The sequence below is a fragment of the Acomys russatus genome, chromosome 31 (assembly GCF_903995435.1).
Source record: "Acomys russatus chromosome 31, mAcoRus1.1, whole genome shotgun sequence".
NCBI lineage: Eukaryota > Metazoa > Chordata > Mammalia > Rodentia > Muridae > Acomys > Acomys russatus.
In genome coordinates, this window is record NC_067167.1 from 2,304,300 (window position 1) to 2,439,296 (window position 134,997).

The 134,997-nt window shown below is 57.8% G+C and overlaps 9 protein-coding genes across 10 annotated transcripts; 6 read left to right on the plus strand and 3 right to left on the minus strand.

The window, feature by feature from the left end:
• Positions 1-1,212: 1,212 nt before the first annotated feature.
• On the minus strand, positions 1,213-22,672 carry Atcay (ATCAY kinesin light chain interacting caytaxin). Its single transcript, XM_051139767.1, is given in 14 exon segments — positions 1,213-1,727; positions 4,020-4,052; positions 4,346-4,420; positions 6,243-6,278; positions 6,972-7,070; positions 8,109-8,182; positions 8,184-8,196; positions 9,014-9,145; positions 9,463-9,565; positions 9,792-9,977; positions 11,544-11,765; positions 16,091-16,149; positions 19,019-19,136; positions 22,311-22,672. Coding segments are annotated over 13 exon segments (1,119 nt in total). The 5' UTR covers positions 19,096-19,136; positions 22,311-22,672; the 3' UTR covers positions 1,213-1,717.
• Zfr2 (zinc finger RNA binding protein 2) lies at positions 21,549-53,060 on the plus strand. Its single transcript, XM_051172724.1, is given in 22 exon segments — positions 21,549-21,659; positions 22,123-22,231; positions 22,295-22,515; positions 29,086-29,361; positions 33,982-34,066; positions 34,530-34,825; positions 37,511-37,690; positions 38,032-38,218; positions 38,989-39,134; positions 39,823-39,942; positions 40,534-40,673; positions 41,001-41,133; positions 41,583-41,749; positions 42,183-42,357; positions 43,555-43,693; positions 44,130-44,224; positions 44,316-44,411; positions 44,805-44,916; positions 46,074-46,171; positions 46,661-46,912; positions 52,392-52,565; positions 52,677-53,060. Coding segments are annotated over 22 exon segments (3,696 nt in total).
• Matk (megakaryocyte-associated tyrosine kinase) lies at positions 52,902-58,174 on the plus strand. Its single transcript, XM_051139759.1, has 13 exons — positions 52,902-53,364; positions 53,585-53,644; positions 54,097-54,210; positions 54,307-54,422; positions 54,518-54,737; positions 55,043-55,136; positions 56,137-56,202; positions 56,661-56,760; positions 56,868-56,952; positions 57,032-57,105; positions 57,198-57,393; positions 57,632-57,718; positions 57,799-58,174. Exons 1-13 carry the CDS (start codon positions 53,152-53,154, stop codon positions 58,036-58,038), a joined length of 1,665 nt encoding a protein of 554 aa, XP_050995716.1. The 5' UTR covers positions 52,902-53,151; the 3' UTR covers positions 58,039-58,174.
• A 2,103-nt stretch (positions 58,175-60,277) lies between these two features.
• On the minus strand, positions 60,278-62,529 carry Mrpl54 (mitochondrial ribosomal protein L54). The gene is made up of 3 exons (XM_051173019.1): positions 62,404-62,529; positions 60,883-61,048; positions 60,278-60,415 (listed from the first exon to the last, which is right to left on the minus strand). The coding sequence occupies exons 1-3, from the start codon at positions 62,519-62,521 to the stop codon at positions 60,283-60,285; spliced, it is 417 nt and encodes a 138-aa protein (XP_051028976.1). The 5' UTR covers positions 62,522-62,529; the 3' UTR covers positions 60,278-60,282.
• A 2,303-nt stretch (positions 62,530-64,832) lies between these two features.
• Apba3 (amyloid beta precursor protein binding family A member 3) lies at positions 64,833-68,646 on the plus strand. The gene is made up of 10 exons (XM_051172882.1): positions 64,833-65,416; positions 65,504-65,543; positions 66,699-66,844; positions 66,925-67,011; positions 67,093-67,254; positions 67,386-67,556; positions 67,666-67,878; positions 68,030-68,149; positions 68,231-68,368; positions 68,457-68,646. The coding sequence occupies exons 1-10, from the start codon at positions 64,841-64,843 to the stop codon at positions 68,526-68,528; spliced, it is 1,725 nt and encodes a 574-aa protein (XP_051028839.1). The 5' UTR covers positions 64,833-64,840; the 3' UTR covers positions 68,529-68,646.
• Positions 68,630-82,094, minus strand: Tjp3 (tight junction protein 3). Its single transcript, XM_051172881.1, has 21 exons — positions 82,006-82,094; positions 80,150-80,206; positions 79,957-80,066; positions 79,249-79,351; positions 77,684-78,011; positions 77,181-77,284; positions 76,829-76,988; positions 76,520-76,628; positions 76,305-76,383; positions 75,801-75,865; positions 75,486-75,642; positions 74,979-75,087; positions 74,164-74,413; positions 73,557-73,771; positions 72,635-72,730; positions 71,230-71,300; positions 70,396-70,606; positions 69,842-69,942; positions 69,178-69,453; positions 69,021-69,067; positions 68,630-68,836 (listed from the first exon to the last, which is right to left on the minus strand). The coding sequence occupies exons 1-21, from the start codon at positions 82,021-82,023 to the stop codon at positions 68,734-68,736; spliced, it is 2,769 nt and encodes a 922-aa protein (XP_051028838.1). The 5' UTR covers positions 82,024-82,094; the 3' UTR covers positions 68,630-68,733.
• Positions 82,095-103,969: 21,875 nt separating this feature from the next.
• Pip5k1c (phosphatidylinositol-4-phosphate 5-kinase type 1 gamma) lies at positions 103,970-116,507 on the plus strand. 2 transcript variants are annotated; one of them, XM_051172979.1, is made up of 15 exons: positions 103,970-104,057; positions 105,556-105,673; positions 106,569-106,721; positions 107,898-108,197; positions 109,905-110,110; positions 110,895-110,978; positions 111,095-111,143; positions 111,779-111,863; positions 112,160-112,321; positions 112,695-112,833; positions 112,917-112,949; positions 113,201-113,302; positions 114,201-114,327; positions 115,154-115,231; positions 116,396-116,507. In XM_051172979.1, the coding sequence occupies exons 1-15, from the start codon at positions 104,017-104,019 to the stop codon at positions 116,483-116,485; spliced, it is 1,767 nt and encodes a 588-aa protein (XP_051028936.1). In that variant the 5' UTR covers positions 103,970-104,016; the 3' UTR covers positions 116,486-116,507. The 2 variants fall into 2 exon arrangements, with proteins under 2 accessions (XP_051028936.1, XP_051028937.1); XM_051172980.1 differs by lacking the exon at positions 115,154-115,231 and having other exon boundaries at positions 103,975-104,057.
• A 3,293-nt stretch (positions 116,508-119,800) lies between these two features.
• Positions 119,801-125,303, plus strand: Cactin (cactin, spliceosome C complex subunit). The gene is made up of 9 exons (XM_051172725.1): positions 119,801-119,961; positions 121,206-121,674; positions 122,175-122,270; positions 122,373-122,518; positions 122,943-123,220; positions 123,455-123,647; positions 123,974-124,093; positions 124,176-124,465; positions 124,536-125,303. Exons 1-9 carry the CDS (start codon positions 119,801-119,803, stop codon positions 125,024-125,026), a joined length of 2,244 nt encoding a protein of 747 aa, XP_051028682.1. The 3' UTR covers positions 125,027-125,303.
• A 1,615-nt stretch (positions 125,304-126,918) lies between these two features.
• Tbxa2r (thromboxane A2 receptor) lies at positions 126,919-133,010 on the plus strand. The gene is made up of 3 exons (XM_051139791.1): positions 126,919-127,486; positions 130,736-131,606; positions 132,616-133,010. Exons 2-3 carry the CDS (start codon positions 130,830-130,832, stop codon positions 132,880-132,882), a joined length of 1,044 nt encoding a protein of 347 aa, XP_050995748.1. The 5' UTR covers positions 126,919-127,486; positions 130,736-130,829; the 3' UTR covers positions 132,883-133,010.
• The last annotated feature ends 1,987 nt before the right edge of the window (positions 133,011-134,997 follow it).

Here is a 134,997-nt window from a genome sequence, read left to right on the forward strand (position 1 = left end):
AGCTCCTGTCTCAAAACAAAACAGAAAGCAACCACCATGCTCAATTCTCTCAGGCCCCCCCTCCCCCACACCTGGGTCACAGGGTGGAGGTCACAGGGTGGAGGCCACAGAGTGGAGGCCACAGGGTGGAGGCCACAGCTGTGCTGTGTTCCCAGCAGAACTCAGATTCATGGGTGCTGTTTGGCAGGACACTCTCTCTCCAGGTGGAAGCTGCTGTCCTGGGGCCATCAGAGGCTCTGAAACAAGGAGTCTGTCACAGGGGCCAAACACCTGAGGTGGGGTGGATGGAACCCGGCCTTGGAGAGGCCGAAGGTCATGCATGCTCATGTTTCCTTCTTCCCAAGACAGTCCCTCACTGTGTCCCTCACTGTGTCCCTCACTGTGTCACTCCCTGTGTCCCTCACTGTGTCCCTCACTGTGTCCCTCATTGTGTCCCTTCCTGTGTCCCTCACTGTGTCCCTCCCTGTGTCCCTCACTGTGTCCCTCCCTGTGTCCCTCCCTGTGTCTCTCACTGTGTTCCTCACTGTGTCCCCTCCCTGTGTCTCTCACTGTGTCCCTCCCTGTGTCTCTCCCTGTGTCTCTCCCTGTGTCTCTCACTGTGTCCCTCACTGTGTAGCCCTTGCTGTCCTCACAGAGAGATCCACCTGCCTCTGCCTCCTGAGTGCCGTTATGAAAGACAGGAGCCACCGCCGCCCAGTGCTAAGATTTCTTAACAGGGAGATACTGAGGTCTTGAGGGAATCACAGGGGACCCGTCCCCACAAACGTCATCTGGCCTTAGGTGCCCCTGAGACAGGAGGCTCGATCCTCCAACTCCTATGATGTCTGGGCCCTGTTAGCCCAGACTGTCTAGTCAACCCAGGCAACTGTGTTCTCTTATCCCAGCTTGGAGGTCAGGTGGCCGAAGCATCCCAAACAATGGGATATATTTTCCTAGGTGATCCCCTTCCCCACCCCCCAGATCCTCTGGTACTTACAACCCTGTATGTTCACTTGTCCCCATAGGCTGAACTGGAATTTCAGTGGCACAGGGCCAAGGCTGTCCCAGGCAGGGGACAGGAAAGTGAACATACGCTTTCCCCTGGAATGAGGGGTCAGTTAAAAATCTCCTGGAGCCACTTGAAGGGGGCTCAAAAATGTTCTAGATTGTGGGGCTGGGGGTTGTCAGGGCCCACCAGGCAGGCTTGAAGGCCCACGACAACAGTCGAATGGAAGAATAGGAGATGCCAGGTCAGTGGTCACAGCCCTGTTTGGGGTTGACAAGGAGAGGGGACAGTGGGTCACATTCCACAGAGAAGCGGGTGCAGCCTCAGCCCGGGGCCACCAGGCATCCGAGGCTCCAGCTAGGGACGGATGGCAGGTGAGCGAAGTGTCTCTCATTGGTCAGCCCCTGTTATCCCAGCTGGGACAGTGAGAGGCCACATGGGACCGGTGGGTGACACTGCCCAAGTCCAGCTTTGACACCACACACTCAGAGCATGGATAGAGGCCAAAAATGTGGTCCTTTCCAGAACGTGCTCACACTGCCTTCTTGACAGTAAAAACAATGGAATATACTCAAGCAGCGAAGATGCCGGGTTGACAGGGGGATGAAAGAGCCAGGTGTCCAGGCACAATGGACGCACGATGAGGCAGGATGAAGTCTGAGGCCCGAGGGCATCTGATGAGTGTACATGGCGTCTGGAATCAGCTCTGTCCATCTCTAGGTTCTGGTTAAATCAGGACATGCTGGAGGATGAGGGAAAACTAGGGTGACTCCGTGTTGGAGGTGGGAATTAAGCTCCCACAGGAGTACTCACAGTGAGCTAACCTGTCTGTGGAGAGTTCTGAGCAAAGAGAAATACTGCCAACATTCCTAATGTAGCCACCCACCCACCCACCCATCCACCCATCCATCCACCCACCCACCCATCCATCCATCCACCCACCCATCCACCCATCCATCCATCCATCCACCCATCCATCCACCCATCCATCCATCCATCCACCCATCCATCCACCCACCCACCCATCCATCCATCCACCCACCCATCCACCCATCCATCCATCCATCCACCCACCCACCCACCCATCCATCCATCCATCCATCCACCCATCCACCCATCCATCCATCCATCCACCCATCCACCCATCCATCCACCCACCCACCCATCCACCCATCCATCCATCCATCCACCCATCCATCCACCATCCATCCATCCACCCATCCATCCACCCATCCATCCATCCATCCACCCACCCATCCATCCACCCACCCATCCATCCATCCACCCATCCATCCACCCATCCATCCATCCATCCACCCATCCATCCATCCATCCACCCACCCACCCACCCATCCACCCATCCATCCACCCACCCCACCCATCCATCCATCACCAACCCATCCACCCATCCATCCATCCATCCACCCATCCATCCACCCATCCTCCTCCATCCATCCATCCACCCATCCCTCCACCCATCCATCCACCCACCCATCCATCCACCCATCCATCCATCCATCCACCCATCCATCCACCCACCCATCCATCCACCCATCCATCCATCCATCCACCCATCCATCCACCCACCCATCCATCTACCCATCCATCTACCCATCCACCCACCCATCCATCCACCCATCCATCCATCCATCCATCCATCCACCCATCCATCCACCCACCCATCCACCCACCCACCAGCCACCCAGCCAGCCCACCCACCCACCCCCAGCCAGCCACCCACCCAGCCACCCAGCCAGCCATCCAGCCACCCAGCCATCCCACCCAGCCAGCCACCGCCATGCCACCAGCCACCAGCCATCCACCCACCCAGCCAGCCACCCAGCCAGCCACAGCCACCCAGCCAGCCACCCACCCAGCCATCCACCCACCAGCCAGCCAGCCACCCAGCCAGCCACCCACCCAGCCAGCGACCCAGCCATCGACCCAGCCACCCACCCAGCCAGCCACCCAGCCATCCAGCCCCATCCAGCCACCCATCCAGCGACCCATCCAGCGACCAGCCACCCACCCACCCATCCAGCCAGCCAGCCACCCACCCACCCACCAGCCATCCACCCACCCAGCCAGCCAGCCAGCCACCCACCCACCCACCCAGCCACCCACCACCCAGCCACCCAGCCACCCATCCATCCACCCATCCACCCAGCCAGCCACCAGCATCCATCCAGCCATCCCATCAGCCACCCACCCATCCAGACCCAGCCATCCAGCCACCCAGCCATCTACCCATCCATCGACCCATCCACCCACCCACCCATCCAGCCAGCCATCCATCCACCCACCCAGCCATCCACCCACCATCCAGCCATCCACATCCACCACCCACCACACCCCACCCATCCAGCCATCCATCCATCCATCACCCATCCATCCATCCATCCATCCACCCATCCATCCATCCATCCACCCACCCATCCATCCACCCACCCACCCATCCACCCACCCACCCACCCATCCACCCACCCACCCATCCATCCATCCATCCATCCATCCACCCATCCATCCATCCATCCATCCACCCATCCATCCATCCATCCATCCACCCATTTATCCACCCACCCACTCATCCACCCACCCATCCATCCATCCACCCATTTATCCACCCACCCATCCATCCATCCACCCATCCACCCATTCTCTGAGTTGCATCTGAGTCCACTGTGTCTTGGTGTCCTACTCATGGCCACCAGGGCCCACTCACTGCCTGTCTTTCACCTGCTGGGCCCAACCTGCATACGTTCAGTCATCCAGATTAGAACATTGCAAGAAATCTGCTGACAGGGGCTGGAGAGATGGCTCAGTGGTTAAGAGCACCACCTGCTCTTCCAGGGGTCCTGAGTTCAATTCCCAGCAACCACATGGTGGCTCACAACCATCTATAATGGGATCTGATGCCCTCTTCTGGCCTGCAGGCACACATGCAGATAAAGTGTTCATGTACTTGAAATAAATAATACATTAAAAAAAAAGAAAAGAAAAGAAAGAAATCTGCCAACACCTGTACAACACTCACCTTGTTTCCTGGTCCTCTGTCACCTCTGCTGCCCTGTGGATGGGGAGGGGACAGGGTGTTATTTACCTGTTTGGGACCCTGGGCAATTCCCATTTATTTATTGGGGCTGGAATCCCCAGAAAGGCCACCACCATTTTGTGCTTTTCTGGCAGAAAGCAGATGTCAGTGTCTGCTACTGCTGGGCGAGGCACAAGCCTGAATAGACACAGATGAGGGGACCAGAGAAACTGGTGCAGCTGCCCAGGTGTCACCCAGCTTGGGAAGGCATCGGCCACGCCCTGTCTTCCTCCACAGTGTCCCCTTGGTGCCGTCCTACGCACACTCACCCATCCTCTTCTTCCACAGTCTCTGGTTTTTCTTCAGACCTGGGAAGGAGGAACTCTGGCTGTGGTGGCCGTGCGCTGTGGACAGACAGAACCAGGTGACAAGGGTGAGAGGCAGACGGGACGGAGCCTGGGGCTCTGGAGTCCCACCTGCCCCTCCAGCCTGGGCTGATTCTGTTGCCCCGGTGTGCTGGAGGGAGCGGATCGCCCAGCATAGGCTAATTGTGACCCATAATGCAAGGCGTTGGGGGGATGGATGGGAGCCCTGCTCCACACTCTCAGAAACGGGCGTGTCACGTAGCCCAGGCTAGCCTGTAACTCACTATGTAGCAGAGGATGACAATAAAATCCGAATCCCCCTGCCTCTTCAAGCCCCGTGCTGGGAAGCCACGCATGCGCTGCCACGCTGCTTTACGTGGCGCTGGGAATGGTACCCAGCTAAGCCAGCACCCTACCAACTGAGCTACTGTGTCAGCGTCTGCCCTTCCAAGTCCAGGCTCGGAAGGTGTGGATGGAGGAGAAACAGACAGAGGCAGGCTTGCTGACCTCCAGTCCCAGCCGCAGAGACCCTGGGGCAGGGGTTCTGAGGCCGGCGGGTTGGGGGTGGCGCTGCTAAATGACGCCTTGTCTCAAAAATGAAAAACAAAGTTACAAGCGGAATAATCCTCAAGTGGCCCAGGCGTCCCCCTGCGGGTCTCCTGCACTCAGGAAGAGGCCACCTGTGTGTGCAGCTGGGGTGACCGGAGGACCCGCCGGGCTCCGCGCATTGCTGCAGTGCCTTTCCTGAGAGATCACTGAGGCACACGGCTCTGACACCACGCCTACATGGATGACGTGACGCCCGGCCCAGCGGTTTCCGCTAGAGGCGCAGGAGGACTAGCACGCAGGACCTACTCCCAGGAGGCCCCACGAGCCCCAGAGGCGGGGATGGGAGTGGATGGGCGCTCCCTTTCTCCCGTCCCCCATCCGGGAGGGGGCAGGGCGTCCCCTGCGGGATATGGAAAGTTCTGAAGTGTGGGTCGTCGGGGACAGCAGTGCCCACTGACTGCTCGGTTGTGCCAGGCGGCCTGAGACCCTGGGCGTGGCTAGCATTGTCTGCAGGAGTGTGAACTCTGGCGTCACCCTGTTCTTCTTGCTAAGTTAGCCCAAGCTAAATGAGAGAGTGGGGGGGGAGCAGGGAAGATGGCTCCCTACTTGATGGAAAGAGAACCGGCTCTCCTCAAGTAACCTCCACACGCGTGCCACGGCTTGTGCACCCACAGCCGCAACAGACAAATAATATCCAATGAATAATCAAGGTGGGATTTGAACCCCGGGCTGGCTCGGGAGACCTCATCTGAGAGGCAGGTCTTTGCGTGCATGTGACGGTGCCTGTGTGAGATGTCACAGGACAGCTTGCGTGTGTGTCATTACTCTTTTCCACCACAACAGTCCGAGAGATCGACTTTTTTTCCCCGAGACAGGGTTTCTCTGTTAGCCTTGGCTGTCCTGGACTCACTCTGTAGACCAGGCTGGTCTCGAACTCACAGCGATCCACCTGCCTCTGCCTCCCGAGTGCTGGGATTAAAGGTGTGCGCCACCACGCCCGGCCTCACCTTACTTTTTCAGGTGGGGTTCCCTCAGTGGTCCGGGGAGGCCGGCTAGACACCGAGCCCTGGGATCTGGTCTCTGTCTCCTGTTTTAGGGCTGCAGACTAGCAGGACCATGCCGGGCCACGGGGCGCTGGCTATGTGAACCTAGGCCCTTGTGCATGGCCACCAGCACTTTTCCCTGAGCTGTCTCTCCATGTCCGAAGGCGGAGGCGAGCAAACGGGGGCAACAGTGAATCTCCACCAACAGAGGCCACCACACCACCCCTTAGACCCCCGAGCCTGTCAAGAGGCCTCCCGTGCACACTGACCTCTCCCTCTTGGCTCTGAGCCTCTGTTCTTCATACCTGAGAGAGAGAGAAAACACATGTAGTTAGTGAGACAAAGGACACGGGGTGGGAGCTGCCAGGGACACGGGGTGGGGTACTGGGGACACAGATGGGAATGGAGCTTCAGTGTGGGGGTCAGCTGAGCTGTGTGCTGAGACAGGGTCAATGGTTAGTTTCCTGCAATGTGTAAGTATTTGTTTGTTTGTTTAGGTTTTTCTTTTTTCTTTTTTAAGACAGGGTTTCTTTGTGTAGCCTTGGCTGTCCAAGACCAGGCTGACCTTGAACTCACAGCGATCCTCCTGCCTCTGCCTCCCAAGTGCTGGGATTGAAGGCATACACCACCACCACCCTGCTCCAATGTGTAAGTTTTAATTTAATTGAATTTAATTTCATCTCATTTTAACTGTGTTAAAGTGTGCTTACGAGTGGGTGCAGTTCCCATAGTGGCCAGAAGGGGGCAAGAGGACTAGAGTCACCGGTGGTTGTGAGCCCCCACATGGGTGCTGGGAACTGAACCCCGGGTCCTTTGTGGGAGCAGCCGGTGCTCCCACTGAGGCTCCCCTTCAGCACCCCCCCCCAATGTTTACAATGGGAAGGAAGCCTCCGACGGGAGTTTTTCAGCCTGCTGTGGTGCCTGGGAAGGTGGTGCTGGTGACACAGCACCACATCACCCCCAAATGTGGGGACCCTACGGGCCAGAGGGACACTCACTGCAGGACACACTCGGGCAGCTGCACGTGCTCCATGGGGATGAGTTGCTCCAGCTCCTCCAAGCTGTGCACATACTGAATCTTACTGATGAACTTGACGCTGAGGGGAGACAGGCGAGCGGACAAGGGGTCACCAGACAGGGCCGGGCTGCGTCCCAACCGTCCCACCAAGCCGCCCATGCTGGCCTCGAACTCTCGACCCTCCTGCCTCAGCCTCCTCCGCAGACACAGTGGGTTGTCACAGTGGCCGGCAAGGACTGAGATGAGCGACCAGCGCCTCAGGTGTGTGTGCCCGGCTGGAAGTCAGATGACGTGAGGGAGGGAGTCGGCTCCCTCTGTCTCCGGGATCAAACTCAGGTTGTCAGGCCTAGCAGCAAGCTGCTCTATCTACAGAGCCATCTCTCCAGCCCTTCTTATAAACAAAAAGCACAACTCCCAGCCTGAGGTGGTGGCGCACGCCTTTAATCCCAGCACTCAGGAAGCAGAGGCAGGAGGATCACTGTGAGTTCGAGGCCAGCCTGGTCTACAGAGTGAGTCCAGGACAGCCAAGGCTACACAGAGAGACCTTGTCTCGAAAAAAACCAAACCAAAACAAAAAACACAACTCTCCACCTAGCCTGGTTGTACTCATCTGCCACCCTGGCACTCATGGAGCTGAGGCAGGGGGACTGCCATTTTAACACTGACCTATTCTACTCAGGAAGACACAATTTTCAAAACAAGGACCAGCTGGGTGGTGATGGTGTGCGCCTTTAATTCCAGCACTTGGGAGGCAGAGGCAGGTGGATCACTGTGAGTTCGAGGCCAGCCTGGTCTATAAAGTGAGTCCAGGACAGCCAGGGATACAGAGAGAAACCCTGTCTCAAACAAACAAACAAACAAAAAACAAGGACCTGAGCAGATGGCACTGCTGTGCAAGCGCCAGGACATGAGTTCAAATCCACAGCACGTGCATGAAACACCAAGCGTGCTCTTCTGCAACTATAACCCCAGAGCTTGGGGTGCTGAGACAGGAGGATCACTGAGTCTCAGGCTGGGAACCAAGGTGGGGAGTAGGGGGTGTGGTGACCCTCGGACATGCACCCAAGGCGCAGCGGCCGGCCCAGGGTCCTAAGCGGGACAGTTGGCCATGTCCCACCTGATGAAGGGCCGGGAGATGGCGAGCACGGTGCGGATGAACCAGGACGGGTGCACGATGATCAGGGACTTGAGGGTTCTTCCTCAGTCTGTGTGTGGAGGGGAGGAAGGAAGCCACTGTCAGAGGCCAGGGCATGATGCAGGGAGCCTGCGGGAGCTGAGGCGGACCCCTTACCCGCCCTCCACCCCCGCAGCTTGTCATCCCAAGACCTCTATACAGGCTGCACCCTCACAGTGCGTGTGCGCACGCGTGCACACACACACACACACACACACACACACACACACACACACACACACAGAGTCCTGAATTCGAAGATGTAATTTCAGGTTTTAAAAATCTGTGGAAGAAGGGGCTGGAGAGCTGGCTCAGAGGTTAAGAGCACTGACTGCTCTTCCATAGGTCCTGAGTTCAATTCTCAGCAACCACGTTGGTGGCTCACAACCATCTGTAATGAGATCTGGCGCCCTCTTCTGGTGTGCAGAGGTACATGTGAGTAGAAGACTGTATAAATAAATAAATCTTTTTTAAAAAATCTGTGGAAGCTATCCATGAAACCCAAAAGGTTGAAACAGCCTAGTGCTCACTCACAGATGGACAGACACAAACAACAGTTTGGTCACCGGCTGGAATATTACTGAGCCCTGAAAAGGGAGCAGCCTTCCTTCTGATGCCCCTGTAGAGACTCAATGCTCTGAGACATGGCTCACACCACAACGCCTCCCTCTCCGGGGATCCCTAGAGTCACCAGTCACCTGCAGATCCTGGCAGGACGGTAGGGTGACCTTGCTTCATCAAAGCCTGGGAGAAACCTAGCCTTGTCTGCCTTGACCTTGGGCTTGTGAGAACCTCCGGGGCTGATGGTCTAAACTTCCTGCCTCAGTGCACCCCACCCCAACTCTCACCTCCTGTCAATCATGTGGTAACACTTCTTCAGCCAGCCTATACCGGGGGTCCTCCGCCGGGGCGTGGCGCCATTCAGATACACGATCATGTAGTCCTCGGCCACCAGCAGTTCCAGGCTGCTGATGACGTACCTGCCCAGGGGGATGAAGACAGGGTTCCCGTGTGTGGGCACCGAGGGTCAGGGCCTGCGTCGGACCACCCTGCCTGGCCAGCCTCACCTGAGCAGGTTTGGGGTACGTTCTGGAGGAGGCTCCGCCTAGGGCTTCCACCGCCAGCACTGTCCCCCCGAGAGCCCACCCCAGAGCCTCAGATGTTATCTCTGAGCTCCAGGGGCCCCATCTGCCTCGCGGCTTGGGTTTTGGGGAAGCAGGGTCTTGCTTTGTAGACCAGGCTAGCCCGGGCCTGCCTCTCTGCCTCCCCAGTGGGGGCGTGGGGGACCCTAACTTACAGGAAGAGATTCTCCATGATGTAGTGATAGTCCGGGGAGCTGCTGTCTGGCAGAAAGCAGGCAGCAAAGACGATGATGGCGTTGAGACCTTCCCCGTAGTACCCTGGGAAGAGGCATCCTGTGAGTGCCACAGTAGCCCAGGCTGGACCCCCTCCCCCACTCCCGGCATAGCAGCATCTCCCCAACAGTGTCAGCTGGTGGGGGAATGACACCCACCACCGTAAGCAACCACCCGGTGTGTCCACTCAAGGCTCCCACGGTCCGCAGAGGCGGAGGCCAGGCACTGCAGGAGGAGGCCACGGGAGGCCATGGAGCCTGGGCACACGCACCTCCGTGGGTCACCACCTTCATGTAGGGCCGGATCATGTGCAAGTCGATTCGGTGCTCCTGCTCTCCGATGATGACCGTCCGCCACAGGCGACCGTTGGCCGCGCTGCCGTCCTCCGCCGAGCCATCCCCGAACAGGTCTGCGCTGTCCCCAGGCATGTTTTTGGCTGTGGCCACTGGGGTGTCGTCTGTCAGAGGGTGAGGGGGGAGGTGTGAATCCACATGTCTTGTGCCAGCACCGCCCCCCAACACACACACACACATACACACATGCATACACACACAGACACACACATACACACAGACACACATACATACACACACATACACACAGATACACATGCACACACACACGCTCACAGACACAGACACACATACATGCACACATACACACACAGGAAGGTTAATCGTCAGACATAGCAGGGCCTGGGATCCTGGGAGACAAACCTTTGCGAACACCTGTGGGGTGACCTGGCCTAGGCTGATTGAGGTGCAGAGTCCCGCCCTCAGTGTGCCCCTACTTGTTTTTGCCTGGTATTTTGTGAAGAAAAGTGGCAACCACGTGACTGCCCCGCTTCCTGGCCTGACTCTGACTACATTGCACCCGAGCCCTCTGGGGGTTCCATGAGACTCCAACCAGGGGCTCCATCACACCCCAACCAGGGGATCCATCACACCCCAACCAGGGGCTCCATCAGACCCCAACCAGGGGCTCCATCACACCCCAACCAGGGGCTCCATCACACCCCAACCAGGGGATCCATCACACCCCAACCAGGGGCTCCATCACACCCCAACCAGGGGCTCCATCACACCCCAACCAGGGGCTCCATCAGACCCCAACCAGGGGCTCCATCAGACCCCAACCAGGGGATCCATCACACCCCAACCAGGGGATCCATCACACCCCAAACCAGGGCTCCATCAGACCCAACCAGGGGCTCCATCACACCCCAACCAGGGGATCCATCACACCCCAACCAGGGGCTCCATCAGACCCCAACCAGGGGCTCCATCACACCCCAACCAGGGGATCCATCACACCCCAACCAGGGGCTCCATCAGACCCCAACCAGGGCTCCATCACACCCCAACCAGGGGCTCCATCACACCCCAACCAGCTGCTTCTCTCCTTTCTTTTCTTTTTTTAATCTTGAGACATAAGCCACGCGGTGGTGGCACACACCTTTAATCCCAGCACTCAGGAGGCAGAGGCAGGTGGAGCTCTGTGAGTTCGAGGCCAGCCTAGTCTACAAAGTGAGTCCAAGACAGCCAGGGCTACACAGAGAAACCCTGTCTCCAAAACAAAACAAAAATAAATAAGTTAAATTAAACTAGAACTGCCTCCTTATCAGCCCCCCTGCCCTCAGCAGGTGGTAATCGCGACAACTCTGCCTCTGCGCGCCTGGGATGTGTGTCCCAGCTGCAGCAGCCTCTGGTGAGGACACCGGGGAGGGCGCTCCAGGAGGAGGAGGAGGAGACAGAGAGGCGTCCTAACCTGCACCCATCTCTCCTAGTTTATAAACGAGGCTCCGTGCTTAACTGAGCCCCATTCTAGAACCTTCTGTTGATGTCTAGTTCTCTCTGACCCCTGCCACCCTCTGGGCCTCGTTCGTCTGTGAGAACCCGTGTGACCACAGAGTCCTCACACAAGAAACCACAAGTCTCACTGCGGGTCCCAGGGCCAGCGCGTCTCCCGGAGCCGCGAAGCGCAGGGCCAGAAGATGGCACCGGGCACAGGACAGGACCGTTACCTTCCCACTCCAGCTCATTGCCATTTCCCAAGAACTCCAGAGAGTCCGTCTCATCCGGCGTCTCGATGTCGTCCACGTTGATGTCCAGGTCATCAGGAGTGTCCAAGAAGTCGTCGGACAGCAGGGAGCCCTCGCTTTGGTCCAGTGAGATGTTGATCTCGGGGGCCACCAGGGTCTTTTTCTTTCGATGTGCGCCGCTCAAGTTCAGGGTGGAGGGAGGTGCTGTCGGGACCCACAAGTGGGAAAGAATGCTCGCTCTCCCTGGCCACCAGGCAAGGTCTCCTGTAGCCCAGGCTGGCCTCAAACTCACTGCATACTAGAGGAGAGTTAAGGAGGATGGCCTTGAACTCCTCGCATCCACCCACCTAGTGCTGGTTTGATAGGACCCAGGGCCTAGAATCCCCCAGTGAGGGGCTGGGGGCGTGACCAGGGTGGAGCCCCACCTAGAATCCCGCAGTGAGGGTCTGGGGGAGTGGTCAGGGTGGAGCCCCTTGGTCATTGCAATAACCCTAGCTTCTGTTCCAAGTACTGAGGAAAAATATATAAAGGACTCATCAGGGCTCCTGTCCTGTCTCTCTCCTTTCCGTTCCTTAGTTTCTGGACAGCCTGTCAGAATCGCCTCTTCAGGAATTGGAAATAAGTTAAGCTTTCCAAGAAAATTCTCAACTGGTCCCTACCGGAGCTGCCCACTCAGGGAGGTTTTGGTTTAGGTTGTGACTGTGCAGCACAGGGTTGTCCGTGGCCAGCTGTAAACCCCAAGGTGTGAGTAGCCACTAAGGGGCACCCTGGGAACCCGGGGGCTGCGACCCTCCCTTCTTTCCCTCCCTCCCTCCCAGAAGTGGGTCAAGTGTGCGGATCCATGAATGTTAAAATGTTATGGAGTCTCCCCACAGGGCAGCATCAAAATCGCGGGCCAGGGTCACATGTGGAGGTGACACTCATCAGCCGTGGCGAGATGGGACCAAAGGATAGGTATTTGAAATAAAGGAGATTGTTGCCAAAACTTAAAATTAAATGACATTAAGGTGTTGGGGGCAGAAAATAAATTTTAATTTACCTAAAAAGTAAAAGTTAGATGGAATTTGCTTTCAAAACTGGTATTTGCTAGATGAGAACGGTGGCACATGCTTTCAATCCCAGCACTCAGGAGGCAGAGGCAGGTGGTTCGCTGTGAGTTCGAGGCCAGCCTGGTCTACAAAGGGAGTCCAGGGTAGCTAAGGCTACACAGAGAAACCCTGTCTTGAAAAAAACAACAACAAAACAAAACAAAAACCTAGTATTTGCCAGACTTGGTGGTGGTAGCACACGCCTTTAATCCCAGTACTCCAGAGGCAGAGGCAGGAGGATCTCTGTGAGTTGGAGGCCAGGCTGGTCTACGAAGTGAGTTCCTTTCTCAATAACAACAGACACACACACACAAAAAGGATTTATCCTAAAAAGAAAAAAGCTTCCAAGGACCTAGAATGCAATCCTGTCACCTGCTCTTGGAATGTGGAGGCAGGAAGATTAGAAATCTTTGGTCTCCAGGCATGGTGTCGCACACCTTTACTCCCAGCACTTGAGAAGCAGAGGCAAGCAGGTTGTTGTGAGTTCAGAGCTAACCTGTTCTACAAAGGTGAGTCCAGGACAGCCAAGTCTACACAGAGAAACCGTGGCTCAAAAAACAAAAAAACAAAACAAAAACAAAAACAAAAACAAAGAAAGAAAGAAAAGAAAAAGAAAAAAAAAAACTACGAACACTTGAAAGTCTTTTAAATGGTGTGTGCTCTATCAAAGTGGCCTGGACCCTAAAAGAAAATCCTGCCAGGCACAAAGGTGCATGTCTGATGGCTGTCTAGGCTGGATGTATAGAACTGTAGAGAATTTCCCATGAGGAGCTGGGTCATGGGTTATGGTACACACAATGACGGGAGATTTGGAGGAAGGTGCACAGGCCAGGGCCTGGCACTGACTGGCACACAGTGGGCTTCTGCTTGTACAAGCAGGCCACACCCAGGAACGTGGCTGTCCACACTGACAAATGCCCTGTTGTGTGGTTGGAATGAAAATGCTGGCCGGGTGGTGGTGGTGGCGCACGCCTTTAATCCCAGCACTTGGGAGGCAGAGGCAGGCAGATCTCTGTGAGTTCGAGGCCAGCCTGGTCTACAAAGCGACTCCAGGACAGCTAAGGCTAACACAGAGAGACCCTGTCTCCAAAAACCAAAACAAACAAACAAACAAACCAAAAACGGGACTGGAAAGATGGCTCAGAGGGTAAGAGCACTGGCTGTTCTTCCAGAGGTCCTGAGTTCAATTCCCAGCAACCACATAGTGGTTCACAACCATCTATAATGAGATCTGGTGCCCTCTTCTGGTGTGCAGGTGTACATGCAAGCAGAATACAGTATAAATAATAAATAAATAAATAAAAGAAAATGCTCCCGCAGGCCCATAGGGGGTGGCACCATTAGGAGCTGTGGCCTTGTTGGAGGAACTGTGTCACTGGTGCAGGCTTTGAGGTCTCAGACGCACAAGCCGGGGCCCAGTGTGTGTGTCTCTCTCTCTCTTTTTTTTGTTTTTTTTGTTTTTTGAGACAGGGTTTCTCTGTGTAGCCTTGGCTGTCCTGGACTAGCTTTGCAGACCAGGCTGGCCTTGAACTCACAGCGATCCGCCTGCCTCTGCCTTCCAAGTGCTGGGATTAAAGGCATGTACCACCACGCCCGGCTGTGTCTCTCTCTCTTCCTGCTGCCTGCGGATCCAGACGTCGAACTCTCAGCTCCTCTAGCAGCGTGTCTGCCCTCGCGCTGCCGTGTTCTCCACCATGAGGCTAATGGACTAAACCTCTGAGCTGTAAGCCAGGTCCCGTTAAATGATGTTTTTATGAGCACTGCATGCTCATGGCGTCTCCTCACAGCAATAGAACGCTGACTGAGATACGCGCCCTGGTGAGTTCTTCCTCTTAGCCTCAGAAGCTCATCGTCCACATCACTTGACCAGGTAACATGGTCTGCCTCCATAGCTGAGGCCATCCTTAAACTTCTGGCAATCCCCCTGCCTCAGCCTCCCACATTCTGGGACTCTGGGCAAGGATCTCCATGCTCAGACATGAAATTAAGTGCATACGTTTTCTAACTGTGTGTGTGTACACTCTGCCCTCGTAGGTCTTCCCCCAGTCCCGGTCCACTTTGGATTTTCCAGATGGGGGCTGTCACCGAAACTGGAGATCACTGATTAGGGTAGACAAGCTGGGCAGTGAGTCCCAGGCATCCCCCTGCCTCCACTTGTGCAGTACTAGAATTACGAATGAGCTCTATCCTTATAAGACCTTTCACCCCAGGTTCAGAGGTCAGAACGCAGTTGCTTACAGCTACCCACTGAGCCATCCTGCCATTTAACCCTTCCCGGCCTCCTGATTGGAAGCGCATTACCTGCAGTTAGTCCCTGGGGCATCAGAGGAACAGAGACATCAGGAAACCAGTTTAGGGACACACAGTAAGAAATGGTGCCGTCCATCTTAGAGTGGTGAGAGGATGAGAGGCCTAAAAGATTTTTTAAAAATTGGCTAAACCCCAATATAGACAGACCTAGAGGGTAGCCGGGAAGTGCATCCCTCCTGAGCTAACACTGGTCCCTAACCAACCACCCCGATGGCCTTGGCACCACCAATGGCCTATCTAAGGGTCACAAAGGTCTTTGAGGAAACAGACTTAAAAGGTAGGAAAAGGAGATTTGAAAAAGTAAGGAGATTCGAGCTCACAGCTGCAAGAAAAAAAGCCCACGAGGGATAGCAATGTCTGATAGCAACTGACCTGCTGGGGTGGGGGCTGGGGATGAGGGTGGGGGCTGGGGGGGGGGGGTGGGTGGGGAGGGGTGCCCACCCTCCCCCCTTCCCCGGGAGATGGGATTGCTAAGAAAACAGACACTTCCCTGGGCAAAGTGGTGAACACAAAGTTAAACCATGCATGGGTGGCCTTTTTCTGTACCTGTGTTGCCTTTGGACAATTAGACCCCCTTATGTTACTCAACCAATAGATGACTGTCCCCCCTGCTTTAGGGACATTGGGAGGAAAAGGACTTAAAAAGTCCACAGATAGCCAGATGTGGTGGCGCCCGCCTTTAACCCCAGCACTTGGAAGGCAGAGGCAGGAGGATCGCTGTGAGTTCCAGGCCAGCCTGGTCTATAGAGTGAGTCCAGGACAACCAAGACTACACAGAGACCCTGTCTCGAAAAACCAAAACCAAACCAAACAAAACAACCAAAAAAAGAAGTCCCCCGATTAACGTCCCAGGGTCGCTTCCGGATGCTTTTGACTTGGTGTCGGGCACAATCCAGCTCGAGCTGAAACATTAAAGGTTCCTCTTGTATTTACAGCGGTTTCGAGTCTTTCTGGTTCTTTTTGGGGGAATCTCAAGGTCCGCTGCAACATCTGGCGCCACAGTGGGTGTGTTCAATCATGGGGCTCTTACCCCTGCGGGTCTCGGCGCACCACAGGCCTCCTGCATGCAAACCCAGACACCATGTGCACCCTGAAACCAAGCTCGCGTTTCTGCCTATGCTGGACACTTACAGGAGGAGTCTTCCACTGCACCACCCAGCAGCTCCGCCTCAGTGTCTTCTGGGAGCGGTCTGCAGAAACCCCCAGGGGCCAGCATCAAAAGTGCAGCAGGATGGATACAGATGATCGCGACAGGTCCAGCCAAGGAAGTCGAGAGAAACAAACAAACAAACAAAACAACAACAACAGAAAAAAAAAAAAAAAAAAGGAAGAAAATGTGGTCAGATTAAGACAGCGATGCCCCAGTCTCAGCTCTCCCTCAGAACACACCGTTCTGGAAGCATCCATGTAGAAGGATGCCTTTCAGAAGAGCCACGCCTCCAGCCAGCCCATCACTGGCGGATTCTAGGCAAAGGCTCCACCAGGCTGCACCCCAGCTACCCCCCCAACTCTTCCTTCAAGGTGTGATCCTGTTGGCTCCTTAGGAACAGCAGGAAGTGTATTTCACAGAGAGAAAACTAAAGCAGGTCACAGAACACCCAGGTTCAAGGTGGCTGCACGCAGTGAATTTTTGCCCTCGGCCTTGACCCCTGCTCTCTGCCTCTACCTTCAGCTGGTCAGCACCGTGCACTAACTCCTGTAGCTCAAGATGGCTCAACAGCTGGGCGTGGTGGCGCACGCCTTTAGTCCCAGCACTCGGGAGGCAGAGGCAGGCGGACTGCTGTGAGTTCAAGGCCAGCCTGGTCTACAAAGCGAGTCCAGGACAGCCAAGGCTACACAGAGAAACCCTGTCTCGAAAACTAAAAAAAAAAAAAAAAAAAGATGGCTCAACACTGGTAATCCTCGTCCATCAGCCTTCCCAGTTTCAGTGAGACCCTGTCTCCACAATGAATAAATAAATATTTTAAAAATTAAAAGCCAAAGCCAGGCATGGCGGCACAGGAAGGCCTGTAATCCCAGCACTCAGGGAGGCAGAGTCTACAAAGTGAGACCAGGACAGCCAAGGCTACACAGAGAACCCCTATCTTTAAAAAACAAAAACAAGGCCGGGCGTGGTGGCACACGCCTTTAATTCCAGCACTCGGGAGGCAGAGGCAGGCGGATCGCTGTGAGTTCGAGGCCAGCCTGGTCTACAAAGTGAGTCCAGGAAGGCCAAGGCTACACAGAGAAACCCTGTCTCGAAAAACCAAATAAATAAATAAATAACAAAAACAAACAAACAAACAAAAAAAATGAGGTGAGAAGAATTGGGAAACATTGGCCTCACCAGGCAGTGGTGCCTCAAGCCTTTAATCTCAGCACTGGGGAGGCAGAGGCAGGCGGATCCCAGGCCCTCCTAGGCTACAAAGCAAGTTCAAAGTCAGCTTAGGCTACGAGAAACCCTGTCTCAAAATGTTCACACACACACACACACAGACACACACTCTCTCTTTCTCTCTCTTTCTCCCTGTTACTGTCTCTCTCTCTGTCTCTCTGTCTCTCTCCAGTGACCTTCTGGGCTGGGCTTTGCCCTGAGAGGCAAGCAGATACCCAGGGCCGGATCCCTGCCTGAGAGGCTGTGCACGCAGACGTCTCTGTGCAGCTGCTGCTGGACCCGAGAGGGAGGAAAGGAGGGAAAGAGGGAGGGAGGGAGGGAGGGAGAAGAGGCCTGGTAGGCCAAGTGCCAGGCTGGCATGGGTGTACTGCCGCAAAGGGAAATGCCTGTTTTGAGGTGGGTGGGGACCCTGGCTGCCAGTGGTCTCCTGGATCAGGCCGCCCTTGGCTGTGAGCTGCTGGGCATCACTTACTGATGGGGAGGCCAGGCTCAGGGGCTCGTAAAGAAACAACGCATTTCTCCCTTTTATCTCTTGTCAAAAGTCTCCTGTAGCCCAGGCTAGCTTTGAACCTGCAAAGTAGCCAGGATGACCTTGAACTCTGGAATCCTCCTGCCTCTCCCTCCTGAGTGTTGGGAGATGACAGAGGTGAGTTTGTGTGTTGCTGGGAAAGGAGCCAGTGCTTCTGCGCTCTGGGCGAGCACTCTGCCCAAGTCCACTGAGTTCAGGCCTCCATGTTTGCTGTTTTGAACTCTGTGTGTCAGGAGCCATGCTCGCCTCCTCCCCGTTAAGGGCTCTCCATGACCAGGAGGTTGCCAATTAGATGAGACTGTCTGATTAGCAAGCTCCAGGTGTCACTTCACCTCCCCAGTTCTTCGGTCACAAATGCCCATTTGCCTTTTTCCCTGAGATCTTGGGTTTGAAATTTGGTCCCCATGTTTACAGTGCAAGTTCTTTACCCTGGGAGCCTTCAAAATAGCACTTCATTTAGCTCAGGCTAGTCTAGAACTTACTATGTAGCCTCTGACCACGCCCCCAGCCCCCTCACTGGGGGAATTAGAGGTGGGGCTCCATGGTGACCACGCCCCTGGCCCTCTAGCTGGGGATTCTGGGCGGGGCTCCACCCTGACCACACCCCTAGCCTATCACTGTGGGTTCTAGGCTGAGCTCCACCCTGGACCATGCTCCTTCTTTTTTTGTTTTGTTTTGGTTTTTGAGACAGGGTTTCCCTGTGTAGCCTTGGCTGTCCTGGACTTGCTTTGTAGACCAGGCTGGCCTCGAACTCACAGCGATCTGCTTGCCTCTGCCTCCCTAGTGCTGAGATTTAAAGGCGTGTGCCACCACGCCTGGCTGTCCTTTGTTTTGTTTCATTTTGCTTTGTTTTTTGTTTGTTTTTTTTATTACAGAGTCTGCCTCCGCAGCCCAGGTTGGCTTGAACTCATTCTCCAGCTCCCACTGTGGAGAGTTGAGCTGCGAGATTTGGTCATCACACTCAGCCTGGCTACAGGAATTCCCTGTCTGGGAGTCTTGGAGGAAGTGGTTCTGGAAGGTTCTGACATCGTCGCCAACAACTGCTACCAGGGCCAGGGGAGACTTGAGGACCCAGGGATGGAGAAGCTGGCACCCTCACCCGGGCACCCTCACCCGGGCACCCTCACCCGGGCACCCTCACCCGTGGCACCCTCACCCGGGCAGGTCCTCATCCTGCCATTCATCCCTCACGTCCACGTTTTCCATCCTCAGCGTGGCTTCTGTGGTCCCCATGGGAGCTGGAAAGAGAAGCTTGGGTGACCCGGGAAGGTGACCTGGAAGAGAATGAATAGGCTGAGCTAGACGGTCATGACCATAGTCCTCTGATTGGTCCAAGTGGAGCTTCGACGGAACCGTCTCGTGGCTGGAGGATTCCCGTGTCACAGGTGAGTGTACACGGGCTCAGGGCATCTGAGCCTTCATAGGAACGTGGGTGAGGAGTTGAGGCCCTAGATACAGGCCATACATTGGGGCCTCTCAGAGCCACTTTCTCCAGGGCAGACGCCACCTACGCTGACTCATCTTCCCTGCTTTTCCTCTGCCCTCAACTACTGAGGAATTAATTTAAAACAGACAAACAAATAAACAGCCGGGCATGGTGGCGCACGCCATTAATCCCAGCATCATTCAGGAGGCAGAGGCAGGCGGATTGCTGTGAGTTCGAGGCCAGCCTGGTCTACAAAGTGAGTCCAGGATATCCAAAGACAGAGAGACCTTGTCTCAAAAAACCAAAACCAAAACCAAAACCAAAACAAACAAAATAAAAAAAAAAGAAAAAGAAAACAAAAACAAACAAACAAACAAACAAACAAACAATCCAATGCAGGATCATGGTGCCAGAAATTGGCAGACAGAGACAGGCAGGTTTCTAAATTTGAGGCCGGCCTGGTCTACAGAGTAAGTTTTAGGACAGTCGGGGCTACACAGAAAAATCCTGTCTCAAACAAACAAACAAACAAATAGAAAGAAAGAGAGAGAAAAACAGAAATCATGGGGCCTGGAGAGATGGTTCAGAGGTTAAAAGCACTGGCTGCTCTTCCCAAGGTCCTGAGTTCAAATCCCAGCAACCACATGGGGCCTCACAACCATCTATAATGAGATCTGGTGCCCTCTGCTGGTTTGTAGAATAAGTATACATAATAAGTAAGTCGAGTGAGTAAATCTTTTTTTAAAAAACCAAAAACCAAAAACCAAAAAAAAAAAAAAAAAAACAGAAACCACCCTAGAATCTCATTCATACTAAAGTGTGAATGACTGTCAGGATCAGTTTTCCCCGTTGTGATCAGCACTTTTTTTTGTGTGTGTGTGATCAGCACTTTCTAAGAGGGATTCCTCTGACCTGCTTCTGTCCACTCTAGGCCATCTGCCCACTCCGTCCATCTCAGTCTTGGACAGGCGAGAGGGCAGCTGGCACCAAGCTCGTTTCAATAGGTAGGATGCACATAGTGAGGCAGAGAACCGACTGCCTTAAGCTTTGTCCTGACCTCTTGTACTCTCCAGCGCCTCACTTTTCCTCCCTGTTAGTGGATTGGATAGGTAACGGCTTTCTAGGGTGTCCTCTGAGCCTGTTACCCTGGTTCCCACATGGCTGTTTGTGTGTATGTGCAGGTGGGCTCACTCAGATGGAGGTTGGAGGTCAACACCAGTGTCGTCATCCCTCTGCCTTACATGCTGAGGCAGAGTCGCGCTGCACCAGAAGCTAGGGTACCCTCCGGTCTCTGCTCCTCCTGGGCCTGGGGTTGCATCTTGCCATCCCCCCCACCAGCTTTATTTTGTGTGTTTTGCCAGCATGTCTGTCTGTGCACCATGTGCGAGCCTAGTACCTTCAGAGGACACGAGAGAGGGCATCCAGTCCTTTGGAACTGGAGTCACAGCGATCGTGAGCCGCCAAGTGGGTGCTGGGAATCGAACCCGCATCCTCCGCGTTCACAGCCAGTGCTATAATCGCGGAGCTGCCTCTCCAGCCCCAGCTGTGAATATTTTTACTGGGTGCAGGGGTGAAAAGGCTCTCTTTGCGTAGCCCTGGCTCTCCTGGAACTCACTATGCAGTCCCACCTCAGCCTCAGAGTGCCGGGTGTGCGCGCCGCTCCCTAGCCCCCCCGCCCCAATTCCCCGCCCCGCCCCTGGCTAGTTTGATGACCTTTTATACCACAGTTAACTATTTTGTCTGTGTGGGGGGTGTGTACATTGTCCGACTATTTCAGAGGACAGTGCGAGGAGTTCGTTCTCTCCTTCCAATCTGTGCGTCCTGAGGCGCAAACTTGGGTCAGCAGATGCCTTTACCGGCTCAGCTCTGGGCTGCCAGAAGCCATTGCAAGTGGCTTTTTCTGCGGGTCCCGGGAATCAAACTCAAGACCTCGTGCTTGCAAGGCGAGAGCTACTGTGCCCCTGTCCAAAACCAGTGGTTAAAACTGGGAAGGCTCTTCGCCTTCCTCCCTCTGCAGGTACTGGGTAGCGCGGTGCGCTGCGGTGACATGGGGGCTCCCTAAGACTCTCACATAGAAGCGCTTTGTGTTGGAGGCCGGGGTTTTGAGGACAGACCCTGCCCCCCCCCCCACCACACACACACCCCGCCGCAATTAAGGATGCCCCAAACCAAACCCTGGCGTCAACAGGGCTGCGAATCATGTTTTTCTCCTCGTTCCAGGGCCCAGTCACGGGACCTCGGGATTCTCCACCATGATCCGATGACAGGGCCCCCTCCCCCCGGCCAGTCTCCTGCCTTCAGAGCCTACGCAGGCCATTTGCGGCGCGTGGCTGGGGTGTGTCTCCGGCAGCCAGTGGATGACAGCCTGCAGGTGTGACCAACGCTGGGAGATTAAGGAGCCCGGGGGAGGCGGGGCCGACTCGAATGTCATCACCCATTCATGGAGGAGCGACAGCGAAGAGACACGGCACAGGAGGAAAATCGCTCCCCCTGTGTGTCCCAGGCGTCTCCAGCGCAGCTGAGTCAAGTCCATTGTGACTGTGCAGGGAGGGGACACGGATCCCTCGTCCCAAGCGGAGTGACGGGGGAAGGACCTTCATCTACACACTTCCAAGTCTTGGGTGTGGCGGGTCTCCAGTGGGCGCCAGGCGACAGTGAGGGACCGGGAACCCAGGCAAATCCAGGAAAAGCAGCGCAGGTTCCGGCCCAGTGGCCATGCTGCTAAAAACCTACCCCCCTTTTAAATGTATATGTAATTTTGATTTCTCCAAGCCCGCAGTCGGGGTTATAAATAGAAAACACCCGACACTGGATGAGAGGTTTACCGCCCCCAGGATGCTCCGGCGAGAGCTGGGGCTTTGCTCCTGCGCCTCTGCATTTGCAACCGAGAACCGGAGGCGCCCAGCGCAGCGTCCAAGCTGGGGAGCCGCCAGCACCTCCTGGGCAAGCCTTTCCCCTGGCTGGACTAAGAGTAAGGGACAAATGACAATTTAAATTTCGACTTAGCAAAAGGCCCACTCACCTCGGCGGCGGCGGCGGCGGTGGCTGCCCCTGCGCCGTCACTTGCACACAAAGGCGGGCCGGGCGCGGATGCGGGCGGGCATCTCTCGGTGGTACCCAGGCGAGGGGCCTGGCGGAAGGATGCTCAGGGCCAAGTCCACATCCGAGGAAGGTCACCTAGGGCGACGCGGCACACCGGCTTGGGCCCAGCTGGAGAAGGGGGTGCCGTGAGTTAGTAGAGGCACCCCTGTTCCCCCGCGGTCTCCGTGTGCCCCGCCATCGCAGCCCGGGCCTGCCGCGGCTCCGGCTTTTCTCTTCCCGGGTGGCTGAGGCTCTGCCTGCCCCCAGATAGTGAAGGAAGCTGCTTTTGTGTGCAGGGGGCGGGCCCAGGCCTGATAGACAGTTCCAATCTACCCCCGCCCCCCCCCCTTGCCTGCATCCTCCTCTCCCTATTGGCTGAGATGAAAGCATCTTTCTCAGCCATGCCCGGAGCAGGTGCAAGGGGAAAAAAAAGCCTGTGAGATGGTGCATCGTACTTATACAAAATCACAACAAGAGAGAAAATAAATAGAAGGACAAACAGCCGCGGCCTGGCTCTTACGGGATGGGGCGGGGAGCCCGCGAAGCTCCCTGATATGGGGGAAGAGGCGCCCTTGAAACCATCTCAGAGGGCAGAGGAATGGAGGTTTTCAGATCCCCTTTCCAGCCAGGGTGAGGCAACGGGCGAGGCTGGGTTCTGGCGTGCTGCGGACCCGGCTGATTTTTGTTTCAGATGTATTGGGTAGGTCTGCGCCACCGTGGGAACAGCACCCCCTGCAGGTGTCCAGCTGGAAGCTGTTGGAAGGACAGAGGAGGGGGCGCGTAACTTTGCATCCTGATCTGCAGCACTGGGGCCGCTGAGGCAGGAGGATGCCAAGTCCAAAGCCAGGGTGGACTACGCACTGAGGCCAGGGTCAGCCTCGGCAGGTTGGCGAGACCTCACTGCAGAAGGGAGAGGCGGGGCTCCTGGGGCCGGCCAGGCGGGTAGGCGTGTGGACGTCGGGAGGGGTCCCCAGAATCCAGTGGGGTTCTATGCTCCTGCGGTTCCAGCTGGATCAGGCGCAGGAGGAGCCTGGGGCCAACAGAACAGGGGAGAACCACTGAGGAAGACACTGTTCTCCACACGTGCATTAACACACATGTGCACAGACACCCACAAAAATTTAAAAAGCAGAAGAGGGATGAGGGCGTGGTCACGGTGGGACCCCGCCTAGAATCCCCCAGTGAGGGGCTGGGGGCGTGGTCAGGGAGAAGCCCCGCCTAGAATCCCCCAGTGAGGGGCTGGGGGCGTGGTCAGGGGTGGAGCCCCGCCCAGAATCCCCCAGTGAGGGGCTGGGGGCATGGTCATGGTGGAGCCCCGCCTAGAATCCCCCAGTGAGGGGCCGGGGGGTGGTCACGGTGGAGCCCCGCCTAGAATCCCCAATGACAGAGACTAAGCTAGAGGTTGATGTAGCCTCTTGTTCCCAGAAGTTTCCAGAAGGTAAAGCGCGCAGAGAAGGATCTTCCCACTGTCCATCCCGGCCAGGCTTTGGTCCCCAAAACTGTGACAGAATAAACGTTTGGGGTTGAAGAACTCCGCCCACCAATTTAGAGGTGAGCGGCCCTCCCGCGACGTTCTTCCTGCTCCTTCTTGCCACCCGGCCTTTGCTCTCGGATCCCCGACCTCCATGTAATCCGCTGTGAGTGTGGGTCATCGCAGAGGCCGTCGCCTCCTGTCCTGGATGCCCACACTGGCTGCCGTCGCACCGCGCGGGAGGCTCACTCACGCGTCCCCGTGGCTGTCCCTACCGTTCCCCTCCCCCGCCATCCATCCCCACCGCTTCTGCTTCCTGCATCCCACCTCCTGTGTCTGCCGGTCTGGGGGTGAGATCCTACCCTGAGTGTCCTTTCGGTCAGCCTCAAGGGCCATCCTTCCCCGGTGGCGTAGGTGTCTGCGTTTACTCCCTTTTTCTGGGCTGAGTCTTACTCCAGTTTGTGTTTCCTTTAGTGCTGATGAATCAGTATGCACCCTTCTCGAACAAGCCCGTGAACATGCGCGCGCACGTCTGTGTGTGTGTGCGTGTGTGTGTGTGTGTGTGAAGTGGTTGGAGGACTTCCGGCAGCAGAAATTAAGGGCACCAGGCTCGCGCCCTCTCAGCCTTGAGGTCGGTCCCAAGCTCTCTGTCCCAGAATCAGGCAGCCCTCCACCTCGCTTCTCAGAAGGGACAAGAAGGCTGGCAACACAGGTCAGCAGGTGAGGGCGCTTGAGGCCGAGCTGGACAACTCGAGTTCGATCCCTGATCTGCCGGGACCCCCACGCAGAGCATGGGGGTGAGTGGGGTGTGTCCTGTGTGTCTGGCCACCTGGGTCAGCTCTCCTGAACAGGGGGCGGGGCTTGGTCGGTGGGCGGGGCCAGGCGGGGCCTCGCAGGGGCGGAGCTTGGTCCATGGGCGGGACCAATGCGAGGCTCTCGCAGAGGTGGGGGCGGGGCTTGGTCGAGCACAGGGCGGTGCGTCAGGGACAGGGCCGTGACGTCACTCCCGTGGGCTAGCGGAGGATGCGGACATGGCGGCTAGCAGCTCTTCTGGCCTCGCGTAGGGCGCGGGCCCGTTGTCCAGGTAACGAGCCTCGCGGGCGGCGGGGTGCCCCAACCCTGCGGGATGCGGTCTTGAGTCACGGGGAGTGGGGCGGGCCCGGGGCGGGGCGACGATCCCTGGGGTCCGCGAGAGGGCGGGGCGGGGACCCCGTGGGGACAGGGCCAGCCTGGGATGGACGGACCCGGCTCGGGGAAGGCGGGGACCTAGGATGGAGGACAGAGCTGGGGGAGGGGACTGACCTCAGAGAGGACCTGAGACCTTGGGGAACCTTCCAAGCGGTAGTAGGGTGGGGTGTTCTGGCCCCTGATGGATGGAGTTGGGGTTTCTGATGTCTAATGGATGGGGGACTCTCCAGGCGGGTATGCATTGGGGGTTCTATCCCCTGATGGATGGGGGGACCCTCTAGACAGGTATGGGGGTCTGGGATTCTGGTGTCTAATGGGTGGGGGACCTAGCCAGGCATGGTGAAGTGAGGCTCCGGTTTTTGGAAGCCAGTTAAAGGTACAGGCAGGTGGCCAGGCCTCCAGCGCAAGCTCTGAAGGACAGAGACTGGGCAGAGTGGGGGTCGAGGGGGGGGTGTCTGGAGTTCAAGGCTAGCCTGAGCTATAGTGAGTATGAGGCCAGGCTGGGTGACTTAGGGAGACTTGTCTCTAAATAAATGGACAAATGAATCGATCAGGAGGAGAAAGGACCGTGGAGAAGTGTGAGGAGCTGGGGCGCTGCCAGCTCGGGGCGCATCCTCCTCGTCAGGGCTCTGGATTAGGGTCCCTGTTGCAGAGGAGATACATTGCGGCCAAGAGCCGAGAGCTCACTGGAAAATCGCTTCCTATTAAACCTGGTGACCTGAGTTCAAGCCCTAGGAGTCAGGCTCAAAGATGAACGGACTCCAGCTCGCTGTCCTCGTCTGTTGCAACATACGCACAAATTTACAAACAGGTTTTAAAGAGAAGAGAGAACCCGGCATCAACAGCAAGTTGGAGAGAGAAGGGTTTATCCAGCTTAGACTTACACATCACCGGAGTCAGGACAGGAGCGCAGGAGTCTGGAGGCAGGAGCTGATGCAGAGGTCATGGAGGGTGCTGCTTTCTGGCTTGCTCCCCATGGCTTGCCCAGACTGCTTTTTATTTATTTATTTATTTTATTTATTTTTGGTTTTACAAGACAGGGTTTCTCTGTGAAGCCTTGGCTGTCCTGGGCTCTCTTTGTAGACCAGGCTGGCCTCGAACTCACAGAGATCCGCCTGCCTCTGCCTCCTGAGTGCCGGGATTAAAGGCGTGCGCCACCACGCCAGGCCCAGACTGCTTTCTTACAGCACCCGAGGCCACAAACCAGGAATGGCACCACCCACAGTAGGCTGGGCCTTCCCACATCAATCACTCATGAAGACCAGGCTAGCCTACAGCCCAATCTTATGTAGGCATTTTTATTTTCATTTGGGTTCCCTCCTCTCAGATAACTTTAACTTGTGTAAGTTGATGTAAAACTGCCCAGCAGAGTTGACCTCTTGTCAGACTGACAGACCAGTGTGACAGTGTTGAGCATTAACTTCTCCTGTTCTGCTCATACCCGAGATCTCTTACCAATAAATATCGCAATATAAGATATACTGCAAGCTTATTTACAAGTCAGTTTAAAATTCACTCTCTTTGGGGCTAGAGAGATGGCCCAATGGTTAGAGCACTGGCTACCGTTGTAGAGGACCAGGGTTTGGTTTCCAGCACCCACGTAGTGCCTCACAACCACCTGTCACTCCAGTTCAGGAGACCCGATGCCCCCTTCTGACCTTTGCAAGCACCAGGCACACATGTGGTATACAGCCAGACTTGCAGGCAAAGAAACTATACACATAACATAAAAATATAAAATCTTCTTAAATGTATAAAATAAAATCCAATCTCCGGGGGCTGGAGAGATGGCTCAGTGGTTAAGAGCACTGCCTGCTCTTCAGAAGGACCCAGGTTCAATTCCCAGCACCCATATGGAAGCTCACAACTGTCTGTAACTCCAAGATCTGACACCCTTACACCAATGCACATAAATTTTAAAAAATATTTTTTAAAAATCCAGTCCCCTTTTCAAAACTCCAGTGTCTCAGCTGGATGTTTTGGCGCATGCCTGTAATCCCAGCACTCCGGAGGCAGAGCAGGAGGATCTCTGTGAGTTCAATGCCGGCCTGGTCTACAAAAGTGAGTCCAGGATAGCCAGGGCTCCACAGAGAAACCCAGTCTCAAAAAATCAAACCAAAGCAAACAAACAAAAACCCTCCAATATCTCTTTTAAAAACCCATAGTCTCTCAACTGTGGGCTCTTGTAAAATAAAAAATTTTTAAAAATACTTCTATATTCCAGGCAGAAAGAACCAAGTCACAATTGGAACAAGGCAAAATCAATTCCAACAGAGTAAATAGGATCCAATTACTTGGGACTCACTCACAATCCTCTGGGCTCCCCCCAGGGCCTTGGGTCACTCCCCCAGCTCCGCCCACTGCAGCACACACAGCCTGTCTTCTGGGCTCCTGCAGGGGGCTCCACTCCTCTGCTGCTGCTGTCTTGGTGGTCACCCCGCCGGCCTGGCATCTCCACAAGGCTGGGGTCCCTCACCAATAGCCTGTCCTAGGTTCGCTTCATGGTGCCAAACGGCAAATTCTCTGCGCAACCCTTTCAGTCCTGGGCTTTCAACTGCCACTGGGGCTGCACCTTCACCATTGGCCTCTCACCGTGCTAAACCTCAGCTGCTCTCTGTGACCTCTTCACGCCTTCAAAACCCAGTATCGCCTGGGTGGCACTCACACTACCACGTTCACATGTTAGCGCGGGATACGACCTTGGCTGCCTCTGGAAAACAGTTTTCTGTGTACTGACTCTCAGGAAACACTTCCCGGAAGGTCTCACCCCAGTGGCCGTGGCCTCTGCTTAATTACAGGTGATTCTTAAGCTTCGGCCAACCAGAACTACAGATTCTTAGCTCAAAATTCCAGATGGCCCCTGTAGGGTCTTTACTTCCCTCTGAACTTAATAAGCCAGGCCTCCATCAGCACCATGTAGGAGACCGTCCCCCTAGTGCGCTCGACAGCTCCCCAGGCTGCCCCAGAATATGGCCAGGAATGTCTCAGCAAACCCCCAACAACCGGCACCAATTTCTCTCTTAGTTGGGGGTGTTAAACCGTGGTAAGACCCCACGGCTGAAAGAAGTCGGGAAGGAGCCGGGCGTGGTGGCGCACGCCTTTAATCCCAGCACTCGGGAGGCAGAGGCAGGCGGATCGCTGTGAGTTCGAGGCCAGCCTGGTCTACAAAGTGAGTCCAAGATGGCCAAGGCTACACAGAGAAACCCTGTCTCAAAAAACAAAAAAAAAACAAAACAAAACAAAAAAAAAGAAGTCGGGAAGGAAAGTGTTTGTTTCAGCTTATGGTTTCGCAGCACCGTCCCTCATCGAAAGCAGTCAGGAGCCTGGAGGCAGGAGCTGATGCAGAGGCCATGGTGGGTGCTGCTCACTGGCTTGCACCCCAAAGCTTGCTCAGCCTCCTTTCTTAGAGAACACAGGACCACCAGCCCAGAAATGGCACCACCCACAGTGGACTGGGCCCTCCCATCAAATGCTAATTAAGAAATGTCCTGCGAGCTTGCCTGCAGCACATTCAATCTCTCTCTCTCTCTCTCTCTCTCTCTCTCTCTCTCTCTCTCTCCCCATTTTTATTTAATTTATGTGTGTTGGTGTGAGGGTGTCAGATCTTGGGGTTACAGACAGTTGTGAGCTGCCATGTGGGTACTGGAAATTGAACCTAGGTCCTTTTGGAAGAACAGGCAGTGCTCTTAACCACTGAGCCATCCTTCCAGCTCCTCTCTGGCTGTCCTGGACTCACTCTGGAGACCAGGCTGGCCTCGAACTTACAGAGATCCTCCTGCCTCTGCCTCCTGTGCTGGGATTTAAGGCATGCGCCACCATGAAGCCCAGTCTTATGGAGGCGTTTTCTAGGTTGAGGTTCCCTCCCCTCTGATGACTTTAGCCTGTGTGGAGTTGACAGAAAACTACCTAGGAAAAGCAGATGTCACTCCCTGTCCCCAAGATCACAACCCCGCCTTCTAGGTGGCACCTGCCACCCTCTGGCAGCTTCCACCAGTTTTTGAGCTGTGGTGGTAACCTCTGACCTCTCGGGCCTCGTGGACACACTGTGGAGACGCAGCTAACCCACTCTCTTTTGTGTTTTGGTGGCTCTAGCACCCAGCCGTCCTCGGCTTTCCTCCTCCCAGCCTCTGGGGCCAGCTACACCTTGCAGTCCACCCCTACAATGGAGAGCACCGCCAGCCTGGCCCTGGCCCCCGCCACCCAGCCGCCTGCACCTGGAGGAGGAATCCCTGTGGGGTACAGCTGCTCCCAGTCCCATGCCAGCCAGGGCCCCACGTCTAACAGCCGGCCCCAGGGTCCTGTCCCTGTGGCTACCACTGCGTCCAACCACCAGGTACCGCAGCTCCACCTCATGCAACAAGATCTTGTGTGATTTGCTTACGTGTATGAGTGTGGTGCCTGCATGTGTGTCTGTGCACGTGTGTGCAGTGCTTGTGGAGGCCAGGAGAGGGCGCCATATGCCCTGAAGCTGAGCCGGAGTGCGGACAGTCCTGAGCCACCATGTAGGTGCTGGTACTCCAACTGGGATCCTCTGGGTGCTCTAACCACTGAGTCTTCCCCTAGACCCCTCACACCACAGGGAAATGCGGTAATGTTTCGCGGAGACGTGTCCATGGCATCAGCTGTGCCATAGTTGCAATCCTAGGGACGGGACATGCTCTGGCGAGACGTGAGGTACTATGCTGACACCTCCCAAGGATCCCAGAGGGGTCTTAGGGGACACCGAGATGTACAGAGCTGTGGCCCCAGCCTGGCAGTGGCTTCTGGGAATCCTCCCCCACCTCTCCTGCCACCCACCTCTCGTCCCCAACTCACATAACCAACACTTTGGGGTGCCAAGAATCAGGCCAAACTGGGACCCGTGGCTTCTACACTGAGAAGATTGTGGGGGCCGCGTGGTCATGAAGCAGAGTGGGGGTTTTATCGGAGGGGGGGTCATAAGCAGGAATGCTGTCGTGGGGCTCAGGAGGAAGGCTGGCACACCAAGCGCAGCTCTGGCTTCCTTGGCCATCCTGGAGGCTTTTTAGTGTCTGTGTCACTATCGCAGCAGAGCGGATGGGTCCTCGTGGATGGCTGTGTCTGCAGTGCCTGGGGTGGACCCGTGGTCCCATGGCGGGAGTGGGGGGCGGCAGTGCCTGGGGTGGCCCTGCGGTCCCGTGGCGGGGATTGCAGTGCCTGAGGTGGGCTCGCGGTCCTGTGGGGGGGATTGCAGTGCCTGAGGTGGGCTCGCGGTCCCGTGGTGGGGATTGCAGTGCCTGGGGTGGGCCCGCGGTCCCATGGCGGGGGGCGGGGCCGGTGACAGAGCCTGGGGTGAGCCTGCGGTCCCGTGGCGGGGATTGCAGTGCCTGAGGTGGGCTCGCGGTCCTGGGGGGGGGGGGTCTGACTCCACGCTCACGGGGCTCCTTTTCCTTTTCTCCTGCTTCTAGCTTCTTTCACTGCTGTGTCCCTAAAACAGTCAGATCCACCATGGTGGCACAGGCCTGCCATCTGTGTAGGGAGTTGGAGCAATCCTGGGTGGGATGATACTGCCTCAACAAAGCAAAACTAGGGAAACAGAAGATTAAAAACTTGAGTCTGGTGCAGTACGCATGCAAGCACGGGTACATGAGTTCGAATCCCCAGCAACACAAAGAGCTCGGCATGGTGCAGACGGGAGGATTGCCAGGCAGACCACCTCGTGAGCGCCAGATTCATGAAACCCTGTCTCAGCAAAGAACTAGAGCCGAGGTGGCTCTCCACCCCTGCACCTGCACGTCCACACACAGCCACACAAAGATGGCTCTCCACCCCTGCACCTGTACGTCTACACACAGCCACACAGAGACAAAGGACAGCTCACTGCACTGTGCTCAGATCAATAACTCACTGAGCCGGGTAATCCCAGCACACAGGAAGCACAGGCAGGCGGATCTCTGTGAGTTCGAGGCCAGCCTGGTCTACAAAGCAAGTCCAGGATAGTCAGGGCTACACAGAGCAACCCTGTCTCAAAAACAAAAATAAGTACATGGGTGGATGGATGGGACTGGCTGGTGGCCCGGAGGTGAGGCGTTGGCTGCTTACTTTGATGACCTGCTCTGATCCCAGAGATCCATGTGGGTGGAGGTGGAGAGGTCTGAATGCACTCACCGCCTCTGACATCCACCTGTGTGCTGTGGCAGTGCACCCCAGGCTCACAAATGGACGGCCTTAAAATAAATAAATGAATGAATTTTGTAAATGGCTGTCAGTGCGGCTCAGTGGGTAGTGTGTTCCCCCACCCCACAAAGCTGTGAGTTCTCTCTCCAGCACCACATAACCCGGACCCGGGGCAGGCCCTGTCCTCCAAGCACCCCAGAGGTAAAGGAGTCAGGAGTTCAGGTCATCCTTGACTGTGTGGGGAGTTTGAAGTCAGCCTGGCGTATGAGAGCCTTCCTCATCAAAACGTGATGTAAGAAGCCAGCGTGGTGGCGCTTGGCTTTAATCCCAGCACTCCAGAGGCAGAGGCAGGCAGATCTCTGAGTTCGAGGCCAGCCTGGTCTACAGAGTGAGTCCAGGATAGGCAGGGCGCTACACAGAGAAACCCTGTCTCGAAAATGATATCAAACTAAACGACAAACAGCTTTGGATGAGCAAAGTCCAGCGCATAGAGCTGATGGCTGTGCACTGCCCCCCAGTGTCCCACCCCACTGCATCTCAGTGTCCCACTTCACTGTCCTTCAGTGTCCCACCTCACTGTCCCTTCAGTGTCCACCTCACTGTCCTTCAGCGTCCCACCCCACTGTCCCTTCAGTGTCCACCTCACTGTCCTTCAGTGTCCTACCTCCTGTCCCTTCAGTGTCCACCTCACTGTCCCTTCAGTGTCCCACCCCACTGTCCCTTCAGTGTCCACCTCACTGTCCTTCAGTGTCCTACCTCACTGTCCGTTCAGTGTCCTACCTCACTGTCCCTTCAGTGTCCATCCCACTGTCCCTTCAGTGTCCACCTCACTGTCCCTTCAGTGTCCACCTCACTGTCCTTCAGTGTCCATCCCACTGTCCCTTCAGTGTCCACCTCACTGTCCCTTCAGTGTCCACCTCACTGTCCTTCAGTATCCTACCTCACTGTCCGTTCAGTGTCCCACCTCACTGTCCCTTCAGTGTCCACCTCACTGTCCCTTCAGTGTCCACCTCACTGTCCTTCAGTGTCCACCTCACTGTCCCTTCAGTGTCCACCTCACTGTCCCTTCAGGGTCCCACCCCACTGTCCCTTCAGTCTCCACCTCACTGTCCTTCAGTGTCCCACCTCACTGTCTCTTCAGTATCCACCTCACTGTCCCTTCAGTGTCCACCTCACTGTCCCTTCAGGGTCCCACCTCACTGTCCTTCAGTGTCCTACCTCACTGTCCCTTCAGTGTCCACCTCACTGTCCCTTCAGGGTCCCACCCCACTGTCCCTTCAGTCTCCACCTCACTGTCTCTTCAGTGTCCATCTCACTGTCCCTTCAGTGTCCACCTCACTGTCCCTTCAGGGTCCCACCTCACTGTCCTTCAGTGTCCACCCCACTGTCCCTTCAGTGTCCACCTCACTGTCCCTTCAGTGTCCACCTCACTGTCCTTCAGTGTCCACCTCACTGTCCTTCAGTGTCCACCTCACTGTCCCTTCAGTGTCGCACCCCACTGTCCCTTCAGTGTCCACCTCACTGTCCTTTAGTGTCCCACCTCACTGTCCCTTCAATCCACCTCACTGTCCCTTCAGTGTCCACCTCACTGTCCCTTCAGGGTCCCACCTCACTGTCCATTCAGTGTCCCACCTCACTGTCCCTTCAGTGTCCATCTCACTGTCCCTTCAGTGTCCCACCCCACTGTCCCTTCAGTGTTCACCTCACTGTCCTTTCAGTGTCCCACCTCACTGTCCCTTCGGTGTCTCACCCCACAGGTCCCCGTGTCCCACCCCACAGGCTCTGTACCACTCCTCAGATTCCTGTGTCTCACCCCACAGGCCCCCATGTCCCACGCCTCAGACCCTCGTGTCCCACCCCACAGCCGTCCGTGTCCCACCACACAATCCTCCATGTTCCACCCTACTGGGCCCCTTGTTCCACCCCTAAGACCCCGTGTCCCACCCCTCAGCCCCTTGTGTCCCACTGCTCAGGCCCCCGTGCTCCACCCCACAGCCCTCTGTGTTCCACTCCACCGATCCCCTGTCCCACCCCACAAGCCCCGTTTCCTACTGCACAACCCTCCATGTTCCACCCCTCAGGCCCCGTGTCCCACCCCTCAGCCCTCCATGTCCCAGCCCTCACCTTGTTTTCCACTCCACAGGCCCCTTGTCCCACCCCTTAGGCCCCCGTGCCCCACCCCTCAGACACCCGTGTCTCACCCCACAGCCCTCCGTGTCCCACCACACAGCCCTCGGTGTCCCACCCCTCAGACCCCCGTGTCCCACCCCGCAGCCCCCCGTGTCCCACCCCACAGACCCCCGTGTCCTACTCCACAGACCCCCGTGTCCCACCCCACAGACCCCCGTGTCCCACCCCACAGATCCCGTGTCCCACTCCACAGCCCTCCATGTCCCACCCCTCAGACCCCGTGTCCCACCCCTCAGACACCCGTGTCCCACCCCACAGCCCTCTGTGTCCCACCCCACAGACCCCTGTGTCCCACCCCACAGACCCCCGTGTCCCACTCCACAGCCCCCCGTGTCCCACCCCACAGCCCTTCATGTCCCACCCCACATGCCACTGTGTCCCACCCCACAGCCCTCCGTGTCCCACCCCACAGTCCCCCCGTGTCCCACCCCACAGACCCCCGTGTCCCACCCCACAGGCCCCCATGTCCCACCCCACAGACCCCTGTGTCCCACCCCACAGGCCCCCATGTCCCACCCCACAGCCCTCCGTATCTCACTCCTCAGACCCACGTGTCCCACCCCACAGACCCCCGTGTCCCACCCACCTCCCTCAGCTGCTTCTCTCTCTGTCCTTTGGTTCCCTCCAGGAGCATGGTCACAGCTGCCGAGAGAAGGTGACCAGGAGCCGTGGGGACACACAGAAGCGGCCAGCCGGGTCGCTCTGCCGACCAGGTGGGATGCGGAGATTCTCTGAGGGACTGGGCAGGATGGTGGGAGGGATGCGTGGACATCACAAGGGACCACATCTGAGTCAGCCAGGACACGCCTGTGTGTGGGACGAGGGAGCTGGCGCCTGGCTGGACTCAGGTCTTTTCCTTTTGTTTCTTTAACATTTACTATTTCCTGTGTGCATCTGGGTGCATTCAGATGGCAAGAGGACAGCGTTCAGGAGGCGGGTGGGTCCTGTGGGTCCTGTGGGTCCTGTGGGTCCTGGGGTGGAGCTCGGGCCTCCAGGCGCAAGCACCTTTATCAGCTGAGCCATCTTGCCAGCTCTATCTAGTCCCAGGTTGAAAATTTCCCTGAGATCAGGCCCCATGAGCTGCTGGCCCGACCATAGCCCACCCTGGCCCCGATGGGCCGCTCCTCCCTGGGGCGTGGGTAACACAGCTGTGCCCCCCATCTGTCGCCCTCCTAGGCCCAAGCTCCCGCACCCCGGACTCGGACTGGGTGTCGCCTGGGCAGCAGCGTCTCCCGCAGAAGGCGCCGCCCTCTTCTTCCCAGCGAGCCTCGCCGAGGCTGCAGGCGCCGTCCCCGCCGCCGGCTCCCGTGGGCTCAGACGCGTGGGGCGGCCCAGGCCTCGGGCCCTGGGACCCCAGCTTCACCAGCGACGCGCTGCCCGTCCTGGACAGCACCCCGAAGCCCAAGGCGGCCCCAAGGCCGCCATCCATGCACTACTGCGAGGTCTGCAGGGTCAGCTGCGCGGGGCCGCAGGTCAGGACTGACACCGTCCGTCAGAAGCCGGAGTGGCGGGTGTGGCGGGCAGGCGCTGCGGAGCACTGCGGCGGGGGCAGGGCCGTCAGGAATTCAGGCCATCCTCAGTTTTGAGTGTGAGGCCCCTGTCATAGTCATCTGCAGGACCCGGGTTTGGTTCCCAGGGCCACGTGGCGGGTCCTTTTCCTGTAACCACAGTTCACGAGGATCTGCGCCCTCTGCTGGCCACCTCGGGCACGGGGGGCACAGACACAGGCAGCATACCCCACGCGGGAAAATTGGAGTAAATTTAATTTTACAAACAACAGTGTGGAAAAGAAAGCCTTGAGAAATAACACGTCAGAATCATAGGCTCGTTTCCAGAGATCCTTGATGTCAGAGTCTGCATGGACAACACACGCACTTGTACACATGCATGCACACACACACACACATTACACATCACACAACACACGCATGCACACATGCACACACACACATTACACATACATTACACAACACATGCATGCACACATGCACGCATATCCAATCACATGCATACACATGGATAATGCATGCACACGTACCTCACACATCCATCACACCATACACACATGCATGCACACACATACACACACATCCATCACATGTGCACACACATGCACAATGCATGCACACATACCCATCCGTCGCACAACACACACACATAGGCACACACATACACCAATCACAATACATCCATCACACAATGCACACACACATGGCCCACAATGATTTGATGTCAAAAGAGAGAAAGACTGGCACACACCTTTAACCCCAGCACTCGGGAGGCAGAGGCAGGTGGATTGCTGTGAGTTCAAGGTCAACCTGGTCTACATGAGTCGAGGATACACAGAGAAACCCTGCCTCAAAAAACCAGAGAGAGAGAGAGAGAGAGAGAGAGAGAGCACGCGCTGAGGTCTCTCTGAATTAAAGCTGACCTTGAGCACTCAATCCCCCTGCCTCAGCACCCCTTCATTTTTAACTGCCTGAATCAAGCAGTGGTGCAGGCCTGTTTCGGGCCGTCTCCGCTCCTCCCACTATGTGTGGGCCGTGGCTGCCTAATTTTAAGAACTGAGTCTTTTTTTCACACATGGGTCGAGTGGTCGGACCCTGTGAATGCCGAGGCCAGATGTGGCCCAGATTTCTCGTCTCCAGAGCCCCGAGTGTGTAAGCACTCCGTGAAATCAAAGGTCTGGAGCTGTGTGCAAGTGTGCCACATTCTCAGCAGCCCCGAAAGGGGTTTTCTTTGTTTACTGTCTTTTTTTAAAGTTATTTTTATTTAGTTTCTCTATGTGCGTGTTTTGCCTACATGTCAGTCTGTGTTCCTTGTGTGAGTCTTGCCCATAGATGCCAGAAGAGGGCAGTGGATCCCCTCAAACTTTGCTCTTAACCACTGAGCCATCTTTCCGGCCCCTGGGTTTTTTGTTTGTTTGGTTTTGGGGTTTTTTGTTTGTTTGGTTGGTTTTTGTTTTGTATTTTGATTTGGTTTTTTGAGACAGAGTTTCTCTGTGTAGCCCTGGCTGTCCTGGGCTCACTCTGTAGACCAGGCTGGCCTCGAACTCATAGTGATCCACTTGGCTCTGCCTCCCAAGTGCTGGGATTAAAGGAATGTGCCACCACCTGGTTTTTTGTTTTAAGAAGGGTCTTGGGCCAGGCGTGGTGGCGCATGCCTTTAATCCCAGCACTCAGGAGGCAGAGGCAGGCGGATCGCTGTGAGTTCGAGGCCAGTCTGGTCTACAAAGTGAGTCCAGGACAGCCAAGGCTACACAGAGAGACCCTGTCTCGAAAAAACCAAAAAAAAAAAAAAAAAAAAAGAAGGGTCTTGGGCTGGAGAGATGGCTCAGAGGTTAAGAGCACTGCCTGCTCTTCCAAAGGTCCTGAGTTTGATACCCAGCAACCACATGGTGGCTCACAACCATCTATAATGAGATCTGGTGCCCTCATGCAGAAATACATGCAGGCAAAACACTGTATATTTAATAAATAATTTTTTTTTAAAAAGGGTCTCATGTAACCCAGGCTGACCTTGACCTCACTATGTAGCGGAGGATGACCTTGAACTCCTGATGCTCCTGCCTCCATCTCCCAAGTCCTTAGAGTACAAGCAGGAGCCACGTCGCTGGCTTCTGAGGTCCTGGGGACAGAACTCAGGCCTTTGTCCCCTGAATGTCATCCCCAGCCTGCAAAAGCCAGGTTTGGTTTGGTAGCAGCTCCCCATCACCCCACCCCACCCCACCCCACCCCACCCCATGCTTGCAGACAAGACACAGGACCCTTGAGAAACCTAGTAGGAGTTTATTTTTGCATATGAACAGAGACGTCTGTGCCCTGAGTCAACCCCTTCCCCCCCTGCTTTTTCCAGACAGGGTTTCCCTGTGTAGCCTTGGCTGTCCTAGACTCACTTTGTAGACCTTGAACTCACAGCGATCCTCCTGCCTCTGCCTCCCGAGAGCTTGGATTACAGGCGTGCGCCACCACCGCCCAGCTAAGCGCTGAGTCTTCTAATTTAGGACTTCACCCATCTCAGGAGCAAGCGGTGGGTGGGGGCAGCCAGGGAACCTGTGTCCCTCAGCGCCTACCAGGCAGCTGCAGCCGGCAGTCAGTGACGGCGCGGGTTCTGCAGGGGGCCACCCACCCACTCAGGCCGCCCCATCTTTGTTCCAGACCTATCGGGACCACCTGGAAGGGCAGAAGCACCGGAAGAAGCAGGCGGCTCAGAGGACAGGCACGCAGCCCAGTGGGGGTCCTAGAGGAGCCTCCAGCCTTCACTGTGGCCTGTGCGCTGTGTCCTGCACCGGTGCGGATGCCTATGCCGCCCACCTGAGGGGAGCCAGGCATCAGAAGGTATGAGCATCCTGAGCAGCCCGGGGGTGGGGGGGGGGGTAGAGGTGGGAGGCCACCACAGGAGGTGGAGACCTTAGGTGATGACACTGTGGCAGGAGTGTGGCTGCAGCCAGGAGTGTGTGTGCATGCGTGGGGTGCGTGTGGCAGGGACCTCAGTGTGCAGCTTGGAGAGTCAGAGAGATGGAGATGGCTGCTGTACAGAGGATGCTGGTGTGGGCGTTGGAAAGGGAAAGCTGCCAAATCTGAGAGATGGGACCACAGACTGGAGGTCCCTCCAGGACTTTTCCTCCCGCAGCCAGTCCTAACTGAAGGCTTGGGGGGTACTGGGGGCTCCATTGCAGGTTTTCAAGTTACACACCAGGCTAGGGAAGCCCGTTCCCTCGGAGCCCACACCGCAGCGTGTCACCCACACTCGGGCTTCGGACAGCACCTTCGAGTCCTCAGTCAAGCATGAAGCCCATGCCCATCACAGTCCACACAACCCAGGCCGGCCAGCTCCAGCCAAGGGATCAGTAGCCTCACGCAAGGGTACAGGTCTCTACAGTTCTGTACATGTGAGCAGATGACTGTATGGAGCCCCTCACTGGGGGATTGTAGGTGGGGCTCCACCCTGACCACGCCCCCAGCCCCTCGCTAGGGGTTTCTAGGTGGGGCTCCACCCTGACCACACTCCCAGCATCCCCTCACTGAGGGATTCTAGGCAGGCCTCCACCCTGACCACACCCACTAACCCTCACTGGGGATGAGCCACACACCAATGCTTTTGGATCTTTAGGAACAGGGGTTGTTTGGTTTGGAGTGGTTTTTGGTTTTGGTTTTTTTCTTTAGACAGGGTTCTTCTGTGTAGCCCTGGCTGTCCTGGACCTGCCTCCTGAGTGTTGGGAATAAAGGTGTGCGCTGCCACGCCCTGCCAGCTCTTGGTTTTTGAGATAGGATCGCAGTGTGTAGCTCATGGTGACCTAGGACTGATGATCCTCCTGCCTCATCCTTCTGAGTGCAGGATCCCAACGTATGCCACCAGATCTGTGAGAAATTATTTTAAATGGAAGGTCACTGTCCTCTGGAACTCTCTGTAGGTGACTTGTCATCACCAGACAGTCGGAGGTCACTTGCCCAGCGGCTTGCTGTCCTTGGCCTGTGATATCACGGCCTGCCCTTCTGTGGCTGCTGGACCCCATATTACCCATGATGGCTTCCGCAGGAGGGAGGGGCTGGCTGCCTCTCTGGCTCAGACCCCATGGCATTGTGGGAAAGGGGTAGGGGAGCCTCAGTTTGCATCTGACCCTGGTTTCTGGCAGGGCCACCTGAGCTGCAGACAGCACACAGCCGACCCAGAGACAGGCGACCATCACACCCTAAGGTGGAGGCCACCAGGGGAGGCCCTGGGGAAGCTTCGGGGAGCTATGGGGACATCCAGCCAGTGGGCACAGAGTACGTGGAGGAGGTAAGCGAGACCTCTGGGACTCTGAATCTTTGTGGCAGAGCTCCCAGGGTCTGTTCAGATTTGGCCCATGGTGGTTCTGAGAACCGAGCTGCCAAACCAGCCTGTTCCCATGTCCACCTTCCACGCAACGAGTGGGACCAGGGGCCAGGGAAAGTCAGGCAGGGCACCAGGACACTCCCTTCCAGCACCACATGGCATGAGAGACCCACAGAGACGGGGACACCAGAGGCCAAGCCACGCTCATCTTAGATGGCGTCACACCTTGGCCAGCCTCCGGCCACCACACAGACACCCAGGGTGGGGAGACGCCGCACAGGCTTCTCCGTTCACAGCTGGCTCCATGGCTCCAGCCCCAGCAATGCCAGCGTGTCACTCATGTGGGTGTGTGCAGGGCTACCGATGGCAAGTCTCCTGTCCAGCGCAGTGCTCACCAGCTGGAGCCAGCTGTGGTGGCCTGCTGATTGAGGGCATTGACAGAAGTCATGGGGACCAAAGAAAGTACCTGGTAGCGGGCAAGGCATCATGGAATACGGGCTCCTGCACCCAGGGGCGGGGTTGGGAGGATGAGGGAAGCCACTTCTCTGGCATGACGCCACCCTGCCAGCCCCTCGAGGAGGCTCAGTGTCCTGATGTCTTGGTACCCAGCGTCCTTCAGGGCAGTGGGAGGCTGAGATGTGTTCTGTCCCAGGTGCGCAGCGATGAGGGCAAGGTGATCCGCTTCCGATGCAAGCTCTGCGAATGTAGCTTCAATGACCGCAACGCCAGAGACATGCACCTGACTGGACGCCGGCACCGGCTGCAGTACAGGGTTTGTCCAGCAGGGGCACCAGAGGCCAGCCAGGACCAGTGGGGGTGGGGCAGGGGGAGACGGACCGGTGCGGGCATAGGTGGGTAGACAGACACATTCGTGGCTTTGTTCCTCACTGGAGGTCACCCCAGTCCCCCAGCCCCCACCACGGGTCCTGCAGGAGACTCTGCAGACCTACAAAGCCCGGGACACACAAGAACCCCAGCCTTGCTTTGTGCTCAGCTGCTGCCCTTTCTCAGTGAGACAAGTGGGCTGAACTTGGACAAACAGAGCATGCCCAGTGGTGGCTGTCCCTGGAGAAGTGCACTCATGACCCCACCTGGTGTTTGGCCAGCTACACTCTGAGTGTCCCACAAGCAGCCGCATAGCAGACTTAGTCAAATAAAAAACAGTTCCAGTGCCTGAGTGGCACATTCCCCAGCCTGTGGACCGCGACGCTGCCTCCTGTCCCCTCGGACACCTCCCGCCACTGCCCCTGTGTGGGGCCTGGAGAGAGCCCGTAAGAACAGCTGTGGGGCTCCTCTGTGCCCAGGAGATGGCCACCCACCAGTCCTCTCCAGCATCACCATCTGTCTGGCTTTGCCTTTGCAGAAGAAAGTGGACCCCACACTTCCGGTGGCCGCCCGGCCCAGCGGCCCCATGCAGAGGGTGCTGGCCAAGCGGGTGCAGAGGCAGCGGCAGCTGGCACAAGCGCAGCTGGAGGAGGCACGACACTGGAGCGCCGAGCTGAGGTGGCCATGGCATCCCTTCCTGGCCTCCCCACAATGGCTGAACATATGACACCTGCTACCCTCCCTGTGTCCCATGACCACTGATGGCCACCACACCCTTTAATGCCCCCTGTCCCCTAACCCCTGATGCTCCCAGTGTCCCCTGACCCCTGATGCTCCCCGTGTCTCCTGACCCCTAATGCTTCCCATGTCCCCTGGCCTCTGGAGTCGCAGTGCCACCCTTTACACCCTCTCTGTGGTGACCTGTACCCTGGGGCTGGAGTGTGTCTGCTGGCTGCCTCAGGCCTCTGGTGACCACAGCCTGGTGTCCCCATCTGGTCCTCACAGGCAGCAAGAAGAGCACAGAAGGCAGCCTGAGGAGCCCCCACAGCCCCAGGTTGAGGAACAGCCACTCGGGTTACCCGCCTGGGCCCTGCCAGCTCCTACTGCCAGACCAGGGATGGCTAGCTCCCGGCGCCAGGTGGGTGCCGGGTGCTGGCATGTCATGGAGCACCTTCTCAGCCCCCACCAGGCTTTGGGGGCTCCTCAGAGAGCACAGGACCCCGAAGACCACCCAGTGTCGTAGGTCCAGCATGGCATGTCACATCTGCCAAACCTTAGGTAACATGCATGTCTGTCCCACATTGTGGGTCCCTCCAAGTAGGGACCTAAGGCTGGCCTCTTGCTTGGGGACATGCCCTTGTGTGGCTCTTAGCCTCTGTCCTGGAAATGGCCATGCAGAGCCCCGCCCCCCAGGCCCCCCTCCCCCGACCCACCCCCTCATGTGTTTTCCTGTGAGAGCTGCTCAGCCCCTGGCCACAGCCACCTCCCACCGGCAGCTTGCCTGGCTGTTCCACACACTCTGCAGTCCTTGCAGGGCTGGCTGTCTTGCCCCCAGCTCACCCTTGACGAGAACAGCTCTCTCCACAGTCAGGGCGCCGACCAGAGAGCAGCGACGACCGGCACGTCATGTGTAAGCATGCCTCCATCTACCCCACTGAGGAGGAGCTGCAGGCCATCCAGACGGCCGTGTCCCACACAGAGCGCGCCCTCAGACTGGTGTCAGACACACTGGCGGAGGAGAGCAGCCAGCATGGGTCAGTGCCACCCACAAGGTCAAAGCTCTGTCCCACCCCCTCTGTCTCAAATACTCCCAGGCTTGGTAACTCCCTGAAACAGGAGGATGGCTATGAGTGTGAAACTAGCTTAGCCTACAAGTGAGCCCTTGTTTCAGATATAGAGGTGATGAGTAAACAGACAGATTGGCAGGTGGGTAGACAGATACGTAGATCGATGGTAGATAGGTGCAGATGGACAGATGGATTGGTCATAGACAGGTAGGTGTCTGGCCTCTCCAGTGATGCGATTGCTTGTGTGGCCTGCAGGGTGGATATCAGAGATGGCGGGGTGTTTCCTTTCCCATCGGTGTCCCCTGCAGAGAGGCCAGGTCCCTGGAGCTCAGAAGTGCACCCCCTAGGGGCCCTCGCTGTCCCTCCCCGCTGACATGTTCTTGCCTGGCTGTCTCCACAGCACCCTGATGCCCCCGCCGCCACGGATGCTCAAGGGCGTGGTGCGGGTTGGCATCCTGGCCAAGGGCCTGGTCCTGCGTGGGGACCACAGTGTGCAGCTGACCCTGCTCTGCTCCAAGAAGCCCACCCACTCCTTGCTGCAGAGGATCAGGCAGGAGCTGCCCCGAGAGCTGTCAGTAAGCACTGGGATCTGAGTTCAAATCCCATATAAAAAGCCAGTCATAAGCCAGGTGTGGAGGTGCACGCCTGCAATCGCGGCCCTGGGGAGGTGGAGGCAGGCTCCCTGGGGCAGCCTGGCCAAGCAAGGAGTCAGGTGCCTGTGTGGACCCTGCTTAAAAAAGCAAGGTGAGGCTGGGTGTGGTGGCGCACGCCTTTAACCCCAGTGCTCTGGAGGCAGAGGCAGGCGGATCGTTGTAAGTCTAGGACAGCCAAGGCTACACAGAGAAACCATGTCTTGAAAAACCAAAAGAAAAAAAAAAAAAAAAAAAAAAAAGAAAAAGAAAAGAAAGAAAGAAAAGTGGAAAACCTGACTTCAGTCTCTGGCCCCAGCACACACAACAGAAAGGAATCAATCACGTGTGCACCTGTCATCCTGGAACTGAGACAGGAGGATGGCAAGATCTGGCCCGGGGTTGGCTCTGATGTGCAGGGCTCTGGACTCCATTCCCAGCACCAGTGTTCACACACGAGGGTGCATACACATGCACGCGCGCGCACACACACACACATACACACGAGCACACAAATTTGTATTCATGAGCTCACACACACACATATGCACATGCATATATGTGCATACATGCACACACACACAGGCACACACTTTCTGGACTTTGTACTCACAGGTGCCAAGTGGCACTTGACAGTTTTAATGTCCTTCCGTCTGACCACGGGGGTGACAGACATGCGAAAATGGCCATTTGTTTTCCATCCTTTTCTGTCTGGTGTTTTGTTCATCACCAGTTGCTTTTCTATTAAGTTGGCTTGTCTTATTGAGCAACATGTGCTCTTTACATATAGAGGCTCCTGGTGTTTTGTTCATCACCAGTTGCTTTTCTATTAAGTTGGCTTGTCTTATTGAGCAACGTGTGCTCTTTACATATAGAGGTTCCTGTGTTTTGTTCATCACCAGTTGCTTTTCTATTAAGTTGGCTTGTCTTATTGAGCAATGTGTGCTCTTTACATATAGAGGCTCCTCATGTATGCTCCTCTGGTGGGTCTTAAGTCACATAGAGGTCCCCAACACAGGATCTGGCCCCCTGGTAGCAGGCACATGAGGATGGATAGATGGTAAGAGTGCCAGCATGTCCCCTGCTCGTGTGCACTGGACTCGCAGCTGGAGCCATGTGGCTTTATGTCATGTTTATACCCAGATAGTGGCAGAAGACAAGTACAAGGTCTCATCTGACGGTGATGCCAACATCGTTATCTTGGCCTGTGTGGAGCCCGGGGTGAAGGTTACCGTGTCTGCCACCTCACCCCTGATGCGAGAAGAGCCCCCTGAGAAACAAGGTACACCCCAACTCCCTGTCCTGCGCCTCCAGGGCTCAGCAAATGCACCCTGCTCTGGGCAGAAAGCTGGCCTGTGGGTCACACGGGGTCACCCAGGGTCACAGGGTCTGGGGAAGCAGAGTTAACAGCGGCTATGTCAGCCACATGCCTGGAAAGTCCTCTCCCACTGAGCCACACTCCAGGCTGTGGAATTTAGGGACAGGTGTCTCTATGCAGCCAGGCCTCAGGGCCAAGACATCACCCACTTAGATGGCATTAGAAATATTGTAGGTGCTGGGCATGGCATCAGCCTGTGATCCCAGGGCTCAGGAGGCTGAGGGAGGTGGGTTGTGAGGTTGGGGCCAACATGGAGTGCAGGAGACTCTGTCTCAGTCAGGACACCCTGGGGGGCTGAGGCTCAGCAGGAAGGGACTTGGTCAAATCCTGTCCCTTTTAGGACTTCAAGACTCTCTGTCCGACCCAGAAGACATCCTGGACCGGGAGAGGTGCCTCGAGACCCTGGCAGCCCTTCGCCATGCTAAGTGGTTCCAGGTCAGGTCACGGGGTGGCCCAGAGTGGGGACAGTTGCCAGCCGTGGTCTACCCTAGAGTCCCACCAACCAACAGCATGTCTCCTCCCCAAGGCTCGAGCCAGTGGTCTGCAGCCATGCGTGATTGTCATCAGGGTTCTGCGGGAGCTATGCCGCTGCCTGCCCCCCTGGGGGGCTCTGCCTGCCTGGGTAAGGCTCCAGGCAACAGTGGAGAGCCACCAGTGGGGACCAGCCAGGTCTCTACTTGGCACCCGGAGTGGGTGGATGGAGCTTTAACAAGATGGGTGTCACCAGGACCCTCAGAAGATGCCTTAGTGACTGTCATGCTTGACTGTCACCTTAAATCCCCAACTGGGAGGGTGAAGTCCAGACCCTGTGCAGACGTCCCAAGGAAATGGGCTGTCGTCACAGTCACACAGACCTGCCCACATCAGAGTAAGGAGCCAGGGCATCCCCTTTGCTGGCTGCTCATGAACCTGACCTGTCCACAGACACCTACCCCAGCATGGCCTTGTTTATCGTCCTTGCCTCCATGCAAGCCAGTGCATGTCCCTTCATGCCCCCCCCCCATGTCACCTCCAGGCCATGGAGCTCCTGGTGCAGAAAGTTCTGAGCAGCGCGCCCCGGCCCCTGAGCCCGGGCGATGCCATGCGGCGGGTCCTGGAGTATGTGGCCACAGGCGCGCTCCTGACAGGTCAGTGACGGGGCAGAGGTCAGGAGGCTAGCACATGGGCAGCAGGGGCCACGGTCATCCACACACATGGCCCAAGAAGAAAGGGTCACCCCACACTGGGAGCGTGGTCCACAGCCTCCAGCGCAAAGGGGCAGAGGACAGCCACTGCCCTCTAGGGACACAACAGGCTGACAAAGCCAGGGCTGCCCCAATCATTACCCTGTGCCACTGCTGTCCACACCGTCCCCTGGCATCTGCCTAGCCCAAGTGCCTTTGAACCATGACTAGAATTCAAGGGAAGACAGACTACGATTACAGAGTGACACTGTGGCACTGGGCTGTGGCTTAGTGGGCAAAGTCCCACTTAGTGTTCCCATAGCCCCTGGGTCCCATCCCCAGCACTGCACAGTCCAGGCCTGGCGGCAAACACCTGCCAACTTAGCACCAGGGACGCTGAGGCAGGAGAGTCGGGAGTTCAGTGTCAGTCTCGGCTACATAAGGAGTTCATGGAGCAGAAGGTACCACAGTGGGCTGGAGAGATGTCTGCTCTTCCAGAGGTCCTGAGTTCAATTCCCAGGACCCACATGGTGGCTCACAATTATCTCTAATGAGATCTGATGCCCTATTCTGGCCTGCAGGTGTACATGCAGATAGAGCACTCATATACATAAAATAAAAATTTTAAATCTAAAAAAAAAAAAAAAAAAACCAGGCAGTGGTGGCACACGCCTTTAACCCTAGCTAGCACTCAGTAGGCAGAGTCAGGCAGATCTTTGTGTGTTCCAGATTAGCCTGGTCTACAGAGCATATTCCAAGACAGCCAGGGATACACGGAGAAACTCTGTCTCAAAAAAGAAAAGATGCCACAGTGCTCTCCCTTGAGGGGCAATGGGCCCTAGAAAGGTGTCCACATAGGGCTCCAGGAGACAAGGGTGACTCTGAATGGAGATAGAGGGTCAAAGGTCAGGCCTGTCACCTGGGCTTTTTCTGTAATCACACATGTGCAAATACAAATACAAAGGTGCCACAGCATACTCATGCTGGGCCCCCTGACATGGCCTGTGGGTCAGTGTGCTGCAGACGCAGCACAGATCAAGTGTGCAGCCACCCGCTATGGTGTTGTGGCCCATTGTGTGCCACTAGTTCCTCATAGGGGTGTCCACCCTCTCCTGGCTCAGATGGCCCAGGGCTACAGGACCCCTGTGAGAAAGGCCCCCAGGATGCCCTGGAGCCCATGACCCCACAGCAGCGAGAGGACCTGACAGCCAGTGCGCAGGTACGTGGGCCCCATCCCCCTCCCACAGTCCGGACACAGGAGTCAGACTGGGAATTGGAGAGGGCAGCACTAACTGGCCTGGGCCTCATGAGACCACAGTGCTTGCCTGTCATACCCAGAGCCCTGGGCTCTGTCCCCAGCAGTGGAGAGTGGAGGCAGGAGAAAGTTCAAGGCTATCCTTGGCTATATCGAGAGTTTGAGTCTAGCCTGGGCTACATGAGCTCCAGTCTTAAAAGAAGTTCCCAGCCACACGGACCAAGTCCCACACATTGCCACTTTCATGGGAGGAATTTAGGGTCCCTCTTGACAGGAAGCAAAAGTGGGGTCCCAAGGGCTCCAGGCCAACCTGTGCCATCAGCCAGGGACATTTCCCAGGGCCGCCCGCACGCCTGGCACCAGAAACTAACAAGCAACAGAGCAGGCCAGTTCCCTGGCCCCTGGGGACCACAGGTCTGGCTAGCACCCCCTGACCCGACCCACTGTCCGCAGCATGCCCTGCGCCTTGTGGCCTTCCGGCAGATCCACAAGGTCCTTCATATGGAACAGTTACCTCCACGGACCAGATTCGGGGCCCGGGCCCGGAAGAGGATGAGGGAGGCTAGTCAGGCCCTGGAGGGCACAGGGGAGAGGAAGCGGGCCCGGTAGGGCACAGCGGGACTGCCAGGAGCCAGCTATCACCACCGGCCTACACATCCCATACCTGAACAGGCATGGGCTCTCCAGCTGCTGGCTCCTCCACATGTGGGACATCTTTGCCATTGTGTCTATAGGTTTATTCACAATGCTGTGGGGACTCCCCTGAGGTGACCCCCCCCCATGCCCATGGCTCTGCCATCCCTGCCCCCAAGCCAGGTAGCAGTGACCTCCACTCCTTGGTACTAATTGTAATTTGAAACTCCCCTGATGTCAGAAAAAGCGAGTGGGATCCAGAGCGTTTACTTGAGATAGCAGAACAGGTGGCCTAGAAGATTCTAGAAGCCACAGAGTGTGCATAGAGGAGCATAGAGCACAGAATGGGATATCTCAGACCCCAAATCCAGCACAGACCCCTTACCGTACCCCAGCGGTGAGGACAGATGGGGCTCCTGGGACATGGTCAGCCCACAGCCCGCTGAGTGCCCTCCACAGATGGCCCACTCCACCCCACAGCATCCTGTGGACCTCTAGGCGTGGCACAGCTCTGTCCCACTAGGCCACCTTTGGACCCCCTGGTACGACCCTCAGGCTTTAACCCTGCTCCATTCTGCCCGAGGCTTTTAAAGACCAGCCCAACATGGTGCAATGCCTGGAGTCTGTAGAATCATCCAGATTTGGCCGGGGTGAGGAATAAAGCAGATCTGCCGGTGTGCGGTGTGGCCTTCATGTACTTCACTCTGGGGAGGGAGGGGTGATGATGCCCACCAGCCCTCAGCTATCCCCCGCCAGGCTGCGTCGTGAGTGTGAGCGGAGCCCTGTGGCTGCCCCTGCATCCTAGCTGCTGCATCCCAGCCCCCAGGTCAGTCGGCTAGGGGTTCCTGTGGGAGTGTGGCCCGAACACAGGGAGACGCACAGGCCCCAGACCTGCCTCCCAGTTTTCCTCTCTTCTTCGTAGGCCCCCCTCGCCCCCACTCCCAGTGAAACCCGGAATCTAAGCACGAGCATGGCCTCTATCAGAGCCGCCCTCCCCCGGTTCACCCACCCTCTCCCCGCTGGGGCGGAGACCAGCGCCCTCCCTCCCTGCTTGCTCCTAACCCCCCCCCTCCGCTTCCCGCTGCCTGCCGCCCACCCATGTGGAGCTGGACACTGTGGCCACCAGGGACAGGAGACGTCAGCTTGACGCAGGGTCTATCCGGGCTAGGCATACATGGGTAACCAAACTAGAAAGCTCTTCTTGGCAGAGCCCGTGTCTCTGTGGCTGGTTATAGGGGACAGTGCTTCACAGTTGGGGAGCTTACGGGTGAAGTCCTTGGTGGCCCGGCTCAGTAACAGCGGGAAAGAGCCACTCCTGGCCCCTCTTGCACTCCACGCTCTGCACTGAACCCCTCCAAGTCCACCCGAGTCTCTCTAGGAAGGCGGATGAGTCCACACCAGGTGACAAAGAGTTAAGTAGGACCCGCCTAGCAACCCCAAACCACGGAGCTTCCGCTACGAGACAGCTAGACAGAGAAATCCAGCATTTGGTGAGCTCGGAGTTCAGTCCAGATGGAGTCCCGTCTGGGCCTCGCAGCTCACTGAAGCCTCAAAGAACCGCCGCAGTATTTGACCCTCCCGCCCCAAGTCCTGTTCTCACGGAGCAAGGGGACACCGTGCAGGTCAGCCGAGGCTAGGGCACAAGGCTGGACCCCAAGACAAGGCAGGAAACCAGCAGGACCGCCTGGGTGCAGAGGGCTGGACCAGGGCTGCGGATGCAGCAGAGCGTTGCTAAGAGACAAGGTGAGTGTGGGCGGATGACGCGAGTGTGTGGGCGGGGCCGCACCCCAGGCAGTACTGGTCGGGAAGACAGGAGCTGCTTGTGCAAGGTCACTGCTAACCACCGGAAAAGTGATGTCCACTGTGGCTCAGAAGTAAGAGGCAGCCAGAGGACCGGTGTTTCTCAGGAGGGAGACCGCAGCCCACCACCCCCAGCCCAGGCTCCCCCACCCCATGTTCACTGACATTTTGAAAATAAAATGTCATGTGATTGTCACTGGACAAGGAGACTTCAACAAGGGGCGAATGGACAACGCATGGTGTGGTCCAGCCACGTGCTGGAATATTATACACCCACGAAGGACATTTTGACTGCTGCTCCAAGGCAGGTGGCCCTTGAGGACACAAGGCCCAGTGACATGGGCCACACACGGGACACACGCCACAGGGTCTGAGTTAGACCCACAGAGACAGGATGGTATGGTGAGGACCCTGGGCAAGGCAGGGGATGAAGTTAGTGTGGGATAGGGACCGAGTCAGTTCGCTGCACCGTGAGTGAGCTCTGTGCTGAGGAGCCAAGACGAGGTAAAATGGTGCCTTTTATGTCATAGGCATTTTGTTAAAATTTTATCATGGAGCTGGGTGGTGGTGGTGCATGCCTTTAAAATCCCAGCATTTGGGAGGCAGAGGCAGGTAGATCTTTGAGTTTGTAGCCAGCCTGGGAGAGAGAAACAGAGAAAGAGACAGAGACAGAGACAGGCGGAGACAGAGACTCTATGTTAAAACAAACAAACAATTAGAAGGGTCTAGGTTTCCCTTATTAGTAAAAAAAAGAAAAAAGAAAATTCATAACCACAGATGGGCTGCTAAGTCTAATGACCACTAGCACTTTAAAATGTGCATCTTAGTGTGTGTGTGTGTGTGTGTGTGTGTGTGTGTGTGTGTGTATCAGAGACCAGCCCTGGTGAATGGGTCCTCTCCTGGCCGTGTTGAAGAGAACGCAGGCGGAGCAGTCTCTCCCTCTGGCCCTGTCTGTGTCCTACTTTACACACTCGGGAAGGGGTGGGCAATGAGCACATCCGACCCTTGCTTTTCTATGGCAGACATGACGTAAAGGCAGCTCCTAACGCCGGGTCCTTCTGTGCTCTGTGTAGTATGACCAGGCATCCTGGGCTACCTGGGCTACACAGTGAAATCCTGCCTCAAAACAAACAAGGAGGGGGGAGGGCCTGCCGCAACTGGGTCCCAAAGACAGAGAGAGTATTTTCTGGGCAGGAAGCCTCCCTCTCTGAGTCCAGGAGTCCCCACAGCCTGAGAAGCACCAAGCAAAGCTAAATTTAAACTCATGCTAATTGGGGCAGGCAGATCTGGCCAGGATGCAGGCTGGGAGGGAGCGGTCTCCATGGAAACCAAGATGCTTGGGTGTCCCCAGTGCCTTGACTGATGACAGCTCATCTCAGCCTCCATTTCCCCATCTGCAAAGTGGGCAGAAGGAATGCTCCCTGCACAGGGAAGCAACAGGCTGCTTGACCCCTCTGAAGGTTCTGGCTTTAAAACTCTTGGGAAGCCAGGCACACACCTTTAATCCCAGCACTGGGAGGCAGAGGCAGGTGGATCTCTCTGAGTTGAAGGCCAGCATGGTCTACAGAGCGAGTCTAGGATAGCCAAGGATACACAGAGAAACCGTGTCTCGAAAAATAAAAACCAACTAACCAACCAACCAAACAAACAAAAAAACCAAAAAGACAAGGCTGGCTCTAGCCAGGCAGTGGTGGCACACGCCTTTAATCCCAGCACTTGTAAGGCAGAGGCAGGTGGATCGATGTGAGTTCGAGGCCAGAAGACAGCCAAGGCTACACAGAGAAACCCTGTCTTGGAAAAACAAACAAACAAACAAAACAAACCACTGTTTGGAGCCCACCAGTGGTGGCACACATCTGTCATCCCAGCACTCAGATGCTGAGGCAGGAACACAAGTTCTAGGCTTAGCCTATGCTATGATGTCTTTTCTCCTTTCTTTCTTTCATTTTTTTCTTTTTCTTTTTTGGTTTTTCAAGACAGGTTCTTCTGTGTAGCCTTGCCTGTCCTGGACTCACTTTGTAGACCAGGCTGGCCTCAAACTCATAGAGATCCACCTGCATCTGCCTCCTGAGTGCTGGGATTAAAGGCGTGCGCCACCACTGCCCGGCTGTTTGGGCAATTTCCTTCTTCTGAGATAGTCTCATGTGGCCCAGGTCATCCCATTGCTGGGATGATTGACAGCCGCACATCACTACACCAAAAGTCCAGAAGGGACTGGACTGTGGTCGTCGGCAGTGGCAGACATCGGTGAGAACTTTCCAGCGGATTTCCTCTGCTCATGTTATGGCCTGGCGTGTCTACTGCAGCCTGCTGTGATGACTTACCAAGAAGATGGGTCCTTATCATCCCTGGAGAGATAGCAGTAGAGGCCACGATAAGGGAAGGCTAGACCCCAGGCGCCCTACACAGCACCTCGAAGACCAGAGTACACAAAGAGACGCTGTTTATGGTGCTTGTGTGCCTTCTGTACCCTGATCTTCTCATGCTCCTGCCTCAGCCTCCCCAAAAGCTTGAAATTGCAGGTGTGTGCCCCCCAATCCATAGGGACAGTGTCATTTTAACACATAACACTTCTCAAACTTTTTTGTTTTCCCTTACAGGACTTCAGGTCACCTAGGCTGGCCTCACGCTGACTATGTAGCTTAGGCTGGCCTTGCACTGGCTATGTAGCTGAGACTAGCCTCACACCGACTATGTAGCTGAGGCTAGCCTCTCACTGACTATGTAGCTGAGGCTAGCCTCTCACTGACTATGTAGCTTAGGCTAGCCTCACACTGACTATGTAGCTTAGGCTACCTTAACTCCTGGTCCCTCTGCCTCCACCTCTGCAGTGCTGGGATGACAGGCCTGTGACACTGCAGCGTGTCACCCACTGAGCTCCAGGCCCCACTTTGCTAACTGTAGGCATTGGAGTAAACATCTGTACAAAGTCCGTTTGGCAGAACAACAGTAGGAGGTCTCCCAGGCCCATGTCAGGGTCAATGAGGAACCAGTTGGTTACCACCTAACACTTGGGCCACTACTGCACCAGCGGGCGGCTGCCTGCAGCGTGGGTGGTGGGCGCTGCAGCAAGCTGGGTGACAGTGACAACAGGGAGGGAGGGAGCCTGCAGGCCAGTTCAGTGACTCAGACACCTAGTGTCTTCAGCAGTAGGGTCCCTGAAAAGCAGAAGTTCAGCCTGCATTTCTCTGGGCCTCCTTGGCCAACTCCTAAGTAGGTAGCCACACATGCTTGGGGACTTGTGATTAATGCTCAGTGGTTTCCGGGAGTGTCACATCGCTAGTGACAGGGCACCTCTGTCCAAATTTGTGCTTTACTGTGGAGTTCCTTCCCCCCCCCTTTTAAGTCATTAATTAATTAGGTTTTTTTCTTTTCCTCCTCCTCCTCCTCCTCCTTCTTCTTTCTTTTTTAGGCAGAGTCTCAGTATGTAGCCCAGGTTGGCCTTGAAACTCACAAAGATCCTCCTACCTTTGCCTCTCTGGTGCTGAAAGGATGTTCCAGTGCTCCTATGGCTGGCTGGCATTTTTTTTTAATGCGTGTGTGTGTGTGTGTGTGTGTGTGTGTGTGTCTGTCTGTCTGTCTGTCTGTCTGTCTGTCTCAGACTCACAGCGCAGCAGGAAGTGGAGGCCAAGGCTGAGGGCTAGGGCAGGCTCCAGGCCTTGTACACGGCTTGCCTTGATCGCTTCCTCAGACAGGGAGCTCCTTCCTACTCCTTGCACCTGCCAATGCTCGAGCTATTCTGTGCTCGCAGCTTTCCCAGGGTGGGCGACTGAAGGCCAGGACCCAGTGGGGACCCGAGAGCACCAGGCACTCAGCACCCAGTACCCAGCACCCCGTCCAACGGAGTGGGAGGCGAAGCGGGGAGGAGATGGCAGCTCGGCCCGCAGTGCGGCCGGCGCTAGGACCCGCAGGGGCTCCGAGACGGGTACCCTCCATCCTCACCCCAAAATGAGGAAGCAGAGCAAGTTGCTCCGAGTTGAGCCTCGGGACGCTCCACTCTCTGGCCCGGACCCTCCCGGGGTCGCGCCCTGAGCAGGTGAGCGCGTGCACGCGGGTGGAGAGGGGACGCCACTCCCGAAACGGTCCTGGACCCGGGGGCGTCGGGTGCAAATGGCTGGGTCTTTTTTTTCTGGGTGCGGCGTGCGCGTCTCTGAGTGCGCGCACTCCGGTGGTCACTGCAGGTCCCTGGTGCACCGCAGGCACGAGTACAGGTGCACGCGTCTCGGCGGCGCCCGTGTCGCACACACGCGGGTGGCTGGGTGGCACCTGTGCCCAGATGCACCTGCGCCTCTGCCTGCGCGCCGCTGCCGCGCAAAACCCCACAGAACCCGAGGCCAGGAGCGCACTTCCACCTTACCCGCTGCCAGGCACCAGCCAGGGCTCCCGGGGTAGTCACTGCCTTGCAGTGCCCGCACCGTGATGGGTTGGACCCTTCCAGATGTTTCCTTGGTGACCCCCTACTCACCCGAGCCTGGCGTCCCCAAGCTCCTCCCAGAGTCAGATTCCCAGGAATGACCTTGAGTCACGGCCCCTGCCCGTGGCCTAAGAAAGAGGAAGCCACAGAGCAGCTCCTCCCCACACACAGCCCTGGCTGCCTCCTGGGCCATCAGATTACTCCCCTCTTGCCCCTGGGCCTCAGTTTCCCTTCTAGAGCAATGGCAGGGCGAGGCTCCGGGGTCTCCTGGCTGGCCTTTGATGGCTGGGAGTCTAAGGACCTCCGTCGGGTAAAGATTACTTCCCTAAAGCCCAGGGCTAGAGGAGATGGCCACCTAAGCCACCGGAGGGATGATTGAGGGCTGGGGGGCGGGGGGGGGGAGGCGCGTGCGCGTGGTGGTGGGGGGCGGGGCGCTCGTTGCCCCCTGGCTTCTGCCTCCACCAGCCGGACCCAGAGGAAGGGACTGGGCCCCGGGGGACACCCCCAGCATGACACTGCCTCCTCTACAGGTGAGCCCTCGATTCCTCCGAGCCTGGCACCCCACACCTGCTGCAGCTAGGATGCCAACTGTGAGTGTGGGGCCCTGTCACTAGACTATCTTCAACTGTCCCCCCGGCCCCCCAACCTCCCCTAACCCCCCAGACCTGGCCAGCCTGGCCACCTGTGACTTCCTCTCTGACTGTTTCACTTCTACTCTCCCTTTCTTTTCTCTCTGTATTAGGATTTTATTCTTTATTTTATCTCACTTTTGGGACAGGGTCTCACTATGTAGCTATGCCTGGCTTTATTTTTCAGTTTTTGAGAAGATCTCATGGATCATGTAGCCCAGGCTAGCCTTTAGCTGGTCTGGAATCCTCCTGCCTCGGCAGCCTAGGTGCTCGGCGACAGGCCTGTGTCTTCATTATCTCCTGTCCTGTCTTGTCCCCCACCAGCCTCTAGTTTTCCTCAGGTCTCCCTGTCCCTCCAATGCCCACTTGTCCCTGCCTTCCCTCACATCCCCCTGCCTCTGTCTCCTCCCCAGCGGCGCTGGGCCCCCGGGACTCAATGTATGACCAAGTGTGAGAACTCCCGCCCCAAGCCGGGTGAGCTGGCCTTCCGCAAGGGCGACATGGTGACCATCTTGGAGGCCTGTGAGGTGAGGAGGGAAGGTAAAGGGTGGGTGGGGTGCACTTAGGGGCACCAGGGCAGGCAATCACCTGTTCCTCTATGCCCCCCATCCCTCCCTGTGTAGGACAAAAGCTGGTACCGTGCCAGGCACCACAGCAGTGGGCAGGAAGGGCTGCTGGCTGCTGCTGCCCTGCGGCAGCGAGAGGCCCTCTCCACAGACCCCAAGCTCAGCCTCATGCCGTGAGTGGCAGTGCCTCGCTGGGGCGGGTGGGTGGCTTCAGGGTCCCAGCAGCCCTCCCCAGACACAGTGTTCTCTCTGCTCTGTGTCCCCACAGATGGTTTCACGGCAAGATCTCCGGACAGGAAGCTGTGCAGCAGTTGCAGCCACCTGAAGATGGTCTGTTTCTTGTGCGGGAGTCGGCACGGCACCCCGGAGACTATGTCCTGTGTGTCAGTTTTGGCCGTGATGTCATCCACTACCGCGTTCTGCATCGGGACGGGCACCTCACCATCGACGAGGCCGTGTGCTTCTGTAATCTGATGGACATGGTGGAGGTGACCTGTGGGGCAAGACTGGGGCAGGAGGGCTGGAAAGACGAGGGCAGGTCCCTGGCAGCTGTCACCTTCTGTCTCTAGAGCTGGGGCCACCTCTCCGGGGAGCCCCATGTTGATACCAACCACCCCTCCCCTCCCATTCTTCACCCCCACTGTTGCCATGGAAACTGGCTCACCTTGGCCTGGCACCTGGGGCGGGGGTTGGGGGGAGTGGGGGTTCTGCCTACCTCACTGAGGAGATTGCGGGGAGGGGGAGGGAAAGCAGAGGTCCTGAGAGCCAGAGGCTTACACTGCTGCCCCCACAGCATTACACCAAGGACAAGGGGGCCATCTGCACCAAGTTGGTGAAGCCAAAGAGGAAACAGGGTGCGAAGTCGGCAGAGGAGGAGCTTGCAAAGGGTATGATAGCCACCCCAGGGATGGGAACATCTTGATACACACCAGGCAGCCTCAGCCTCAAACTCCACCTCCCACTCCTCAGCCTCCCACCTCCCAGTCTCCACCTTTCAGTCTCCCACCCCCAGTTTCCCACCTCTCACTCCCCCAGCCTCCCACCTCCTACCTCCCACACCCACAGCCTCCCACCTCTCACCCCCCCAGCCTCCCACTTCTCACCCCCACAGCCTCTCACCCCCCAGCCTCCCACCTCCCACCCCCCAGCCTCCCACCTCTCACCCCCCCCAGCCTCCCACCTCTCACCCCCCCAGCCTCCCACCTTCTACCCCCCCAGCCTCCCACCTCTCACCCCCCCCAGCCTCCCACCTCTCACCCCCCCAGCCTCCCACCTCTCACCCCCCAGCCTCCAACCTCTCACTGCCCCAGCCTCCCACCTCCCACCCCCCCCAGCCTCCCACCTCCCACCCTCCCTCCAGCCTCCCACCTCCCACCCTCAATCTCTCACCCTCAGACCCCCAGCCTTTGCTTGGCTAAGCCCCTGAGTCTTTCAAGGCTGACTGTCAACATGTCCCCTGTAGGGTCTAGAGTCCCAGAAAAAAAGCCCCAGGTGGAGAGAGGTGCCTGTCCTGCTTGACTCTTTAGAGCCAGGGATTAGAGGGTTTTGTGGGGAAGGGGAGGGTTTTCAGTGGCAACTGTCAGGCTGCAGGGAGACTTCAGCCCTGGAACATTCCAGACCCTCCCAGAGGTCTGGAGGAGCACATTGGAGGGCATACTCTGTCCCTAGAAGGAGATCCTGGGGCCACAGCTGAAGTCTGGGGATACCCTGAGGTTTTCAGGATTGCAGTTGGTACCAGGAATGGGGCGCCCCCCTTACAACCTTGGAGTAGCCGCTGGGGCAGGCACATGCACAGGTGTGCACAGCTGGTGGGATGTCAGCTCGGCACCAATGGGCGCAAGCTGAGCGTGAAGGGCTCTGCCCCCTTCTCGCCCTCTGACCCTGCAGCTGGCTGGCTACTTGACCTGCAGCACCTGACGCTGGGAGCACAGATCGGAGAGGGGGAGTTTGGAGGTGAGTTCAGGGCACAGAAGGCAGTTCGAAGAACTGTCTCTTCTAGCTGGACAGCAAAGGACAGGTGTGGGCTGCCAGGTGCCTGGGAAACAGCCCCACCCTCACCTCCTAGGATCCTCTGTGGGAGTTTCTTTGGGGCTTAGGCCAGAGCACAGTAAACTGCTCTCACGCCAGCCTGTCTACCCCAAGCAGCTGGAAATTATGCAAATACGGGCATCACCTGTGAGCTTTATTACGGAACAGAAATTTGAATTCTGAATAATGGGACAGCAGTCATATTTGCATTAATTACTTATTTCTCTTTTTGGGGCCTGGGGATGGAACAAAGCCTCCAGAGTGTAGATCCAACACTATACCCAGGCCACGCCCCTCCAGCCCCTCCCTGGGAGATTCTAGACAGGGCTGTCAGCGAGTCTTGCTGGCAGGGGTCCTGAGCAGCATGACCCCACCCTCCACAGCTGTCCTGCAGGGGGAGTACCTGGGCCAGAAGGTGGCCGTCAAGAATATCAAGTGTGACGTCACAGCCCAGGCCTTCCTGGATGAGACGGCTGTGATGACGTGAGTGGCTGGCTGACACTAGGGCTGGGGTCCCAAGTACATACTCACTTCATGTCTCCCTTTCTGCAACTCTCCCCCCCACCACACTGCCCCCCGCCCCACCCCAGGAAGCTGCAACACAGGAACCTAGTACGACTCCTAGGCGTGATCCTGCATCATGGCTTGTACATTGTAATGGAGCACGTGAGCAAGGTGTGCGGGGTGGCCGATGGGTGGGCAGGCAGGGGTGGCCCAACAGCCTGGAGACCCCCAGGTCCCTCCCCCCAAACAGGGCAACCTGGTGAACTTCCTGCGCACTCGGGGCCGCGCGCTCGTGAGTACCTCTCAGCTCCTGCAGTTCTCTCTGTAAGTGACATTCCTTCCGGAAAGGTAGGTCCCCAACGCTGAAGGGGAAACTGAGGCCTGACTGCAGGGTGACCTGGTTGTCCGGTCCGCAGGCACGTTGCCGAGGGAATGGAATATCTGGAAAGCAAGAAGCTGGTGCACCGGGACCTGGCCGCTCGCAACATCCTCGTCTCTGAGGACCTGGTAGCCAAGGTCAGTGACTTTGGCCTCGCCAAGGCTGAGCGGAAAGGGCTGGACTCAAGCCGGCTGCCAGTCAAGTGGACGGCACCTGAGGCTCTGAAGAACGCGGTGAGCATCCCTCCGCCCTGTCTCTGGGGTTCTGGGGTTCCTCAGCGGGAGCCTGATGTCCTGACTATGCTGTGTGACCCTGTGCTTTCCTACCTTCCTGGGAGATTGGGAGCCTGTCCTGCCTAGTTAGCGCTTCCCTCAGCTTCACTTTTGCCCTCTAAGGCAGGCACTGGCTCAGGATGGCTTGTGTCCAGGGAGGTCACAGCGACCCTCCTCATCCTGACCTCTGCCCCAACAGCGGTTCTCCAGCAAGTCGGATGTGTGGAGTTTCGGGGTGCTGCTGTGGGAAGTCTTCTCATATGGAAGAGCCCCGTACCCGAAGATGGTGAGCAGTGCCCTGGGGAGGGGCAGCCTGTGCTGCCGACTGCCCCCCCCCCACCCATGCTACATGCTGTGTGTCTGCAGTCGCTAAAGGAGGTTTCAGAGGCCGTGGAGCAGGGCTACCGCATGGGGCCCCCAGATGGCTGCCCAGGTGCGGTGCACACTCTCATGGGCAGCTGCTGGGAGGCAGAGCCTGCACGTCGACCTCCCTTCCGCAAGATAGCTGAGAAGCTCAGCCGAGAGCTCCGCAGTGTGGGTGTTCCGGCTCCCATCGGGGGACAAGAGGCTGAGGGCTCGGCTCCCCCACGGAGCCATGAAACCTGACCCCTGAAGTGGGGGGCAAGAGGACATGAACAGGGGTGCAGAGTCGCAGGGACAGGATGGGCCAGTGCACAGGTTCCGCTGCCCCTCAAATCCCCAGACCTAGTATACCCCATAAAGAGCAATTGGAAGGACTCTATATACTGTGTCTCTGTGCCACCCATGTATGTGTCCTCTATCCACTACCTTGCACAGCCAGCTCCCTGCACGCAGCTGTAGTGACTGTAGTGACTGTGCCCTGCACCCAGGAACCTCTGAGCCCACCTGACTATGGATACCTGCGGTGTTGCTCAAAGTCCCTGCCCACACTTCCTGCATGGGCAAACTACAGGCCTGTCCTTGCCTGCAGCGCCTGCCTCACCAGTCTGAGGGGGCACGGGCCCTGGGGAACAGCCAAGCTGGGGACCCACTTGCCATCAGCCCCTGGGGCCCGCCTCCCATACATCTGTGCCACCTGCTGGGGCGGGAGCCTGAGTAAGAAAACCAGCCTAGGACCCCCCCCCCACCTGTGAGGGGCGCCAAGCCGGGACACTCAGATCATGTCCCATCTCAGTGTAGAGGATGTCTGTGTCTCACAAGGGACAGAGGTGCCAGGATGGACTTTTGCCCTAGGAGGAAGTGGCAGGGCACAGAGGGAACCAGCTTTTCTGAGTCCCAGGCCAAGGTGGTTTTCTCCATAAAACCCGGGACACCAACATAGAGCCAAGCTGGGGGGGGGGGGAGGGGCAAAGCTGACAATGACAGCCCTGAGAATGTGGTGCCACCTGCCACCCAGACCCATCCCGGACACACCCAGCCACCCACGAGCCCATCACCCATCTCTCTGCAATCTGATACTCATGCACCCTCCAATCACTGGCACCTCCATCTACCCATCCAGACAGACAGCCATCCAGACAGACAGCCATCTTATTGCCCACCCGCCCACCTCCCCTAATCATCTATGCATTGCTCACCCACCCATCCACCCCTCCTCCATCCACCCAACAGCACACCTACTCGCTCACCCACCCATCCACCTCCCTCCCCTGCCCCCCTCCTGCCCACCTACAGGTGTAGCACTGGACCACACTGGGTGCTGGGACCAAGCCGTGAAGGAGACACAGTTCCTCTTGAATTCAGTGGTAATCTTCATGAAGATGCAGGGAGCACAGGAGAGCCAGTGTCCACTGTGGCATGGGCTGCGGCTGCCATGTTAACACTATGTCAAACACTGACCTGAGTGGAAGGGGAGGCGCAGGAGGCCCACGCAAAGGCCAGGCTGTGTCCCCAGTGGTGCAGGGTCAGCTGGCACCAGCTGCTTCTGCTCTAACTTTGGCATGTCCCGGAGAGCAACGGGGTGTTAGGCATGAGGCGCAGCCTTGCCCTTGCCTGCTGGGCAGCACCATAAGGGCTAGTGCCAGACAGGGCTCCAAGGCCCCTGCTGTGTGGATGGAGCCTCAGATCCCTTCACGGAGGCACAGGGAGTCACCAGGACCACCCAATGGGCTCCATAGCCCTGGGGAGGGAGGCATCCCTGTTGCCCTGGCATCTGCACGACCACGGCACTGTCCTGTCTAGGGCCACAACACCACACTCTTACCCATCCTCTTGGCCCAGCCGGACCCAGAGCCACCTGGGGAGGTGGGAGGAGCTCAGGCCACATGCCCACATCAGGTTGGCTTATGACCCAGATGGTAAAGACAGGCCCAGGCCCTGGGGTCTAATGAGCCACAGACAAGCCAGCCACACTCTGTCCTGTGCCTAACTCCCTTTGGTGAGCAGGGATATGCAGCTGGCCCAGGGAGAATGTCACCTCTGTCCACAAGCACCACCACCAGACCAGGTCAAGTCACAGGCCTCAATACTGAGGCACTTGAGCCCAGCCTTGTCTGAAGACCTGCCCATGACGCATCCTGGACAGAGCGTGACCAGCTGCTGAGGCAGGGCCCTCTCAGGTGCAACGTCACAGGCAGCGTGTGCATCAACGGCCACAGGGCCCTTTATTTATTCCTTTATTTTCATATTGTTTTGTTTAGAGAGCCTGTGTGCGCGCGCGTGCGCACACACGAGTGCGAGTGGCCTGCACTCACCACGGTGAGCATGTGGAGGTCAGAGGACAATTTACAGGCGTCAGCTCTCTCCTTCCGCCACAGGGCTCTGAGGACTGAACTCAGGTCTGCAAGCTTGGTGACAAGAACCGTTCTCCCCCGAGGCCTCTCACTGACCCAGGCCGGGCAGCTCCCAGCGAGGTGCGCGGTCCTCACATTACAGCTTCTTGTTCTTGCTTAGCCGGTTGTGACGCCAGATGTTCAGTTTGCGCAACAGGCGCCAGTACTCGCGGGAGTCCGGTTCTAACTCCTCCAGTTTTTTGGGGGGGCCCAAGTTCATCTGGAACAGCCTGGGGGAGAAGGGGGGGAGTCAGAGCTGCATGGCCACCCCACAACTCCAGGGTGGTGTCTGGTTGGAGCTTTGAACCCTGCCCTGGTTCTCAGTGACAAGAGAGTGAGCTTAAGGGATCTGATGGTCCCTGGCCAGCTTCTAGCACCCACCCTGCCGCTTGCTCCCTCTGTTCCTGCCACACACCGAACAGGATCTGTCCTGCCCCAGGACCTTTGCACAGGCCACACCTCCCACCCACTTGGCTCTGGCTCCCTGTGGTCCCCCCAAGAGAAGCCTCTCACTGAGCAGCCCGGCCTGCTGCTCAGTGGCCCCCACTGGCTCGTCCTGGGTACTGCTCCCCACTTGCACTCAGAAGCACTAGGGCTTGGCCTCCAGAAGCCGCCTGGCACCTCAGCAAGCTGTCCCTGAGGGTCCTGTCTTTACAGGCTGGGTGGCCAGGTTCCAGTGCAGTGCAGCCAGACTCACCACTCAGGGTACTCGGAGGCCGGTTTCAGGGCCACGTCCTGGCCTTCCTTGTAGATGTTGACTCCCATGGCGTGTGTAGTGAGCCAGGTGGGGTCTGTGCACACCTCCGGGTCCTTCAGTGCCTCAGCGGCCACCGCGCCCTTGCCGCCTTTGCTGCCCTTGATGACTGCACAGTGAGAGCTCAGGTCACTTCAGTTTGCCCAGCTTGGGCCCCCTGGCTCCAGCAACCCTGGCCATCGCCATGCATAACAGGGCCCCTTGTCGTCAGGGCATAGGTCCTCCTTGCCAGACATCCGCTGCGTGCCCTGAGGGCCTAGCCCAGCCCACCCCCCCCCTCCTCCATTGTCAGTGATGGTGGCATGGTAGCACATGCCTGTCACCCCAGCACTCTGGAGCTGGGGGGAGGGGATGTCATGAGATGCTGCCTCAAAAAACAACAACAACAAAAAAAACAAAAACAAAAAAAACCAAACAAAGAACAAAACCAAAACAAAAAAAAAACCCCTAAGACTAGGGAGATGGCTCAGCTGCTCTTTAATTTATTATTTACTTATTTATTTTTGGAGACAGGGTGTCACCATGTAGCTTTCCTGGAACAACACCAAAAGAAAAAAAAAAAATTAAAAACAACAATAGCTTTTTTTTTTTTTTAGATGGGGGTCTTCCTGACAGGCCAGGAGCTCACAGAGATCCCCTTGTCTTTCTGTCCTGAGTGCTGAGATTAAAGGTATATGCCATCACCTTCAGCCTGGTGGCGCACGCCTTTAATCCCAGCACTCGGGAGGCAGAGGCAGGTGGATCTCTGTGAGTTTAAGGCCAGGCTGGTCTACAAAGCATGTTCCAGGACAGCCAGTGCTACAGAGAGAAACCCTCTCTCCGGGGGGCAAAAATAAAAATTAAAGGGCTGGAGAGATGGCTCAAAGAGCATTGGCAGCTCTCTCAAAGGTCCCGAGTTCAATTCCCAGCAACCACATGGTGGCTCACAACCATCTATAATGAGATCTGGAGCTTTCTTCTGGTGTACAGATGTACACGCAGGCAGAGCACTGTATATATAATAACTAAATTTTTAAAATTATGGCGGGGGGGGGAGGTACGCTGTCATAGCACGTGTGGAGTCAGTCATCTCTTTCCCGGTTTAAGTGGATCCTGGGGATCGAACTCAGGCTTTCGCGACTGCACTTTACACACTAAACCAATTTGCCCACTCACATTATTTTTCTAAATTAAAATAATAACAGTAACTCAGTCGTTGCTGATTACGTTTAGGGATTTACTCAAAGTTCGAACCCGGCGCCCCACCCTCGCCCCCCTCCCCCTACAGGTCGCGCCTGCGCACTGAGCGCCATGGAAAGGGGGGTGGAGTGCGGGAAGCGGCGCCTCTGGTTAGCACGTACCGCTCGGCTTCCGTATTCCTGCGCCTGCGCAGTTAACCCTCGGAGCCCGCCTCCCCAGGCAGCGCGCCTGCGTGCTACGGGTTCTCCCCCGCTTCCCGCCGTGCCCACGTTGGAGCCAGCTCACCTGGCTTCTTGGCGTATTCCCGGATAAAGAGTGATCCAAGTCCCTCGCGGACCGGGAGCTCCCGGAGCCGCCAGCCGGCCCATACCCGGGAAGCCCCGACGAGACGGGTGGCCGCCATGACACTCAGCAGCCCCTCCCACATGCATTCTTTCGGGCTACGTCAAGGTTCTCAGAGCCGCTGTAGGGCGTTGGGGGCGCCCGCGGCCTTCTGGGAAATGTAGTTTTTTTTTTTGCTTTGGCCGTCTTAGTAAGTAATTTGAACATACGTAGTTATCGCCCGCTCGAAGAATTTTTCATAAAAATTTTGCCCTTAGATCCTTATTTACTTAAAATGTCACAATAAGTTTATGCTCGTATCCATGTGGGAATTTTTTTTTCTTTCTTTCTTTTTTTTTTTTTTTGGTTTTTCGAGACAGGGCTTCTCTGTGTTAGCCTTGGCTTTGTAGACCAGGATGGCCTTGAACTCACAGCGATCCGCCTGCCTTTACCTCCGGAATGCTGGGATTAAAGGCGTGTGCCACCATGCCCGGCCCGTGTAGGATTTTTGGAAGCTTCAAAGGACAGTCAGTTGCGGTGGGAGGCAGGAACGTGAGCAGTTCGGGGTTGCTGTCTGCTACACACCAAGTTTGAGGTCAGCCTGAGCTACGTGAGACCTTGGCTTAAACGTAAGTGCGCCCGGTGTAGTGAACTCCGCCTTAAGCCCCACACTCGGGAGGCAGAGGCAGGACCCCTGTGAGTTCCAGGCCAGCCTGGTCTACATAGTGAGACCTGTAATAAAAAGAAGAATGTGGGGTTGGTGACAGTGGCTCGGTAGCAGTCTGGGTTCTATTCCCGGCTATGGCAGGAGGATCAGCCTAGGTAGGCTACACGAGACTCTATCATAAGAAAAAATAGACTCTTACTAGAATCTTCCAGATTCATTGCTACAACCCTAACAGGGTGACGTCTTTCAGAACATGCAGTTAAGCTTAGGGACTATTATTATCGGTCCTAGTTTATAATAAGGACTTTGACGACCCAAATCTAGATAGTGCCGTGTTATACATCCCTACAGCGACCCGAACTGGAAGTCCGTCCTCAACAACTCACACTCCTGCTTTTCCTTTTCTCTTGAAAGCATATAGTGTTTTGCCTGCATGTGAGCCAGCAGGCCAGAAGAGGGCACCAGATCACATTATAGATGGTTGTGAGCCGCCATCTGGTTCCTGGGAATTGAACTCAGGACCTTTGAAAGAGCAGGCAATGCTCTTAACCTCTGAGCCATCTCTCCACCCTTCTCTTCAAATCTTTTTTTGTTTTTGTTTTTTGGAGACAGGATTTCTCAGTGTAGCCTTGGCTGTCCTGGACTCACTTTGTGGACCAGATTGGCCTCGAACTCACAGAGATCTGCCTGCCTCTGCCTCTGCCTCTGCCTCTGCCTCTGCCTCGGCCTCCCGAGTTCTGGGATTAAAGGCGTGCACCACCACCGCCTGTCATCTTCAAATCTTTAGATCACATTCTCTTTACTATTTCCAAGCCTGTGTTCCCTCCCATGTCCTACTTAAGCCGTTTGCACCCGGAAGTGATGCAGATCTAATTTTAGAACAGAAAAGCCAGCTTGGACCGCGCCTCCGTGACTGGAATCTCGGGATTCGAACCTGTGCTCTGCTATATACGAAGCAACCCTAGTGTGTCCCCCTGTGGCAAGAGCCGCTGCGAGGACTGCATTTCCCAGTAGGCCCGGCGACTGTGCGCATGCGCATTGGTCATGGGAGGTGCACAGCCGGATGATCAGGCTCCAAAGCTGGGATCCCAGAGAGTTGCTGAGTCTTCCGAAAGGACCGGCAGACCGGATCATCCCGGCTCCGGCTGGAGGCACAGGTATTTCAGGCCTCGCGGGACCGGACGTGCTGTGGTGGACGTGAGTGTCCCTTTGGGCGACCCGAGTCCGGCGCCTGAGTTCTTAGTGTCAGAGTTTCAAGGGTCAGTGCCTGAGTTCTGGGGCCCAGAGTCCGAGTTCCGAGGGCCGGTGCCTGAGTTCCCAGGATTAGTGCCTAAATTCTGGGGCCCAGTGTGAGTTCCCAGGGACAGTGCCTGCGTTCTGGGGACGCAGCCTGAGTTCCGAGGTCAGTGCCTGAGTTTTGAGGGTCAGTGCCTTGAATTCTGGGGACGCAATCTTAATTCTAGGGGCCGGAGCCTGAGGGCGAGGGGGGATGGGGGGGGCGCAGTTCATGTTTGAGATCCTCGGGTCAGTGCCTGAGTTCTGGGGTCTAGAGATCTGGGGCAGGTGCCTGAGTTCTCAGCTGGAACCTGTGTGAAATGGGGTCCTTTCCTCCTGCGCAGGCCGCACGGGGATGGAACCTGTCATCTGTAGGACCATGGCTTGCCTAAGGGAACCACAACCAGCGCCCTCGTTTTCCAGCCTGGTGAAGATGCCAGCTTGAACCTCGTCCCAAGCATGGAGTTTCTGCCAGCTCCACAGCATCCCCCAGGGCCCCCAGCCATGGACTTGGAGGAGCCCAAAGGCCCTGAAGCGCCCTCTGAGGACCACCCCTCCAGCGCCCAGTGGGCCTCAGGATCTGGAGGCCCTGTCACCCCGAGCGAGATGGAGCTGGACACATCCGGCATGGGGGAGCTGGTCCATCAGCTGGAAGCTCTGCCCGGCGACCTGGGTGGCCCATTCCAGGAAGGAACTCCCTGCCCTCTGCACATCGCCACCGGCCAAGGCCTGGCCACCCAGGAGAGTGCGGATGTTGGTGGGCTCCTGTCGGCCGAGGCCGGCGGGGACGACCTTCTGGGTCTGCTGAGATGTGAGGCGTCTTTGCCTGCCCAGCCAGGTGCCCCAGATCCTCCACAGACCGCACCCCGCCTGCTGCAGCCACCTGAGGACCCAGCTGGAGACCCTGGGTCCCCCGGGTGGATGGAGGGGGCCTCGGCAGAGCCAGCAGACAGCAGGAGTTCCAGCAGCTCCCCAGAACCCTGGCTGGAGACCGCACCCCTGGTGACACAGCGGGAATCGCCTGTGGATATCCAGGTAACAGTGTCAGCTCCCTCTGACCTCTGACCTGTGGCCCACAGCGCTGCCTGCCTGGGGACTCAGCCCTGCCCCTCTATCTTCCAGAACCCCGACACCCTGGCCTCGTGCCCTGCTGTCACCGAGGGTGAGTGTTCATTCTCACACAGGGACCAGAATGTTCTAGAACAGTTCAGAACCGGACTCTCAACTCTGACACAAAGCTTGAGTGGCGATGAAGGTCTAGGGAGGGGCTGGTTGATTTTCGAGCAGGTCCTAGAAGGCTGGAGAATATTCTGGAATCTCGGTTGATGCGGTGACTTACCTCAGGAGTGCCGAGCTCACAGAGTCTGCATAGGTCAGAAAGTTCTACAACTACGGGAAGAAGAGAGTCCTACTCAAAAGGGAGCCTTTAGGGCGTCAGGTGTCAGCTTTGGGGTGACCCTCATGGGAAGTTGAGGCAGGAGGGTGGTAGGTTCCACACAAGCCAGGGTTAAAAAACAGTAGTAACAAACCAACGTGATCTGGGACTATGGGGAAGGGTCCGGCGCTAGAATCATGGGTAGAATTGCTTGAGGGCTGTTGAGGACCTGGGCTCTACAGCGCATGGGACTTGGACGCGTAGGTGCCCTGCGCTGGCTGAAGAGAATTTTAGGTCATTGTGGAAAATGGCCTCACTCCTCTTACTTTGTGTTTGTTAGGGAAGGGAGTCAGAGGACAGCTTGTGGGAGTCGGTTCTCTCCGACCACCCTGTGGGGGTCCCTGGGATGAACTCAGGTTTTCCTGCTTGGCTGCAAGTGCCTTTACCCACTGAGCCATCCTGCGGGCCCTGCCTGATTCTGGAATGTTAGGGGTTCGAGACACCACAGTGAGGCCCTGAGCTTCCAGCCTGGTCAGAAGGTTCTAGAAAAGGAGTCTATGAGCCTGGGTCTGTTCCCACTGAGAGTGTCTCATAGTAGGGGTGACACTTCCCAGGAGTGGCCACTGGGTTCAAGCCCTGTGGATTCTACTGGAAACATTTTTGTAATTTTGGACATTGTCTCAGTCAGTAGCTCAGGCAGGCCTTGAACTTGGATCCTCCTGCCTCAGCCTCCCAAGTGGCTGAGATTCCAGGTCTGTGCATCAGGTCTAGGGGCGTGGATTCTTCTAGAACAGGTGGTGGAATGCTCGGGTCTCCCATGTGCGAACTCATCGGACAGAACCCTGAGTTTCTTGAGCAACAGTTCAGGGACTGGGAACCCCAGTGCCCACAGGGCACCCCGTGATGGATGGGTTGGCCCCTAACCTTTGCTGTCACCTGCAGTTCCAGGTCCCTGTGGACCAGAGGAGCTCATGGACGGCGTCATCTTCGGAGCGAAATATCTGGGCTCTACCCAGCTGCTGTCAGAACGCAGCCCACCGCCCAGCACGCGCATGGCGCAGGCACAGGAGGCCATGGACCGGGTCAAGGTGAGCCAGGGTCGGGTTCTTGGGCTGCAGTGAGCAGGTGTCTCAATGACCAGGAACTCCTGTCCCCTCTTTCCCCGCAGGCCCCTGAAGGTGAGACCCAGCCCATGGCGGAGGTGGACATCTTCATCTCCACTAAGCGGGTCAAGGTGCTGGCTGCTGACTCCCAGGTACCTGGAGGGCTGGGCCTCGGCTGTCATGGATATCTGGGGTCCCTGAGAGGCCCCGACCCATTTAGCATGTGTCCACAGGATGCCCTGATGGACCACGCACTACCGACCATTTCCTACATCGCGGACATCGGGCCTGTGCTGGTTGTGATGGCCCGGAGGCGGCTGGCCAGGAGGACCACGCCCCAGGACCGGCAGCGGAAGCTCTACAAGATGCTGTGTCACGTCTTCCACTCAGAGGATGTAAGAAGCCGCGGTGGCACAGGCCTGCTCTGCCCCCCTTCAGAGCGCATGACTTAGAAACACGCAGCCTCTTGAAGGTGAGGCCATTGGAGACTTGGTGGGATGGGTAGGAGCATGCTGTCCTCCCACAGGCCCGGCTCATTGCGCAGGCCATCGGCCAGGCCTTCAGCATCGCCTACAGCCAGTTCCTGCAGGAGAACGGGATCGACCCCAGCCAGGTGGGCATGCAGCCCTCAGAGGCCGCCAATCACCCGCACAATGGCGACCTAGACCACTTCTGCAACAGCCAGAACTGCAGGGAGGTGCGTGCTTGCTCTGTCCCTGCACAAACAGCCTATGCCCCACCCCCAACAAAAGCCCCACCCCACGGAGGCTCCACCCACACCCCCTGAAGGCGGCCCCGCCCCCCAGGTCTGCATCCAGAAGCGACCTGGTGAGAGCCTGGGTGTCGCCCTGGTTGAATCCGGCTGGGGCTCGCTGCTGCCCACTGCGGTCATCGCCAACTTGCTCCACGGCGGCCCTGCTGAGCGCTGCGGTGCCCTGAGCATCGGGGACCGGGTCACTGCCATCAATGGGACCAGCCTGGTGGGGCTGTCGCTAGCCGCTTGCCAGGCAGCTGTGCGTGTGAGTGGGGGTTCTGCAGCGCCTGGCCCCAGGGGGCTTGTAGGGTGTGTAGGAGTTGATGCCACTGATCACACCCCAGCGTTGCCTGGGGAATTGATGGGTGGGTAAACTGAGGCCTACGGAGGCCTGAGCTGCATGGTGGATCCCTCAGGAGGTTCGGCGACACTCATCGGTGACACTGAGTATCATCCACTGCCCACCAGTCACCACGGCAGTTATTCACCGGCCTCACATCCGCGAGCAGCTGGGCTTCTGCGTGGAGGATGGCATCGTAGGCCGGGAACCCCTGGCGGGTGTGGGGTAGAGACTAGCCCACAACCTAGGGGCCGATACTGAGCGCTGTCCCTCTCAGATCTGCAGCCTGCTGCGTGGGGGCGCAGCCGAGCGTGGGGGTGTCCGTGTGGGACACCGCATCATTGAGGTCAATGGGCAGAGTGTGGTGGCCATGCCCCATGCTCGCATCATCCAGCTCCTCACAGAGGCGCGAGAGGTATGTGTGCATCACCGGACCCACTCTACCACGATTGAACCCCATCATCTCAACCCATCTACCTGACCCCTCACCTCTGACCCCCTAGATCCACATCAAGACCATGCCAGCTGCCACCTACCGGCTGCTCACGGGGCAAGAACAGCCGGTGTACCTATGACGCCCCGCCCACATGTGCCTTTGTCACTGCCACTGCCACCCCTGGGCCATCTGGGACCCCAGAGCCCTCGGCTTTGTATTATTTTCTAATGTTAAAAAAAAAAAAAAAAAATTAAAGATTTATTAAATGTCCAAAAGTTCTGGGTTGTGCAGAGGAGATTGAGGCTCCAAAGAGAAGGCTAGTGGCAGGCCCGTGACCTCTGAGGTCACAGGTCCGTGGCTGGGCCCCAGTCATAGCCGTCGTCATCGGAGGATTCAACATCCCGGGCTCTCGTGAACTTCTTCCTCAGGGCCTCACGCTCGTAGGTCCTGAGGGGAGGAGGTGGGCGTGGTGCCAAGGTGGGCAGGCAAGCGGTGTGATCTTACCCACCCCACCAGGCAGCGTGGACACAGAGTGAGCAAGGCCAAGTTGGCACTTTGGAACCGAAATCCCAGCTTCCTTCAGTAAGCCTAAGCCCTGATGGGGCCTGTTGGCACCTGCTTGGCCACTTACCGCATGCTGTCCTGGCGCCATTGGTCCCGGAGGTGACGGCCGTCAGCCTTGAGGGAAAAGGGATAGACATGCATGGAGGGGCAGAGCACCACCAGATGCTTGGAGAGTCCTGCTCCCCGCCGCGCCCCCCCACGCCCAAGACCATGCCTGCACCCACCTGTGTCTCCCACTCGGCCACAGTCATCCCGTGATCCCTCAGCCCCTGGTGGTCTTCCACCCACGTGGGCTCTGAGGACCGGGACAGGGCTGGGGGTGGGGTCTCCACATCCAAGTCCTGGGGTCCACCGCCCTCGCCCTCGCCGTCTGTGTAGACGCCGCCCTCGCCATCTGTGTCCTCGTAGTCGCTGTTGGCTCGACTATCACAGCTGAGGTCGCCGGAGCTGGCAGCTAGGCCATGGCCTGGCAGGTCAAGGTCCTCCGATGAGCCGTCCAGCTGTGGGGATGTGAATGCTGTGAACCCAGGGGAAACTGAGGCCCCTGCTCTGAGAACCTGCTGCTCAGTGCCCCGGGCCCCGTTGAGGTCCAGCCTCGCAACCAGTGCATCTGGATTCAAGGCCAAGCCCCAAATCTGAGTCCAGGGTCTTCATCCTTCGTTTGCGTTCAACTCTGACCATCTCCTGCGCATCCCACAAAATCCCAGCTTCAGTGTCCAAACCATTAGGCTTTCTTCCCTAAGAGGGAGTGGCTTCCTCGGGCACTATCTTGGCTACTGGGTACTAGGATGCCACAACTTGGTTTTTTTATGGAGTTTACCTAGGCTATGTCCTTGTCCCCCACCCCATTCCATCTTCCCCGGAACTCCCTGTGCCCTGCCCCCACACCTGGTCCTCCGCGGTCCAGATGGGTCGCCCCTGCTGCTGCTGCACCACAGCCTTGACCTCCTGGTACCAGGAATCACCGGTGCCCTGCAGGGGGATGACAGCTGCGAGGACAGGGAGGCGTCAGCAGGCAGAAACAACTGCCCCTAGCAGCTCCCCCTAACCCTCACCCCCATCCCCACACCCCCACCCCCAGCAGCTCCCCCTAACCCTCACCCCGTCCCCACACCTCTGCCCCTAGCAGCTCCCCCTAACCCTCACCCCTATCCCCACACCCCCAGCAGCTCCCCCTAACCCTCACCCCCACATTCCCACCCCCAGCAGCTCCCCCTAACCCTCATCCCCACACCCCGCGCACGCGCACCCGCCCCCAGCAGCTCCCCCTAACCCTCACCCCATCCCCACACCCCCACCCCCAGCAGCTCCCCCTAACCCTCACCCCCACCCCCACACCCCCAGCAGCTCCCCCTAACCCTCATCCCCACACCCCGCGCACGCGCCCCCAGCAGCTCCCCCTAACCCTCATCCCTATCCCCCTATCCCCACACCCCGCGCACCTGTGAACAGGTGGCCACTGTGTTTCTGAAGCTTCTGGGCCTGCGCGTACAAGCGGCGGCTGCTGCGGCGGGAGGCAGGGGCCAGCCACTCCCTGAGGGCCTTGAGGGCCGGCCTGCTCTCCGGAGCGCAGAAGATGACGATGGGGTAGTACTGCACGTAATTGAGGCGCTCAATGGCGGAGGGGGTGACATCCAGGAGCGCGTGCTTGTCCTGGACCCACATCACAGAGAAGATGAGGTGTCTGCTGTCACAGTGGACCCTAGGCTTTGTGTGTCTGAGCCTGGTGGTCATCTATCGGCCAGATCTGCGTGAGTCCCAGGAATCTCCCGGTCTTCGCATCCCCGGAGCTGAGATGACCAGCTTTATACATGAGTTCCAGGGATTCGAACTCAGGTCCTCGTGCTTGTGAGGCTGAGCAGCCTCCACGGCCCTTCGGTGGTTTTGTGACTTTTTTTTTTTTTTTTTTTTTTTGGTTTTTGGAGACAGGGTCTCTCTGTGTTAGCCTTGGCTGTCCTGGACTCGCTTTGTAAGACCAGGCTGGCCTCGAACTCACAGTGATCCACCTGCCTCTGCCTCCCGAGTGCTGGGATTTAAAGGCGTGTGCCACCATTGCCCGGCTTTGTGACATTTTTTTACTACCCCCCTTTTGAGGTGTAGCAAAACTTGCTTTGCCTTAGGCTCATAACAATCCTGCCTCAGTTTCCCGAGTGCGGGCTTAGGGGTGTGGACCTGGGACCTGTGTCCTGCAGGAGCCCATGGCTCCCCAGCAAGCGACTCCAGTGTGAAGTTGGGACACTGCACGCAGGGTTTCACTTTCTCTACTCCCGGCTTACCCTCTCTGCGATCACCCGCACGGTGTCCAATTTGATGATCTTGGATGGGTTGTCAGTCCGGGACACGCTTTCTGAGAAGGCAGGGGGACAGTGATCTATGGTGGCCCCTGTACAGGGGGGTCCTGCGGAGCCACCTTCCACCGCAGCTGCCCCTGCTGTGCACTTAGCACAGCTGCCTCCAACGTCCTGCGCCTGTGGCTCTGAGCACTGTGGGGGCCTCCCGGAGCGGGACCCTGTGGTGTGTCCTTCCTTTTCCTGGCTGCGTGATATTCCACCACGGGGCTTCCAGTGTGGCTGTGAGAAACCCACCAGGGGCCCGGCTTTCCCCTCTTCCTCAGCGATTGTACCTCCTGATGATGAGTGAGGTGGCCAGGGACTTTGCCCTTTGAACCCCACCCAGCCTATTCTGTGGGCCTCCGTTCTGAGTGTTCTGAAACCTGTCAGATACGGTTCTAAGTTGAGACACACCCAGCATCGCCCAGACCTTTAAGGCTCCTCTGAGCCCCAGAGCAACCCCCACCTGCTAAATGCTCACCCTGAGCCTCACTCCATGGACCTCCATTTCCCCTTTTATTTACTATTTTTATTTTTATTTATTTTAATTTTATTTTATTTTTTATATTTTGGTTTTTCGAGACAGGGTTTCTCTGTGTAGCCTTGGCTGTCCTGGACCCGCTTTATAGACTAGGCTGGCCTCAAACTCACAGCGATCCACCTGCCTCTGCCTCCTGAGTGCTGGGGTTATAGGCATGCGCCGCCATGCCCAGCTTATTTACTTTTTTTTTTTTTTTTAACTATTTTTTTAATACTTTATTTAATTTTGAATGTATGTGCTTTGGTGTAGGGGTGTCAGATCTCAGAGTTACAGACAGTTGTGAGCTGCCATGTGGGTGCTGGGAATTGAACCCGGGTCCTTTGGAAGAACAGGCAGTGCTCTTAACCACTGAGCCATCTCTCTAGCCCCTTATTTACTATTTTTAAAGATAAAGTTTGATGTAGCCTAGGCTGTCCTCCAACTCTGTATGTAGCCAAGGCTGACCCTGTACTACTAATCCCCCTGCCTCTGCCTGGTCACCAGGCCTAGTTTATTCTGGGGCTGGAGCATTGATTTGAAGACAGAGTTTCATTAAGTCAACCAGGTTGCCCTGAACCCTGTCATCCTCCTGCCTCAGCCTTCAACAGCAGGGATCATAGGTGGGACGGCACATAAAGTGAATCAAAAATTTAAAAGTAAAGGAAAAAAAAAAAAAAAAGAGTGGCTCTTCAGGAAGTTAGCATGGTTCCCAGAGGTGGCTAAGGATACTGAGGGCCCAGATTGATTGAGGATGTCTGGCCTGGGCACAGGTGGGGTGGCACGCCCTTGTCGCTGTTGCTCGGGTCCAGCATCCAGGACTCCATGTCTCACCTGCAATTTCAAACTGGTCTGGCATCTCCGCTGTCAGCCTCTTCATGGCAATGTCCGCCACCGGCCCCAGGATCACCACAGGGCGCTTAAAGCTGGCTGGAAAGTGGAGAAAGCGACAAGATCAGGCTCTAGATCAGGGTGGTCACCCACCACACTGGAAGCCCCCCTCCTCTCAAGTACCACACGAACTAGGCATGTCCAGCACAGGAAGCTAAGGCAGGGTTGCTGTGAGTTCAAGGCCAGCAAAAGGAAGAAGTTCTGTTTTGTTTCTGATCCTATTTGCAACTATTAGATAAGTGGAATAAACTGGCAGGAAGCTAAGGCCATGCTGTGTTTGGCCCTTGGCTTGATTTTATAAATAAAAATTTATTGACATGCACTCTGCCCATCGTCTACTTATCCTTGGTCTGCAACAAACTAAGCAGAGCTGAGCTGAGCTCTGTGTCTTTTATTTTATTTTATTTTTAATGTATACAGTGTTCTACCTTCTTGTACCCCTGCAGGCCAGAAGAGGGCACCAGATAACATTATAGATGGTTGTGAGCCACCATGTGGTTGCTGAGAATTGAACTCAGGACCTCTCTGCAAGAGCAGTCAGTGCTCTTAACCACTGAGCCATCTCTCCAGCCCAACATCTTGTGTCTTATGTCCCATTAAAAATTTATTTTTCAGTCATTTATTTATTTTGAGACAGGGTCTCACTTGCTGTTCTGGAAATCTCCATGTAGACCAAGTTGACCTCAAAATTCACAGAAATCCCCCTGCCTCAGTCTCCCAAGTGCTGGGATGACAAGCTTGTGCCACCCACAGGAAGTAGGGCATCTTGGGGAAAGCAGGCAATGGCCTTGAGCCCTTTGTGACCTTGGAAGGAGGGTCCTATCTGGTCCTTGTGTCCCCCCATCCCGTGCCCACAGCCACCCACCTTCTCGCAGCACCACGCGCTCGTAGGGTGGGTAGTGTCCCTGCTTGGTCAGCACCGACAGGTCCTCCCGGCTCCGTTGGATCATGGTCTTCTTGGCCCCTCGGCGGAGACCCCGGAGCCTCCAGAATTCAGCCCGCGGGTTGGCGCCTGAGGAGGTGCCAGGCCCCAAGCCTGCTGCTCGCTGCGCAGCCTCCAGGCTGGCCAGCTGCTCCGCCCTGGTGAGCACAGGAGCCTGAGACACAGAACACCGCCCCAAACCAGCTGGGAGCGTGGGGGGGAAGGGGAATTCAAGCTGAGGATTCTGAACTGGGGATGTGAGGGATCATCTGGGGACCCAGTATCACCATGGGGTCCTCGGAGAGAGGCAGGAGGAGGAGAGGCTGCACCCAATTCTGAAAAGGGAGGGCAGGGCCACAAGCCAAGGGCTGTGAGGTCTTTGGATGCTAGTAGGCGGGATGGATTGGACACTAGGAGGGAACTCTGCCTCAAAGATGAACGAATAAAAACAGCCACGCTATCTGTGCCCAGGTGTTACACAGCTGCACGACAGTCCCACAGTCCAGGGAGCCCTCAGCAACGGGGAAAATTGAGCTGGGGAGCGCCCCACCTGCTCTGGTTGGGGATGACACCCCGTTCTTGCTCTCGGAGATCTCTGCCCATGCGGGCGGCCAGCCAGAGGCCCCCACGGCTACTGCCGTGTCCTTGGCCTGGCCCAGAGCCCGGGTACAGTGTGTCCACCACGTGGAAGACATCCCCGCGGGTGAAGCCCAGGCCGTAAGGTGGGCTCGGCTCCAGCTCGAAATGTGTGCGAATATAAAAGGAGTCGCCCACGCGGGACTGGACCATCTTCCTGAAAACTGGGGACAGAGGGGGCTGCAGGTGACTCCGGAGAGGCCCATCCCTCCCAGGGACCTTGAAGGGGCTTTGGGCACTGTCCTTGTGGGGCCACACTAGCTTGCCATCCTTGTTTTATTTATTTATTTATTTATTTTTGTTTTTTCCGAGACAGGGTTTCTCTGTAACTTTGCCTGTTCTGGACTCACTTTATACACCAGGTTGGCCTCGAACTCACAGTGATTCACCTGCCGCTGTCCCCAAGTGCTGGGTTTAAAAGTGTGTACTGAGGGCTGGAGAGATGGCTCAGAGGTTAAGAGCACTGCCTGCTCTTCCAAAGGTCCTGAGTTCAATTCCCAGCAACCGCATGGTGGCTCACAACCATCTGTGATATGATCCAGGGCCTGCTTCTGGTGTGCAGGTGTACATGCAAGCAAAAAACTGTATACTTAATAAATAAATAAATCTTAAAAAAAAAAATAAATAAATAAAGGTGTGTACCACCAAGCCTGGCTAGGCACATGGCTTTGTGTCTGGCTTTTTATATGAGGACCTGAGGACCAGCAGGGACACCTCAGGGACACTTACTGTCCTGCTTGCTCTGTGTCACCAGCTCTACGTCCTCCCCTGGTGGCAGCCCCAACAGAAACTGCACAGCCTCCTCCCGTGTGAGGTTCCGAAAAGGCATGCCATTCACCTGCAGGGAAGGTACACGGGGCGAGGCTAGCAACAGTCACTGCGTGCCAAACCCCAGACTCTGCCTCCCCAGATGTCTTGCCTTTGAGACCCGGTTTCTCGCTGCTGAGTGTCACACAGACAGACACCAAGGTCCCAGACAAAGAACCCAGGGAAGATCCAGGCTCAGGACACACAGCCAAGTGCAACAGACTCAGGCCTGCACGACCATGAGGTCCTGAGTGCAAATCCCTGAAACCCACGGAAAAAACCGAGGGGGGAGGTGGGGGCGCAGGCCTATGATCCCACCATTCTTCCGGCTCAAGTGGGAGGGTTAGGCACGTGGGGGTGGGGGTGGAGAAGGGTCGAACACCAGGAGGATCCAGGAACACACCCCCGGGGCCAGCTATCCCATTTCACCTGCAAGATCTCATCCCCTTCCTGAATGCCCTGGCCGTCGGCCGGGCTGCCTGCCTGCACCCCGGACACGAAGATGCCCACATCGTTGCCGCCGGCCAGCCGCAGGCCAATGCTCGCGCCCTTGGGGAAGCGCACGACACGCGTGTCGGGGCTGTAGCTATCAGAGAGGGAGGCAATCAGGCCGGTGGTGGAGGGTAACCTCGCCCCCGACAGGCCTTGGTTTCCCAACTAGCCCAGATAACAGCTGCTGACATTCCACAACCAGGGAAACAGGGTGAGGACCTGCAGAACCACAGGCTCATTTGAAGTACTCACCCACGGTCCTCCAGACTCTGCCGGCTGGGGACCCGGTAAATGTCATAGCGGCTTTCTCCAGGAGACTCTACAAAGAAAAACCGGGAAACTTGGAGCCTTTGCACCTTCTACAGAAACTGCACCTAGCAACAAACCAGCCCTGCTGGGGGATTCTAGGAGGGGCTCCACCCTGGTCACTCTCCAGCACTTCACTGGGGATTTTAGGCGGGGCTCCGCCCCTGACCACGCCCCCAACCCTCACTAGGGATTTTGGGCGGGGCTCCGCCATGGCCACACCTCCAGCCCCTCACGGGGGGGGATTCTAGGCGGGGCTCCACCCTGACCACGCCTCCAGGACCGTAGTAGGGGCATAGCTGTTTGGCAAACTGCATCTTTCAGCCCTGCCTTTCACCCTTAGGCTTTAGGCACCCCACTCCCCAAAAATCACCCACATCGTCTCCCCTCCCTGCGTGGCTCAGCATGGCCGCTACAGGTCAGGAAGGCGGGAAAGTAGATGTCCTGTACCCTTGCCAGTGGCTCACCTGGTTCAGCGATCGCTCTCAAATCCATTGACCGGTCCCGTCTCCGGGGCTGTGGGGTCTCCCTGGGTGGGATGACAGATTCCAGTAAGTTGGTGTGCATCTGCATGGGCTCCCCCCCAGATGCAGGGTCACCTCTGCTGAGAGCAGGGGTGTACAGACATGAGGTGTGGCCTCTCAAGGCCACCATCCTTCACTCACCCTGGAGAGTCCGTCTGGCTGTCCTCAGGGCTCCGCTGACCCTGCAGAGGTGGCGGAGGGATGTGGGATGGGGGTGCCTGGGACAATTCCGAGGTCAGGTCTGAGATGTCTGTGAGGAGGGGCAGCAGGTCAGCCAGGGTCACACCTGCTTCTTGCGAGTCATGTCACACAGGGGACCATCAAGGCCCTGATGTGCAAGGGGTCCCAGGACCTCACAGAATCCAGCCGTGTGGCTCTAGGTCAGTTCCCACCCACCCCCCTCCGTGAGCCTCCAAGAGCCAGGCTTGCAGCTGCCACCCTGCTCCTCACCTTCCATAAGGGAGCTGTCGCTGTCACTCACTGCAGGAGGGATATTCACCAGGAACTGCCCGCTGTCCCTCAGCACCAGCAGCGTCAGCTCCCCTTCCGACTTCTCAATGAGCCTCCGTGTGTCACTCAGGGACAGATTAGCACTGGACACTCCGTTGATCTGAAATAAAGGACAAAGGCGTCTGCGAGCGGCATGGGATTGAGGGAGGACTAGAAACACTTGGCCTGGTGTGTGTGTGTATGTGTGCAGAAACCGATAGCAGGAGGGTTGGAAATAACTTCTGCCGCTGGGAATGTGCCACTGCCCTTCTGGGCCTCAGTTTCCCCACCTGAAGCATAGGCCTGGCCTCACCTGCAAGATAAGGTCTCCCTCCTGCAGCCCGCGGTTCCGAGCGGCAAGGCCGGAATCGGTGATGTGTTTTATGAAGATCTGACTGCCCAGCTTCACCCCAAACTCTGGAGGGGAAAGGAGGGAAACTGAGGCAGGACTCCTCAACTAGGAGCCCAAGGTTATTCAAACTGGCTTTCAAGTAATTTATTTATTTATTTATTTTTGTTTTTTTCGAGACAGGGTTTCTCTGTGTAGTCTTGGTTGTCCTAGACCAGGCTGGCCTCGAACTCACAGTGATCTGTCTGCCTCTACCTCCCGAGTGCTGGGATTAAAGGCGTGAGCCACCATGTCCGGCCTCAAGTAATTTATAATCCTCCTGGTTCAGCCTCCAAAGTAGGCTGGTGTTCTACCACTGACCACGCCCCTAACCCGGCACTGAGGGATCTTAGGGGAGGGGCCCCACTCTGACCACGCCCCATGCCCATCCTCTTTTTGCATTGGGTATGCAGCTCAGCCAGCCTCACCTTCGCTGTTTCGCCGCTTCACCAGCACAGACTTCGTTGGCTTCATGAGCACGTCCTGCTTGGGCAAGCGCTTGTAGCCAGACACCAGGTCCAGACCGTTGGCCTCGGATCCAGCCCCGGAGCTCCTGCGGCCGTGGCTGCCCACCCGGCCACGGCGACCTGTCTTGGTCCGGCGAGAACGCTCACCCCAAGATCGGCCCGAGCCACTGGAGGAGTCCCCCTCGTAGCCCCGGCCATGGTCAGCTTCGTCCTGGTCTGAAAGCTGGTGCCCAGCAGCGGGGCTAGCCTTGGTGGCAGGCAGCTGGACCCTGCGGGGACGCTTCACTGTCTGTCAGGATGACAAGAGACGTCAGGAGAGGCAGGAGGCGATGAGAGATGGGCTCATCCGGAGGGAGGCGTCCCAACATGAACTCGACCATGGGCTGCACACGTGCAGCACAGCAGCCAACCCAGGAGGTCCTACAATCTGACAGCCAGGACAGCCCCAGGATGTCCGTCATCCTGACTATACAGGGACAGAGGTGGTGGTGGTGGGGGCCTGGGGGCAGGGTTAGAAAGGGGACGACAAGAATATCAGGGGCTGGAGAGATGCCTCCACTGTTAAGATCACAGGCTGTTCTTGTAGAGGTCCTGAGTTCGATTCTCAGCACCCACATAGTTGCTCACAACAGTCTGTAACTATAGTCTCATGAAGTCAGATGCTGTATAGGCTGACAAAACACCCACATACATCAAATAAAAAAATTTTTTTTCCTTGTTTTTACAGACACGGTTTCTTTGTGTCATGACTGTCCTGCAACTCACTCTATAGACCAGGCTGGCCTCGAACTCACAGAGATCCACCTGTCTCTGCCTCCCAAGTGCTGGGATTAAAGGTGTGTGCCACCACCACCCAAGGAAAATAAAAAAAAAATTTTTTTTTTCTTTTTGGTTTTTCGAGACAGGGTTTCTCTGTGTAGCCTTGGCCATCCTGGACTCACTTTGTAGACCAGGCTGGCCTCGATCTCACAGCGATCCGCCTGCCTCTGCCTCCCGAGTGCTGGGATTAAAGGCGTGTGCCACCACGCCCGGCGAAAATAAATAAATCTTAATTAAAAAAAAAAAAGGAATTAAAGATCAACCTGGAAAATGGTGTGAGGTTGAGGAAAATTTAAAAAATAAAAAGGACCCTGCTCCATCAAGAATCCCAGTTATGTGGGCCATAGTCAGGAGTGGAGACCCATCTAGAATCACCCAGTGAAGGCTGGGGGCGTGGTCAGGGTGGAGCCCCGCCTACAATCCCCCAGTGAGGGGCTGGGGGCGTGGTCAGGGGTGGAGCCCCGCCTAGAATCCCCAATGCGGGGGGTGCTGGGGGCGTGGTCAGGGGTGGAGCCCCGCCTAGAACCCCACAGTGAGGGGCTGGGGGCGTGGTCAGGGTGGAACACAGGCTCAGTGTTCCAGTGTTCCAGTCTCAGCATCCTCACAAAATAAAATACTAATAGAACTATGTAGTTCTACCTCCAATATCCCAGGGCCATCGGGCTTACTGGGTTGGGACTCAGTTTCCCCAGCCTGTGTCCACTCACAATGTTGGCCGTTTTGGTGCAGGTCTTCAGGATCTGGATGGCAAAAGCAGAGGTGACATTCTCTACGGAGACACCATTCACCATGACAATGTGGTCCCCGGTCCTGAGGGAGTGGACCCAGTGAAGAAGCTGAGGACAGTGCCCTCCTGCTTGGCCATCCATAGTGTCCCCAGCCTAGTTCTTTACTTTTTTTCCTTCCTTCCTTCCTTCCTTGTTGGTGTTTCCAAGACAGGCTCTCTCTGTCTAGCCCTGACTTTGTAGACCAGGCTGGCCTCGAACTCACAGCGATCCGCCTGCCTCTGACTCCCAAGTGCTGGGATTAAAGGTGTGTGCCACCACACCCGGCTTTCCAGCTTAGTTCTAAGTGGATATTTTGATTGTTCCCTGTTGCCCTCAGCTGTGTTCCCCCACCCCCCGCCACCCCCCTTCATCTCTGTGTGAGTCTCCCTCCCTAGATCACTTATCAGCCCCTCAGGGCCAGGAGCCATTTCCACCCAGATTCCTGGAGCCTCGGTCTACAGGTCTCGGAAAACTGCTCCATTCTCAAGAATGGTCCAAGACTTTCCGTTCCATTTCTCTGCCATCCTGCCCTCGGGCGCTGCCAACCTAGCCTCTGGGACGCAAGGCCCTGTTGACGGAGCGGAAGGTGCCAGGTGCTTTCTGGCCTCCACCTTGGCCCTCCTCCCACTCGCCCTCTCTGAGCCTCACTGAAGCCTGCCCTCGGCGGGGCCTCCGGGTACCACGTCAGACACCACCACAGATCCGCTGGTCCGGTCGTGGCCTCCAGAGATGGCGATGCCAAAGCCGCGGCGGGGGTCCTGAGGGACACAATGACAGGCAGGGGGTTGGTTATCTCCCGGACCCAGGGGCTCCCTCAGAGGAGGGGTGGGCAGCAGCTCACCTTGTACAGCGTGGCTGTGTGCTGTTCCCAAATAGTCAGCTCCTCCATGTCGGCCACCTGGTGGGGACAGGGGTGGGCTTAGGGGGCAAGGGAAGGCCCAGCAGGTGCGCACTGCCTGCCCCACCCTCCACAGAGCAGCCTCCCCGCAACAGCCTGGGGCTCTGTGGCCCCAGTGCTCTGCCCTGCCCTCCCCACCACAACCCACCTCCGTGACCCTCCCTTACTCCCCCTGCTGCGGCCACAAGCCACCTTCCTGCCCACAGGCTGTACCCTCCACCCCCTCTCCACCGAGCTGCGTGCCCCATCCCACCCCCCAATCTCCCCAGCTCGGTAGTTCTGGTGCCTGGGCTTTCCTTTGTATTTTGGGGGCCCGGGGCAGGGGTCTTGCTCAGTAGCCTAGGTTAGCTCCAAAGTCATTGCAATCCTCCTGCCTCGGCTTCCTCCGCGACGGAGTCCTGTGGGGACCTCAACAACCCCCCCCCCCGCAGGACTTTTTCTTCAACTGTCATTTCGCAAGCTTAGCCGCCCCCAACTGTGGAATTTTTATTTCTTGGCTTTCCTTTAAGATTAAGGTTGCCTGGGCTCCGTAGGGGGAGGGGAAGCAGGTGGCCAGGCTTGTCCCAACCTGCCCAGCTTGTCCCCGCTGGTGTGGGCCGGTCTCCTGTGGATAGCGCAGGCTTTGTCTAAAAACCCTCCGGGGTTCCCCTGTGCCTTAAGGATTAACCCGATCCCCGGCTCCCCATACCAGCCCTGACCACGGACTTAGCCGCTGTCCTCCACAGGCCCTGAGACCCGACCTAGCCATCACTCAGCCCGGGCAACAGGCCTTCGGCAAACTCCTATTCAGCCTGTACAGCCCCAGGGCTACGGTGTCTCCTCACACCCATCCGACACCCCTCTGCGCCCTGGAGTCTGGGCAGTGACAACCTAATCCCGCTCACTCCACAGATTTCCCCCGAGTCTCAGCTGGGGGAGGGGGGCGAGTTTCAAAACCAGAGGAGGCCGGTTGATATGATCGAGATGTAAAGTGAATAAATTGATTAATTAAAAAAAAAAAGGAAGAAGAAAAAAGGCCCTCAGCCCCGCCCCTCTGGGTGAGCGCTGGCCCCGCCCCTGCCACCTGCGGCACACACACACAGCCCACGGAGCCAGAGCCGGAGGGGACCAGGTGGGACGAGCCACCCGCCCGGAGTCACCCGCTCCCCGCCCGCCCCTCCCCCATCAGGCCAGGCACACGGGGTGGGGTGGGGAGGCCTAAGGAACAGGTCCGTGGGGCGGGGCCTGGGGAAGGTCATTCCTCCTTCTAGGCAGGGAGAGAAAGCCTTGCAGACCTAGAGCTCCGAGCTGTGACCCAGCGGCCGCAGCCTCAGTTTACCCTTCTTGGGTGCGAAGGAGCCTGGGGTTTGGGCTGCAGGCTCGAAGGGCAAAGTACACACACCCCCGCCCCCAAGGTCCCCAGAACAGGCTATAGTCACCCCACCCGCCAGGCTCCTTAAACTCCTTGTACACAGTAGGTGCCCTATAAATGCCGGCAACCCAGAAACAAAACACAGCCAAACCTCTTCCAAGACCACGCACGGGCGGCCTCACACTGCCTAGGTGGGATTCGAACTCAGGTCTGTGGAAGAGGAGGTCGAGGAAGCGCGGAGAGGTGGCTCTTGGGACCAGCTCACGGGGTTTATCTCGCTATGCAGCGCCAGGCTAGCCACCCCGCGCCTCTCCGGGCCTCAGTTTCCCCGCCTGTTAAGCAGGTGGGCAGAGTTCTGAAAGCCTGGCCCGACTCCCATCCCTTCAGCACAGCGACACCCCCCACCCGTGCCCCCCACCGCGCCGCCGCCGCGCACGGCGCTACTCGCCTGGAATCTCACCGCCATGGTGCAAAGAGGGGGTCCCGGGAACGGTCAGGCAGCCCCCCCCCTCAACCGGGAGGGTCCCGGGAAGTCTCGGCAAGCCCCCGCCTCGGTCTGGGGGACTCGCGCTGGGGTCAGGGCCGCGCCCCAGCCTTCCTCCCGGCTGCACCTGCTCTTCCTCTTCAGGTCGGCGGCCGCCCCGCCCCACACGGCGCGCCTCCGGGAACGGGCTCCGCGCCTGGTTTTCCGCACAGCGGGCTGAGCCCCGCGGCCCGGGCCGCAGAGTGGACGGGCGGGGCTGCCGGGAAAACGCGGAGCGGAGTCCCGGGCCTGGGGACGGTTCTGTTCTGTTGCTTTCCCGCCCAGGAAACGGACACTCGCGGAGGCTCGTCCCGGCGGCCCGTGGGCCAGGAGCTTTGCGAGGGAGTCGGGAGGAGGCAGAGGCTGTGAGAAGGCAGGGAAGGACGGTGCCGGTGGGGTTCGGAACGTGGGATAAGAGTTTGCCACGACCAGGAGGACTCCCGCTCCCCGCCCCTTGCATTGGAGTGTTTGTTATGAAAGCACGAGGACCCGAGTTCAAATCCCCAGCTCCCTTGAGGCGCGTCCCGCTCGAGGCTCGCTGCGGAGATCTGGCGGCCCCTGGTGGCTACCGTGCGAACTGCAGGAACTCGGCGCACAGGAAACAAACTCAAATGCGCCTGAAAAAGCAGTTTTCCAGCCACCCACGCCTTTACTGCCAGCGCTCGGGAGGCAGAGGCAGGAGGATTTCTATGAATTCGAGGCCAGCCTCGTCTACAAAGTGAGTCCAGGATGGCCAAGGCTACACAGAGAAACCCTGTCTCGAAAAACCAAACCAAACCAAACAAACAAAAAGGACAATGCAATCACATTCCTGGCCTTCCCCCGGGTCATTTCAAACTCAGACTTCTCCCTCCTCGGGCCTCGGGGCTGAAAGGTAACTTGAGGAAGGACCGGTCAGGGAAGCCTCCACCTGGGCGAGGGGTGGGAGGATGTCACCTGGATGGGCGGGGCTAGTGCTGGCCACACCCACACATTCCTCACTGTAAGGGAAGCCTGATCCCAACCCAACCCAAGGTCAAAGGGCGCTAACAACCCCCGCCCCCCCCCACGGGGCGGGCAGCCCTCACAGCTCTGGCTGGAGGAGGAAGTGAGGGTGCAATCTAATCAAAATCTTTGGGCTAGGATTGTGCTGCCTTTAGCCAGCCCCAGCACAGGGGAGGCAGAGGCTGGCGGATCTGTCAGTTCCAGGCCAGCCTGGTCTACAGAGCAAGTTCTAGGGCAGCAAGGTCACAGTGAGCACTTGTCTAAAACAAAAAGCCAGGCCTGGGGTGCACACCTCTATTCCCAGCACCTGGAGGCACCCTAGGGCCTCACAGCGACCTTCTTGCCCTGAGATTTCATCTCAGTCACTGAGAGACCTTGTGTGTCCTCCAACCCTCAGGGTTGGAGGTTCAATCTCGGGTCCTTTGCCTGTTCTCTGTGTGTCCTCGGAGAAGACCCTGCCCCCCCCCCGGCCCCCAGCCCGCCAGCCGCTCTCTGCCCCCATTTCAGCATCTAGCATTATGGGTAACAAAAATCCTCGGTTCTGCATGGCAAAGTGCGCAAATGCACCTAAAGGGACACCCCAGTGGTTTGTCTATTTGCAAGCCGCCGTCTGTGCCTCGGTTTCCCCATCTGGAAACGGGAGTGAGAGCTGCACCTGTTCCCAAGGTTTGACGAATTGCCTTACGATGCAGCTGCGATCATTAGGGCAGACTCTGCCGTAGTTCTGACACAGGGTCTCAACGTAGCCCAGCCTGTCCTGAAACTCACAATCCTCCTGCCTCAGCCTCCACAGTAGCTGGGACCTATCCTGGGCCACGTGAGATAGTTGGGGGGCGGGCGGGGCTTGCCGCCAAGCCTGCGGCCCTATGTTCAGATTTCCAAGCTGCACTTGAGTGGAAGGCGACAAAAATTGCCTCACGTTACGGCATGTGCGCATGCGCACACACAGATAAGTATTTAGTGAGAATGGAACAGACTGTGCAATCACCGCCCCCCCCTCGCAGGTGCATACCGGACCCGCGCTCCGTCTGCAGGCCAGAAAGGGGGTGAAAGATGGGAAAGCAGACGGATCCACAAGTCCCCTAGGAGGACTCTGCTTGCCTGTTATCAGTACATCTAGGGAAACTGAGGCTTGCGCAAAGGGCAGGGCCTGTGGTTGTGGGGAGGGTGGCTGAAGCGGGGAGGGGGGGCTGGGGAGGAGGGTCACTGAGGGCTGGGATGTCCCCTCAGGTGTGTGGCAGGACAAGTCTGACCGGAACTCAAGAATGTCCCAAGCGCTCTGATGGTTGGTATACACTGTGCTGAGTCTGCAGGGAGGGAGGAGCAGATCCTGCCCTCAGGAGGAAGGACGGAATGGAGGCTGTGCGGGGAGGGAGGTGACCGGAGGCAGGGATTTAGGTCCTGAACAGACAGCCAGCGAGGACGGTGCAGCCTCATTGTGATGGCGCTCAACAGAGGCTGGATGGCTTTGACCCCGGGGAGGAGGGAGCCAGCAAGAGTTCATTGAACTTACACCACAGTGAAGCAACTGGAAGCTGCCGCCCCCCCCCACCCCCATTTCCACCGCGCGCGCGCGTGCACGTTCGTGCGCTTGCACCACCACGTGCACTAACATTAGTGGTGGCACGCACCTGTCACCCCAGCGCTCCTGCGGGGGCTGGGGGGGGCAGGGTCAGGAGCTGGGGCAGGAGCATTGCTATCAGTTCTAGAGGAGCCTGGACTGCACAGTGAGGTCCAGGCCGGCAGAGCTGCGGAGCGTCACAGCAAAGCACACAGTAGGACAAAAGTAAAATACAGCGGAGTCTGAGGAGCTGTCGGGAAGCCCTTTTGGGATGCTGAGGACTAACCGAGACTACGGTTCCCTCTCCAACCCAGAAGCCGTCGTTCCTGCCTCAGTTTTCCCTTCTGTAAAACAGGGCTCCCAATCTGACTCAGAAAGGCCAGCCTGAGCCTGGTGTGGTGGCACATGTCTGTAATCCCAGCACTCGGGAGGCAGAGGCAGGTGGATCACTGTGAGTTCGAGGCCAGCCTGGTCTACCAAGCGAGTCCAGGACAGTCAAGGCTAACACAGAGAGACCCTGTCTCGGGGAAAACAAAACAAAACAAAAAGAAGAAGAAGAAGAAGAAGGAGAAGAAGATGATTATGATTTGTTTGGCAAACAGTGGGCACTATTCCATTGATGGAGAAACAGACCCCGGAGGGCACCTAAGGCTTCGGACACAGTGCAAAATGAGCTCTGTGCCAGCCTGGTCTACACAAGGAGTTCTGGGACAGCCTGGTCTACATAGTGACGACGACAACAACAACAACAATTCCCCACCCCCACCCCCATCCCCCACCGCCGCCAACAAGAACAGAAAGCTGTAGGAAAGGCCTCAGGTTCTGTTTGATGTCTGTATTTTTTGAGGTTAGTGGAAGGGATTCCCCCTTCTCTAACCCTGGGACCGGACACCACTCCTGGTTCCTGTGTGCCCCCTCCTGGCTGAAGCTGGTATTGCAGGCCCAAGCGCCTTAGAGCAGCCCAGGCTAGCCTTTCTTTTTCTTTTTGTTTCCTTCCCCCCCCCCCCTTTTTTTTTTTGGTTCTTTGAGACAGGGTTTCTCTGTGTAGCCCTGGCTGTCTTGGACTCACTCTGTAGACCAGGCTGGCCTCAAACTCGCAGGGATCCACCTGCCCCTGCCTCCTAAGTGTTGGGATTAAAGGCGTGCATCACCATGCCCGGCCCGCCAAACACATCTTACTCCAAATAGTGGGCTTGGCTCAGGGGAGACCCCTGAGAAAGGGGCCCTCTGTGCATACGAGCAATGCCTCTAGCTCAAGAATGGCCCCATACATAGCTCCAGAGTGACCTTTTTAATAACTTAACTTCCGGGTAGGGTTTCACGTGTGCCTCTAGTGTCCTGCCAACTTTCCCACCTTGCCTCTGGCCTCTGGACCCCTGACCCCGGACCTCCATCTCAGCGGTCCCTCTACCTGTTTCTTCCTCACAGACGCCCCCTTATCAGCCACCGGAGGTGCACAGGAGGTGCACAGCTCCCTCTCGTGCGCAGCCCCCCACGGCTCCCACCTACCCTGCAGCCACCAGGCCCTTCTCCTCGCTCCCTCCACTGCAGCCACGAGGGTGAGGGCGCCTCGCTTCCCAGGGCACCTGCCCTGGGCATAGCCTTCTGTCCAGGCCTGTTGCCGCCACTTTAGTTTGGGCGGCTACTCCTGTTCCTCAAACATTTGCCCAGATGTCTTCCCCCACCCCTATTCCCCAACGCTCCCATCTTCCTAAATTACAGCAAGCCACACATGGCGGCGCACAACCCGCCATCCCAGGGCTCAGAGGTGGAGGAGCGAAGATGTGGAATTCGAGGTTAACCCTGGGCTACTTATGGACACAGACACCAGCCTGGGCGATGTGAGATCCTGTCTCCAAAAATGGAAAAGATAAAATTGTGTATTTCTGGCTGGCCGTGGTGGCGCATGCCTTTAATCCCAGCACTCGGGAGGCAGAGGCAGGCGGATCACTGTGAGTTCAAGCCCAGCCTGGTCTACAAAGTGAGTCTAGGACAGCCAAGATTACCATAGAGAAACCCTGTCTCAGAAAACCAAAATAAATACATAAATATTAATTTCTGAGCCTTGCCACCAATATATACCTGGCATGCTGTAAATGTTCAGTAAACGCACTTTGTCGCTTAGGCAGCTTGTCGCCACAACTTGGTGTCCTACTGACCTCGGCCTTGCCCAAAGGGTGTTGGGTTCTACCCTGCACTGAGCAAACACTGTCTCCCTGGCACCCTGCCAGCTCCAGGAGGAAGGACTGAGCCCAAATTCTCAGTGTGGACTTTCCCCAGACTCGGGGTCACACGGAAATGCCAGGTCTGACTGGCAGGGACTTTTGTAGATGTCAAGGCTGGGACAGCTTCTTAGGGGGTCAGCTCTAACGCCCCCCCTTTTACAATCTTACTCTACTGTGCATCCCTGGGGAAGTGACTGACCCTCTCTGGGCCTCAGTCCATTTTGTGCCAAACAATGGGGAACTACACTGGAATTCAGGACCAGCTGGGACTCTCAGTGCCAGGTCCACCCTGCGCCCTGAGCCTTCCTGGTCCGGAATAAAGTCACCTCAGGGGGAGGCTAAACATGCCCCAGTAAAGGAATTGTTTTTCTTTGTTTTGGGGCCCCCTGTGCTCCTCCTCCTCTCTGGAGCCCTCTCTACTTCCTTTAGGCGTCTTCCATCCAGTCTGCCCTGTCCCTTACTCTGTCCCAGCTCGGCTGACAGGGTCCCTGGAGCTGAGGGAGCCCACCTCCTGTCCAGTCCCCACAGTGTATAACCTAGGACAGGTAGCACTCATGCTTTGGAAATTTTGGGTGGCCCTCTGGAGAGTTCCTGAAAAACTCAAGAGTTAGTCCAGGGGTACCCCCAACTTCCTCTGCTATCTCTCCACACTGTCAGGGGCAGCTGAGCCGGAGGGGGGGGGTCAGCGACCAGCTTGCTGTCCACACCTCTTCAGCCACCACCTGTGTTCACAATGACCCTTTGAAGGCTTGGCTGCAGCGTCCTGGGCATTGAGCCAGGGCAGAAACTGCAGCCGCACGAAGTCTTGGAAACTGTGTCAGATGCCCACACAGGATGCCAGCTTCCGGCTCCCGGGGGGGGGGGGGTAAGCAGGAGCACCAAACTTGAGGGTCCGGGGAGCCTGAGATTGGGGTCACCTGGATTCATAAAGCTCTCAGGGTGAGCTCAGCTGAAGACTTACCCGTCTTGAAGGCTGAGTGCACGCAGGGTGAGTGGTGGCGCCTGGGTCCTGGATGGCTGCCTGTCATGGGTGGCAGGGAGGAGACCCAAGCTGGCTGCTCAGGCCAGAGGACCTGTTTGTTCGATGCCGCGGACGCCCTGGTGGCGTGGGGGGAACGGGCGGGAGGGCGGGCGCGTCCCTTTGCCGGGTGGGACCAGCAGGACTGTGCGCAAGAAAGGCCAGCCTGCAGGTGGGAGGGCATGTGGCTCTGTCGCAAAGTACTCTCACGTGGCAGGACAGGCCTTAACCCCTGAGCACCCAGAGGCCTACCTAGGCCTGCGCCCCACAAGTGACACAGAGTAGGTGCTCAGAAAACACTGAGCACACTAAGGTCATGCCTCTTGTTGCAACCCACCTGCTGTCAGGCTTCCTGCTTGCATTATAGGGGGTGACACAGGGTGGATAAGGACTGAGCTGAGCCAAGCCCCAGCCCTTCACTAAAGGGTTCTAGGTGGGGCTCGACCCTGACCACACCCCCAGCCCCTCACTGGGGGATTCTAGGCGGGGCTTTATCCCGGCCACGCCCCCAGCCCCTCACTGGAAGATTCTAGGTGGGGCTCTATCCCGGCCACGCCCCCAGCCCCTCACTGGGGGATTCTAGGCAGGGCTTCACCCTGACCACGCCCCCAGCCTCTCACTGGGGGAATTCTAGGCGGGGCTTCACCCTGACCACGCCCCCAGCCCCTCACTGGGAGATTCTAGGTGGGGCTTTATCCCGGACACGCCCCCAGCCCCTCACTGGGGAATTCTAGGAGGAGCTCCACCTTGACACGCCCCCAGCCCCTCACTGGGGAATTCTAGGCGGGGCTCCACCTCTTAGCCACACCCAAGATCATTATCCATTATATTGGCATTGACTTCCTTGTATGACTTTCCAGTTTCAGGTTTTGGTTTGGTTTTTTTTGTTGTTGCTGTTGTTGTTGTTAACTTTGCTTCCTCTTGGTTTGAGCTCCAGTGACCTAATTCCTTCCTGTGATGCCCAAACAGTTCTCAGTTTTTACCAGATGTTCAGATCTCTGGAGGGGTTGGTGACACCCCCCCCCACTATAGTTCCAGCGGCAAGATGGCTTCAGATTCTGGTTTCTCACCTGCTCTGAGGAGACGCTGATGCTGTGGCTCCGGGGACCGCCCTATGGAAGCCCTGGCACTAGTCAGCCTGACTAGGTTCTGCCCATGCCACCCAGCAAAGCTCTCTTTCTGGTGAGATTGTCTCAGTGCAGAAGCAGGCTGGCCATGCCTGTCATGCTAGCAGAGGGGAAGCTGAGGTAGGAATTATCCTCAGCTGTGTCCTGGACCATGCGTATAATATATGTTAGTAGAAGTGAATTTTACTACTATCGTTTTATCACTTTACGATATAACATAAATTATCAATAAAAATAAGCATATATAGCATATTGGAAAGTAAGATATATATAGTTTGTTTCTTTGTTTTGAGATAGCTGTAATTTCTTTTTTGAGACAGGGTTTCTCTGTGTTGACCAGGCTGGCCTCGAACTCACAGCAATCCATCTGCCTCTGCCTCTTGAATGCTGGGATCTCAAGGAGAGAAAAACATGTTTTTTGTTTTGTTTTGTTTTGTTTTGATCCCAAGATGGGATGAGGAATGGACTTGTGAGAGAGCAGGGGATCTTAATCCACTAGAAGATGACCCACCTCATGTGGGAGCTCGATTGTTGCCAGCTGAAAAACAGGTGGACAGACTCTGGGAGGTGTGTGTGTGTGTGTGTGTGTGTGTGTGTGTGTGTGTGTATGCCTAAAACAGGAGAGGGGGCTTTTTGGAGAGACTTGGCATAATTTTGGCTGTTCATTGCTCCACTTAGAGACGCTCCTAGAGAAATCTGCTGGACAGAGGCTTCAGGGGACTGGGCTCCAGCTGAGGCTCCAGGTTCCAGCAAAAGGAATCCTGCTGATTACGCCAAGAGAATTGTTCCTCGGAACTGATATCCTTACGGTTTCATTATTGTGTTCTTTAATCTCTTTTTCCCATTGCTTAGGTTAGTCGGGTTGTAAGTGAGGTGCTCTCAGTTTATAAGTTGACAATAAAATATTAAGAAAATTGAGCTTACAGGGATTAAAGATGTGCACCACCATGCCTGGCCGCAATTTTATTTTTTTCGAGACAGGGTTTCTTTGTGTAGCCTTGGCCATCCTGGACTCCCTTTGTAGACCAGGCTGGCCTCGGACTCACAGGGATCCACGTGCCTCTGCCTTCCAAGTGCTAAGATTAAAGGTGAGCACCACCACCGCCCAGCAATTTTTTTCTTTAAAGATAGGGTCCCACTATCTAGTCCTGGCTAGCCTGGAACTTTCTATGTAGATCAGGCTTGCCTTATCTCTGGCCTAGAGATTTGCTTGCCTCTGCCTTCTGTTGTAGAGTTGCCTGGGCGCTCCAGAGCCGCTTGGGTAGGCCCCGCCCCCGACACCCGATTGGCTGTACTGGGCTCCAGGCCCCGCCCCACCTCTACCCCCGAAAACGCCCCGCCTACTGCTTTCTGGTTTATTTGAGCCTCTCTGTTCATCGGTCTACGGACGCTTGAGGGCGCCAGTGAGTCGTGCTTCGCGTTAGCCCCGCCCCCTATCTCTGATTGGTCAGGTTCCTCCCCGCTGAAGCCCCTCCCCCGCCCCCGTTCTGCACGTGAGCCCGAATCCTTTCGGCTCCGGACGCCCGAGGGCGCTCGCAGCTCCCCCTGGTGGGCTCAGCCTCAAGCCCCGTCCTTATTTCCGATTGGCTAAAGCGTTCGCGTCAACGCCAGGCCCCGCCCAGGCCCCGCCCCCTCGCGCGCCGGCGCCCCTCCCTCCGCTGTGGTGCGGGCGGCGCTTGTTGTTCAGCGGCGGCGGCCGAGCTCGGGTGCATCCTCGGGCCTGCCGCCGCCGCCGCCGCCGGAGCGCTCGGCCATGGAGCTGGAGGTGCCGGACGAGGCGGAGAGCGCCGAGGCGGGGGCCGTGACGGCGGAGGCAGCCTGGTCTGCGGAGAGCGGAGCGGCGGCAGGTAAGCCTGTTCCCCCCCTCATCGCCGCGATGGGCTCGCCCTGCTCCCCTGCCGCCGCGCAGTGGCCTCGCCCGCTCGCTTCGGGCTGCGCTGCCGCCCGCCGGCCTGATCCATTCGCTGGCCCTGCGCGGGGGCGCGCGCCGTCCCATTGCACACGGGAGGGGGGGAGGAGATGATCAGCGCTCGGGCTGGGGAGGCTGCACCGCCCCGCCCGGGGATGCGGGGCTCTCAGCGCTCGGCCCGTTTTAGGGTGCTTGGGTGACACGGTGGCTCCGCAGGCAGGCGTGGGTGCGGCTGTTTATCTTGGAAGCCTGTGCATGCAGTGAGCCTCTTTCAGATGCATGCGATAGTGGTCAAGGGGGTCCTCGGGTTTGGAGGTACAGGGCACCCGTTTTAGGGCATCGCCTTGCGGCAGGTGATGGAGACAGGCGAGTCATACCTGCCCCTTTGGGTGTGTGGCGATTGGCTTCTCCACAGTGTGTGGGATGCTGGAGCACCTTCATTCTACTGGGGGGGACCCCACCTGCGAACCCTGCCTGGCTAGGAGGAAGAGCGAGTATGCCCTCCATGCGACCCGCTCGCTGAGGTCACCATGCTGGGCTCTCACTCTTGCAAGTGTCACTCTTGCAGTGCTACACACCACTGATCACCCATTTGGGGGCCTCAGTTTACCTCTCTCTAAAACGGGACCGAAGGTGGGGGGCGGGGGGTAAAGGAATGATGTCAAGGTGCCTTCTCCGTTCTGCCTGGGTGAGCAGATGTCAACCCCCAAATCTCCCAGACCCTTCTTCCTGGACCCTGTCTGTCATGCTGGCGCAGCCTGGAGGGCCACTCAGCTTCCTAGAGTCCCTTCCTTGTCGTGAGTCCTATCTCTGGGCCTGCATTCCCCAGGCAGGACGGTATGCACTGAGAGAGAACAGACTGCTCCCTTCCCCATTAAGGTCACAGGAACTCTCTGGAATCACAGAACCCTAGGCTCTCCCCAGCTCTGCCCCGTGGCTGACAGCTGGTTAGGTCTCTGTGAATGCACACAGCTTGCAAGGGTCTCCCTAACTGTTCTTATCAGAGACCAGGGACTGAGGAGGAGCCGTGGAGCCAGTGATCCCCAATCCCCGGCTTTTAGCTCCGTCGTGCCATCTGGAACCCAGTGGTAGGCAACCTGCTTCTTGCCACCAGCCACCTGCCCTCTTTCTCTACTGTCATCTCGTGTCCTGGTGCCATCAGTTCCTTGCCACGCCGGAGGAATTGTGCACTGTCCACCTTCGGGCCTTGAGTGTCATAAACCTGATAGTTCTTGGTGCTCAGTCCCCATGGCAGCCTCGGCAAGCGTTTCCTCCCTGTGGAGCCTTGCTCATCATCACTGGCGACAGGCAAGCTGGCTGGAGCTGAGACTGGGTCTGTCACTGTCTGGGACCCCCCAGGGCTTGTTTCTCATAGAAGTTCCCCACCCCCCACCCCCACCTCGAGTCCTGTTAAGTTAGTCATCTGGGCAAAATCCTGCCTCTTTATGATTCCCACCCTCCATTCTGGCTCCTTGACGTGCCCCCCAACTGTAAAGTGGGGGCCATCTGGACCTACTCTGGCCTTGGGCTGGAGCACCGCCTTAAAAAAAAAGTCACTGTTGCACTGAGTGTTTGCATATATTTACTGCCAGCTGAATACATGCCTCCACAAATCACGAATTCCACAGCCCCTCCCACCCCCGACTCCCCACTTCCCCTACCCCCCACCCCTGCCCCAAGGTGGCCCTCTCTGTTAGGTGGGTGAACATGGTGGGTGTCCAGTATTGGTGCCCTCAGCCATGTAGGTGTGAGGCCTCCTTGCTCTTTCCTGAAGGCCAGGTGCTCTGGGTGCCCGTCTGGCCTGTGGCTTGTTATCTCTCTGGTAATTTCCACCAATCTGATGGGAGGGAACCCATCTCTGTGCTGTTTAGAATCCAGTTACGTTAAGTCTCCTCGTTCCAGAGCCCAGGCCCACATACCGCCTGCCTCGTGCCTTCCCGTGGCTGCTGCGGCCCCTGTGTGGTTGGTGGGTGCTCACGACAAGGCTGGTGACCTGCCTGGGCTGTGTACGCCCTGAGCATCTTCCTAAGCCTCGTCATCCCCAGCTTGCCACTGCCTCCTCCCCCACCTAAACCGACGGCAAATCATGTCAGCGTTGCTTCTAAAATCACCCCGGAGTCTGCCCACGTCTCCTCCACCCGCTGCCTCCACCTGGTCCAGCTTCACCGTCCCTCCACCAGCTCTCCCGTTCCAGAAGGAGCCCAGTGAAAAACTGGCTCAGGGCCCTCCCTCTGCCTCTCTCCCCCTCGCTGCTCCCTCCACTCCAGCCGCAGGAGCCCCCATGCTCCTCCAGTAGCAGCAGTCCAGCACCAGAACAGGCTGGCATTCAACAGGTACATGGTGGCTGCCAAGGTGTTCGGGTTGGCCGATGCCAAGCGGAGCCGGAAGACATGACGACCTTGACGTCAGGGTCAGAACTGTTGGCCTTAGAGACAAAAGGTTCAGTCAGGTCTTGTCCTAAATGTCATCGTGATCAGGCAACGTTGCCTCAGTTTCCCCGATGGAGAGGGGCTCTGAGACCCTTCCTCGGGTAGACTGCTGTGGTCGGGGAGCTCATGTGCAGTGCAGGAACGCGAGAAGGCCGGGCCAGTGGCTAACTAGCTGCAGCCCCCGTGCTAGGTCTTGTCAATAAAGCTTTATCAGCACATGGCCATGCCCATCATCCCTCAGGGTACCTTGCCTGTCTCCCTGTTCCGATGTGGAGCTGGGCAGCTGCCGATGGAACTGCCGGTCTCCCTCTGAGTAGGAGCACGCCAGATGGGGGTCAGCCGTCACCAAGTGACGTCAAGCTTGGACCTGACAGAGAAGGAGCTGCCTGGGCAGAGTGCTGGCCCAGGGAGCAGGTGTCCCTGAGCTGTGCCTCAGCACCACATAAACCAGGTGTGACAGTGCACACCTGTGATCCCAGCAGGCCCAGCTACATGCTTGAGGGAGTCGGTCCTCTCCTACCTTGTGGGTCCTGGGGATGGAATTCGGGTCCTCAGCTTGGCCTCAAGCTCCTTCACTCACTGAGCCATTTTGCCAGCCCAGTGATGACCTGTCTTGAGCTTTACTGTGCCTGGTAGGCTGGGGGCTGCTGCGGTGGCGGAGGCTGGGCTGGAGCTGTGGCTTGCGGAAGCAGCAGCGGGAACCTGGAGGATTTGAGACCCAGCCACCCAAACCCAGAGCTGTCTGTGCTCATGTACGTGTGCTGCAGGTTTGGGGACCCTTGATGTGGTAGCCTGGGCCCAGGTAAGGCCACACTGGCATTGGTCATGGGCAGCTGTGTGTGTCCCTTGAGAATGTGGTGGGTACCACAGTGGTGGAGAGATGGGTTGTGTGGGGCTTGAATGAACCAAGAATCAGCTGCTGGGTCCTGCTGTTCTGCTGGGAACTGAGTAACATTCCTGTACCCACTAACTGTGGGGGTGGAAACCCTGACACAGGATTACCCCGAGCCAGGATTAGTTCAGAGCTGTTGCAAAGCCATGGCATCTTGGGCCAACAGTGCAGGGCTGGGCAGACCGTCTGTCACAGGCCTTCGGGAGACCTGACTCCCAACACCGTCAGTGGCTTGTGTGCCCATCTGTGTCAGGGTGCAGGGGAGCAGGCTGTGGGGCGCACGTAATCCCCAGCCTGCATTGACAGGGCACCCCGTGGAGCTGGGCGTGCACACAGAGACAGCTTTGGACTGAGCCTCTAGCCCTTTGAGGGTACTGGGGTCCAGGTGGACCTGCTATGATGTGGGTGCTCAGGGGAGGTTGCCTGCAGGAGCTCAGCTGCGCCCACCACACCTGATTCTGTGAACTGAGGTGTTGTTGTGGTTGAGCCAGGGCTTATCTGTGTAACAGCCCAGGCTGTCTTGGAACTTGCTTTGTGGACCAGGCTGGTCTCGAACTCCACCTGCCTCTGCCTCCCAAGTGCTGGGATTAAAGGCATGCGCCATCACCCTCAGCCTGTGAATAGGTTTTTTGTTTGTTTGTTTGTTTGTTTGCTTTGTTTTGGAAGCTTTTGGCCACATTTTCCTTGCTCACCTTGGATGCACCTGACTTTGGTCCTGTGCCAAACACAACTTTGGCCTCATTTTTTGGAAACTATATTTTCTGCGTCCAATTGTGCAACCTTTTGTTGGTTTGCGGGAGCTCTTTGTATATTACAGACCCTTCTCTTTCATCTGTGACACCAGAGCATCACACTGTGCCTCTGCTGTCTGCCGACCATCAGCACATTTTAGTTTTCCTGTTGTCAAGAGTGTCCGTCTGTCTGTCAACGGTTTCCCAGTTGGATGTCATAGATAAGAATTCTCAGCCGGGCGTGGTGGCGCATGCCTTTAATCCCAGCACTCGGGAGGCAGAGGCAGGCGGATCGCTGTGAGTTCGAGGCCAGCCTGGTCTACAAAGTGAGTCCAGGATGGCCAAGGCTACACAGAGAAACCCTGTCTCGAAAAACCAAAAAAAAAAAAAAAAAAAAAAAAAAAAAAAGAATTCTCCATTCTGCGATTTTAATTCAGACCTTCCTCTTCTCGGTCCCTGCCTTCTGATTTTGTTTTTGTGGCATATAGCCCAGGCTGGCCTCAAACTCCCTGTGTAGCAGAGGATGGCCTTAAGCTCCCAGTTCTCCTGCCGCCACCTCCTGAGGGCTGGAGTGACGAGCATGCGCCACCTGCTCATGAGGCGCCTGGTCCACGTGAAGTTGAGAACAGAGCCCAGGTCCTGGTGCATGTTGGGAGAGCGCTCTGCCCACTGAGCTGCGGCCCCCCTTATCTTCCTGTTGTTGGTGTTGAGCTCTGTGTGTGTGGTGGTGGTGGGGTGCCTTGTAGCCAGGCTGGGGACACAGAGCTACAAAAATGACCATGACTTCTGCTCAGTGGACACTGTGCCTGTGGGGGGACAAAACCAACTGGTCACATATCCTGGCCCTGTACCTGGGACTTTGATGGTGGTTGCCTCTCCTGGTAGTCAGCTCTTCAGGGCAGACTCTAGATCCTTCTCTCCGTTCCCCACCAGCCCTGAGCCACGTCCCTCTACTTGAGGACCTGTAGGACTGTGGGCAGTCTGGTTGTCGTGCCTGGCCTGGCTTCCTGTTTACCTCCCGGGGCTGACCAACAGGGAAGCACAGGGTTTATTTTGTGTTGTAGGCCAAAGGGACAGTCACCCTGGAGAACAAGGCCAGTGGGGGTCCTGGTGCCCACCTGGGGTCGCACCTCTGCCTTGCTAGTCTCCAGCAACTGCGAAGGCCTGCTGTGGGTGTGCGTGGCCACCCCCACCTCTCCCACCCACCGCCGCCTCGTGACTTCCTTTCCTCTCTTGTTCCAAAGAGGTGGCAGGTTCACAGGACAGTGGCAGGCTGAGGGGAGGCGGCAGCACGTGGTTGTCCCTGTGTGCTTACAGGTCCCCAGCTGCCGCCGTTAATGTGTGTGAGCTGTGAGAGATAGCTTGGCGTCTGCGCTTGGACCTTCTCTAGGCTCCAAGTGAGGTCCACACCCATGGTTGGTGTGCGCAGCATCCTAGTCTGTGGCTGATGTTGCATTCACAGTTGCCAGAGACCACCTGGTGTGCAAGCTCCAAGGCATGTGGCCGGCTGTCCCACCCTTTGTGCGGGTCCTCAGTAGTGTTAGATGTGAGTCGCGATGCCTCATTCCAGCACCATTAATCCACTTCCTGTCTCCTGATGGCCTGTCCAGGGGCCCACATGGTGTGGCCTTGGTGTCCTGGTCTTTCACTGAGCACCATGTCCTCCAGGCCCCTCCACACTGTGGGGTGTCAGAGCATCGCACCTGTTCATGGGCTGAGTAACACTCCAACGTGGGGATAGCCCACCGTGGCGTGCAGTGCGTTCCTCTGTGGGCAAACGGCTGCTGTTTCCTAGGCATTGCCTGTTTTTGGGAAGTCCCTAGGGTGTGTGCCTACGAGGCTTTGCGTAGATTAAGCTTTTCACTTCCCCTGGTGGCTGCCTGAGGGTGGATTCTCCAAGTGACAGAGAAACTGTGTGTCCAACTGTTTGAGGACAAATCAGGCTTAGCCCACAGCCACCGGCTACGTCGCCCTCCCTGCCTGCTACAGGTGGCGATCCATGACTGGCTTTACTGACATTCTGGGTTGTCCCTAGTTTTTAATATGTATTATTATGTACTTATTATATGTGTCTCTGGGTGCCGCCCCATGGGTATCAAGGTCAGAGGTCAACTTGCAGGAATCACTTTTCTCTTTCTATCATGTGTTGAACTCAGGCTGCCCATCGTGGCAGCAAGCCCCTCCTCACCCACTGAGCCCTCTTGCCCGCTCATGTTGCCTCTTCTGAGCACAGGCACACTGGGAGGTGTGAGGAGGCAGCTGTTGTGGGGTTTTTGTTGTTGTTTCATCTGGATGTGCCTGTGTCTGCACAGCTTTGTAGCCACCTGTGGGGGGTGGGGTTGCCACAGATCCCCCAGAACCAAAGATACAGGTGGTTGCTACTCACACATGTGTATGGGGGGAATTGAACCCAGGTCCTCTAGAAGACCAGTCCGTGCCCCGAGCCATGTCCCCAGCCTGACGTTGTGACTGTTCCTTCTCTGTGTTTTAGACAGGGCCTCAGTGTGTAGCTCAGGCTGGCCTTGAACTCCTGATCCTGTCTCAGCTTCCCGAGGGCCAGGATGATGGGTGAGGGCTGCCACTGCGTCTATGGAGCAGGGAGCCCAGGGCATCCTCGTGCATGCTGGGTAAGCTGTGCCCCTAAATGGCCTCTGAGTCAACGCCCCATATGCATGGGGCTGTCCCCTCTGTCTCCCTTAAATGGAGCCTGCACCTGCGAGTGTCCCTGAGACAAATCAGGAGAATGTCAGCTGGGACAGGGCCCTGAGTCCTGCGTGGTTCCCGCTGCAGAGACGGTTAGAGGGGAAATGCAGAGCACAGGAGAAGGGGACTGAGGCCAATGACACAGACCCGGGAGCTGGGCAGGCAGGGTGCCCGGGACCTAAGCAGCAGCACAGGGGTGTTGGAAGCCAGAGCCAGGGACAGAACCAGCTGTGCAAACATCCTGTGGCAGAGATGCTGGCTTGGGACAAGGATGGGGACAGCACATGGCAGGCACTTGAGACAGGGCCCGTTCACATATAGCAGGACCTGGCCTGAGCCTGAGCCAGAGCATCCAACCCAGAATGCCTGGTAGGAGGCTCTGTCCCCAGGGACCTGTTTGATTATCAAAAAACAAATAAACAAATGAGAGCCCTGGGAGAATGAACAGCCTTGTGCTGTGGAGCCCGGAGCCTCGGGCAGCGCTGGACCCTTGTCCTGCTCTCCCTCCTCCCGCCCCATGATCCAGGGTGCTGGTCTGGCTTGCAGGCCTCCCAGTGCTCAGCTCCTCAACCCCCAGCCCCCAGGTAAACTCTGAGGGTTCAGAGGGCGGGCAGGCGTCTTTGCTAGCTCAGTGAGTAGAGCCCTCGCCTGGCTTGAGCTGCCCCACCCCCAGCACCAGGGACAGAGGCAAGAGCATCTCTGTGTTTTCAAGTCCAGACTGGTCTACACAGTGAGACCCTGTCTCAACATCCTCCCCTTACCTACATACCGTAGGAGACGCCATCTTGCCCTGTAGCCCAGGCAGGCCTCAAACTCGTCATCCCCCTGCCTTGGATTCCTGGGTGCTCAGATGATGGTCCTGAGACTTCGTGCATGGCTGGGTTCTTCATTTCTGCTCACCTGATCCAGGTGCATCAGGCACAGGAGGTGGGGACAGCAGCTCTCAGCGCCCCTTGGAGTCCAAGGGTCCAGTGCTGTCCAGCTGTTCGTGGTGTGGGACAAAGATTAACCCACAGAGAGGCCAGGAGCTCCAGGGCCAGGATTTGGACTGTGCTTTGTGTCCCGTTGTGCCGGCCTTGCAGCTACAGGATGCTGTTTCTCTGGGAGTGGGTGACCAGACACATCCAGCAGTGTGGCATGTTGCCTACCAGGGGAAGGTGGTCATCTACAGGGATGCCTCATCTCCTTTGTGTCACCTCCTCCCTTCATCTGCCCTCCAAGTCCTCTCCCTCCCTCTCCCTGCTCCCCCCCATTTCTGTTTCTGCCGTTCTGGGGACAGAGGGCCAGGTCTGGTGTGTGCTGTGCAGTGTCTGTGAAGGGCCTGACACCCAGTGCCTCTCACAGTAGACTGTTCCTGGCGTTGGAGGTCTGTGCAGACCAGACGGGTCTTCATCTGGGACTGTGTCATTCAGACAAACCTAAAGCTCTTAAAACTTAAACCTAATCCTAAAGTGCCTGGAGCAGAAAGAGACTATTGAACCCCACGGCTGTGCTGAGTGCCCACGGGTGTCCCCGGCTACACAGAGCTCACAGGGTGGCTGGGTATCTGCACACACCAGGCACACTCTTGGCAGATGCATGGTGACACAGCCTGAGGCCCTCTGGACTCGCCTGCTTCTCGGGAAGCCGAGCTTTCTCTGTTAGACATGAGCACCACTGTCCTGTGCCCTCACTCACTGTCAAGGTGGAGTCGGGGACCAAGGTGTGCTGCCACAGCTGGAGGGCACCACCACCCGCTGCGTCCTCAAGCCTTGAGCAGATGGGGAGGTGAAGCTGATGGTTGGCTGTGAAGCCAGGACACAGCACGCTGACCCCTGCCACTCAGAGGCCAGGGCCTGCGCTCTGTGGCAGGTGGAGCCTGCAGGGCCCAGAAAGCTGCCCTAGTGGTCATGTGTGCTTTGACTTGAGCTGTAGTTGGTGGACTGCAGGGTCACTCATTTAAGGTATACACACCTTAATCTTCAGGGTGTTCTCCGATTGTGTAGCCAGGATATCTATGTAGTTCCAGAACATTCCACCTCTCACAGGGACCCTCTCTGTAAGGCAGCTCCAGTGCACGAATGCACTTCCCTCTGTGTTTTCCCCATCCTGGGCATGTCCTGTCATAGACCCACACTGCGTGGCTTTCCTCTCTGGGTCCTCAGTGTCGGGCCTGGCTCCTGTTCTTAGCTGCGTGCTAACCCAGTGCGTGAGTCAACAGGACAGGAGCGCACTGTGCAGTGTGAGGAGTCCCGGGTGGGCAGCAGCATGTTCTCTTTGTCCTTGAGGCCTCGGCACGGCCGCCAGGTCAGTCCTCCCACGGGTGGCAGGCAGCCCCAGCCCCCGGCCCCGTGCAGAGCCCCACACCACACCCGTGTGTCCAGCCGTGTGGCTGCGGATGGGACCGTCACTGCAGGTGACTCTTCTGTAGGTCTCGTCAGTGGTCATGGCACTGTGGCCGGCTCCCAGGGGTGGGTGGGTGTTTGATGCCTTTCTTGGTTGGCCGGAAATGCTGCGACCGCCAGGACCGCATGCTAGGCTTTCAGAGGCCGCCCCATGAGGAGGCCTCTTCCACAGACAGAGCAGGTCACGCGTACGTGCCACACGGGGCCAGCAGCCACCAGGCCCTCAGCTGCTGAGCAACAGGGTTATCCAGTGTGGGCAAGGCTTGCAGGAGTCTGGCAGAGGGAGCTACGGAGGACACAGCTGTGCAAAGGCCTTGGGGCAGGACGGAAGAGGCCTGGGTGGCGTGAGCAGACAGGAGGTGTCTGGAAAGGAAGCACTTGGTGTGGCCCAGGCCGCAGGCTGGTGTGGGTCGGCGCACACCTCCTCCTCCCCCTCTGTACTTCCTCCCCTTCTGGCCCCAGGCCTTGCTCTCCGAGGCAGAGTTAAGGCCGGCTGTGTCAAGGATCTGGGATCTCCCCACTGGCGCAGTTTCTGCTTCCTGTCCATTTCAGCCCCTTCTCCTCTTTCCTGTGCCTTAGGCCTCTCTGTTTCTCCTCTGTTGGTGTCACTGTGGGTTGCGGCAGGAGTGGCCCCAGTTCACTTGTTCCCTGCCTCAGTTTCCACAGCCCTCTCCATGTGGGAAGGCAGTGTGGAGGGAGGGCTGGGTGCAGAGGCGGAGAACTGGTACCCACAGGCAGGCAGGCAGCAAATGCTCGTGAATGGAGGAGCCTCAGCAGGAGAAAGCGAGTGGGGTTTTGAGGACAGGGCAGAGAGGGTGGCTGGGGGCGCAGCCAGTGCTGCCAGGAGACCCCTGGTAGGGAGCTGGGCAGGTGATGGGTACAGCCAGCTTTACAGAGGTGAGGTTAATGGAGCAGAGGGAGCAGCCTGGGTGCTGTCCCCAGGCAGTGTGCAGTTGCAGCCCATGTGACAGGCTGGGACACAGCTTCCAACCTGCCCAGAGAGATTCTTAGACTTACCTGAGGTCACACAGCCTTGGGGAGGCAGATGCTGGCTTGAAGGTCGAGGGGTCGTTGTGAGGTCCCTATAGGTACCCTCGCCCACATGTGTGGGTGCTGCGGCAGATGTGGGCTGACCGGGCTCATGCACCATACCCGTAGCCAGCTGGTGCCCTACCTCCCCTCCTCCCTGACTATTTTTAAACATAATTTCCTGGAAAACGGGGCTGCTCACTCAGAAGATAATTGGCTGGGAGGAGAGCGCATCCGAGCTGTGTCAGGGCCGCTGAGTGAGACCGTGTCGTCCTCGTCCCCTCCACTGTGTCAGGGCCACTGGGTGAGACCCTGTTGTCCTCGTCCCCTCCACTGTGTCCCCAAGGTCTCCCTTGGCTCCCATGTTTTAGCCAGTTCAGGTGAGCTGGCAGGAAGGGAAACTGAGGCAGGGGCCTGATCAGGTCAGAGGGCCTGTAGTCCAAGCTGAACTCAGAGTGTCACCCGCCAACCTGGTAGCTGGTGACAACACAGGTGAATTCTTGCCTCCAGCCCAGGGCCCTCCTGCAAGTTATAGAAGATGCCACTGCAGTTCGCACAGAAGCATCCACGTATCTGTCCATTCTCGAGGCAGATACTGGGTCAGCCGGTAGAGCCTTCCTCCTCTGGCTGCCTCCTGTCGCCCATGTGACAGCCGAATGACTGTGTCACGCCTCCGTGGCCAATAGCAGCTAGTCGCAGTTTCCAACACTTGTCTCCCTGAGGCACCTCTCTGTGCCCCAGACAGAAAAGCACAGTTGACTGCAGAGAGGCCAAGGCAACCTCTAGAACATTCTGCGAGTCCTCATGACCATGTGGACCTCCATCCACTCATTCTGGAACCCCCACACCATCATCATCAGCACTGCAGTCCACACAGCCCTGAGTTTGAAACTGGGATCCAGTGACCCCATTGAGCCTGGGGTGGGGAGGAAGTCACCCTGCACGGGTACACATGGCTTGGTGGGTAAAGGTCTTGCTGTGCAAGTGTGGGGAGCAAAATTCGAATCCCTAGCAGCCAGGTAAAAAGCTGAGCACAGGGGCACACCTGTAATTCTAGCACTGGGGAGGTGGAGGCGGGACAATTCTCCAGGGCTCTCAGAGGCCAGGCAGCCTAGTAGTGGTGAGCTCTAGGCTCAGGGAGAGCCCCTGCCTCAAAGACCAAGGTGCAGCCAGGACAGCCATGGCTATACAGAGAAACCCTATCTTGAAAACAACCTAAAATTTATTTATTTATTTGTTTGTTTGTTTGTTTGTTTATTTTCATTTTTGAGGCAGGGTCTCTTTCTGTTAGCCTTGGCTGTCCTGGACTCACTTTGTAGACCAGGCTGGCCTTGAACTCACAGCGATCCGCCTGCCTCTGCCTCCTGAGTGCTGGGATTAAAGGCATGTGCCACCACGCCCAGCCAAAAATATTTTTTTTTTAATTAAAAAAAAAAAAAAGCAACATGGAGAGTGATTGAGGAAGGCACTGGCCAGTACCTCCCATCTGCATGTGTGCGTTGAGGTTAAAAAACCAAACAAAAGAAAGACATGTACTAAATGTGCCTTCCTTCCCAGGCATGACCCAGAAGAAGGCAGTCCTCGCAGAGGTAAGTCCCTCTCTGAGGAGGCACCCGACCTGCTGCTGTGTGTTCTTGGGCTGTGCACAGCACTTTTCTGGGCCCAAATACTGTTGAGTGTGTCGGGCAGGAAGAGCAGTGTGTGTGTGTGTGTGTGTGTGTGTGTGTGTGTGTGTGTGTGTGTGTGTGTGAAATGTGCCTTCCTTCCCAGGCATGACCCAGAAGAAGGCAGTCCTCGCAGAGGTAAGTCCCTCTCTGAGGAGGCACCCGACCTGCTGCTGTGTGTTCTTGGGCTGTGCACAGCACTTTTCTGGGCTCAAATACTGTTGAGTGTGTCGGGCAGGAAGAGCAGTGTGTGTGTGTGTGTGTGTGTGTGTGTGTGTGTGTGTGTGTGTGTGTGTGTGTGTGTGTGTGTGTGTGTCGGGCAGGAAGAGCAGTGTGTGTGTGTGTGTGTGTGTGTGTGTGTGTGTGTGTCACTATTCACAGCAAGAGGCTCTGGCGTTGGCCACCTGAGCCTGCTGTCTCTGACACTGCGACCTGGAGCCTGAGAGTCCTGAGTTCATGGTGAGGAATTGGAGGAGCTTGTCCTTGGGAAGGAAGGGTCCCCAGAGCACCCCGAGCCCGCAGAGCTGTGGAGGTCCGGAGGCCTAGGTTCTGGTGTCCTGAGGATTGTGGCGTGGGAGGGGGAGCTGGGTTCCTGAGAACAGCGGCCCCTGGTGGCAGGTGCAGAGAACCGCAGGCAGCTTGGTCCTGGCGATCCCCGCAGCCTCCCTACGCATCAGCTTCCAGAAGCTCTGGCTACCATCCCAACCTGTTTTTGGTCCCTGTTCCCTAGGCCCCCTCAGTGACAGGGCAGCCAGGTCCTGGCCATGGGAAGAAGCTGGGTCACAGAGGCGTCGATGCGTCGGGAGAGACGACATACAAGAAGGTAGCTGGGGGCTGGCATGGGTGGCCAGGGAGGGAGGGGCCGTGGCTGGCCTTAGGGCACCAGGGCCACAGCCTCCCTGCCACGGCTGAAGTGTCCAGCTGTCAGAGATGTGAAACTGTCCCTGCTGTCTAGTTCTAGAACATTGCTACCTCCAAACAAGCCCCCACCCATCCCCATGGCAAGTGGCTGTCCCCCTGAGCCCCTGCGACAGAGCCGTCTGCCCCATGTGGCTGTGGAAGGTGGCTGTTCTCGGGCTGGAGGCTGGGGAGTTGCAGCAGCTGGATGTCTGCGTTGCGGTGCACCGGGGTCGGGGTCTGCACAGCGCAGAGAGGCCTCTAGGGCCCTGATGCCACCAATCTCCCCACAGACCACCTCGTCCACCCTGAAGGGCGCCATACAGCTGGGCATTGGGTACACGGTGGGCAACCTCAGCTCCAAGCCGGAGCGGGACGTGCTCATGCAGGACTTCTACGTGGTGGAGAGCATTTTCTTTCCCAGGTAGGTGCCGCCCTCGTGTGGTTGACTCTGTCTGAGCGGTCTGTCACTGCCGAGGCTGCCCAGGCTCCTGCCTTCACATCAGCATTTTAACAGCAGGAAGGAGACACACAAAGTGTCTGCGCCACTTGCGTCATCTCCAGGGCAAAAACTGGTCCCATGACTGTAGCCAGCTGCCAAAGAGGCTGGACAGCCCTGTCTTGTTCTGAACGCCTCTGGGGGGCTGTGGGTGACGTGACCGAATTGCAAGCCTGCAGTTCTCATCTCAAAATCCACTAAAAAAGCTAGACCTGGTGTGGGCCTGTCACCTCAGTGCAGGGAGGCAGACCTGGGGTGGGCCTGTCACCTCAGTGCAGGGAGGCAGACCTGGTGTGGGTCTGTCACCTCAGTGCAGGGAGGCAGACCTGGTGTGGGCCTGTCACCTCAGTGCAGGGAGGCAGACCTGGTGTGTGCCTGTCACCTCAGTGCAGGGAGGCAGACCTGCTGTGGGCCTGTCACCTCAGTGCAAGGAGGCAGACCTGCTGTGGGCCTGTCACCTCAGTGCAGGGAGGCAGACCTGCTGTGGGCCTGTCAACTCAGTGCAGGGAGGCAGACCTGCTGTGGGCCTGTCACCTCAGTGCAGGGAGGCAGACCTGCTGTGGGCCTGTCACCTCAGTGCAGGGAGGCAGACCTGCTGTGGGCCTGTCACCTCAGTGCAGGGAGGCAGACCTGCTGTGGGCCTGTCACCTCAGTGCAGGGAGGCAGACCTGCTGTGGGCCTGTCACCTCAGTGCAGGGAGGCAGACCTGCTGTGGGCCTGTCACCTCAGTGCAGGGAGGCAGACCTGGTGTGGGCCTGTCACCTCAGTGCAGGGAGGCAGACCTGGTGTGGGCCTGTCACCTCAGTGCAGGGAGGCAGACCTGGTGTGGGCCTGTCACCTCAGTGCAGAGAGGCAGACCTGGGGTGGGCCTGTCACCTCAGTGCAGGGAGGCAGACCTGGTGTGGGCCTGTCACCTCAGTGCAGGGAGGCAGACCTGGTGTGTGCCTGTCACCTCAGTGCAGGGAGGCAGACCTGCTGTGGGCCTGTCACCTCAGTGCAGGGAGGCAGACCTGGTGTGGGCCTGTCACCTCAGTGCAGGGAGGCAGACCTGCTGTGGGCCTGTCACCTCAGTGCAGGGAGGCAGACCTGGTGTGTGCCTGTCACCTCAGTGCAGGGAGGCAGACCTGGTGTGTGCCTGTCACCTCAGTGCAGGGAGGCAGGAGGTTCCCACTGACTGAGCCATCTCCTGTGTGTCAGTGTGTCAGGAAATGCAGTGGAGAGCTGCTGGCCTCTGACCTCACATGCCTGTGTGCAATGGAGGGAGGGAGGGGTGGTCATTAGTGTATATCCTGAAGCCAGTCACAACATCTTCACTAAGCAGGGACTCCCAAGTTGTTTGTGGGGTCGTGCATGGAACAAATGGGGAGAGGCATCCCAGAAAGCCACCATCCCTCACAGCGTCCCCCTGCATCCTCCTCCGCAGTGAAGGGAGCAACCTCACCCCCGCCCACCACTTCCAGGATTTCCGCTTCAAGACCTATGCACCTGTTGCCTTCCGCTACTTCCGGGAGCTCTTCGGCATCCGGCCAGACGATTACTTGGTAAGTCAGCATCACCAAGTAACAAGCTGCCCCCCAGGCTGGAGCCTGAGAACACCGGCTACATGGCTCCTCCCACAGGTAGGAGTGTGGCTTTCGCTGCTGAAACAGATATGGAGACCCAGGGCCCCTTTAAGGACACTCCTCCTTGTGACCTCACTTCCTCTCCTAGGCTCCATCAACACCCAAGAGCACACTGTGGGGACCAAGCCTTCGGCCATGGCTTGCTCATGGCGGCCTGCTCTGTTGTCCTAGTCATTGTCCCTGTGTACCGGTTCCTGTTGACTTGGGCAGAGTTTCCAAGAGAAAGAGCGGCTGGGGTTTCAGGCTGGGCGCCTGTGGTTGAGAGGGCCTTGGGGTAATTGAACTTGGGGTGCTGTTTACAATGGTCACAGTGGGCACAGAGGCAGGGCAGGCACCTCGGTTCCCGGGAGGGTCCCTCACCACCCAGTGACCATGATACGACCGGCCAGCGGTGTGGGGAGAGGAGCACAGCCAGGTGTGGGCGTTGCTGCCTCCCAGGGGTATTTATGGCTCCCACAGTGGGCGGAGGAAGGACAGACAGATGGCCTGGCTGAGATGAATGTCCCTCCCCGTCAGCGTCCTCCCCTGGAGCAGGGGAAAGACAGTGACTTACAGAGATGAGACATGAATGTCAGCTGGGGAGGGAAGATGGCTGAGGGCCGGGCTGTCAGCATGAGCCGGCATGGCCACCAGGGCTCTGGTGTGGTCACGCCGAGGTTCCAGGTGGGAATAGGTAGGAAGGGGAGATGTGTGCCCACTGTCACATGGGAGCAGGCCAGAGCCTGAGCCATCGCAGTCTGTGTGGCTGGAGCAGCCACATCTGTAACATGGAGTGCAGTTCCCACTGCTAGCGCCTGCCACCTCTGCCCTCCAGTACTCGCTGTGCAACGAGCCACTCATCGAGCTGTCCAACCCCGGGGCCAGCGGCTCCGTCTTCTACGTCACCAGCGACGACGAATTCATCATCAAGACCGTCATGCACAAGGAGGCCGAGTTCCTGCAGAAGCTGCTACCTGGCTACTACATGGTGCGTGGCTCGGGTGGGAGCGGGCCTTCCAGAACCTCGTTCCCAGGCCCCAAGCAGGGGGGGTGGCGTGTGGGAATCCCGACCTCCATCCTCCCCCAGCAGCGCCTCTCTCAGATGCCTGAGGGATGAGAAAGCACCGAGTCACAGGTAGACTCTAGGACCCCTCGTAAAAGGCAGGCCACGCAGGCACTGGCTCCACCCTCCTGTGCTGAGGATGTGAGCCAGCAACTGTGTTCCTGGGATGGCACAGGGTGGGACTTCTGCATGGGGTGGTATCCCAGGCAGGAGCTGCAGCCAGGGGCAGCTGAGGGGAAAGGCGCTCGCCCCGGCCTGGCACATGGCATGATTGCTGACCTTCACATATGCATGCATACGCAGACACACTAGCAGACGGCAGTGTGTGTGGTGCAGGCCGGGACAGGGTGACTGCGTAGTGAGACCTCCAGCCCAGCTCGTGGGAAGCAGATGGGTGGGTCAGACTGCTCCACAAGGTAGTGGGGGCCACACACCGAGACCCTAACAGCAAAACAAAAACAAACAAAAGCGAGGTAATGGGGATGGTAAGAGCGTTCCTGCGGTCTGAGCATCAGCTGTTCCTGCAGAGGACACTGGCTCAGGCCTCAGCACCCATGTGGCTTCTCCCGGCTGCCTGCAACCCCAGGCCCAAGGCCCAAGGAGTCTAATGCCCATTTTGACCTCTGTAGGCACCAGGCACACACGACATAAATATTCACACACGTAGGCAAACACTCCTACACATTAAAATAAAAACTAGAACAGGCTGGATGGTGATGGCGCACACCTTTGATTCCAGCACTTGGGAGGCAGAGGCAGGCGGATCTCTGTGAGTTCAAGGCCAGCCTGGTCTACAGAGTGAGTCCAGGACAGCCAGGGCTACACAGAGAAACCCTGTGTTGAAAAACAACTAGATGAGAAGGTTGGAGAAATGGTTAGTGTGGGCACCCACCTAGAATCCCCAGTGAGGGGCCGGGGGCGTGGTCAGGGTTAGCCCCGCCTAGAATCCCCCAGGGAGGGGCTGGGGCGTGGTCAGGGTGGAGCTGCGCATGGAGGGCACTTGAGAAGTCATGTCCCCACTCTTCTGAGCTCCGAGGTTGAGGCTGGACCTTGGGTGACCATACCCACCACCTGACTGCATCTGGTGCCCTCGCCCCACAGAACCTCAACCAAAACCCACGCACGCTGCTGCCCAAGTTCTACGGGCTGTACTGTGTGCAGTCAGGCGGCAAGAACATCCGCGTGGTGGTCATGAACAACGTGCTGCCCCGCGTTGTCAAGATGCACCTCAAGTTTGACCTCAAGGGCTCCACGTACAAGCGCAGGGCGAGCAAGAAGGAGAAGGAGAAGAGCCTGCCCACCTACAAGGACCTGGACTTCATGCAGGACATGCCGGAAGGGCTGCTGCTGGACTCCGACACCTTCGGCGCCCTGGTCAAGACGCTGCAGCGCGACTGCCTGGTAAGCTTCCCCGTCACCCTGCGGCCAGCCTGCCACGCTCAGTGACGTGACCAGTTTGCGCTGGTGATTCCTGTCATCCCAGCGCTCAGGAAGCTGAGGCAGGAGGATCACTCGGGCTATAGCTAAACATAACTTATCCCCTCATAGAAAGTGGAGACGGGTTGAGGTGAGCTCTGTGGTTAGTGCTTAGGTAGCATGAGAGGGGTGGGTGGGGTGTGCACACTCAGTGGAGACCCTGCCCACCATGCTGGAGCTATGGATTACATCCTGTTGCCACAGAAACTGGCTGTGGCGGCACAGGCATATGCGTGGGAGGGTCAGCCTCAGCTACGCAGTGAGCCTGAGCCAGCCTCAGCAACATGAAACCCTATCTCAAAAAATAAGGCAAAGTAACGTATTATTTGTGAGAGAAGAGCATGAGGGCTCTGCAGCCTGCGCACGCACGGAGCTGCGGCCACACAGGCCGGAGTGACCAGAGACGAGGGGACGTTCTGAGGGTTCTGAGACACAGAGCCACAGGGAGGGGGCAGTGCAGGGGACAGATGCAGCCCAGAAGCTGGAGGGAGCCTGAGGCGACTGCATAGTGTGAGGGTCTCACGTAGCCCAGGCTGGCTTTGAACTCACCAAGCACGTCCTTGGGCTCCCATCCTCCTGCCTCCACCCGAGGTGCTTAGACGACACGTGTGCCCACCACACCCAGCATGTGTTTCTTTTTTTTTTTTTTTAAGATTTATTTATTGGGGCTGGAGAGATGGCTCAGCAGATAAGAGCACTGTCTGCTCTTCCAGGGGCCCTGAGTTCAATCCCCAGCAACCACACAGTGGCTCATGACCATCTATAATGTGATCCAATGAGCACTGTATACATAATAAATAAATCCTTAAAAAAAAAAGATTTATTTGTCAGCCAGGCATGGTGGCACATGCCTTTCTTTAATCCCAACACTTGGGAGGCAGAGGCAGGCAGATGGCTGGGAGTTTGAAGCCAACCTGGTCTACAAAGAAAGTCTAGGACCAGCCAGGGCTATACAGAGAGACCCTGTCTTGGGAGGGGAAAAAAAAAAAGATTGATTTATCATGTATACAGTGTTCTACCTGCCTGTATGCCTGCATACAGAAGCGGGCATCAGATCTCTTTATAGATTGTTGTGAGCCACCATGTCAGTGCTGGGAATCGAACTCAGGACCTTTGGAAGAACAGTCAGTGTTCTTATCCTCTGAGCCATCTCTCTAGCCCCCGTGGGGTTTTTTGTTGTTGTTGTTTTTTTTTTTAGGTGTATTTTGGTTTTTTGTTTATTTGTTTATGTATTTTTCTAGACCGTGTCTCACTATGTAGCCCAGGCTGGCCTCAAAGTCACAGAGATTGACCTACCTCTGCCTCCCAGGTGCTGGAATTAAAGGCGTGCACCAAATTAGGCCTGCCTGAAAGTAGTTTCTAAGTCCTGTGTCTTGCAGAGATGAGGAGGAAGGGTCCCTGGAGTACCAGCTCAGGGCCCTCCTGGCTTTTCTGCCTGGCCTGAGCCGCTCTGGCTTCCAGCTCCAGGACACCCCCGCTGCCCTTGCAGGAGGACTGAGCACCTCCTCCTGGTCCAGACCCTGTGGTCCACCCCGTGCGCACTTACACACCTGGGCAGGGTGCTGCGGGGCCCCCTTAAATTTGGGTTAGCAGCCGCCTCCGCCCGTCCCCTGACCTGTGTCTCCGGCCCAGGTGCTAGAGAGCTTCAAGATCATGGACTACAGCCTCCTGCTGGGCGTGCACAACATTGACCAGCAGGAGCGCGAGCGCCAGGCCGAGGGAGCGCAGAGCACGGCTGACGAGAAGCGGCCGGTGGCACAGAAGGCCCTGTACTCCACGGCCATGGAGTCCATCCAGGGTGGCGCTGCCCGTGGGGAGGCCATTGAGACAGATGACACGTAAGTAGGGTAATGGACAGGCTGTCTATAGTTACAGGCCTGGCCCCAAGGGGACAGGGAAGCTGTCTGTTGTGGTGGCACACGCCTTTAATCCCAGCACTCGGGAGGCAGAGGCAGGTGGATCGCTGTGAGTTCGAGGACAGCCAGGGCTACACAGAGAGACCCTGTCTCGAAGAAACAAACAAAGAGTGACAGTGGCTTTGCAGTGAAGCAGCCAACATGACCTCCCCCTCGGCATCTAGCCCACCCCTCATGGCCCTGAAAGGGAGGTGCCCTGTCCCTCAGAGTTCCAGCTGTGGGTACAAAGTCTGCAGAGTCGGGAAGAGCCATCTCACCCACAGCTGTAGAGATGACGCCCAGTGACCCTGGCTGGACCTCTGAGAACTGTTGGCCATAGCTCCGTCCCCTGTGGTGGGACAAGAGTGAGCAAAGGCCCTGTGCAGACACCCCCCTCAGACCATCTTGGCTTTTGTAGGGTCTGCGTGGGGCCCCAAGGGGACCAGGTGAGCCTGTGTGGCCCGTGTGGAGTGGGCTGAGCCTGTGGGGCTTTGGCCACTGTGGCATCCAGGGGGTCACTAACTGGAGTGGGGCAGTTAGTGCCCTTGTGGGGCAGCCCTGTTGCATTAACCTTAGGGTGTGTGAGGTGGCCATGGCCTGGGTGCAGTGTGCATGTGCATGGACGGTGCCGTGTCTGCTCAGCCTCCCAGCCGCCCCCAACATGGAGGTCCCCAGAGTTGTGGACCAGGCCCTCCTGCGTTCACCTGATCTGAGCCTCTCTCGGCAGGATGGGCGGGATCCCTGCCGTGAACGGGCGAGGGGAGCGGCTGCTGCTGCACATCGGAATCATCGACATTCTGCAGTCATACAGGTGCGCGGGCCATGGCCGCCACGCTGTCCACACTCCCCCTGCCCACCGTCCCTGAGGCTGCTCCCTGTCAGAGCGGGCTGGCACTGGACAGGGGGTGACATTCTGCCTGTCCCCAGGTTCATCAAGAAGCTTGAGCACACCTGGAAGGCGCTGGTCCATGATGGGGTGAGTGCTGCTCTTTCTTTGTACCACTGGCCCAGCAACTGAGTGCCGTCCTGCCCAGGGACGCCAGGCCTGTCGCCTGTCCAGGCGCTCTGCAGCTCAGCCCTGACCTCTGGCTTGGGCTCCGAGTGAGTGCAAGCTGCTAGGGGCCTTGCTCCCCCGGCCCTGCCTTGGTGAATCTTTTTTTTTTTTTTTTTGGTTTTTCAAGACAGGGTTTCCCTGTGTAGCCTTGTCTGGCCTGGACTCCCTTTGTAGACCAGCCTAGCTTTGAACTCACATCGATCCGCCTGCTTCTGCCTCCTGAGTGCTGGGATTCAAGGCGTGCGCCACCATGCCCGGCTTGCCTTGGTGATTCTTAACTCCAGTGTGAGATGGCCAGTCAAATCTAGGCCCAACAGGAAAACTCAAAGAGTCATTAGGGAGGTCTAGGTGGAAGCTTCCAGAATGTGTGCTGAGGTCAGGACGGAGAGGAAAGGTGGTGTATGCCTGTCCCCTGCTCACTCAAGGGGCTGAGGCAGAAGCCTGGGTGGGTTGGAGGTCAGCCTGGGCTACATAGTGACTGTGTCAGTAAACAAGCCAAAGGCTGGTGCGTGCATAAGTCGTCCGTGACACCATCCCCGCCCACTGTCTTTCATTAGGACACGGTCTCTGTCCACCGGCCTAGCTTCTATGCTGAGCGCTTCTTCAAGTTCATGAGCAGCACCGTCTTCCGGAAGAGTTCCTGTGAGCAAGGCCTGTGGGCAGGGGCAAGGGCCAGAGTCCCCAGCGGGGGTTGGGGGAAGAGCGGGGCAGCCGGCCAGCTCCAGTGAGCCCTGACCTGCAGGCTCAGGCGCTGCACCCCAGCTCCCACAGGCCCAGCCAAGGGACGCTGGGAGGGGCCTGCACCCAGCCTCCTGTGTGGTCCTGAAGAATGGACCACAGGACTCAGGCAGTGAAGGAGGGCAGAGTTGTCTCTAGGAAGCCATGGAATCTGAGATCAGTGACCCCAGCACTGACTCCTGGCCCCCTTCTTTCTGCAGCCTTGAAATCCTCCCCATCCAAGAAAGGGCGTGGTGCCCTGCTGGCAGTCAAACCCCTGGGGCCCACTGCTGCCTTCTCAGCTAGCCAGATCCCCACCGAGAGAGAAGATGCACAGTACGACCTGCGGGGGGCCCGAAGCTATCCTACGCTTGAGGACGAAGGTGACCTGTTAGCCTGGGGTCTGGGCACCCAGGAAACCAGGCCTTGAAGGAACCCAGGCACATGGGCCCGGGGATGCGATAACAGCCAGTGCCCTGAGGTGGCGGGAGGTGGAGAGGTGGTACACCAGCAGGAAGGAATGGCTGCGGGGCTCCTCAGGATGTCCGTGGTCTAGGTGTCTGACAGTGGGAGTGTCAGCAATAGATGGGAGTGGACAGGGCGGCTGATGGAGCATCTAGGAGGGCAGGTGCTGAAGGCCAGGGCCTGAGGCAGAGCAGAGTGGGAGGGGAGATGGGCTACACACACACACACCTACACACACACACACCTACACACACACACACCTACACACACACCCGCTTGCTGCTCCCACAGGCCGGCCTGATCTCCTGCCCTGTACCCCACCATCCTTTGAGGAAGCCACCACGGCTTCCATCGCCACCACCCTGTCATCCACCTCCCTCTCCATCCCAGAGCGGTCTCCTTCAGAGACGTCAGAGCAGCCCCGGTACAGGTAGGTAGAGCTGTTTGGAGCCAGTGCTGGGAACTGTGGGCGGCCTCTGACATCAGTAGCCATCACCTGTGCTTTCCCCACAGGCGGCGCACGCAGTCTTCGGGCCAGGATGGCCGGTGAGCCCCCTCTTTCCCCGTGTCCCCATACTCCTGCTTGAAAGGCAGCAGCATGTGGCACTGAGCTCCAGGTTTCACCCTGGCCGGCCCTCCTGCACCTCGTGTCCAGACACATGAGCAGCACCAAGCTCCCAGGCGTGTGGGCTGCTGGCCACAGCGGGACCCAGCGCCGGGCTAGAATTTCCCGGGGACCAGGGATTGCATGCAGCTCTAGGGTCGGGGGAGGAGACTGAGGCTGGGCCGTCCTGCAGGCCCCAGGAGGAGCCCCTCGTGGAGGACCCACAGAAGATCACAGTGCAGGTGGAGCCAGTGTGCGATGTGGGGATTGTGGTCCCCAAGGAACAGGGCGAGGGGTGAGTGCTCTCCTCAGCCAGGCTGTCACCGGTGCCCCACAGAGAACGGCCCACCCAGCCCTGCCTGCTCTGCTAAACAGGGGAGGCCACCAGGCTGAGATGACAGGGCTGTGACAGCTGTTACCCCAGCAGTGGGGGGCTGAGGTCCAAGTCTTGCTAAAGGGTTTTGTTGCTGTGATAGCACCGTAAGCAGCTTGTGGAGGAAAGTGGTTATTTGTGCTCGTAATGCTCAGGTCGCTACCCCACTGAGGCCATGGCGGGGTGCAGCTCCCCGGAGCTCTCTCAGCCTGCCCCACCTCCAGTGGGTGAGACCCTCCAATCAATTAAGAAAATGCTCCTCGCTGGGCGTGGTGGTATATGCCTGTAACCCCAGCACTTGGGAGGCAGAGGCAGGTGGATCTCTGAGTTCAAGGCCAGGCTGGTCTACAAAGCGAGTCCAGGCAGCCAGGGCTACACAGAGAAACCCTGTTTCAAACCCCCCTCTCCAAAGAAAAAGAAAGAGAAGATGCCCCACAGGCTGCGGATGATGGCACAGGCCTTTAATCCTAGCACTTGGGAGGCAGGGATGGATTATAGGTGGATCTCTGTGAGTTTGAGGCCAGCCTGGTCTACAGATAGAGTTCAGGACAACTGGGTTGTGTTGAGAAACCTTGTCTCAAAATGAATATGTAAATCAGTAAAAGAAGAAGATGAGATGCCGCACAGAGCCTAGAGAATGGCGCGGAGGGCATTTTCTCAGTGGCCGGTCCCTTTTCAAGGATGACAGAACCGGCCGCGCAGGCGGCTACAGATGAGACCCTGTGAGGCGGGTGGGGAGGGAGTCAATAGGTCCAGTGAGGGCTGGGCGGACGGCTTTACACAGAGCCACCTAGGACCCACCACCCTTCCCTGTCTCCAGAGTGGAAGTCCCCCCACCTGGGGCATCAGCTGCAGCCACTGTGGAAGTGGACGCTGCCAGCCAGGCCTCGGAGCCCGCCAGCCAGGCCTCGGATGAAGAGGATGCGCCCTCCACAGACATCTACTTTGTAAGTTCCTCCAAGTCCCCAGGCTCTTGTGCCCCCAAGGCACCATGGCAGCCACACCTGCTTCCGTCTCTGGCGTGGTCACGCTGGGTGGTAGGGCCATTGCTCCTCCGGGCTGTGGGGAGACCTGAGCAAAGACTGAGGCCCTGTGTCCCTGGCCATCTGGGAACCCTAAGAAAACCTCATCCTTCGGGGCCCGGTTCTATTCATGATGTTCGGTCCTAGGGACCCGATGAGTCACAGGAGGGCCCCATACTACCTGCTCAGTGAGGTGGGCATGGCCCTTTGTGGATAAGGCTAGTTCTGCCCAGGCCATCTGTGACCTGTCCAGGTGGGACCGTCACAGGGAGACATATTAGCAGGGTTGCTGGCCCAGTGCGGGGACCCATAAACAGGTCAGAGCTACATCACCCTTTGGGGGTCAGCTGGCACTATCCTAGTGTCATCTCTTGTCCCTGGTGCTACAACCTCATCTGGGGTCCAGGGTTGTCCTGACATCCATTTGGGGTGCTCACTGCCTCCCTACTAACTCATCCCCTGTCTCTAAACTGCTCCCCTCGGGCCCTAGAGGGCCCTTCTCATCCCCTGTCTCTAAGCTGCTCCCCTCGGGCCCTAGAGGGCCCTGCTCAGGCATACTTGTCACCCGCCTTGGGCCCAGGGCTGCGTCCTGGGTTAGGTCCCCAGCTGCTACTCCCATCCTGCTTCAGTCGCTTGTGCCTGCTGCTCAGCCACGCTCAGCCACCCGCCTGTGCCCCCTGCCTGGACCCCGCCTCACCCTCTCTGCCCTCTCCTCTCTTCCTTCCTCCCGCCCGGCCCGCTGTGTGGCCAGTTCGCTCGTGGGAGATACTGGCTTTTCTCTCCCCGTCGTCGCCAACTGCGGGCCGTGACACCAAGCCACACAGGCGCTGTAAGTGACCTCAGCCCGTCACGCGTGGAGATGGGGAGATCCGGAACACAGCACTCCATACCCTTTCTCTCAAGTGACGAGGAAAGTCACAGCTATGGTGTAGGTCAGCTGAGCCCCACTGTGGGACCAGATACACGCTGTGACCTAAACCTGCTCCCTCTCAGCTACCGTCTGCGGCAGGGTCTGCGAGACCCCAGCCCACCTGTGCCATGCGTGGGGGTGCCTCTTACCATCCAGGCGCAAGTGTTGCTGCCGTAACCACTGAGCCAGGCTCTGCCGTTCCCTCCGTAGCATTTGTCACAGGAGGAGAAACTGAGGCTTGGCCTGCACAGGGAACCCACAACGACACAGGGTTCAGAGGAACACTGTCCTCATAGTCCCCTCCCAGCACCTGTGACTGGACTGGGCTGAGGCTGTTAACCCATATGAGCAATGGGTCCCAGGTCCAGAGAGCTGGGGCTGGACAGCACTGCAGTAGCAGGCCCAGCACAGGTGCGGCCCACACCCCTCACCCCAGCATTGAGCGGTGGAGGCAGGAGGATGGGGGTCTCATGGAGTCAGGGATTGCCAAGGTGGGGTGCAAGGCTGCCCTCTGCAGGGAAGTAGGCCATGGCCTCTGGGAGGTGACCCCAGGCTCTTCTTAATCCTACCAGCCACCTGAGGCCTGTCTGTGCCCCACCCCTTGTCACGGGGAAGCCCTGCAGGGGTTCCGTGACCTCTCAGGGCTGGGGCCTGTGGAAGCCGCTGGGGCTCGGCTCTGGTGGAGCCGGTGCAGGGGCCATGTCCTGTCCCTGCACCCACAGTGCTCAGTGGGTGGCCTCAGGGTCCTGAGTGTGCACTTGGCCATGGGGCTGCTGAGGGTTGCGGAAGCCCAGGGGCCTTGCCAGAGCAGGGAGGGCCTGAGGCTGTAGGGGGCGGGGAGGAGACCATCCCCTGCCCACCCCCACCCCACGTCCCGCCTGCACCCAGCTTCACTAACTGCTTCCCGCCGCTTCTGCCGCTGCCTCTCCATGGCCGAGGGTTGGGGGCAGGTGCCCCTCACAGGGAACTGGGATTAGCTGCTCCCTAGGGTGGGGGTCCCCTCTTTTACTTTCTGTCTCTTCCTTCTGCCTGTCTGCTCCTCGCCCCCTGCTCTTCTGCACCCCTCCTGCACGCGCTGCGCAGCCCACCGACGAGAGGAGCTGGGTGTACTCCCCGCTTCATTATAGCACACGGCCCGCCTCCGACGGCGAGAGCGACACAGTAAGTCCCTAGGCAGGGTGGGAGGACTAGGCCGGAGCTCCTCCTCCTCCTCTTCCCCTCCCCTCCACTCCTCTGTCCCTCCCTCCCTCCCCCTGCTCTAGGCACAGACATTTCTAGATTTGTCAGCCTGTTGTTGACCCAGGAAACCCAGGCCTGTCTGGCCTCTGCGCCACCCACGCTTGCCTCCTGGGCTCCGCCCTCCTCACCACCCCTCTGCTCTTTGCAGTAACTTCTATGCAGCCCCCAGTCTGGAGCCCAGCGTCCTTCTGCCACCCCAGCCACTTCCTGGAGGCGCTGCCCCCCTACTGGGGCCCAGAGCTCAGTGACACCATCCCGATGGCCCTGGCCCAACTTCTTCTCGCCCTCCCCACTGACGGATACCAGCGGCCAGGCCTGTCCCCAGGATAGCTTGGGCTACCATCTGCCGCTACCTGTGCCTGTTGGGGCGGCATCACTCAGAGTGGCCGATCCTGTATTTATTTTACTAGGAGAGGGAGCACAGGAGTGATTTTCTAGGAAAAACAACACAGAAAACCCAGGAAGAGGCTGCAGCCTTGGTGGGTCCGGCTTTACATGTCCTGCTAGCGAGGGGCCCAGCCCCAGTGGCCATGAGGCTCCAGTAGAGCCCACACACCCCAGGGCACTCGTGGTGGCCTGCAGAGGGACTTGCCATCCCAGTCTGTGCTCCTGAGTTGCAGGTCCCGGCCATCACCTCAGGTTTGGGGCCCAAGCACACCATGATTAGCTGTGCCCTGTGTACTCTCTGCATCTGTTTACCGGCACGTAAAAGGACGCCATCAAGCACGAATGCCCTGCGGCTACAATCACACCTGATGCTGACTGGGAGGGTGCACACTGTCTGTTCCTCATTTCCATGACACCCTGAAACTGGGGGTGTGGGTCCCCTCAACTCCCGGGGAACTCCCCTTCAGAGCGGATCCCACTCCAAGAAGGGCACGGCCAGACTTCAGGCTGCAGTGACAGCTGCCTGAAGAAAATAAGACAGACAGTGACCTTACCAGACCTGTGTCCACTGGAACACCAGGGCAAGAGAGCAGTCTCCTCCCCTGGGCAGACCCCAGCGTGCTGGGCACAGCCTGGTCATGTCAGGTCCCTGCCCTGTGGGTGTTCCCACACGGTGTCCCTGTGGAAGGCGTCAAGCTGGACTGTTGTAAAGGCCAAGCGGAAGCAGCTCCCGGACACTGCCTTCTGGTCAGCTGCGTGGGCCCTTTGGGCTGCACCTTCAGGAACATGGGGGTCAGGATCTGGCTGGCCTACAAGGACTGCCACAGGCTAGTGAGGCAGTGGGGAGCCTGACACAGCCCTCCCCTAGTGGCCTGAGAGAGGACCCCTGCTGGTGAGGGCTGAGGAGGAGAGATGGCTGTTGCCTGGACCTCACACCGTTCCATATTGTATTAAGTCTGGATATCCATCCAAAGGCTGCGGTTTGCTTATGGAAGTCCTGATGTTCTGGGACCCACAAGTCAACATGGAGGTGGTTAGCGGCTGAGTGAGTTAATTCAGGGCTTGCACAGACCCTGCCAGTTGTAGTGTCACATCTGTCATCCCAGCACTTTGGAAGGCTAAGGCAGATTTGTGGCAAGTTCCAGGCTAGCTTGGGCTACAGAGTCAAACTGTGTTTCAAGAGGTCAAAAGAAGGACACAGGCCTGGTCTGGCCCTATCAGTGGGCAGAGCTTACCCAGCCTCGTGAACCTGACGGGGTGGCACACAGCTCCCATGCCCCGCTTGGCTGGTGGAGGCAGAAGCAGGAGTGCAAGGTCATCTTTGGCTATATGCAGTAGGAGTTCAGCCTGGGCTACGTGAGACCCTCTCCAAAAAGAATCTGTAAATATCTTTGTGGTCCCCCATCCTTTCCCGTATCCTCTTCTTGCCCCACCGTGGACGGCGTTATGAACTGTACTGTAAGTCCCGGAGGCACCTCCACGGCTGACGAGGTGTCCCCGGCCCACCTCTGTCCCCTCAAGCCATCCCAGCAAGCTCCTGTTCTGCCCCACACCAACCTCAGTGCAATATGCCCTCCCCGTGGGGTCCCTTGGCACGGTACTGTCTCCGCAGCCCTCTCCTCCTCCTTCCGGTGGTTACAACTCGGACCGCACACCCTTGCCTCGGTCGTTTTTATTGCTTGAATCCATTCTCAAAACTCCAAACCTCGTGTGTCTTACTCATCAGGGCGAGGGAGTCCGGGTCCTCAGCCCACGCTGTCCGGTGTGTGACAATCCAACCGGGGGCCCTGCCCCTCCAGCTCAGCCGCAGCTGGCACTGTATGCAGCCCAGGCTCCCGCCCCGCCCGCCACAGCCCCTCTTTTTAAGTTGAAATCTCAAATAAATCTCTAGTAAATGACAACTCGTCCCCGATGGCTTCAGCCTGCGCCCGGGGCTGGTGGGGTGGGAGAGCGGAAGTCGGTGGGCGCCACGTGACGGATCCCAACAAGCAAACAGCTCCCCTATCTAGATTATCCACAGCCGGACCCACTGTGTACGCGAACTGACCGGCGGAACAGGAGGCAGCCCCACCCAGTGTCAGCCAGGCTCCTTCCATTTCCTTTGTGTTTTATTAGCGCGGGGACCATGTTACCAGGCTGGCCTCGAACACGCAAGGCTTCCCGCGACTACGTCCGGATTTCGGTTTTCAGAGCTTCTTAGGCCCCGCCCACCTTTCCGCGCCTCTCTGACGTCTCCTTCCCGGCCGGGCCCCCAACTGGATTAACTAGCCCCGCCCTAGATGCGAAAATTTCCATCCCGCTTCCTGGTCCCCGCCCACCGCGGCTTCCTCCTCCTCCTCCCCCTCCTCCGTACCCTGGACTCCGCAGTCCCGGTAACGCCTGTCAATCAAGCCCACCAGTCCCCGCCCATCTCGGGTCTTGTAACCGCCACGTTCGGGTTCCTTCCCAGGCTCCGCCCTCTCAGCCTCAGCAGGATTCCTGGTTCCTTCAGCGTCCATCTCCGTAAGCCCCGCCCACCCCACTCCACCTTTTTCCTGTAATCGGCTCTTCTGGGTTCCGCCTCCCTATGCCCCGCCCCCGGCGCTAGGACCCGCCTAGGTCAGTCTAATTCACTGCCTGAACGGAGAGTTTCCCGCTCGGTGTGAGGGCGACCCATTCGGAGTCCATCATGCGCGCCGGACTTAAGAATCCAAGAGAAATCTCGGGTTGTGGTGTTCCTGGAGGGCGAGGGCAGAGAGACTAAGTCGGTCCTCCGGGATCAGGCGCCTTTCGGGTAGCCCTGAGCGCGCCGCGACAAAGGAAAGCCCCCGACGCCAAGGCCCTGGTTGTTTACGCCTGCGCGTGCGCGGCGCGGACCGCCAAATGGGTCGTGACAGTCGCTCGCGCTCACGGTCCGCGGGTCGCAGGGGTCGGAGGAAGCGGAGCCGCAGCCGCAGCCGCAGCCGCAGCCATGGGCGGAGGAGCCGGAGGCGGCGAGAGCACGAGGGGCGGCGCGAACGCAGACGGCGGAGCCGGGGCCGCGGGTGAGCGTTCCGGGGGCGGCGTCCGGCCTGGGAGCTGAGGGGCGGGCGGGACCCCGCGACGTGAGAGCAGGGGACCGAGGTGGACGCACCTGCCGCCCGTCCATCCACAGGCGCAGCCCAGGCTGGCCTGGAACTCGCTGTGTAGCCCAGGCTGGCCTCCTGCCTCAGCCTCTGCAGTGCGTGGGATTACCAGGCATGCGCCAACGGCTGTTGCCTCGTCGTTAAAGACATTTTTTTGCGTTTCTTCATTGTTATTTCTGCTCAGTGGAAGTTCCTTCTTCAGTGGCTGTGGCTTGTCTCACAAGTTGACAAAAGGCTAACCAGGACACCGCTCATAAAACACTGAGGCTACAGCCTTCTCTATTTATTATTATTAATAATTTTTATTTACTTTTTGGTTTTTCGAGACAGGGTCTCTCTGTGTAGCCTTGGCTGTCCTGGGCTCACTTTGTAGACCAGGCTGGCCTCAAACTCAGAGATCCGCCTGCCTCTGCCTCCCGAGTGCTGGGATTATACGTGGGCGCCACTATGCCCGACCTGAGATTTCAGTCTTAAACGATCACATTTAGCGCTTCTTTTGTGGGTGCTGGAGATTAGAACTGGTGTCCTCGAAATATTACCTGGTGGTGCTTTTTCCTCTTTCATGGTTCCCAGGATGTCAGAGAATCCACCCGTTGGGCCTCATCTGTCATTCCTCGTCCCTTCGACCTGTCATCTCAGTGGGACTTGATGGTACGGTACACACCAGTAACCCCAGCACTTAGGAGACAGACGGGGCCATTTTTGTCCGTTGGTGGCCAGACTGGGCTTTAAAAAGAGTTCCCACCACGCAGAGCACCCAGAAATCATATTTAAAATAATGAAACCGGGTGGTGGTGGCGCATGCTTATAATCCCAACACTCGAGACGCAGAGGCAGGCAGATCTCTGAGGCCAGCCTGGTCTACAAAGCGAGTCCAGGACAGCCAGGGCTCCACAGAGAGACCCTGTCTCAAAAAAACAAAACAAAAATGAAAAGAACTGTCCCCTCACCTTCATTAACCTTCTTAGTCCCTTGGGGTGTTGTCTGTTATGTCCCTGAGACTTCTGTAGCTCAGTGTAGGCCAGCCTAGTTTGTGTGGAGACAGGTGTGATTTACGATTGATGAGGCCTCAAAGATAAATGTGTTGATCACATGACCCCAGCACCTAGGATGGTGCCCCAGCGGCAGCCCACACTGAGCAGGCCTTGGCGTGTTCTCCATAGGTCGGATTCAGATGGAGACCAGGAGCAGAGGTCCGGAAGGCGAAGCCGGAGCCCTCGGCCATCCCAGTGGCCCGCACAGGACAAGTCCTCACACTCTGACTCCGGTGAGGAGCGGGCACAGGGCTCCTGGGCCCGGCAGGGTCGCAGGCGCTCGTCCCCAGGGTCATCGGCATCTAGCTCAGAATCACCGAGACGCTCCCAGAGCCCTGAGGCGGCTGCCCTGGCCCTGAGCCGGCAGCAGAGCCTGCAGGAGCGGCTGCGGCTGCGGGAGGAGCGGAGGCAGCAAGAAGAGCTGCTCAAGGCCTTCGAGACGCCCGAGGAGAAACGCGCCCGGCGACTGGCCAAGAAGGAGGCTAAGGAGCGCAGGAAGCGGGAGAAGATGGGCTGGGGCGAGGAGTATATGGGCTACACCAACACCGACAACCCTTTCGGGGACAACAATCTTCTGGGCACCTTCATCTGGAACAAGGTGAGTGTTAGGAGGGCGCCTCGCTGCCGCCGCACACCTTTGTGTTGCTGTTCCTCCTGCCCAGCTTCTCATGGCTCCTGTCCTTCAGGAAGCCATTATGGCCCCATAGCCTAGAACCCCCCCCCCCCCCCCGCCACCCGCCGTGTCCCTTTCAGTACCCTGTTAGCACTGCACTGTGCTGGGCTGTCACAGCCAGGTGGCCCACGCTGCCTGCAGGGCGACTCATGGTTACCATGTGCACATGGTGAGAGCAGGGATGGAGGTGCCGTGCAGAGTTTTGAGGCTGTGTCTGGGAGCCCCTTGTACCGAGGATCCCAGGCAGGTTTGGGTCTGCATCCCAAAGCCTTGCCGTGCTGGCCTGTGAGCAGACACGCCAGCCTGTGGGGGCTCTCCCCTGCAAGCGTGCCAGGGTGCGCGGGTGGGTGAGTGAGCGGCTGCCCCACAGACGCAAGTGGCTGCCCCACAGGCGCGAGTGGGTGAGTGAGCGGCTGCCCCCACAGGCGCTGGAGAAGAAGGGCATCAGCCACCTGGAAGAGAAGGAGCTGAAGGAACGCAACAAGAGGATCCAGGAGGACAACCGGCTAGAGCTGCAGAAGGTGGGCGCTTGAGGCGCGCTGGCGGGGCTCCCCTCACGCCCCTCGGGGGGTCGGGCATGCAGGGACCCGCTCAGCGCGGTGTCACCTGTGTTGCTGCCCCAGGTGAAGCAGTTGCGGCTGGAACGCGAGCGGGAGAAGGCCATGCGGGAGCAGGAGCTGGAGCTGCTGCAGCGCGAGAAGGAGGCGGAGCACTTCAAGACCTGGGAGGAGCAGGAAGACAGCTTCCACCTGCGGCAGGCCAAGCTGCGGTGCGCGGCGCTCCCTCCGTGTCCTCTTAAGACACTGGTGGGACCTGGGCAGTGGTGGTGCCGCTTTTAATCCCAGCACTTGGGAGGCAGAGGCAGGAGGATCTCTGTGAGTTCGAGGCCAGCCTGGTCTACAAAGCGAGTCCAGGACAGCCAGGGCTACACAGAGAAACTCTGTCTCGACAACCCCCCTCCCCCCAAAAAAAGGGCACTGGTGGGGAGATGGGGCTCTCGTCCTTTGTGTGTGGGGCTCACTTAAGGCAACTGAGCACAGCCCTGCTGTCCCACCCTGGTGAGGGCCAGGCACAGGAGACTGTCCAACACTGCTGTCAGCCTGAGCCGGGTGTCAGCACTCACCAGGCCTTTTGCGGAAGTCTTGGGTCATCCAGGGTCACTCTGACCCTGCTAACCCCATCACCTCCCACAGCTCCAAGATCCGCATCCGAGATGGGCGGGCCAAGCCCATCGACCTGCTGGCCAAGTACATCAGCGCAGAGGACGACGACCTGGCCGTGGAGATGCACGAGCCCTACACCTTCCTCAACGGCCTCACGGTGGCCGACATGGAGGACCTGCTGGAGGACATCCAGGTGTACATGGAGCTGGAGCAGGGCAAGAACGTGGACTTCTGGCGCGACATGACAACCATCACAGAAGACGAGATTGCCAAACTCCGCAAGCTGGAGGCCTCCGGCAAAGGCCCAGGTGAGCCGCCTGAAGCATCTTCCCGGCTCTTGTAAGGCCTCCCTGCTGGGCACAGCAGCGGCTAACTGGGAGGAGGGCGGCCTCATGAGGAGGCTTCCACCCCACATGCTGGACAGCGGCTGTGCCTCTCCTAGGAGCCCCAGGGAGTGGCCGCAGCCCAGGACCAGCTTAGGAGGGCGGCAGGGTGGACAGCAAGGGACCTTGGTCCACGCTGAGTAGCTCATCATCCTGCAGGCGAGCGCCGGGAGGGGGTCAACGCCTCGGTCAGCTCTGACGTACAGTCAGTGTTCAAAGGCAAGACGTACAACCAGCTGCAGGTCATCTTCCAGGGCATCGAGGGCAAGATCCGCGCGGGCGGCCCCAACCTGGACATGGGCTACTGGGAGAGCCTGCTGCAGCAGCTGCGTGCACACATGGCCAGGGCCAGGTGAGGCTCTGCCCCTGCTGGCCTGACCACCTGGGCACCTGGGGTCGGTGCCGCCCTCTCCCCAGGCCCCTTTCCCCTGTCTCCGCCCTTCCAGACCTGCTTTTCCCCCTTTGTCCCCTCTGGCTTCCTCTGTCCCCTCCCAGTCTGGCAAGAGGTCTGTATATAGATTCCGTGCATGCTTGGCACCGTGGTGTAAACACGGCAGCTGCTGGCTTGGCTTGGTTACTCTGACGTCCCCGGTCTCAGTGGGCCAGGCACTGTGTCAAGTTGGGGCCATTCTGTGAGAATGTACCCTTCTGGGATGGTGACGGCCCTCCTGTCCCCAGGCTCCGGGAGCGCCACCAGGATGTTCTTCGGCAGAAACTGTTCAAACTGAAGCAGGAGCAAGGTGTGGAGAGCGAGCCACTGTTCCCCATCCTCAAGCCGGAGCCCACGGCCACCCGCAGGTAAGGAAGGGCCTGCAGAAGGGGGCCGGCGGGGGTGAACAGGTGCTGTGGGCCTCACCTCTCCCAATACCACCCCATGCAGCCCTGAGCCTGAGGAGCGGGCCCCCACTCCCGGGCCATCAGTGGACCCCACAGAACCTGGGGAGGCTCCAGCACCTGCGGAGGCCGAGGCCGAGGCCGAACCAGAGGCGGATGGTGAGGCAGTGCTGATGGAGGAGGACCTGATCCAGCAGAGCCTGGCGGACTACGATGCCGGCCGCTACAGCCCGCGGCTGCTCACTGCGCATGAGCTGCCACTGGACGCGCACGTGCTGGAGCCACATGAGGACCTGCAGCGCCTGCAGCTGTCTCGCCAACAGCTCCAGGCCACAGGTGGGGGCCGCCCAGAGTGGGGAGAGGGAGGGGGAGGGGGGCCACACAGCTGACCCCTCTGCTCTCACAGGGGACGCCAGCGAGAGCGCCGAGGACATCTTTTTCCGTCGTGCACGTGAGGGCATGGGGCAGGACGAGGCGCAGTTCAGCGTGGAGATGCCGCTGGGCGGACGCGCCTATCTGTGGGCTGACAAGTACCGGCCGCGCAAGCCGCGCTTCTTCAACCGCGTGCACACGGGCTTCGAGTGGAACAAGTACAACCAGACGCACTATGACTTTGACAACCCGCCGCCCAAGATCGTGCAGGGCTACAAGTTCAACATCTTCTACCCCGACCTCATCCGCAAGCGCGCCACGCCAGAGTACTTCCTGGAGGCCTGCCCTGACAACCGCGACTTTGCCGTCCTGCGCTTCCACGCTGGCCCGCCCTACGAGGACATTGCCTTCAAGATCGTCAGCCGCGAGTGGGAGTACTCGCACCGGCACGGCTTCCGCTGCCAGTTTGCTAACGGCATCTTCCAGCTCTGGTTCCACTTCAAGCGATACCGATACCGTCGGTGACGCCGAGCCTGGCCAGGCTGTCCCCTGGACAGCTCCTGGGTAGGAGGGCCGAGGGCACCCGGATGCCTCCCTCAGAAGCCCTGGGAGTCCATGTGCCACCTCCGAGCTGTAGTCACCAGCTCTGTGCTGACCATGGAGGCCCGGCCATCTGGAAGGGATCCTGACTGTCCCTCTGCAAAGACTGCTTTAGGTGGCAGGAATGCCTTGTTTCCATGGACTTGTTCAACCAGAGAGCCCCATGTGGTTTTGATACGTTTAATAGAAAGCTTATTGTAGAGTGGTTTCGGGTCTGAGTCAGCGTAGACACCACACCCAAGTGCTCAGGGGAGGTCAGGACTCAGGGTCTGCTCTGCCCAGCCGACCCCGAGACTAGGGATCTGGGGAGTGTGGCTGTCACCACTGCGGTGGGTCCTAGTTTGCACCCAGTGGAGGAGGCCAAGGATGCCGCTCTGCATCCCAGATCTGCCACCAAATATCAGCGTGGCTGAGAGGGAGGCAGGCCAGCCTGTCACTCCCAGTCCCTAACCCAGCGGCCTCAGGCTGCGGCCCGAGAACACAGTAGGACACGCGTGTCCAGTCAGAGCATGCTGCATCCCAAAGTGTCCATCGGTCCTGTCACCTGGTAGGCCTGCCAGACATGAGTCTCTGCCAGAGGACTCTCACCCCGTCACCGATGGTCCCAATCAGCTGGGGGTTGGGGCGCCATATTAGGCTCAGGAGCTACATGGATGTCATGCTCAGCATATTGGGCCTCAGTTTCCCCACCTGGGCAATGAAGGGACTGTACCTCCCATCCCCAAGCTATAAAATCTCTATCCTCCAGGGAAGATGTGGAGGTAAGGGGACCCCCCCAGGTTCCCCTTGCGAAAGGGGGTCCAGCTAACCCAGGTCACCAGACCCTCTCGGGAGCCATAGAGGGGCCTGGCAAGGATGCAGCACACAAGCTGCCGCTCACTCCCACTCTAGCCTTTTCCTTCCTTTGGCTGTGTCCAGAGCTAAGAATAGGCACCGCACCCCAGCCTCAGCGGAAGCCACAGCCACAGGGGGTACGTCCTGAGCCTGCTGCTCCTACCCCTCACACACTGTGTGGTTGGAAACCATAGCTGTGAGACTAGCCCCAGGCTGCACCTGGTGGCCCTGTGTGGCCTCTGCATCACATTCCATCTCTGCCTCAGTTTCCCCATGCATGCTAAGCTCTGTCACCTCCATTGCAAAAGTGACACAACAAAGCTGAGTATCCTCTGACCGTTGCCTGATCCTCCAGACCGGACATGTCCTTATCTCAGGCCAAGGGACAGAGGAAGAGAGCACTACAGCCCCCACCCCATCCACAGCGAGAGCACATCCTCTTCCCGTCAGAGCCCCGGCACATCCCTGCCAGTGCCTTGCATCCCAGCTCTGAGGAACATCCATTCATCCCACAAAACTCCAGTCCTTACGCCCTTCCCCCCCAGCATTGAGTCCTTGCCACCCCCTGGGAAGGTAAGGATGCGATGCGCTCTGCAGCCCCAAGCACAGAAACCTGCGGTGTCCATCCCCAAGTTTCCATTCCAACCTCCTGGAATGGATAGACAAGGCCCAGCCAGGAGACCAGAAAGGCTTTGGAGACAGGGTCTTGCTGAGGCACCTCACCCAGGGGGAGGCAAGTAAGGGTTCAGGGCTAAATACTGGAATGGGCGGGGAGGGCCCTCAAGAGTGTGAGACAGGAAGGGCGGGGCACAGGCAAGGGGCTTCCGCCTGCTGACAGGCGTCTGGTTGACCCTGGACAGGTCAGGGTCATGGCCAGGCCAGGCATCCTGGTCCCCACTAGGACCAAGGGCTTGAACTCCTCAAACGTGTGAACCCGAGAGGCCCAAGGTCACCTCCCAGCCTAGGTGCACAGCACTGGCAGCCCCCAGCCCGTCCCAGGGCTTCCTGCAGTAGGGCTGCGGGGGAGGGGTCCCCCAGCCCTGCTCCATCTCTATAAATGACAGCCTGGTATGCGGCCTTCCCCACAGCACCCCTCCCCCGCCGTCTGCCCTTGCTCCGCCGGGGCCCCTCCTGTCAGGCTAGAGCGGCCCTGGAAGGCGCTTGGACCGGCCCCATCTGGACGCTCAGCCTTTCCCACACTGGGCCTGGACCTCTGTCCATCGCCTGTCAACAACCGACGTCTCTGTCACCCTTGTGCCCTGCGGGTTCCCACCCCAGCGAGGCACCCGGCTAAGGGGCGAGGCCAGCGCAGGGGGCGGGGCTGGCGAGACAGGCAGAAAGACAGATGGAGATGGGGCGCGGCGGGAAATGGAGCCTCGCTGTCACAGGCCCCCCAGCCCTCTTACCCTGAGGGTCCCCAGCACTCCGCCAGCTACCCACAGCCTCGGGGCTTCTGCTGGTGCCCGCCCTCAGCCAGCGTGACTTGGTTTCCCCAAAGGACTTCCCTCCCTGCTCTCTGCCTGGCCTGGGATACCACAGAGGACCTTACCGGTGAGCCCCTTGTCTCTCTAATGTGACATCATGGTGCCAGGGCAGCCTCGACTCACTGGCCACCTGGCTGTAGCCACATCCCGCTGGGGTGTGTAGTGACAACAGCCAGGTACCCAAGTTCCCTAAAAGGGATCCTGGGGTGTGGTGATTACTTATCTGGTGGTCTAGCCTGGACAAGTGCAGCTCGCCTGGTTGCACCTGAGATTCCTGGTTCCCCGTGTCTGGGAAAGGCCAGTCCAGGATGCTCAGACGGCAATGGAGCTGGGGACAGGGCCCAAAGCTCAGAGCTGTTGCCTCACCTCCATGGCCCCTGTCCTACCCCAAGAGGGGCGTCCATCAAAATGGGGAAACTGAGGCCCAAGCAGAGCGCCCGCCCAGCCCACAGCAGCAGGGATGACATGTGTAGTCTGGGGCTATGACACACAGGAAGTGGCCCCCTGGGAGGAACAGCCTGTGGTGAGCCCCTGAGGGTCTGCAGGGTTGTGGGGTGCACACACTGGGTGTTGGGGTCGCGGCAGAGTGGGCACAGGCTCTCCACTGGGTACCGCTGGGGCCCAGGCTGGGTCTCAGGAGCTCAGAAGCAGAAAGCCACCAGGGGAGGCAGATTCGCTGCACAGGAGGAAACTGAGGTTGCATAGGGTGGCCACAGGTGACGGAGGTGAGGGGAGCCCTGGTTGCTCTGAGGCCCTGGCAAGGCTTGTTGAAGATGGATGAGCTGGGGGCGGGGGCGGGGGGCTGGTGCTCGGAGCCCAGTCATGCACCACATTCCACCACGGTTGGCCCTCGGCCACTCAGCCTGGGCCTCAAAGATCAGCACCCCATCCCCATAGCGGGGACATGGCTCAGGAGCACAGGACCATCTCCGTGGGGTCTGTCACCCACCCCACGCCCCAGCCGGTCAGAATCCTGAGGCTCCTGGTATCCAGAGCTGGGGTTGGGTGTGGTGGTTTGCGCTAGTCATCTGGGATGGATCTTGGTAAGTTCCAGGTTAGCCTGGTCTGCACAGTGAGAGTCTGCCAGGACAGACAGACAGACAGACAGACAGGACGTTCCGTAGCCTCAAAGTTCCCAGGCCCTAAGCTCTCTGTGGCACCGGGACACCAAGTGAGCCTCCAGGGGCTGCACAGCCCTGGCCGCTGGCCAGTGTGGGAGGCAGCATGGTCTCCCCTAGGCCACTTGAACCTCCCATTATCACCTGAACCCCCCCCCCCAGGGGAGGAGGGAGGGCCTGGAAACAGCCATTTATCCTTAGTGCCAGATTCTAGCTTCCCTAGGTAGTGTGGGCTTTGTTCCCAGGCACAGCGGGTGTGAGGGACCGGGTGTCCTCAGCTTGGCCAAGGACTGGGGTGGAGGGGGGGACGGGAGAGGGGGGCTGCCAAGTAAACCCGACTTGGAGGAGAGAGCACTGGTCCCAGGGGGACCTTAACACAAAAACTCAAGTATGTGCCAGTGCCTCGGAGCCAGGGTGACACCATCCAGGGGCCTGCCTAACCCCGCCCCCACATCTCTGAGCCTTTCTCTCTGCTGGAACATTCTGGGTTAGAAGGAGAACTGAGCACCTACTGTGTGCCTGGTGTGGGTGTAAAGGATAATTGTTTCTAGCCATCAGCTATCTTTACAGGAGGGGAAGTTGAGGCTCTCTGTGGGGACATGGGGACAAAAACAGAGAATGCATCCTGACCCCATGAATGGCCAACTGTTAAAACCCTGGAGCCCAGAGGCAGGGAAGATGGGACTGGGGAGGGTGAAAGAGACAGCCAAGGGCTGCTGCTTGGACTCAGTGGTAAAGGCGACTGCAGCCAAGCCTGAAGATCTGAGTTCAATCCCTGAGACCTGTGTGGAGAAAGGAAAGCCCCAACACCCACTAAGTTGTCCTTGACGCTCCACACGTACTGGGTTGTATGTGTGACCTTGCACACCCCCTCTCGGAAATGAACGATTTAAAAAACAAAAAACCTAAGAAAAAAGGCTAGGCTGGAGAGATGGCTCAGCGGATAAGAGCACTGACTGCTCTTCCAAAGGTCCTGAGTTCGATTCCCAGCAACCATATGGTGGCTCACAACCATCTATAATGTGATCTGATGCCCTCTTCTGCCGTGCAGGAGTATATGCAGGCAAAATACTGTATACATAATAAATAAATCTTAAAAAAAAAAAAAAAAAGAAAGAAAGAAAGAAAGAAAAAGAAAAAAGGCCAAACATGGGGCTCAGTGGTTATGAGGAGCACTGGCTGCTCTTTCAGAGGACCAGGGTTCACTTCCCAGCAACCACATAACAGCTCACAACTGTCTGTAACCTCATTTCCAGGGGATCTGACGCCCCCCACACAGGCATACATGCATGCAAAGCACCAGTGCACAGGAAATAAAAATTAAAAAAAAAAAAAAAAAAAAAAAAAGGCCAAACATGATTCATACTAGAAAGCTGAGGCAGGAGGATCACCATGAATTGTTGCTAACCCAGGCTACACAGGAGCCCCAAGGACATCAGGACCTCACCCTGGTCTTGGCTCTCTGTTTCTCCCCGCCCCCCTCTCTCTTCTCCCCTCCCTGTATAGCTTAAACTTACAGCAATCCTCCTGCCTCCAACTCCCCCGTGCTGGAAGGGTTCTGCTTTTGGGTTTTTGTTTTTTGTTTTTTGTTTGGGTTCTGGTTTTTGAATAGTCTCACTTTTAGACCTTGGTTCCTTGATGTGCCCCTGCTGTCCCCTCTCTGCCCCACACCATGTCAGAGTCCTCCTTGGGGACCTGTTGCTGTCAGGCTGGTTTTTTGTGTGTGTGTGTGTGTGTGTGTGTGGTTTTTTTTGTTTTGTTTTGTTTTGTTTTGTTTTGTTTTTTTTGTTCCCAAAATGGACCTTGACCTTCTGGGTCCATTCCTTATTATAAGGGTGACGTCAGGGAAGGGGAGGGCCAGCCAACACCGGTCCATGGAGGGTGTCCCCACCACCTCACAGCCTGGATGGGTGACAGATGGGAGACTGAGGCCATGCAGCGAGCTCAAGGACTAGAGTTCAAATCCAGGACTGCGGGGGGTGGGGGTGGGGGTCTTAGGGTGCAGCTCTGTCCTCCAGGCTGCTCAGGAGGCTGAGGCAGGAGGATTTAGTGTTCCAGGCTAGGCTTGGGTTGAAAGCAGTGTTCAAGTCAGTCAACTTTGATAGCTGCCTCAAAGAAAGGGTATTTGTTCCTGGGACATTGGAGGCTGTGTAGGAGTTCACCCCAGCCTGCAATGACCAGTCTGCCTTGTTTCCCAGGTGCGCCTAAGCCAGTGCCAGCTCAACGAACGTCCCGGCCACCTGCACCTAATGGAGTGGTAGTGACCCCGTCACCCCAGCAGGCCCGGGAGCCATGTGGCCCAACGGGAGTTCCTCGGGGAGCTGTTTCCGGCCTTTGAACATCACCCTGCAAGACCGGCGCGCTATCGCGTCACCCTGGTTCGCTGCGTCCTTCTGCGCGCTTGGCCTGGGGTCCAACCTGCTGGCGCTGAGCGTGCTGGCTGGGGCGCGGCCGGGCGGGGGATCTCGCCCCTTCTTCCTCATCCTCTTGTGCGGCCTGGTCCTCACAGACTTCCTGGGCCTTCTGGTCACCGGGGCCGTCGTGGTGTCGCAGCACATCGCCCTCCTGGACTGGCAGGCCACCGACCCCCGCTGCCGTCTGTGCCACTTCATGGGGACGGCCATGGTGTTCTTTGGGTTGTGCCCCTTGCTCCTGGGGGCCACCATGGCTGCTGAGCGCTACGTGGGCATCACGCGGCCGTTCTCCCGCCCCTCAGCCACGCCGCGCCGCGCCTGGGCCTCCGTGGGGCTAGTGTGGGCTGTGGCCGCGACGCTCGGGCTGCTGCCGCTGCTGGGGCTCGGTCGCTACAGCGTGCAGTACCCTGGTTCCTGGTGCTTCCTGACACTCGGGGCGCAGCGCGGCGACGTGGCCTTCGGGCTGCTGTTCGCGCTCCTGGGCAGCGCGTCGGTGGGCCTGTCCTTCTTGCTCAACACCGTGAGTGTCGTGACGCTCTGCCGCGTCTACCGCACGCAAGAGGCCGCGCAGCGCCCTCGGGACTACGAGGTGGAGATGATGGTTCAGCTCGTGGGCATCATGGCTGTGGCCACTGTGTGCTGGATGCCCCTTCTGGTGAGTCTCCTTTAGTTGGGTGTCGGGGGTTCAGATCCTTGGGGGCTTCTAGGATCTGCAAGGGGCACAGGAAAAACTTTCTGGGACTGTACCCAGTGCGGTAGGACTTTGAAGGATGAAGAGCAGTTCACCAGCTAGGCCCTGCAGGGGACAGCATTCTAAATGGGAGAGCTGCATGTCCCTGGGTGGGACATGGACTTCCGGTTTGTGCAGATGTCCACTTGGTAGAACACAGCCCAGCTGGTAGGAGAAGGATGGTTTTAACATGAGCACCGGTTTTTCGTTATTCCCCCCACACACGGGGTATTTATTTTGTTAAACTTTTTATTAATTTATTCATATTACATCTCAATTGTTATCCCATCCCTTGTATCCTCCCATTCTTCCCTCCCTCCCATTTTCCCCTTACTCCCCTCCCCTATGACTGTGACTGAGGGGGACCTCCTCCCCCTGTATACACTCATAGGGTTATTTTGGTTGGGTTTTTTTTTTTTTTTTCCTTATTCCTTCAGCAAACATTTATCGTGTGCCAACTGTATACAGGTTCCCCTAGCACAAAGCTGACTTTCCTCTGGGCCTGGGAGAGCAGGTGTGTGGCCCAATCAGATGCAACTTGGCCAGGCTCTGTCCAAAAATGAAATGTAAAGCCAGAGTTGGTGGCGCACACCTTTAATCCCAGCACCCGGGAGACAGAGGCAGGGGGTGATCTCTGTGAGTTCGAGGCCAGCCTGGGCTACAAAGTCAGTTCCAGGACAGCCAGGGCTACACAGAGAGACCCTACAACAAACAAACAAACAAACAAACAAACCAATATAAAGGAGTAGATTGGAACCTGGCTGGGGCAGATTCCTGCCTCTATGCCCCAGTAAGTCCACACTTACTTTCTCACCCTCACTTCAACCAGGACATGAGCTCAAAGCCTTGTACTCCTTTGTGGGCCCAGCAGCAGCCGCCCAGGGAGGCTGCCCCACTGCCCCAAGGTCACACAGCACAACTCTTGCCCCCCCAGGTCTTCATCGCCCAGACCTTGCTGCAGACGCCGCCTGTCTTGAGCCCCTCTGGGCAGCTGTCTCGGGCCACAGAGCACCAGCTGCTTATCTATCTGCGTGTGGCCACATGGAACCAGATCTTGGATCCCTGGGTCTACATCCTTTTCCGCAGGTCGGTGCTCAGGCGCCTGCCTCCGCGGCTCAGTTCCCGGCGGCGGCTCCCGGCTTTGTCTTTGCGCCCGCCCCCAACCCAGGGCACAGCCCAGGTCGCGCTCAGTGCGCCTTGAAGGACAGTGTCACAGGCGACTACCATCGCCTGCGCCCTATCTCAGGCTTTGTGGACTAAGGACAGCAGCCACCAATATGGGGCTAACTGCTGTGAACCTCAAAGATGTCTCCTTGATGGTCCTCCCTGACCCCCAACTTCCTGTCAGCTAGGGGACTGGGGCACATGTGGGAGGGCCCCTGCAGGATTCTGGGAGAACCTGGGGTGGCAGGGACCAGCTGAGACCTGCCCTGGGGGAGCCCCCACCCTGCCAAAACCCAGGGCCTAAGAGACCCTGAGCTTTGGGTTCCTCTGGGCTCAAGGGTCATCGGTCTTAGGTGTTGGAAGAGTCCCCCGTGGTCCCCCGTAGCCAGGTCTGGGGTCACCAACCTCTCCAGCGTTTGCTGAGCCCCCTCCCTCTACAACTGTCCAATACACATGCTCAATAAATGGTTGAATGGCCAAGTGATGGAGCGCCAGGTACACAGCAGGTGCTGAGCCAAGCTAAGGTCCCTGTGTCCGTCATTCCCCCTCCCTCCCCCCCCCATCTCCCCCTGCCCCTGCAGCTCCGTGCAAACCACAGTCCAAGGGAGACTGGCTGCTGTGGGGGTGCAAGGCTCCTTTATTCCCCACCAAGGTCCCCAGGAGCCTCCCACCCCCTGTGCCTTCCGCCGCCGGATCCTCTTTCATGGGGTTCGCAGCCAGGCCCCTGAAACCCAAGCCTCAGTTTCCACCATCCCGCCCTCCTGCTGGGATGAGTCAGGTCAAGGGCTGGGGTGGGGGCGGGGCCCAAGCCCAGGCCCAGGGGAGGGGTTAGGAGTGACGCATATGGTGGGGGGAGTGGACTTCTGGAGGCCCAGCTGGGGCTTGGGAGACAGGGCAGGCTTCTGCGGGGTGAAGGGGACTTGGGCCCTGGGGCCCAGGAGGGAGGCCGGGGGTCCTGGCCTGGGGCCAGCTGTAATCTGGATTCCATCTTGAGGCCCAGCGACCTTGCACGGGGCAGGGGTTGGGGCTCTGGGGGGCGGTGGGCTTGATGACTGAGATCGGGCCAGAGGATCAGGCTGCCGTCTGGGCTCGAGGCCTGGGGTCTGTGGGCGGCGGTGGCAGTCTCTAGAGCTGAGGAGGTGGACACCTGAGTTGGGCTGACTTCCAGAACTGCTGGGGCCGGGGCCAGGGCTGGTTCTGGAACTCAAAGCTTTTGCAGGGCTGGGCTGGGCTGTGGTGTGTGCAGGAGCCAGAGGACTGAACCGGGTTCTAGAGGTCGAGCGCGCTCCGGAGTCAAGCCGCTGTCCTGTGTCCCCCTGGGGCACACAGCTGGCTCCAGCTGCCTTCGGGTGCTGGTTTCTACCCTCAGAACTAGGCAGAGACCTGACAGTGGGCTCCTTCCCTGCCAACGGCCGCAGCTGAGACCCTGGCTGGCTGGCCCAACCGGAGAGGGCTCTGGAGCTAGGCCAGGCCTGGCAATCCGTCTGGGTCCCAGAGTCAGACTGTGCCCTGGGGCCCGCGTGCCTTCTGGGTGGGAAGGGCTCGGCGTCGGGGGACATCCTGGAGCTGGGCCTCACTTCTGGGGTACATGGCATTTGGGAGTGGGGCCTGGCTCTCACAGCAGGCTGGCTCCCCACCCCTGGCTGGGCCTCAGAGTGGGACTCATCACTAGATCCAGCTTGGGGTGCAGGGTGTTGGGAGGTGCTGGGGGGTGGCCCAGCTGGGTAGCGGGGCTGGGATTTCATTCTGGATGGGGCAGCAGCGTGGCTCTGGCTGCCTGCGCTGTGCACAGGTCTGGGAGGTGCCTGGCTGCAGGAGCTGCCTTGGCTTCCATCAGCCAGTGGCTTGGGGGAGCTTGCCTGGGGTCTGCCGCTCCAAGTAGCAGGGACAGGACAGGCCTCAGTGGCCACTGTTTCATACCTGGGCTGGGTCTCGGAGCTGGAATGGTGCTCCGAGCCTGGCTGGCTCTTTATCTGGGTTCTAGATTGTGTCTGTGGGGCAGGGCTTGGCTGGACCTTGGCCATGACCTGGCTTCCAGCATCTGGGTTGGTCCCTGTACCTGATTGGGCTCTAGAGCCTGGCTTTCTGTCTGGGTGTGTCTGCATTCTAGAACTAAGCCCATCCTCCAAGCCTGTCTGTGTTCTGGAAGCGG

What these genes read in the sequence shown, in the direction of transcription:
- Mrpl54 (XM_051173019.1), bottom strand. Translation starts at nt 62,521, where the DNA reads ATGGCGGCCACCCGTCTCGTCGGGGCTTCCCGGGTATGGGCCGGCTGG. An exon ending in GGAATACGCCAAGAAGCCAG is followed by an intron (nt 61,049 to 62,403) that starts GTGAGCTGGCTC and finishes CTCACTGTGCAG; the next exon opens with TCATCAAGGGCAGCAAAGGC. An exon ending in GCCTCCGAGTACCCTGAGTG is followed by an intron (nt 60,416 to 60,882) that starts GTGAGTCTGGCT and finishes CTTCTCCCCCAG; the next exon opens with GCTGTTCCAGATGAACTTGG.
- Tjp3 (XM_051172881.1), bottom strand. An exon ending in GCACCAAAACGGCCAACATT is followed by an intron (nt 78,012 to 79,248) that starts GTGAGTGGACAC and finishes TCATCCTGACAG; the next exon opens with ACAGTGAAGCGTCCCCGCAG. An exon ending in CAGAGTCTGGAGGACCGTGG is followed by an intron (nt 75,643 to 75,800) that starts GTGAGTACTTCA and finishes CCTCTCTGATAG; the next exon opens with CTACAGCCCCGACACGCGTG.
- Pip5k1c (XM_051172979.1), top strand. Translation starts at nt 104,017, where the DNA reads ATGCAGGACTTCTACGTGGTGGAGAGCATTTTCTTTCCCAG. An exon ending in TGCTACCTGGCTACTACATG is followed by an intron (nt 106,722 to 107,897) that starts GTGCGTGGCTCG and finishes CTCGCCCCACAG; the next exon opens with AACCTCAACCAAAACCCACG. An exon ending in GACATTCTGCAGTCATACAG is followed by an intron (nt 110,979 to 111,094) that starts GTGCGCGGGCCA and finishes GCCTGTCCCCAG; the next exon opens with GTTCATCAAGAAGCTTGAGC.
- Apba3 (XM_051172882.1), top strand. Translation starts at nt 64,841, where the DNA reads ATGGAGTTTCTGCCAGCTCCACAGCATCCCCCAGGGCCCCCAGCCATG. An exon ending in TGCTGGCTGCTGACTCCCAG is followed by an intron (nt 67,012 to 67,092) that starts GTACCTGGAGGG and finishes ATGTGTCCACAG; the next exon opens with GATGCCCTGATGGACCACGC. An exon ending in TCTGCGTGGAGGATGGCATC is followed by an intron (nt 68,150 to 68,230) that starts GTAGGCCGGGAA and finishes TGTCCCTCTCAG; the next exon opens with ATCTGCAGCCTGCTGCGTGG.
- Tbxa2r (XM_051139791.1), top strand. Translation starts at nt 130,830, where the DNA reads ATGTGGCCCAACGGGAGTTCCTCGGGGAGCTGTTTCCGGCCTTTGAAC. An exon ending in TGTGCTGGATGCCCCTTCTG is followed by an intron (nt 131,607 to 132,615) that starts GTGAGTCTCCTT and finishes TTGCCCCCCCAG; the next exon opens with GTCTTCATCGCCCAGACCTT.
- Cactin (XM_051172725.1), top strand. Translation starts at nt 119,801, where the DNA reads ATGGGTCGTGACAGTCGCTCGCGCTCACGGTCCGCGGGTCGCAGGGGT. An exon ending in CGGCGGAGCCGGGGCCGCGG is followed by an intron (nt 119,962 to 121,205) that starts GTGAGCGTTCCG and finishes TGTTCTCCATAG; the next exon opens with GTCGGATTCAGATGGAGACC. An exon ending in GCACCTTCATCTGGAACAAG is followed by an intron (nt 121,675 to 122,174) that starts GTGAGTGTTAGG and finishes CTGCCCCCACAG; the next exon opens with GCGCTGGAGAAGAAGGGCAT.
- Matk (XM_051139759.1), top strand. Translation starts at nt 53,152, where the DNA reads ATGACCTTGAGTCACGGCCCCTGCCCGTGGCCTAAGAAAGAGGAAGCC. An exon ending in CCATCTTGGAGGCCTGTGAG is followed by an intron (nt 54,211 to 54,306) that starts GTGAGGAGGGAA and finishes CTCCCTGTGTAG; the next exon opens with GACAAAAGCTGGTACCGTGC. An exon ending in GAGCCCCGTACCCGAAGATG is followed by an intron (nt 57,719 to 57,798) that starts GTGAGCAGTGCC and finishes GTGTGTCTGCAG; the next exon opens with TCGCTAAAGGAGGTTTCAGA.